This window comes from Hemitrygon akajei, unplaced genomic scaffold, assembly GCF_048418815.1.
Source record: "Hemitrygon akajei unplaced genomic scaffold, sHemAka1.3 Scf000216, whole genome shotgun sequence".
NCBI classification, from domain to species: Eukaryota; Metazoa; Chordata; class Chondrichthyes; order Myliobatiformes; family Dasyatidae; genus Hemitrygon; species Hemitrygon akajei.
Window position 1 is genome coordinate 157,466 of NW_027332100.1, and position 144,179 is coordinate 301,644.

The following is a 144,179-nucleotide window of genomic DNA, read 5'->3' on the forward strand; positions in this document are numbered from 1 at the left end:
CCTCGAAGTCCAACGCTGAAGCCACTAGGCCATCAGTGGCATAGCTGGCAAAGTTCCATTTTACATCTGCCTTTTCCTTCCATTCCCTTTTCAACAATTTCCACTTCTTTCCTCAGTTCTTTTTCCATATCAGATCTACTGCTTGTTCTCATGAGGTAATAATGCAGGCTCCCCCACCCCCCTCCGTCCGTGGCCACATTTTGAGTGCTGCACTCAACATTTGAAAATCTTTTTCCTTGTCTGGAAAACTCTCACATAAAATTGTGTAGGGCTGCTCCTGGCACACTCGTATCAATCGACTGCAATTAACCGATTATCTTTCATTAATTTATCGGGCACAAAGCCTCCTGCTCAATTAACAATCAGATAAATTTACCCGGCAGGCACTTCCTGCTCAATTGATGAATTTACTTGACTTGGCTGCTTCCTGCCCACTTAGTAAAGTTTACCCAGTACCGCCTCCTGGCCACTTAATAAATTTTATCCAATACTGCCTCCTGCCCACTTAGTAAAAATTTTGCCTACCTTATCCGAGTCTCCAGACAGATTTTTTTCCCGATCCTGTTAAGGTATGTGATCAGCCTTGGGCGAGGCACCGTACGTCCAAAGGAACTGACGGTGAGTGACAAATGTAAATTACCTATTGGGTACCCGGTCAGCCTCCACGGTCCCCAGAGTGGACCAGATGCTTACTCAGCCCATCTGCTCGGTGCTCTGCATATTGAGATCCTGTTCATGATGCCAAATGTTAAAGCTGAATCTGAATAAAACTTGAGAGAACAGCTTCTTATTGACACCACAGTTTATTGCACATTCTCCTGCAGGAGTTTGAGCTCCTGTTGTCAAAGGGAAGGCACGTAAGCACTGCCACCACCTGACAAGTTGACTGACTTGGGTTACAGCCGTATATTTATTCATCGTACACCCTATGCATTACTATTGCAAGATGTTATTTGAATTGGTACACCCACCAAGTGTGTTGGTGCAAATCTTAATTACAAATCTTAATTGCAAATCTTAACAGAGTTTGCTATGAGAGAGTGCAGATGAACTTGATCGAACTCGGGAGATCAAAGTACTTATCAACAGTGATTTGCTGGCTGTGAAACTAATTACCTCTCTGTATAAAATTCACTATGCACATGTCACTGGGTAAAAAAAATGCACAGTACATGATTTATGTGCACACTGGTCATTACAAATTAGAGGGGACATTGGTGGGAAGGTGGGGAGACCTCCAGTGTCCCTGATACCCTCACCTACAAGATGTGCATCCAGCTGCAGCTTGTAACCCTGCACTTTAAGGAGTTGGAACTTGAAATGGATGAATTCCGGATCATCCAGGAGTTGGAGGGGGTGATAGATATGACATGAAGAGAGGTGAGTTACACACAAGGTGCAGGACACAGGAAACTGGGAGAGAGTCAGGAAGGGAAATGAGGTTAAATAGCCATCACAGTGTACTCTTGTTGCCATCCCACACAACAACAGGTGGAACACTTTAGAAAGTATTGGGGTGGATTACCTGGCAGAGGAAAGTCAAAGGAGTGATAGGGGATTCATTAGTTAGGGGAACAGAACAGGAAGGGGACTAATAACCTAGTGGTAAGGCTGCGAGAGCAAGTGTGGTGGAGGGGGGTGCTGATGTGGTTAAAATGATTTGTAGGGGGAATGGGAGCCAGAATGACAGGACAGATAGTGGAGAGGGTGATTTGAATTGAATTGACTTTCTTACATACATATACATGAGGAGTAGAAGTCTTTACGTTACATCTCCATCTAAATGTGCAATGTGTAATTTATAGTAATTTATAATAAATAGTTTGTGCATAGAACAGTTAGTATAACATAGATATGCAATTGCATCAGCATGAATTAATCAGTCTGATGGGCTGGTAGAAGATGATGTCCCAGAGCCTGTTGGTCCTTTTGCTGTGGTACCGTTTCCTGAATGGTAGCAGCAGGAACAGTTTGTAGTTGTGTTGAATTTGGTACCCGATATCCTTTGGGTCTTTTGACACACTTGTCCCTGTAAGTGTCCTGAATAGTGGAAAGTTCACATCTACAGATGCGCTGGGTTGTCTGCACCACTCTCTGCCATTTCCTGCGATTAAGGGAAGCACAGTTCCCATACCAGGCAGTGATGCAGCCAGTCAGGATGCTCTCAATTGTGTCCCTGTAGAATGTCCTCAGGATTTTGGGTCCCCGTCCCCAACTTGTTCAACCATCTGAGGTGAAAGAGGGCCTGCTGTGCTCTTTTCACAACACAGCCGGTATGTACACACAATGTGAGATCCTTGGTGATGTTTATGCTGAGGAATTTAAAGCTGTTCACCTTCTTAAACCCAGATCCATTGATGTCAACAGGGGTTAGCCTGTCTCCATTCCTCCTGTAATCTACAATCAGCTTTGTTTTTGTGACAATGAGGGAGAGTTTGTTTTCTTGATACCAGTCAGATGTTGTCCAGACCTCAGATAGGGTCAGCAATCAAATGATTGAGCATAGTGTGATGAATGTGCTGAGCTGTGTATATCACAATGCAAGAAGCATCGTAGGAAAGCCCGATGAGCTCAGGACAGGGAATTATGATATTGTAGCTATTATTGGAATTTGGTTGCACCCAACAGTCTGAGGAATTTAGAGGAACAACTTTGTAGAGAGATTGCGGACCATGCCAATAAACAAAGGTTGATTCAGTAAGTGATTTTAACTTTCCATATATTGAATGGGACTCCCATACTGTAAAAGGACTAGATGGGGTAAAGTTTGTCAAATGTGCCCTTAATCAGTATGTAGAATCTCTGATATAGAAGTGAACAATAAGCTGTTAGGAAATGATCCAGGGCTGGTGACAGAATTTGTGATCATAATGCCATGAGATTCAAAGTAAAGATGGAAAAAGAGAGGTCTGGATTACGGGTTGAGATTCTAAATTGGAGAAAGGTCAATTTTGATGGTATCAGAAACATCTGACAAGTGTGGTTTGGAACAGGCTCATTCCTGGCAACAGAGTTCTTGTAAGTGGGAGGCCTTCAGAAGTGAAATTTTGAGGATGTGGAGATTGTATGTGCCTGTCAAAATAAAAGATGAAAAGTTACAGGTGCAGGGAACCTTGCTTTTCAAGAGATATTGAGGCCCCGGATATTTTGTTCCTCCAAATGCCTCAGACTGCTTGGTGCTACCAAGACCCATTAATGACTACAATATCAGGATTCCACGCCCTGAGCTCATCTGGCTTTTTTTTTAAAGTTGTCTGCTGTTGGTTTCTAAAAGCTTCCCAATAGTCTTTGCTCTTTTGTTTGCCCTCTCTTTGGCTTTTATGTTGGCTTTGGCTTCTCATTTCAGTCACGGATATGTCCTCCTGCCTTTCCAATGCTTCCACTTCTTTGGGATGTATCGATCACTCAGCTCCCGAGTAGCTCCCAGAAACTCCAGCCATTGCTGCTCCGTTGTCACTCCTACCTTTTCCCATCCAAACAAGTTTGGCCAGCTTCTTTGTCACAGAAACATGGAGAAGTTCCGTCCAGAAACAGGATATTTGGCCCATCTAGTCAATGCCAAAAAACATTTAAGCTGTCTAATGCAAATACCTGCACCGGGACCATCACCCTCCATACCCCTACCATCCAGACTCCCATCCAAACTTCCTTTAAATGGTGAAACTGAGCTCATTTTCACTACTTATATTCATCTCATTCCACACTGTCATGACCGGTGAAGAGCTTTTCCACATGTTCCCATAAAATTTTCACCTTCCCCACTTACCCATGACCTCTGGTTGTCATCCCACACAACTTCAGTGGAAAAAGCTGCTTGCATTTATCCTATCTATACCCTCATAATGTTGTATACTTCTAAGAAATCCTCAAAGCAGTGTACATTTTCCTTGTTTATGTTTCGAGCCGTTTTTAGGTGTATAAGATGATGAGGGGCATTGATCGTGTGGATAGCCAGTTTTTTTTTCCCTAGGTCTGAAATGGCTAACACGAGAGGACATAGTTTTAAGGTGCTTGGAAGTAGATACCGAGGGGATGTCAGGGGTAAGTATTTTACACAGAGAGTGGTGGGTGCGTGGAATACACTGCCGGCTATTTGTGTGAGAGTGTTTCAGTTACTGTGGGGTCAGGCACCCATGCAGCTCAGTGGGAACAGGGAATAATACCAATGGAGAGAGTCAAACTGAGCCAAGTCACAGATTGGAGATGGCAGAAATGCCCCATTCTTAGAGAGACAGGAAGAGCATCAGAGCGTTCAATCCTTATTCCAGATACCAGCACTGTGCCCAGTTAGAAGATGATTTCTCCATCCAAATTGTGTTGAACTTCACTGTAACAGTGTGATGTCAGTTCACACCTTGACAACTCCCGTGATCTGAAATGTTGTCCTGCACCCATTGATGGATTTTTAAAATCTTTTTACAGGTTACAAATGACAAGAAATTTGTCTACGGAAATCTCGAATATAGTTTTGCTGTCTCTGTCCAGATATTTAAGAAATGGAGCAAGGGATTCACTCGATCATCCTTCCTGTTCAGACTGTGGGGAGGGATTCACTCGGTCATCTGACTTACTGGCATGTCCATCATTTTAATCAGGGGGGAAAACATTCATCTGCTCAGACAGTGGGAATGGATTCAGTCGGTCATTTCAACTGAATGTATATCAGCAAGTTTACACTGGGCAAGGCCATTCACCTGTGCTGTGTGTGAGAAGGGATGCAGTCAGTCTTCCCACCTGTGGACACACCAGTCAGTTCACACTGGGCAGAGGCTGGTCATCTGCTGAATTTATGGGGTAAGGATTCACTCGGTCATCTGTCCTAATGGCTCACAAGTGAGTTCACACTGGGGAGAGGCCGTTCACCTGCTCAGTCTGTGAGAAGGGATTCACCACATCATCTCACCTACTGATTCACCTGTCAGTTCACACTGCAGTGAGAGATTTCACCTGCTCAGTCTGTGGGAAGACATTCACTCAGTCATCTAACCTGCAGAGACACCAGCAAGTTCACACCGGGGAGAAGCTGTTCACCTGCTCAGACTGTGGGAAGGGATTCACTCGATCATTCAACCTACAGAGTCACCTGCGAGTTCACACTGGGGAGTGGCTGTTCACTTGCTCAGACTGTGGGAAGGGATTCACTCAGGCATCTCACTTACGGAGACACCAGTCAGTTCACACTGGGGAGAAGCCATTCACCTGCTCAGTCTGTGGGAAGACATTCACTCAGTCATCCAACCTACAGACACACCAGCGAGTTCACACTGGGGAGAAGCCGTTCACTTGCTCAGACTGTGGAAAGGGATTCACACAGTTAGGTAGCCTACAAACACACCAGTTAGTTCACACTGGGGAGCGGCCATTGACCTGCTCAGACTGTGGGAAGAGATTCACCACATCATCTCACCTAGTGACTCACCAGTCAGTTCACACTGCAGTGAGGGATTTCATCTGTTCAGTCTGTGGGAAGAGATTCACTCAGTCATCTAACCTACAGAGACACCAGCAAGTTCACACTGGGGAGAAGCTGTTCACCTGCTCAGACTGTGGGAAAGGATTCACTCGATTATTCAACCTACAGAGTCACCAGCGAGTTCACACTGGGGAGAGGCTGTTCACCTGCTTAGACTGTGGGAAGGGATTCACTCAGGCATCTCGCCTACGGAGACACCAGTCAGTTCACACTGGGGAGAAGCCATTCACCTGCTCAGTCTGTGGAAAGACATTCACTCAGTCATCCAACCTACAGACTCACCAGCGAGTTCACACTGGGGAGAGGCCATTCACCTGCTCAGACTGTGGAAAGGGATTCACACAGTTAGGTAGCCTACAAGCACACCAGTTAGTTCACACTGGGGAGCGGCCATTCACCTGCTCAGACTGTGGGAAAGGATTCACCACATCATCTCACCTAGTGACTCACCAGTCAGTTCACACTGCAGAGAGGGATTTCACCCGCTCAGATTGTGAGAAGGGATTCACTCAGTCATCTGATCTGCTGGCACACCGGTGAGTTCCACTGGGGAGAGGCCGTCGACCTGCGAATGTGGGAAGGCATTCACACGATCATCTCATCTATTAAAACACCAGCGAGTTCACACCACAGATCATCTGCTTAGGCTTTGGGAAGAGATCATCTCAACCGTCTCCACCAAGGCTGCATCATTGTGTTCCACTGGGGAGAGGCCATTCACCTGCTGTGAATATGGGAAGGGATTCACTCAGTAATCTAACCTTGTAACACACGACCGGGTTCACATTGGGGAGAAAGTTTCAATAAGCTGTAGGCTGGATATTTTTCTATCCCCATTGCTGAATGCAATTTCGAGAGTGACTGGGGAGTCTAGTACAAGAGGGCATGATGTAAGGTTTGCAGGGCGCCCATTCAGAACAGAGATGCGGAGAATTTTTTTTTTGTCAGAGGGTGGTGAATCTATGGAATTTGTTGCCACGGGCAGCAGTGGAGGCCAAGTCATTGGGTGTGTTTAAGGCAGAGATTGATAGGTATCTGAGTAGTCAGGGCATCAAAGGTTACGGTGAGAAGGTGGGGGAATGGGACTAAAGGGCAGATTGGATCCACTCATGATGAAATTGTGGAGCAGACTCGATGGGCCGAATGGCCGAATCTGCTCATTTGTGTTATGGTCCTATGTGATTTTTTTCTCATGTGTGTTATTCCTGTTCCTCCTTCTGTCCAAGGTCGTGTTAATCTCAGTGGGTTTGAGTGTAAGTAGTTTTTTCTAAACTTGTCATTTCAGTTCTTACTTATCTTTGTAAATTTTACTGATTGAAATGGGACTAAGATATTTTCATTAGAAAAAGTCAATGTCGGTATTGATGGAAGTGTTTATTGCCTTTGTTGTATTTGTTAACTATTGAGCTCTGTTCGGCAGTTTTTTAAAGCCTTGAAATAAATTTTGTCAAAGGTTTTCCCAATATTCCACTACTTTCTGTTGCTTTTGCTTGTTGATTTTTCAGATACGTGGTTATCACGAGTCCCGGTGAAGGGTCATGGCCGGAAATGTTGATTCCCATCCATAGATGCTGCCTGACCTGCTGAGCTTCTCCAGCACTTTGTGTGAATTTCTCTCGATTTCTAGCATCTGCAAGTCTTCCTGTTTCCCAGATATTTATATGTTTAGTGAAATAACAAGCCGGGCGTGGGGTTGTGTGGCTCTGTTGGTAAAATATTAAATAAAATCATTAAATAAGAGGTGGCATAGGGTTGGGCGGTATAGAATCTGTGGGTAGTATCAAGGAATAGCAAATGTACAAAAGACCCTGATGGGAATTGTATAGTGACCCCAAAACAGTAGTAAGTGTGTGGTCCACAAATTACAATGAGAGATAGAAAATGAGTGCCAAAAGGGCAATGTTACAATAGTCATGGGGGATTGTCATGCAGGTGATTAGGAAAATCAGGATGGTGTTGGTCTCAAGAGGAGGAATTCCTAGAATGCCTACAAGATGCATTTTTTTTTCCGAGCAGCTCGTGGTTGAGCCCACTTGGGGATCAGCTATTCTGGATTGGGTGTTGTAATGAACCGGAATTAATTAGGTCACTTGAGTTCAAAGAACCCTTCGGGACAAGTGATCTTAATATGATCAAATTCACCCCGACATTAGAGAAGGAGAAACTAAAGTCAGATATGAATAAAAAGAGAATTATAGATGCCTGAGAGAAAAATCGGTCAAAATTGATTTGGAAAGAACACGGGCAGGGATGAAAAAAGAGCAGCAATGGCTGGAATTTCTGGAAGCAATCTGGAAGTGACGGGATATACACATCACAAAAAGGAGATAGATAGATTGATAGATAGATACTTTATTCATCCCCATGGGGAAATTCAACTTTTTTCCAATGTCCCATGCACTTGTTGTAGCAAAACTAATTACATACAATACTTAACTCAGTAAAAAATATGATATACATCTAAATCACTATCTCAAAAAGCATTAATAATAGCTTTTAAAAAGTTCTTAAGTCCTGGCGGTAGAATTGTAAAGCCTAATGGCATTGGGGAGTATTGACCTCTTCATCCTATCCGAGGAGCATTGCATCGATAGTAACCTGTCGCTGAAACTGCTTCTCTGTGTCTGGATGGTGCTATGTAGAGGATGTTCAGAGTTATCCATAATTGACCGTAGCCTACTCAGCGCCCTTCGCGCAGCTACCGATGTTAAACTCTCCAGTACTTTGCCCACGACAGAGCCCGCCTTCCTTGCCAGCTTATTAAGACGTGAGGCGTCCCTCTTCTTAATGCTTCCTCCCCAACACGCCACCACAAAGAAGAGGGCGCTCTCCACAACTGACCTATAGAACATCTTCAGCATCTCACTACAGACATTGAATGACGCCAACCTTCTAAGGAAGTACAGTCGACTCTGTGCCTTCCTGCACAAGGCATCTGGGTTGGCAGTCCAGTCTAGCTTCTCATCTAACTGTACTCCCAGATACTTGTAGGTCTTAACCTGCTCCACACATTCTCCATTAATGATCACTGGCTCCATATGAGGCCTAGATCTCCTAAAGTCCACCACCATCTCCTTGGTCTTGGTGATATTGAGACGCAGGTAGTTTGAGTTGCACCATATCACAAAGTCCTGTATCAGTTTCCTATACTCCTCCTCCTGTCCATTCCTGACACACCCACTATGGGCACACCCATCAGCGAACTTCTGCACATGGCAGGACTCCGATTTATATTGGAAGTCTGATGTGTACAGGGTGAACAGGGCCGGAGAGAGTACGGTTCCCTGCGGCGCCCCTGTGCTGCTGACCACCGTGTCAGACCTACAGTCTCCCAACCGCACATACTGAGGTCTATCTGTCAAGTAGTCCACTATCCAATCCACCATGTGAGAGTCTACTCCCATCTCCGTTAGTTTGTGCCTTAAGATCTTGGGCTGGATGGTGTTAAAGGCACTAGAGAAGTCAAGGAATGTAATCCTCACAGCACAACTGACCCCCTCTAGGTGAGAGAGTGATTTGTGCAGCAAATACGTGATAGCATCCTCCACTCCCACCTTCTCCTTATACGCAAACTGAAGAGGATCCTGGGCGTGCCTGGTTTGTGGCCTCAGATTCTGTATTATCAGCCGCTCCATGGTCTTCATCACGTGCGACGTCAAGGCAACAGGTCTGAAGTCATTCAACTCCTTTGGTTGTGGTTTCTTCGGTACCGGGACAATACAAGATGCTTTCCAATGTCTGGGTACTCTTCTCTGCTCCAGGCTCATGTTGAAGATGCGCTGTAGTGGTTCTCCCAGCTCAGTCGCACAGGCCCTCAGTAATCGTGGGGAAACTCCATCCGGTCCAGCTGCCTTGCTAGTACAGATCTTCCTCAGTTGACCTTCCACCTGTGCAGCCGTAATCCTGGGCGTGGGCAAGGTCTCCTGTGAGTGGCTATTTTCCTGTGAGGGAAGTAAGCCTGGTGTGGATTTTTGCGGTGAGGATGAGATTGAGCTGTCGAACCTGTTGAAGAAGTTGTTCAGCTGGTTCGCTTTCTCCACATCTCCACTTATGTTCGCCCCCCGCTTTGCACCGCATCCGGTGATGATCTTCATCCCATCCCACACCTCCTTCATGCTTTTTTTCTGCAGCTTTTGTTCTAGCTTCCTCCTATACTGCTCCTTTGCCCCCCTTATCTGTACTCTGAGTTCCTTCTGAACTCTTTTAAGCTCCAACAGATCACCATCTTTAAAGGCCCTCTTCTTCTGGTTTAGGAGGCCTTTGATGTGACTAGTGATCCAGAGCTTATTATTTGGATAGCAGCGAACAGTTCTAACAGGGACAACTGCATCCACACAAAAGTTAATATAGTCCGTTGTGCATTCAGTGACCTCCTCAACGCCCCCACATAGCCCCCCTTGCAGTACATCCCAGTTAGTAGTACCGAAGCAGTCTCTCAGGGCCTGTTCAGCTTCAGGAGTCCACTTCCTAAAAGAGCGTGTGGTAGTGGGATGCCTCATCACAATTGATTTATATCCGGGTTGTAACAAAACCAGGTTGTTATCAGCTTTCCCCAATGAAGGCAGTGGGGATGCACTATATGCCTCCACTACGTTTGCATACAGTAGGTCAATAGTCCTATTACCCCTGGTGTAGCAATCCACGTACTGGGAGAAAGCAGGTAGTGTCTTGTCCAAAGTCACATGGTTGAAGTCCCCTGTAATTATCCCCAGTGCCTCAGGGTGCTGTGCCTGAAGCCTAGCAACAGCGGAGCTGATGACGTCGCACGCTACCGTTGCGTCGGCACGCGGCGGGACATACGCATTCACCACAATGACGCTTGCGAATTCTCGAGGCAGGTAATATAGATAGATAGATACTTTATTCATCCCCATGGGGAAATTCAAATTTTTTTCCAATGTCCCATACACTTGTTGTAGCAAAACTAATTACATACAATACTTAACTCAGCAAAAAATATGATATGCATCTAAATCACTATCTCAAAAAGCATTAATAATAGCTTTTAAAAAGTTCTTAAGTCCTGGCGGTAGAATTGTAAAGCCTAATGGCATTGGGGAGTATTGACCTCTTCATCCTGTCTGAGGAGCATTGTATCGATAGTAACCTGTCGCTGAAACTGCTTCTCTGTCTCTGGATGGTGCTATGTAGAGGATGTTCAGAGTTATCCATAATTGACCGTAGCCTACTCAGCGCCCTTCGCTCAGCTACCAATGTTAAACTCTCCAGTAATTTGCCCACGACAGAGCCCGCCTTCCTTACCAGCTTATTAAGACGTGAGGCGTCCCTATACTCACGGCGATCAGCTCAATATCTTTCACAAACGGAGATCTTTGTACTCACATGCCCGGGGTTACACCATCTTTCGTTAATGTAGACAGCGAGTCCCCTCCTTTCTTCTTCCCACGCTTTTTGGCATCTCTGTCAAATCTTACCGTAGTAAAATCAGGTAATTCTACATTTACATCCGGGATGTTAGCCGTCAGCCATGTTTCGGAAAAGCACATTAAACTGCATTCCTTGTATGCTTTAACATTCCTTACTAGTGAGGCTAGCTCATCCAATTTATTTGGCAGCGAGTTCACGTTCCCCATAATGACCGAAGGAACAGCGGGTTTATAACGCCTCTTCATCTCCGTCCACTTATCCCTGCGCAGTTTTCCAGCCCTGGAGCCGCGGAACCTCCGTTTAATTTTGTTCGGGATCTGGATCTGTTGCGCAACACTGACTTGCACCTTTCTCAGCGCAAGTAGCTGGTCTCTCGAATACAACTTTCTCTCCATCTCAATATTAATAAATACCAAAGATAACATTAAATAAATACTAAACATAACACTATGACTAAAAAAAGAAAGAAACAACCTAAAAAAGAATGATCAATTTATCAAATCTCGGGAGCAGCTGGAAAAGGCTGCCGCTCAGGTCGGCGCCGGAAGTAGTATTCTAAGGGTAAGGTGACAAAACCGTAGCTACTAAGAGAAACCAAAGACAACATGAAGACCAAAGAGGGCACAGAACAAAAATTACTAGGCAGTTAGAGAATTGGGAAGTTTTAAAAATGAACAGAATGCAACCAAAACCATTAAGAAGGAAAAGATGGAATACATAGATGAGCTAGCCAGTAATATTAAAGAGGATACCATTTTTAATTTCAGGTACATATTGTGTAAAAGAGAGACAGAAATGGATATCAAACCACTGGAGAATGATGCTGGAGAGGGAATAATGGGGTGAGGGTGAAAGGTGATGGCTGATGAACTGAATAAGTATTGTACTCACTCTTATCTGTGGAAGGCACTGGCAGGAATATGGAAGTCCCAAATGTCAGTGGTCAGAATGTGTAAAGTTACGTTATTTGGGAGTAAGTAGAAGGAAAGGCAATGGGCTGTGATTTTTTTTTACTGGAAGGAGAAATCGATATTCATGCCTTCAGGTTGGAGCTACGCAGATGGTATATGATGTGTTTCTCTTCAACCCTGAGGCTGTCAAGTGGAGCAACTCCAGCCATTGCTATTCTGCCATCATCCCTGCTAGTGTCCCCTTCCAATCAACTTTGGTAAGCTCTTCTCCAGTGCCTCCGTAGTTCCTTTCACTCCACCAATAATAATGCATCTTGTTTTACCTTTCCCCTCTCAAAGTGAAGGGTGAATTCAGTCATGTTATTATCACTGTATCCACATGCTCCCTTTACCAAAAGCTCCCCAATCAAATTTGGTTCATTCCAGAATTAACTTTTCCCTAGTGGGCACAATTGCAAAGGGAAGGTAGGTCACATCCGGAATTTTCAACTTAGCAGGCGATTTCCTCTGACGTATTGGGAAATCGTGTGCTAGGCTAGTTACAGCAATGGCTTGCCATTGTTGTATTTGCCTTCTGCCGGGTGAGATTTTTTTTAAAGAGATCACCAGCTCTTAACCCAGCACAGATGGGTGCCGGCTGGATTCAAACTCAGGACCTCCCGCCACTGATGCCACTACGCCACCAGCCAGCTACACAATTCCAAGCTGATCTAAAAGGCATCTCATTGGTATTTTCCAAATTCCTTCTCTTGAGATCAAGCACCAACCTAATTTTCACAATCTACCTTCACCCATCACACTCATGGACTATTTGTCTCACTCCCATTGGGGGTAGATACGCAGCGTCCTCACCAGGACTACCAGCCTCTGGGACAGCTCCTTTTCCCAAGCAGTAAAGCTGATAAATATCTCTGCCCACTAACCCATACTTCCACAACACCAAACACCTCTACTTTATCATTTCCTGTCTGTCATCTTATATGCAGGCATCCTATGCCGAGCGTCACTTTATGAACATACAATCAATCCATGCACAGTATATAAGCTGTGGATATATGTTGTTACTGTTGTGTTTCTGTGTTGCATTGGAGCCGGAGTAATAATTATTTCGACCTCATTTACACGTGTCTGCTGGAAATGGAATTAAACAACCCTGAATCTTGAAGAAACATTTCAGCAGGCTGAAGCGTCACATTTCTGTCTCTCAGCGTTATTGCGACAGAGCGCCACCTGGTGACAATGGAGTCCACAAATCAGGGGGTCCTGTTATTGTGGTAAATCACCATCAAGTGGCAGTGTTGTCCACAAAAGGGAGAGGTTTACAGCAATAAGAAGGGGTGTAGGGGCTGGAAGCCAACTGCAAGTGGATGAAGTGCCAGACCTGCCCATAACCTCTCTCCTCACCACTAGTCAGGGTCGCAAACTGTTCTTCCATATGAGGCAACTTTTCAACATCGTGCTTGTTGGGGTCATCTACTGTTTTCAGTTTTCCAGGTGTGGCCTCCTCGACATTACTGAGACCCGATGTAGTCTCTGCATTCTGCACTCTGTCCCGATGGGATTCTGCAGATGTTGCGGATGCAGAGTAACATACACAAAATGTTGGAGGAAGTCAGGAGGTCAGGTAGCTTCTATAGAGGGGATAAAGCAAAACAGAGATTTCCTGCCGAGACCCTTCATCAGGACTGGAAGTGGGAAAAGCCGGAATAAAATGGTGCGGGGTGTGGAAAGAGTCCAAGCTGGTAGGTGATAGGTGAAGCCAGATAACAGTGAAGGTCAGTGGGTGGGCGGGGTGGGAGATGAAGTGAGAGGCTGTGAGGTGGTAGGTGGAAAATGCAAAGGACTGAAAAGAAGGAATCTGATACGATAAGAGAGCGGGCCATGGGACGAAAGGAAGTAAAAGAGGAACCAGAGGGAGACAATCCGCAGTGGAGAAGAAAGAAGTGTGGAGACAGAATGGAGGAGACGGGCCTGTGGGTTGATGAAAAAAAAAGGTAGAGGTAGAAGTTAAAGATGTCGATGTTCATGCCATCAGGTTGTAAACTACCCGGATGTAATATGAGTTGTTGCTCCTCCAACCTGACAGTGCACTCGTCATGTTAGTTAAACAATGAACCGGAAGTGAAAGTGGATTAATAATTGTCCCCCGGGATCACTATTAAATCAATCCTCTCTCACCTTAAACCGGTGCCGTCTGGTTGTTGATTCCACAAAAATGGGGTAAAAGAAAAGTAAACATAGAAAACGTACAGCACAATACAGGTCCTTCAGCCCACAAAGTTGTGAGGAACATGTCCCGACCTTAGAAATTACTGGGCTTACCCATAGCCCTCTATTTTTCTAAGCTCCATGTACCTATCCAGTAGTTTCTTAAAAGACCCTATTGTAGCCGCCTCCACAATCGTTGCCGGCAGCCCATTCCACGCACTTACCACTCTCTGTGTAAAAAAACTTACCCTTGACATCTCCTTTGTACCTACTCCCCAGCAACTTAAACGTGTGTCCTCTTGTGGCAACCATTTCAGCCCTGGGAAAAAAGCCTCTGACTATCCACACGATCAATGTCTCTCATCATCTTATACACGTCTATCAGGTCACCTCTCATCCTCAGTCGCTCCAAGGAGAAAAGGCCGAGATCACTCAACTGCGCACATTCCCCATTTCTGTACACTCATAGTTTGGAACACCTGCATAACGTCACCTCAATCTCCTGCACTTCAAGGTGTGAAGTCCCAACCTGCCCAACCTCTCTCCAGAACTCAGTGCCTCGAGTATCGGCAGCATTCTCGTAAATCTTTTCTGCACTTATTCCAGCTTAGCGTCCTCTTTCCTATAACTGAATACAATAATCCAGGCGTGGATACCCTAACAATATCCTAACCCTAATGCAACCTCACCGGCCTCTTCTTCAGACCATGAGCCATGAGATATCAGACAGGGGCTGGTCAGTCAATCGAGTCTCCTCCGCCATTCGTTCCTGTCCAATTGATTATCTCTCAACCCCATTCTCCTGCCTTCTCCCCATAATCTTTCAACATCCATTTAAAATACACTCAATGACTTGGCCTCTACTCCGTCCGTGGCAATAAATTCTAAAGATTGACCACTCCCTGATTAAAGAAAATCCTCCTCATCTCTGCTCTCAGTTGATGTCCGATACATTGAGGTTGTGACCTGTCCCAGACTCACACAGTATAGTGTGCATCTTCTTCAGAGCCAGGCTGTCGAGGCCTTTCAATATTTAATAGGTTTCAATGAGATCCCCTCTCTTTCTTCTATACCAGCGAGTGCAGGGTCAAAGCTATCTAACGCTCCTCATTCGTTAGCCCTTTCGTTGCTGGAATCATTCCCGTAAACGTTCTCCGGACCCGCTCCAGTATGAGCACATCTGTTTTTGCAGGTTGTAAACTGTTCACAATACACGAAGAGCGATCTGACCAATACGTTTTAAAGCCACAGAGTCACATCCTTGTTCTTATATGCTAACATTACAGTTGTCATCCTTCATCAACACAATCTGCAAGCAAACCTTTAGGGACTCCTGCTTAAGGATTCCCAAGTACTTATGCACCTCTGATTTTTGAATTTTCTCCCATTTATTTATTTTTTCTCTACGCCCTTATTCCTTCCACAATTGTACATGACCGTACATTTGCATACACTGTACATTTCCGTACATTTCATCCACGACTTCGTTGTCCGTTCACCAAACCTATCGAAGTCATTTTGCAGACTGCAGCTTTACTCCAAACTATCTGTCTCTTATCTGTATCAACTGCAACGTTCTGTGGATGCTGGGAATCCAAGCAACACAAACACAAAATGCAGGAGGAACCTAGGAGGCCAGGCAGCTTATATGGGAAATAGTAAACAGTCGACGTTTCGGGCCCAGACCCTTCATCAGGACTGGGGGGAAGAAAAGATGAGACGTCAGAGGAAGAAGTGTGGGGGTGAAAAGGGTAGAAGAAGTGGTCGGTGATAGGTGAAACTGCGAGAGGGGGAGTAGTGAAGGGAAAACTAACTTAGGATTTTATTTCCTTAACGATACTCGAAAAATCATCGCTAACGCCTCCACATCTCTTCAGCCACCTCTTTCAGATCTCTGTGGTGTATACCATCTGATCCAGGGAACCTATTTACCTTCAGACCATCTCTGTTTCCCAAGAACCTTCTCCCGAGTAACGTAACTTCACACATTCAGTCCACTGACATCTGGTACTTCCATATTCCTGCCGGGGTCTTCGAGAGATATTCAGTTCATCTGCCATCAGCTTGCACCCCCAGCCCATTACTACCTCTCCATCATCACTTTTCAGTGGTTCGATATCCGCTTCCGCCTTTCTTTTACAGTACAATTACCTGAAGAAACATTTGGTATCCTCTTTAATATTACCGGCTAGCTCACTTAAGTGTTCCATCATTTCCTTCTTAATTATTTTAGTTGCATTCTGTTGGTTTTTAAAATCTTCCCAATCCTCCAACATACTAGTGATTTTTGCTCTATGCCCTCTCTTTGGTTTTTATGTTTTCTTTGGTTTCTCTTATCAGCCACGGTTTTGTCACCTGAGCTTTAGAATACTACTTCCTCTTTGTGATGCATAGAGATTTGAGGGGCGAAGAACATCTCAGACAGAACTACAGTCAGCTTGACTTCTTCGCACTGCAGAGAATTCAAGGGAAACCTCTTCGCCCACAGAGTGGTGACTATTTGGAACTCATTCACAGGGACAGTGAGAGGTGAACAACAGGGGAGGATTTGAAAGATCTGCCTGTGGAACAAAATCACAGGCAGTGTCCAGCCAGCCTGAGTTGACTCTCTGCTGTATACTAGTTGTGTTATAAATTCACTAAGTACCGGAGACAGCGTTTAATATAGAACTGATTTATTTGTCACAGATCTAGGCCCATTAAAGGTGAATGTGCAGCAGAAGAAACTCCTCCCATGCCCAGTGACCAGGGTGCAGAACTGGATGTGGTGAGCAGCAGCAATAATTGCAGAGTTCAGCACCGACAGTCACTCTCGAAATTGCATTCAGCAACGTTGATGGACAAATATCCAGCATGCAGCTTATTGAAACTTTCTCCCCTGTGTGAACCCGGTAGTGTGTCACAAGTGTAACCCGCTGTAAGGTTTCACTGCTGAAGTAGCGGCCTCTCTGTAATGTTTCGCTGCTGAGGTAATGGTATCTCTGTAGCAGCAATGTTTAGGTTACGACTAGAGGAAATAGGGTTTTCCAGTGTGGGGCTGTGCAATGACAGAAATATTCTTTCTTGTGAGTCTGGAAGAGAGATTTTCACGGTTTTTTGCTGGCGAGACATGAGAAGACATGAATGGAGAGAGCGGGCCCTTTTTCTTTTCTTTCATTTTCTTTACTAACCCTATAGTCAAAGTCAGAATTATAGAGCTCAATCGTTTAATTGCATATTGTGTATCGTTTGTAATTTCAGGGTACTGATCTGTAACATGGGACACATCACACAGCATCCACCCAAATGAGATTTCTGAAGTTTGGCCGGGCTGGGAGCTATCAGCCCGTATATTAAACTGCCAGCTGAAGTGAAAGTTACGTGTTAGATGACTGAGTGGATCGCTTCCCTCATTCACAGCAGATGAACAACCTCTCCACAGTGTGAACTCAATGATGCACCTTTGGTTGATTTGGCTGTGAAAATCTCCTCCTAAAGTCTGCGTAGGTGATCAGTCTCTACCCAGTGTGAACTCGCTGGTGTCTCTGTAGTTGAGATGACCAAGTGAATCCCTTCCCACACACTGAAGCCTGAATTATTCTTCTCCGTCGAGGCTACGCCGTAGGCTCTACGTAGCCGCGTACCCGACGCTGCACCCTAGGCTGTACCGTATGCCGTAGCCTAACGCGTACATTCCTAAAAATGTAACTACGCGTCGCAGCGACGCAGACGACAAGAACTGTGATTGGTCCAGCTGGTAGCAGCCAATTTCCTTTTCTTTTACAATCTTTTTATTAAGTTTCAAATTTAATAAGCATAGCAATAATAGTAATGATATAAAGAGATCGGGATTACATTAATAACGGTTAACATGTAAAAACACCAATTCCAAATGACAAATATAGTTTAACCTCCCAATCTCATAGCAACTAACCATGAAAAAGATATTCTATAAGGGGAAAACACCCTATACTAGAAAAAAAACACTAAACTAAATAAAAACAAATAGACAAAAATTGGGCTGTCATATCACAATGGCTGAAATTATTATTTGTCATTAACTCCGCTCCTCTATACATGAACAAAACCTTATTACACAAGATTCGGAAAGGGTCAACTTACATCATATGAAAATATTGAATAAATGGTCTCCGAGTCTCTTCAAATTTAACCGAAGGATCCACAGTACCACTCGTTTTTTTTTCTTCCAAGTTTAGACATGCTAAGGCTTCGGAAAACCTTTACAATGTAGTAGGGGGATTGGAATCTTTCAAGTAAAATGGGTCTTCTGGCTATTAATGTAACAAATGCAATTAGACGACAAGCTGATGAGGATAGTTGACTACAGTCTATCACTGGTAGTCCAAATATTGCAATAATAGGATGTGGTTGTAAATCAATACGCAGAACTACTGAGATAATATCAAATATATATTTCCAATATTATTTTTAGAAGAGGACAAGACCAGAACATACGTTTCAATGAAGCTACCTCAGAATTACCTCTATCACAGACAGGATTTATATGGCAGTAAAAATGAGCTAACTTACCAGTGGTCATAGGAGCCCTATGAACCACCTTAAATTGTATGAATGCATGTCTGACACAAACTGTGGAAGGAATTTTCTAGTTGAAGAATTTTCTCGCATTTCTGTATAGGTAAAGGTATCTGAAGTTCTCTTTCCCACCCATTCTTAATTTTATCAGAAGTATCTAAGCATATTTTCATAATTAAATCATAACTAAATGATAATAAACTCTTCCAATACGGATTTGAACTTTTTTTTTCCGTAACATCAATTTGATGTGATATCGGAACAGAATGTAAAATAACATTCAAAAAGTTTCTAATCTGTAAATATCTGAAAAAGTGTGATCTAGGCAAATTATATTTATTAGAAAACTGTTCAAAAGACATAAAACAATCATCCATAAATAAGTCACGAAAGCATAATTTTCCGTTTTCCATAAAAGAAAAGCTTGATCAATTTAAATGGTTGAAAGAAAAAAAATAGATATAATAGAACTTGACAGTATATATTTATTCAGTCCAAAAATTTACAAAATTGAAACCATATTCCTATTGTACGTTTAATTATTGGATTTACCATTTGTTTATTCAATTTAGTAAGTGCAAAGGGGAGAAAAGCCCCTAAAATAAAAGGCAATGAAAACACCTGTACAGTCTCACGCTCGAGGTTCATCCATCCTGGACACGGAGTTTCATCCAACTCTTGTGTCCAAAACGTTAAATATCGAATATTAATTGCCCAATAATAAAATCTAGGATCCGCCTTCCTTTTTTGACTTCTGTAAATATTTCTTCCTTAGGCAGGAATTTCTATTCTGCCTTATATATGAAGAAATTTTAGTATCAATAATATCAAAAAGAAAGATTTAGGGATAAAAATTGATATTGCATAAAATAGATACAGAAATTTAGGTAAAATAATCATCTTAATAGCATTAATGTAACCAATCAAGGGTAAGGACAATGGGGACTATTTAGTAAACAATTGTTTAACATGATCAATTAAGGGTCAACATTAACTTTAAATAAATCGTTGAGCTTCTTAGTAATTTTAACACCCAAATAAATAAAATAATCAGCAACCAATCGAAATGATGACTGTCTATACATTGAGACTTGCATATTTAATGATAAAGCACACTTTTATTAAGATTCAGTTTATAGGTAGAAAAACTACTAAACTGAGCAAGTCGTGTTATTACTGCAGGAATGGATTCCTCTGAATTAGAAATATATAGTGACAGGTCATCTGCATATAGCGATACTTCATGTGTCCCATTCCCATGAGTAACACCAAATATGTTGGGTGAATCACGAATAGCGATGCCAAGGGCTCCAGGCCAATATCTGATGTAAGGGGCTCAAAGGACAGCCTTGTCTAGTACCTTGGAAGAGCCTAAAGAAAGGGGATCTCTGATTATTAGTGAAACAGACGCCAAAGGTATATGATATATCAATTGGATCCAAAATATAAATTTTGGGTTAAAATTAGATTTATCAAGTATAGTAAAAAAAAATTCCCATTCAAGTGTATCAAATGCCTTCTCGGTGTCGAGCAAGATAACACATTTTGGAGTCTTAGATAAAGTTGTGTATACAATGTTCATTAACCTCCAAACATTAAAATGTGAATAATGATTTTTAATAAATCCTGTCTGATCCTCAGAGACAATTTGTGGCAATATCTTCTTCAATCTAATTGCTAATATTTTAGAAAGGATTTTAGATTCCGCATTCAACAAAGATAGAGGTCTGTATGATGCACATTCAGTGAGATCTTTATCATTTTTAGGAATTAAAGAAATAGATGCTTCATAAAAGGATTGTGGTAATTTACCTATAAATAATCTTTAACATTTTTACCTCACCAGGAGAAAGTAAATCAGAAAAAGATTTGAAAAATTCAGCAGTATACCATCCAAACCAGGTGCTTCACCAGAATTCATTGAATAAATTGCTTACTTCCTCTTCAGTAATGTGTCTGACTAATACTAAACGTTCATTAACTGATAATTTCAGAATATTGAATTTCTTTTAAAATTCATACATTATGGTAGAATCATCAGGAAATTCTGATTTGTATAAATTGGTATAAAATTCTTGAAAAGATTTGTTAAATTCACCATGGTCAACCGTCAAAATACCTTCCCGTTTGCAAACCCCATTAATCTGAAGTTTCGCCAAATCACTTTTAATTGGTTACCTAATAATTTTCCCGATTTATTACCATATTGATAAAATTGACTCTTAGTTTTAAGTAACTGATTTTCTTTCTTTCTTTTCAAATCTTTTTATTAGTTTTTTTAAAAAAAAACAGAAGAAAAATATTGTTACAAGACATTTGAGAGTACATAATAGATTGATAAACATTCAAATATATATTGATCCATACATAGAATCTCTCAAACTCATATAATAATATAAATGATTAAGAGAAACCCCCCCCCCAAAACAAAAAAAAAAAACAACAACTAAATAGAAAAAAAAACTAACCAACATGGGCAATCGCATAATGTTATATATATACAGTAGTGCCTATGACTCCCAACCTCCATCCACACAATTCAGGATAGTGACAATAAGGTTCAGGATCAGACCGTTTAATTCATATGAAAATGCTGAATAAATGGTCTCCAAGTTTCCTCAAATTTAACTGAAGGATCGAAAACCACACTTCTAATTTTTTCTAAACTTAAACAGGAAATAGTTTGGGAAAACCACTGAAATACTGTTGGAGGATTGGCTTCTTTCCAATTCAGTAAAATGGATCTTCTAGCCATTAGTGTAATAAATGCAATCATTCGTTGGAATGAAGCGGATAAACACTTATTATCTATCATTGGTAGGCCAAAAATTGCAGTAAAAGGGTGTGGTTGGAGATTAATATTTAAAACTCTTGAAATAATATTAAAAATATCTTTCCAATAGTTATGTAAACAAGGACAGGACCAAAACATATGAGTCAACGAAGCTATATCAGAATGACATCTATCACAGGTTGGATTAACATACGAGTAAAATCGAGCAAGTTTATCTTTAGACATATGAGCTCTGTGTACGACCTTAAATTGTATTAGAGTATGTTTAGCACATATAGAGGATGAGTTTACCAGTAATAAAAATTTTTCCCATTGCTCAGTAGAAATAGGGCAATGCAGTTCTTCCTGCCATTCCTTCTTAATTTTTTCAGATATATCTGGTTGTAGATTCATAATCATATTATAAATGATAGCAACAAGACCCTTTTGACAAGGATTAAGAGCTAAAATTCTTTCTGTAATGTCCAATGGACATTCTTTCGAAAAAGACTTTAGTTCATTATATAAAAAATGTCTAACTTGTAGATATCTAAAAAAATGGGTTTTAGATAAATTATATTTATTAGATAATTGTTCGAAGGACATAATGTTATCATCCAAAAACAGATCACGAAAACATGTTATACCTTTTGTTTTCCATAAATAAAAGGCTTGATCTATGGAAGATGGTCGAAAAAAGTAATTAGCTGTTATAGGACTTGACAGTATAAACTTATTCAAACCAAAAAATTTACGAAATTGAAACCAGATTCGTAATGTATACTTGACTATAGGATTAGTTATCTGTTTGTTCATTTTAAATAACGAAAAGGGAAGTGAAGATCCTAAGATTGAAATCAATGAGAAATCTTGCACAGATTTACATTCCAAATTTACCCATTGTGGGCCAGCAACTGTAGTCGATTCTTGTGTCCAAAATATCAAATACCGTATATTAACTGCCCAATAGTAAAATCTTAAGTTTGGTAGAGCCAAACCGCCCTCCTTCTTAGGCTTCTGTAAATATTTTTTAGCTAACCTAGGATTTTTGTTCTGCCACAAATACGACGATATTTTAGAATCAACTGTATCAAAAAAAGATTTAGGAATAAAAATTGGTAATGCTTGAAATAGGTATAAAAATTTAGGTAGTATCATCATCTTAATGGCATTAATTCTACCTACCAAAGACATAGATAGTGGGGACCACCTATTAGCAAGTTGCTTAATTTGATCTATTAAAGGCAAAAAATTAGTTTTAAATAAATCTTTATGTTTTTTAGTAATTTTAATACCTAAATAAGTAAAATAGTCTGTAACAATTCTATATGGTACCCGATTATAAATTGGAGTATGCATATTTAATGGAAAAAGTTCACTCTTATTAAAATTCAATTTATACCCAGAGAAGTTACTAAATTGAGCAAGCAAAGAAGAAATAGCAGGAATAGATCTTTCAGGATCAGATATATATAATAACAAATCATCTGCATATAATGATACCTTATACATCGTCTCCCCGCGGGTAATACCTAAAATATTGGGTGATTCACGAATAGCTATAGCCAAGGGTTCCAAAGCAATGTCAAATAATAAAGGGCTTAAAGGACAACCTTGCCTTGTACCCCGAAATAGTTGAAAAAAAGGGGATCTTTGATTATTAGTGAAAACCGAAGCTAAAGGTTTCTGATATATTAATTTAATCCATGATATAAATTTTGAACTAAAATTAAAATGTTGCAAAGCATTAAATAAATATGACCATTCGACTCTATCAAATGCTTTTTCGGCATCTAAGGAGATGACACATTCTGGGATTTTAGATGAAGAAGTATAAGCAATATTAATTAATTTTCTAATATTAAAAGATGAATAACGATTTTTAATAAATCCAGTCTGATCCTCAGAAATAATCCGAGGCAATATATTTTCTAATCTAACAGCCAAGATTTTACTAAAAATCTTAAAGTCCATATTCAGCAAAGATATAGGCCGATAAGATGCACATTCAGTGGGATCTTTATCTTTTTTAAGAATTAAAGAAATAGAAGCTTCATAAAAAGATTGTGGTAGTTTACCTATACTTAATGCATCTTTAAAAATTTTACAAAGCCAAGGAGAAAGTATAGAAGAAAAGGATTTAAAAAATTCTGCAGAAAAACCATCTGGGCCCGAAGCTTTACCCGAGTTCATTAAGAAGATGGCCTTTTCTATTTCAGACTCCGTAATAGGTGTATCCAAAAATACACTATCCTCAGCAGTTACTTTTGGAATATTCAATTTCCTTAAAAATTCACTCATTATAGAAGAGTCTTTAGTACATTCTGATTGATATAAAGAATTATAAAAATCTTGAAAGGCTGTATTTATCTCTTTGTGATCAATCGTCAGAGTACCATCTTGTTTACGAATCTTAGTAATTTGTCGCTTATCCGAAACAATTTTCAATTGGTTAGCTAGTAATTTACCAGACTTATCTCCATATGTATAAAATTGAGCTTTCGATTTAATTAACTGACTTTCAATCGAAGAGGTTAACAATAAACTATGCTCCATTTGAAGTTCCACCCTTTCTTTATAAAGTTCTTTACTAGGGGTCAATGCATAAATCTTATCAATTGCCTTAATTTTATCAACTAATGTTGATATTTTAGAGTTAGTTCGTTTCCTAACTCCGGCAGAATATGAAATAATCTGTCCACGAATATATGCCTTAAAAGTATCCCAGAGAGTTCCACTAGAGATGTCTGCTGTGGAATTTATTGAGAAAAACAAATCAATTTGCTGTTTAATAAAGTTAATAAAGTCAGAGTCCTGCAGTAAAACAGAATTAAACCTCCAACTTTTAGTACTAATATGTGAATCCGTCACCTTAATAGATAACTTCAAAGGTGCATGATCAGATATAACAATAGAGTCGTATTTGCAATCCATGACATCTGTAAGGAAGTGCTGATCAATGAAAAAGTAGTCAATCCTTGAGTAATTATGATGCACATGGGAAAAGTATGAGAACTCTTTATCATTAGGGTGTAGAAAACGCCAGATTTCACAGATAGCTGAATCAATCATAAAAGAATTAATAAGAGAAGCCGATTTGTTCGGAAAAGTTTGAATGGGTTTGGATCTATCCATCAAAGGGTTTAAACAACAATTGAAATCCCCGCCCATTATCAATCTGTATTGATTCAAATTAGGAAAGGATGTAAATAAACATTTAAAAAATTCAGGACAGTCAGTATTTGGAGCATAAACATTAACTAAAACAACTTTTTGATTAAAAAGCAACCCAGTAATAAGCAAAAATCTACCTTGCGGGTCTGAAATTGTTTCATAATGTATAAAAGCAGTTGATGAGTCTATAAAAATAGAAACACCTCTCACTTTGGCTTGCGAATTTGAGTGATACTGTTGGCCCTTCCAAAACCTAAACAACCTCTGACTATCCACCTTCCTAACATGAGTCTCTTGTACAAAAATAACATTCGCATTCATTCTATGGAATACTTTGAATACTTTTTTCCGTTTAATCGGATGATTTAAACCATTAGTATTCCAAGAAACAAAGTTAATAGTCTTATCCATATTGACAATACATATTACAGTTAACATATAGGTTTAAAAGAAAAGTGAACTCATGAACTCGGAAGGGGAAAGTAAGTTCAAAGGGAAGCCGGAAGTCACAGCACCGCAGCCATTTTAGTAGTTTCATATGAGCCCATGAAGTAAAACTAAGCAAAAAGCAAGCAGAAAAAAGAAAAAAAAGAAAAATCTCCCTCCCACCACCCTCAAAACCCCAGGAAAAAAGCCAAACAGAGGCAAGCGAGCGATCTAATACTAAAATTACCCCCTTGTCTCAAGACGGCAACTCAGACGTAACAAAGTTAAAAAAAAATACAAACAACCCACATTATAAAAAAAAGGGTTGATATAGGAAAAATTAAAATATAAAATTAGTGTTATAAATGTATATTATCAAAAGGGTTAAAAAAATTAAAACAATAAATGAAGATTTAACACTTTCGAACAGATCAAAACAGTTATGACGCTACAGACACTGGAGTCTGTCGGGAAGAAGAAACGCCATTTTATTCTTCCAAATCTTAATATTCAAATGCTAAAAATGTAAAAAAAGAGCGTATATCGATTAAAAAAAAGAAAAAAAATAACCCTAATAGGTCATCTTCAACATTAATCGGTTAGTAATATATAAAAATATGAAATCGGAATAAACCCGGTAGAAAAAAGAGAGCTTTAATCGTATATAAGAAATATATATGAACCGTATCAAAAAAGAACCCAAACGTCAATTATAACAGATCCAAATCTATAGGCTAGATTACATTGATCAGCCCGATCAAATGTCATTGTTCCAGGAAACCTTGAGCATCCGCTGGCGATTTAAACAGCCGAAAAGATCCATCTTGAAGGGTGACTCTCAGGTGTGCTGGAAACAGCAACGCTTGCTTGAAGCCTTTCTGGTGAAAATTCGACATAACCGATCTGAAAGCCAGCCTAGCCCGTAGTACTTCGGGGCTATAGTCATCCAGAATGCGAAAATTAAAATTTTGATAGATTATCATACCTTTTTTACGAGCCGCACGAATCAGTCGTTCTTTGATGTGAGGATAATGGATCCTGAGAATTATGTGCCGTGGTTTCAGACTTGAATCTGCCCGATATCTAGAGACTCTGTGAGCCCGATCGATTAATGGGGGGTTATCCAGGACTTCTTCGCCCAGGACATCCACTAGAAATTTGGAGAAGAAAACGGTCAGATCACCGCTTTCAAATTTTTCCGGGATTCCAATTAACCGAAGATTTTGTCTTCGAGAACGATTTTCCAAATCAGTAATTTTAGCTTTATAGCGATCCATCTGTTGGATCGTCGAAGTTTGCTCTTCTTGCATTTTTTCGATTATACGATCCTTCTTACGAGCAGCTTCTTCAAGAGCCAAAATGCTTGCTTGTTGTTCATTTGATTCCCGTGAAAAGGTCAGGAACTTTTCTTCGAGTGATCTCAAACGATTGTCATACTGTGCAAATCTTCCAAGTAATTTTTTCTCCAATTCATCAAATCTAGCGTCTATAAACTTCACAACAACTTCTAAAGTTAACGGTTCTTTCGTCTGTTTCGGTTCTTTTGCTCTAGACATTTCAGCGGGTTGAGAGTAATTCAAATAGTTTTTAAAAAAATTCTATATGTTTAGACCCCTTTAAAATAAGTTTAAGGGGTGTTTGTAGGTTAAAAAAAACGTAAAAGGTTTGGAGCAAAGCCTAGATGCAGTTTACTCCATGAGCGCCATCTTGAGACTCCGTAACTGATTTTCAATCGGGGATGTTAATAACAAATGATGTTGCATCTGAAGTTCAATTCTCTCTTTATAAAGACTTAAAATGGGAGCAAAAGAATATTTTCTATCAATTTCTGTAATATTATTAACCAATGTACATATTTCATTAAGAATTTGTTTTTTCAATTCAGCAGAGTATGAGATAATTTGCCCTTGGATATATGTTTTAAAGGTATCGTATAATATCCCACTGAAAATTTCTTCCATTGAGTTAGTTGAAAAGAAAAAGGCAATCTGTTCTTTAATGAAATTAACAAAACTTATGCCCTGAAGTAAAATAGAGTTGAACCACCATTCATCATAGGATTCAGACAACAATTAAAATCTCCACCCATTATTACCATATATTCATTTAAATTGAGAAAAAATACAAAAAAGTGCTTAAAGAATTCAGGATAGTCAGTATTTAGTGCATAAATATTAACCAAAACTAATTTATCGTTATAAAGTTAACCAGTGACTAATAGAGATCTACCATATGGGTCTGAAATTGTATTGTAGTGAACAAATGAGTTCCAGGAGTCTAGAAAAAAGAAACACCTTTCTCCTTAGTCAATGAGTGAAACTGTTGGCCTTTCCAATACCTAAAGACGTGCTGATTATCCTCCTTCCTCACATGAGCCTCCTGTGCAAAGATAATCTGAGCATTCAGTCTATGAAAAACTCTAAAAATCTTCTTCCATTTAATTGGATGATTCAAATCATTCGTATTCCATGAAACAAAATTAATAATGACAAAATAATTAATGATATCAATTTTCCTTAAATAAACAATGTAGTATGTAAAGGGTTAACCATATCGCATAGGAAACTCACGAATCAGGAAGAGGGAAAGTTTAAAGAGGAACCGGAAGTTATGACAATACAGACATTTTTGTAGCTTCAATTCAGCCCAAAAGAAAAATACTAGACTAAAAATAGCCCTATCCCCCACCCACAAAGTCCAAAAACCTGGCCAATAGACAGCCAGAGAACTATCTAAGAACCTCTCTACCCCCATCTCCCCTGAGGGAAAATCTCCAAATTACAAAAAAAAATAAACAAAGCACCCATAGTCAAAAAATTACAAGGAATGTCAAACACATTTCAGAGAAAACAGCCTATTGCAGACCGTTTTAAAAGACAAGGTCTTTAAAAATGACACAAAATACAATCTTAATAATATTTCAAGCAAAAAGAAATAATCAGCAAATCAGAGTCTTAATAATTTTCAAAAGCAAACAATTAAAAATAAAAAAAGTAAAACAATGAAGGTAAAAGAAAGGAACTTTAACATGGAAACATAATAAACTTCTGAACGTCAAAATACAGTATGACTGTAATCAACTCAAGGGCAAAGTTCTAAACTGTCCAAATCTATAAGCTGGTTGTTAACTAATAAACCAGATATACACAGACATAAAGGAATGGTAAATTTCATAGACATCCAAACTCAAATATTGATCTTCAAAACATTAGACATCTGCGTTCAAGCTTAGATCTTCGAGAAATTGTTTTGATTCATCCACACATTTAAACCATTTAAATGATTTATGAGGCAGAGCAACCCTTAGGTGAAAGGGATATAACAAAGCCGGATGAAGATTCCTCTGATACAATTCTGACATCACCATTTTAAAATGCAATCTTTCTTGCATCACCTCAGGACAACATTCTTCAACATAATGAAACTTAAGATTCTCATGCTCAGTAACTTCATTCTGACAAGCAATCTGAATGAAGTGCTCCTTGGTATTCAGATTGTGACATCGAAGAATTACATGACGCGGTTTTAACCCTTTTGATCGTTTTGGTTTCAGCGCCCGATGTGCGCAGTTGAGCACAGGAAGAGAAGAAGAAACCTCCGAGCCAAAGACCTCCATTGAGAATTGAGAAAAAACTGAGTAAGATCCCGGCTCTCAACGTCCGCACTGAGTCTATTATTCGCAAATTCAGTCTGGCTTTGACTCTCCAAATCAATAATCTTGACTTTATTCTGCTCCAATGTATGAGTGTCGAAGTTCATTTCATTTCCAAAGAATTCAATTTGTGATACAAAAGTTTGCCAGCTTTGATAATTGCTGAAATTTGCCACTGCTGTTTTTCGTTCTTCTTTTCAAGTGTTGCCAATCCACCTTCACTCTCCTTTAACCATACTTCCAAGGTAGTAAATCTTTCATCAAGTTTTTCATCCAAAAGATTCTAGATAGCCGGTAAAGTAAGTGGAAATTTTTTAGGCTGTTCAAAGACATCTTCTTTATTTCCATTTCCATCACCAGTTTCCTTGCCTTCGGCTAATGCCTTTCTTCCTCTGTAAGCCATTTTAGTCGATTAAAATTCAAATTCAAACATATAAAAGTGTTATAAACACTTTGATAAAGATATTAAAGGGGTGGTAAGTAAATTTAAAATGAACGGAGCAAAGCCGGAAAGCAATTCCATTTAGCGCCTCCAAGAGAGTCTTTTGCCCAATGTAGCCTAACGCGCACATTCCCAAAAATGTACCTATGTGTCGTGGCGACACAGACCGCAAGAACTGTGATTGGTCTACTTGGCAGCAGCCAGTTTCCTCCTGTGCATTTCCTGTTGCTTCGAAGTTGGGAAGTGGACCAAATTGAGGAGAGGGTAAGTGAAGAAGTCAGAAAATATGTCCATTTGCATGACCCTTCGTCGGCACACCATAAAGAATTGAAAATGGCATCAAATTTGTGGAAAGAAATTTCCATAAACATCGGTATGGTCGTTGTGGAATGCGCAAAGAAATGGAAAAACTTCTCTCTTTTCTGTGCTGCAGTAATTTCAATAAAAGTAACTCTTGTTCAACATCTATTAGCTCCAACTCCAACAAGATGAACTCAGCAGTCGCCATCGTTCCCAACTCCACACGGGTCAATTCAACACAGTAGCATAGAACCCCAACGCCAACTAGCATTTTGGCAGAGCGACGCAGACACACAAACGCACAAGTAGAAATGCTCACAACCGTGTAGACAACATGCATGGGCTACTGAGTCTGTTATGCCATAGTGCCTACTCAGAGGTATAATTCAGGCTTGAGCAGGTGAATGGCTTCTCCCCAGAGTGAACTCGCTGATGTACCTTCAGTTGGGATGACCGAGTGAATCCCTTCCCACATTCCGAGCAGGTGAAAGGCCACTCCCCAGTGTGAATTCGCTGATGTACCTTCAGTTGGGATGAGCAGCTGAATCCCTTCCCACAGTCCGAGCAGGTGAACGGCCTCTCCCCAGTGTGAACTCGTCGGTGAGCTATTAGGGTGGATGACCGAGTGAATCCCTTCCCACAGACTGAGCAGGTGAACGGCCTCTCCCCAGTGTGACCTTGCTGATGACTCTGTAGGTGGGATGACCGAGTGAATCCCTTCCCACAGTCTGAGCAGGTGAATGGCCTCTCCCCAGTGTGAACTCGCTGATGTATCTTCAGTTGGGATGAGCATGTGAATCCCTTCCCACAGTCTGAGCAGGTGAATGGCCTCTCCCCAGTGTGAACTCGCTGATGTATCTTCAGTTGGAATGAGCATATGAATCCCTTCCCACAGTCTGAGCAGGTGAATGGCCTCTCCCCAGTGTGAACTCGCTGATGTATCTTCAGTTGGGATGAGCATGTGAATCCCTTCCCACAGTCTGAGCAGGTGAACGGCCGCTCCCCAGTGTGAACTCGTTGATGAGCCATTAGGTCAGATGACCGAGTGAATCCCTTCCCACAGTCTGAGCAGGTGAACGGCCTCTGCCCAGTGTGAACTCTCTGGTGAACTATTAGGTTGGATGACCGATTGAATCCCTTCCCACAGACTGAGCAGGTGAACGGCCTCTCCCCAGTGTGAACTCGCTGATGACTCTGTAGGTGGGATGACCGAGTGAATCCCTTCCCACAGTCTGAGCAGGTGAATGGCCTCTCCCCAGTGTGAACTCGCTGATGTATCTTCAGTTGGGATGAGCATGTGAATCCCTTCCCACAGTCTGAGCAGGTGAACGGCCGCTCCCCAGTGTGAACTTGTTGATGAGCCATTAGGGTGGATGACGTAGTGAATCCCTTCCCACAGTCTGAGCAGGTGAATGGCCTCTCCCCAGTGTGAACTCGCTGATGTATCTTCAGTTGGGATGAGCATGTGAATCCCTTCCCACAGTCTGAGCAGGTGAATGGCCTCTCCCCAGTGTGAACTCGCTGATGTATCTTCAGTTGGAATGAGCATATGAATCCCTTCCCACAGTCTGAGCAGGTGAATGGCCTCTCCCCAGTGTGAACTCGCTGATGTATCTTCAGTTGGGATGAGCATGTGAATCCCCTCCCACAGTCTGAGCAGGTGAACGGCCGCTCCCCAGTGTGAACTCGTTGATGAGCCATTAGGGTGGATGACTTAGTGAATCCCTTCCCACAGTCTGAGCAGGTGAATGGCCTCTGCCCAGTGTGAACTGACTGGTTTGTCCACAGGAGGAAAGACCGACTGAATCCCTTCTCCCAGTGTGAAATTGCTTATGTCCCTTTAGTTCAAATATCCGTCTGAATTAATTCACACCGTCTGAGCAGATGAATGGGAATCGCCTGTTTAAAATGACAGGCGTGCCAGTTGGTCAGATGATAGAGTGAAAACCTCCCCACAGTCTGAGCAGGAAGGATGATCGAGTGAATCCCTTGCTCCACTTCTTAAATATCTGGACAGAGACAGCAAAACTGGCGTGTTGAGTTTTAGATTCCCGTACACAAATTCCCTGTCATTTGTAACCTGTAAAAAGATTAACAAAATGCATCAGTGGCTGCAGGACAACATTTCAGATGAGATCACTTGAGTTGTCAAGCTGGGAATTGAACTGTTACAGTGAGGTTCAACACAAGTTGGAGAGTGAAATCATCATCTAACTGGGCACACTGCTGTTATCTGGAATGACCATCAAACTCTCTGATGTTCTTCCTATCTCTATAAGAGAGGAGCATTTCTGCCATCTCCAATCTGTGACCTGGCTCAGTTTGGAGAGACATTGATATTATTCCCTGTTCCCACTGAACTGCATGGGTTCCTGGCCCCACAGTAACTGAAACACTCTCAGTCAAATAGCCAGCAGTGCATTCCACACACCCACCACTCTTTGTGTAAAAGACTTACCCCTGATATCCCCTCGGTATCTATTTCCTTGCACCTTAAAACTCTGCTCCCTCGTGTTAGACATTTCAGCCCTGGGAAAACAAACCTCTGGCTATGAACACGGTCAATGTCCCTCATCATCTTATACACCTAAAAAAGGCTCTAAACATAAACAAGGAAATTATACATTGCTTTGGGAAATTGTTATATGTATACAAGATTATGAGGGCATAGATAGGGTAAATGCAAGCAGCTTTTTTCCACTGAGGTTGGGTGGGATAATAACCAGAGGTCATGGGTAAGTGGGGAATCTGAAAATTAAACGGAAACATTTGGAAAAGGTCTTTACTGAAATGACCGTGAGAGTGTGGAATCAGATGCCAACACAAGTGGTGAATATGAGCTCGGTTTCACCATTTAAAAGAAGTTTGGATGGGAGCCTGGATGGTAGGCGTATGGATTTGTATAAAAAGGGAACAAAGGTTATCGGGAACCAAATTCAACACAACCACAAACTGTTCCTGCTGCTACCATCCAGGACACAGTACCACAGCAAATGGACCAACAGGCTGCGGTACATCATCTTACAGCAGGCCATCAGACTGATTAATTGATTTCTTTGCTTTCTTGACTGTCCTATATACAAACTAATTATTATAAAACAATTTAAATTACACATTGCACATTTAGATGGTAAAGTAATGTAAATATTTCTACTCCTCATCTATATGAAGGATGTATATAATAAAGTCAATTCAATTCAATTCACCCTCTCCACTATCTGTTCTGTCATTCTGGCTCCCATTCCCATTACAACTTACTTTTACCACATAACCACCCCCCACCCCCACCCCCCCCCACTACCTCTGGCAAGCCTTACCACTAGGATATTAGTCGCCTCTTGATCTGTTCCCCTAACTAACAAATCCCCTATTAGCACTCTGCCAGGGAATTTCCACAACAGCTTCTAAAGTGGTCTTCCTGTTCCTGTGGGGGATGGCCACTAGAGTTGTCTGTGATGCCTATTTAACCTCATTCCCCTTCCTGACTCTCACCCAGTTTCCTGTGCCCTGCACCTCGGGTGTAATTCACCTCCCTGCATGTCATATCTATCAACACCTCCAACTGCCGGATGATCTGGAATTCACCCATTTCAAGTTGCAGCTCATTGAAGTGCAGGGTTACAAGCTGCAGCTGGATGCACATCTTGTAGGTGAGGGCATCAGGGCCACTGGAGGTCACCCCTCCTTCCCTCCAATATTTCCTCTAATTTGTAATAATCAGTCTGCATATACTGTGCATTTTTTACCCAGTGACAAGATGTGCACAGTGAATTTTATATAGAGAGGTATTCATTTTCACAGCGAGCAAATCACTGTCAATAGGAACTTTGATCTCCTCTGGGTTCGATCCAGTTCATCTGCACTCTCACACAACCTATGTAGCAGGCCTGTAACAGGTAATGAAGGATTTTCTCACCAAAGTTTTTGCATATTGTCCATATGTGATTTGCTTGCTAAATTACACTTTAAAAAGTCAGATTTCCAAATATCACTCCACTTCTTCCCACTTGCAAATTTTCCAGCAACTCTTGCATTACCAAAATGCAAACAGGCATCACTAGTTTCTGTATTCTACATAAATATTCCCCCTGAACCCTCCCCCAACGACTGACAGTGTTGAACTCAGTGATGGCAATGGCAATGAATATGAAGGGAAGGGCAGTAGTCTGTCTCACTGGAGTCTGGCACATTTGTGATGTGAAAGCCACTTGTTGCCCAGGGCAAAGGTGTTTGATATCATTATATGCCCAGAGAGAATGGGTCAAAACATGTTCTCACCGGTAGGAAAGTCCAGAGCAAGAGGAGGTAGAACAAGCAACACACACAAAATGCTGGAGGAACTCAGCAGGCCAGGCAGTATCTGTGGAAAAGAGTACTAATGCTGAGTTCCTTCGGCATTTTGTGTGTGTTGCTTGGATTTCCAGCATCTGCAAATTTTCTCTCGGTAGTGATTGGAGGTAGAACAAAGGCGATTTTCTCAAATGGTGATGTAAAAGATTTTGTTCCCTTTCTCCGAGTTCCTAATCCTTGCATTTAGATAGCTGGAGCTCAGCTCTGTCTTAGAGATCCGTCCGTTCCCATTCCCTCATCAGCCGGAAGCTCCCCGGGGCCCGTGTACGGATCGTGGGGCTGAGAGTGAGGGACGAGAGCAGGACTATCCCGGGATTGCGGACTACGGTGTCCGGATTTCACAGGAATTGTCCTGAAGTCGGTGTTTAAGATAAAAATACAGAGAAACGTTCTTACCTGCTCCCGATATTTCCAAGGCCTTCAGTGTACTGCGCGCATGCGTGATACTCGGAGACGTCATCAGCGCTGACGCCTGCGCATTTTATCGGTGCTTCAGCGCTGGAGAATTTTTTAACGCAGCCCTTTATGGGTAATCACGGTGCCATTGAACATTTCTGCAAGCACCGGTTCAATGTCTATCCTCTTTTTTTTCGTGTATATAGATAGATAGATAGATAGATAGATATAGATAGATAGATACTTTATTCATCCCCATGGGGAAATTAAACATTTTTTCCAATGTCCCATACACTTATTGTTGCAAAGCTAATTACATACAATACTTAACTATTTAAATACATTGAATGGTAACTTAAGCTCAGTCCTAACCCCGGCACTTTAACATATCTTACTCCTGGCGGTTGAATTGTAAAGCCGAATGGCATTGGGGAGTAGTGATCTCTTCATCCTGTCTGAGGAGCATTGCATCGATAGCAACCTGTCGCTGAAACTGCTTCTCTGTCTCTGGATGGTGCTATGCAGAGGATGTTCAGGGTTTTCCATGATTGACTGTAGCCTACTCAGCGCCCTTCGCTCTGCTACCGATGTTATACTCTCCAGTTCTGTGCCCACGACAGAGCCCGCCTTCCTTACCAGCTTATTAAGACGTGAGGCGTCCCTCTTCTTAATGCTGCCTCCCCAACACGCCACCACAAAGAAGAGGGCGCTCTCCACAACTGACCTATAGAAAAATCAACAGCTGTTTTAACGCAGAAAGCGGGTCCCATAAACAATATACTCAATATCAAAGTGTATCTAATGCCAAAGTAAAATGCAGGTGTAAAACACAGGAGATTCTGTAGTTGCTGGAAATACAGGGACGCACACATACAACATGCTGTAGGAACTCTGCAATTCAGGCAGCAACTAAGCATGCGGAGCGGGCTCGGTCTAAACTTTGTCTATTCCTCTCCACATCTACTGCCGGATCGGTTGATTTCCAGCAGTATTTTGCAGAAATTAACCACTTTTTTCTCGGTCTACTAGTTTCCAAATGTTTCTGATCTTTCTTTTGTAGCCATATCCTGCTGGTCTGATTCCTCCTCTGTGTAAACTCTAGACCCCATCTCTCTCTGGAGCCCCAAAGCCTGACTCAGTCTGGCAACTCTTTGGTTTCTGATTCTGCACCATCGAAGATTCACTCGCTAGTCTGCTGTCAGACTTTAGAGGTGCATTGTGTTACGAGACCGCAGGTTCGCTTACTGTGAGTGTCGCTTTAAGTGCCTGAGTAAGGCGGGGCTGTGACGTCAGACACAAGCTACCGCAGCCTGAGGGAGCGGGAGCGGGAGAGGGAGACAAGCTGTTGGAACTTCAGCGTGTGACTGCTATAGGCTGCAACTCTTCCATGCCCAAAAGGTTGGGTTGATCTGATCATCGGCACGCAGTGCACAACGGATGTGTGACTGTCACTTCGTATAATCCATATGTGTGGATTTGCTGGAGTATCCTGTGGTATCACTTTTGTTGGCCCTTTCCTGGAATCGGGGTGTTCTGTGGTAACCACTTGAAGACGATATTCCTGTGACTGTCACCTGGTGATATTTCTAAGTGGATTTCGGAACTAATCGACGGATCAGATCTTCGGCGACTGTTATTTCGTTTACCCAGCGTGGAATGTATGTGGAATTCTTCGTAATTGCCTTCTCTCTACATTTTCGTGTGGATTTACAAATCTCTCCTCTCACTCACTTATTCCGTTGGATTACTGAACTTTTCTACTTTACCATCTGAAGACTTTAAGCATTGTTTCCCAAGCTTGATAGTTTGGGAGCTATATATACGCATAACACTGTTAACTTCTGTTAATTTCATTTAATCTTTTATATTTGGAGTAGATACTGTTACGTACCCTGTGACGGGTCAAAGAACCAGCAGAAATAGAAAACACCGTGGAGTCTGGTATTGCTATAAACTAATGCTATTTATTAGTAACTATGCGATACAGCAATATAAATGTTGTAAGACCAGGTCGTGTGGATAGCCAGTGGGTTTTTCCCAGGGCTGAAACGGCTAACACGAGCGAGAATAGGTTTAAGCTGCTTGGAAGTAGGTACAGGGGAGATGTCATTGCTAAGTTTTTTAAGCAAAGAGTGGTGTGTGTGTGGAATGCACTGCCAGCGACGTTGGTAGAGGAGGATACAATAGGGTCTTTTAAGAGACTAATTCTAAGCAGTTTCTGGAGTAAGTTACATGGTCGGCACAACATTGTGGGCCAAAGCGTCTGTAATGTGTTGTAGATTTTTATGATTCTATGGAATTCGAGGGAAATCTCCTATCCCACGGAGTGGTGACTAGTTGCAACCTGTCATCTCAGGGAGAGTGAGAGAGGAACGGCAGGGCTAGATTTTCATATACTGATATGGAACAGAAACATGGGCAGGAACCAGATGGGCCGAGTGGCCTCTCTAGTGTACAATGTCAGAGTGGTAGAGACAGTAAGTACCTGAGACACAGAATTTGATAGAGAACTGATTTATCTTTCACAGATCCACAATATTAAACACCAGTCTAGTTTAAGGCTAACATCAGCAGAACAGACTCCTCCAATGCTCAGTGACCAGGGTTCAGTCCTGGGTGCGATGAGCAGCCGCAAGAACTGCAGAATCTGACAGTAACAGTCCCTCATGAACCTGCAGCTGCCTTCAGTCACCGTGATGGTGAAACATTTAACATGGAGCTGATTTGAACTTCCTCCCTGATGTGAAGCTGCTGGTGTTGCAGCAGCTGGGATGATTGAGTAAAACTCTTTCCTCACTCCGGACAGAAATGTGGCCTCTATTTATTGTGAACTCACCGGAGCATTACATGGTGGGTTAACTGAATGAGTCTCTTCGCACACACGGAGCAGGTGAACGGCCGCTTCCCAGAGCGAAGCTGTTGGTGTATCTGCAATGGCCGACTGAATCCCTTCCAAAATGAGAGCCAGTGAATGACATTTCACTGCTGTTAACGTCATGGCGGTGTATCCAATCAGATCACCGATATGGACTTTTCTACACTGTTAAAAGCTTACAAAGCACGTCAGTGGGTGAAGGACAACATTTCAACTCAGATAATTTTAGTCTCCATGGTGCCTTCTGAGAAAAACACTTTCACTGTTCAAAACAATTTAGAGGAACAAGGCTTAATCATCGAACTGGCCACAGTTCCGGCATCAGGCACAACATCAAACTCTCTGCTTCCCTCTCTGTATCAAAATGGATCATTCCTCCCCTTTATCAGTCTGTGACTTGGCTCAGTTTGTCTGTCTCCTTCGCATTCTGAGCATGCGTGACACACCGACTGAGATCACATTTTATTTAAACGGCTGTGACTGGAGACTTTCTGATTATTATGTCCCTCCCGGCATTTGACGGTGGTAAACTGAGAGTCAGCAATGGTATTGAACATCGGGAGTAGGTGATTAGGCTTTTTCGTTGGAGATCGATAAACTGCCGGTAGTGTGTGTCTGGATGAGTGGGTTGTTTTCAGACTGGAAGGAGGTACCATTTGGAGTACCCCAGAGATCAGTCCCTGACCACAGTTGTTCACAGTTTAATGTCCTGGCGGAGGCAGCGAGATGTGAGATGTCCCAGTCTGCTGGTGAGGCAGAAAGAGTGGAGTTGTTGGAGGGGAGGCTATTCACATGCAATTTCGTAGCTTTGCAATCAGTACATAGTGCACTGTGGGGTTGCAGTGGCGGGTTCCAATCTGCTAATTAGATTTGTTGACGGCATTACATTGATCCGCCGGATCCCAAATAATAACGAGGCATCATGACACAATATTGGTCATGACACAATGTATTTTATATACTGTTAATGATATAAAACATATTTATAGATTGTTACTGACAGAGAATCGTACAATTTCTGTTCCGTGTGTTATCTGAATGTACTTGCCTGTGATGCTGCCACAAGTCAGTGTTTCTCTGTACCTGTACCTTCCCGTACTTGTGCACTTGGCAATAAATTCAACAGGACCTGAGAAATCTCACTGAGATTTGATTAGTGATGATCATCTTGGCAGCTCGGTAGGTCGAATGTATGAGACAGTACACTGTTAAATGCAAAACCCTGAACAGTGTCGATGATCAGAGGGATCTCAGACTCCAAGTTCATCGCTCCCTGAAAGAGACTGCACAGATTGATCGGGTGGTTAAGAAGGCAAATGTCATGGTTGTCTTTATTAGTTAAAGCATTGAGTTCAAAAGTCGGGAAGTTGTGTTGCGGCTGTTCCGAGCCTGCGGTCGTACTGTGACTGTTTCTTTAAGAGCGCCGGCGTGAGGAGGCGGGGCTATGACGTCAGTCACAGGCTGACAGCGCGGACTGTGGACTGAATCATAAGAGAGGGAGAGCGATCTGCAGACAGGCCGTCGGCCAGTCTAAAGAGAGAGAGAGAGAGAGAGCGATCTGCAGACAGGCAGTTGGCCAGTCTAAAGAGAGAGAGAGACTGGAAAAGCTGATAGCTTCAGTTAGTCACAGCTGAGGCTTGGAACTCTCCTATGCCCACAAGAGTGGGTTGTTCATCGGTACACAGAACCACAACGAACGTGTGTGGCTGTCACTTCATATAATCCATAGGAGTGGATTTTGGAATATCTTGTATTAACCCTTGCCTAGGTATGTTGTGTGGTTACCCCTGGAAGACGGTATTCCTGTGACAGGTCATTTTCGCTGATAACTCGTCTGTGGACGGATTCGACGGATAAGAACTTCGTCGACGGTTATTTTGAAGTAACGGTCTTTTCTCTACGTTTCACCCTGGATTACAAATATCTCTCTCCCGTCATTTATTCCGTGGATTACTGAACTTTCCTACTTTACCATCTCAAGACTCTAAACTTTGTTCCCTCAGGCTCGATAGTCTGGGAATTACATTTACACATATATACACTTAACACTGTTAACTTTATTTCGTTAAGTTACTATATTATAAGTAGATACTAATAAACAGAGTGTTTTTACCATCAAAACCAGACTCCAGTGTGAACTCTATTGCTGCTGGTTCGTTTCTAAAACGCTTCAGTTCGTAACACGGTATTATAAAAGTAGTTAGACCACATCTGGAGTGTTTCATACAGTTCTGGTGGCCCCATTCTCGGAAGGATGTCGGGGTTTTGGAGAGGGCGCAGAAGAGGTTTACCAGGATACTGCCTGGATTAGAGGGCACGAACTATAACGAGAGGCTGGACAACAGCTCAGTTCATTTCAGAAATGAAAACAGTTCAGTTTCCTTCTGTGGTTCCAGAGCAGAAAATCAGTCTGTCTAACATTTCCACACAATTAAAATGGGAAATTTGTTTATTCTCATAACGTACTGAGCTACAATGATAACTTTGCCTGACGTACCATCCACACAGATCGATACATTACAACAGTACATTGAGCTGATATACGACAGAACAATAACTGTAACAAAGCATTATGGCTGCAGAGAAAGTGCAGTGCAGATAGACATATGGTGCAGGGTCACGTCCAGTTACATTGTGAGGCCGAGTCCATTTTATCATTCATTTGGCTTCTAACCACAGACAGGAAGCCGCCCTTGAGCTTGTCATTACTAATAACTGCAGCTCCTCTTTTCTCACTTTCTCGTGGCACTAGACAGGGATGTCCATTAAGCTCTTTATTGTTTAATCTTGTATTGGAGCCTTTAGCTATAACACTCCGTGAAGCTAAAAATATTCTTGGTATCTCTATGAATGGAACCATACATAAGATTTCTCTTTATGCAGATGATCTTTTGGTTTTTATTTCAGATCTTGAGGAATCAATTCCTAATCTTTTGGAAACACTTAAAGATTTTGCTACATTTTCAGGATATAAAATTAACTTGAATAAAAGCGAATTGTTTCCATTAAATGTCCATGTTAGCATTTATGATGATATTCCTTTTAGAATTGTTAATACATTTAGATATTTAGGTATTATAATTACTAAAAAATATAAAGATCTCTATAAAGCGAATATAGTTCCTTTAATGGACTCCATGAAGCAGCCATTTTCTAGATGGAATCCACTTACTTTTTCTTTAATAGGTCGTATTCATGCTGTGAAAATGATGATTTTACCTAGATTTTTATATATTTTCGAAAATATACACATCTTTTTAACTAAAAAAAAATCGATCAAATTGACTCTCTTATTTCTTCCTTTATTTGGAACAATAAGAGACCAAGAATTATTAAGTATCATTTACACAAATCTAAAAAAGATGGTGGACTTGCACTTCCTAATTTAAGACTGTATTATTGGGCTGTGACTATTAGACAATTATGTTTTTGGTTACATTGGCTTGATAAGAACCAAAAATCATTATGAGTTGATTTGGAATTAAAAGCTGTTAAACAATTTTATTTAACTTCAATTTTAGGAGCTCCATTACCTTTACAGCTCTCTAAAATTCCAAATTTAAATCTTTACCCGGTTATTAAACAATCCCTCCGGATTTGGGTTCAGTTTCGTTTTTTTAAAAAAAAATTTAAACAATTTAAGTTGTCTAGTATTTTATATCGAAACTTTTCATTTAAACCTTCAACAACTGACCCAATTTTTCTCCTATGGAAAAATAAAGGGATCCATTCGTTTACAGATTTATTTTGTGATTGTTGATTGATGACCTTTGAAGAGTTATTTAACAAATTTTCTCTCGCTCATACACATTTTCAGCAATATGTTCAGATTGGACATTTTTAAGAGCAATATCTACATAAGTTTCCATATTTACAAGAATCTGATTTGTTGGATAACATTTTGAAATCGAATCCCTTAGTGAAAGGTTCCATTAGCAGAATTTATAATTTATTTTTGTTACAAAAAGAGAACCTATCACTAAAGACTAAATAAGATTGGGAGAGAGAACTTCATATGGCCTTTGTTAATGAAAATTGACTTCGAGTTTTGAAAACTTAAATTCTTCTTCTGTATGTGCCCACCATCGTTTAATTCAATTTAAAATTGTTCACCGTTATTATTTAACAAAGGAGAGACTATCTAAAATATTTCCTTGTATAGACAAATGTTGTGATAGATGTAAAACTGAAGTAGCTACTTTGTCACATATGTTCTTGTCATGTACTTCATTAAAATCGTTTTGGAAATCTTTATTTTCTACAAGTTCTAAAGCTCTGAAAATTAATTTACAACCTAATAGATTGACTGTTCTATTTGGAATAGTTCCATATCATATTCAGGGTATTTCATCTTCAGATCAACATGTAATTGCATTTGTTACACTACTGACAAGAAGGGCTATTTTATTAAAATACAAAGATATTTCTTCCCCTACATTAATTGAATGGTTTTTTCAAGGAATGTTATGTCTTAGTTTGGAAAAACATAGAAGTAGAACTTTTGATCCTCGATTCGAATTTGAAAGAAGATGGGGTTCATTTGCCAAATATTATCATTTAATTTGAATTACTCTGTATGGTTTCCTTCCAAATTTATTTTTTTATAAATACGAAATGGCGGTTGATGTTTCTTATTTTCATATTTAGATGATGGTCAAATGTGTGTAGTTAGTGGGTGTTTTCCCCTAGTTAGATGGGGTTCCTTTTTTTCCATATATATAATTTCCAATTTTATATTTTACGATAATTTTTTATCAGCTTTATTAATTGCATACATATTAATCTATTGAAGGTTTGTATCATTTTATAGCTGTAAAGATTATGTAGCAATAAAAAAGATTCTAAAAATGAAAAATGAAAATGACAAAACAATCACTGTAACAAAGCATTATGGCTGCAGAGAAAGTGCAGTGCAGATAGACATATGGTGCAGGGTCACGTCGAGTTACATTGTGAGGCCGAGTCCATTTTATCATTCATTTGGTTTATAAACCAGACAGGAAGCCGCCTTTGAGCTTGTCATTACTAATAACTGCAGGTCTTCTTTTCTCACTTTCTCGTGGCACTAGACAGGGATGTCCATTAACCCCTTTATTATTTAATCTTGTATTGGAGCCTTTAGCTATAACACTATGTGAAGCTAAAAGTATTCATGGTATCTCTATGAATGGAATCATACATAAGATTTCTCTTTATGCAAATGATCTTTTGGTTTTTATTTCAAGTCTTGAGGAATCAATTCCTAATGTTTTGGAAGCACTTCAATATTTTGGTACATTTTCAGGATATAAACTTAACTTGAATAAAAGCGAATTGTTTCCATTAAATGTCCATGTTAGTATATATGATGGTATTCCTTTTAGAATTGTTAATACGTTTAGATATCTAGCTATTATAATTACTAAAAAAATATAAAGATCTCTATAAAGCGAACGTAGTTCCTTTAATGGACTCCATGAAACAACTATTTTCTAGATGGAATCCATTTACTTTTTCTTTAATAGGTGGTATTCATGCTGTGAAAATGATGATTTTACCTAGATTTTTATATAATCGAAAATATGCATATCTTTTTAACTAAAAAAATCGATCAAATTGACTCTCTTATTTCTTCCTTTATTTGGAACAATAAGAGACTAAGAATTAATAAGTATCATTTAAACAAATCTAAAAAAGATGGTGGACTTGCACTTCCTAATTTAAGACTGTGAATTTAATTGGGCTGTGAGTATTAGAAAATTATGTTTTTGGTTATATTGGCTTGGTAAGAACCAAAAATCATTATGGGTTGATTTGGAATTAAAAGCTGTTAAACAACTTTATTTAACTTCAATTTTAGGAGCTCCATTACCTATACAGCTGAGTAAAATTCCAAATTTAACTCTTTACCCGTTTATTAAACAATCCCTACGGATTTGTGTTCAGTTTCGTTTTTAAAAAAAAATTAAACAATTTAAGTTGTCTAGTTTTTTATATCGAAACTTTTCTTTTAAACCTTCAACAACTGACCCTATTTTTCTCCTATGGAAAAATAAAGGGATCCAATCTTTTACAGATTTATTTTGTGGTTGTCGATTGATGACCTTTGAAGAGTTATTTAACAAATTTTCTCTTGATCATACACATTTTCAGCAATATGTTCAGTTCGGACATTTTTAACAGCAATATTTACCTACGTTTCCATATTTCCATATTTTAAATTTAAAACCTTTTGTTAATGGTTCTATTACCGGTATCTATAACTTGTTGATTGATTCTCGACAAGACTTTTTAGATTAAATAAAAAAAGATTGGGTGGATGACCTAAATTGTCAGATTTCTGATGTTAGATGGAATAAAATTCTTAAACGGGTTAATAAATCATCTTTCTGTGCTCGTCATTCTCTTCTACAATTTAAAGTGGTTCATAGAGCTTACATTTCTAAACAGAAGCTGTCCAGTTTTTATCTGAATGTTTCTCCACTCTGTAATGAATGCAACTCTGCTGATGCCTCTCTAATTCATATGTTTTGGTTTTGCCCTACAATTGAAAAGTTTTGGCGGGAAGTATTCCATACCATTTCACAACTTTTTAGGGTCCAATTTGACCCAAATCCCCTTACTGCCTTGTTTGGTATACATATCTTTTTTACTAAAAAAATTTTCAATCAAATTGACTCTCTTATTTCTTCCTTTATTTGGAACAATAAGAGACCAAGAATTAATAAGTATCATTTACAAAAATCTAAAAAAAGATGTGGACTTGCACTTTCTAATTTAAGACTGGATAGATAGATAGATAGATAGATAGATAGATAGATAGATAGATAGATAGATAGATAGATAGATAGATAGATAGATAGATAGATAGATAGCTACTTTATTCATCCCCATGGGGCAATTCAACTTTTTTTCCAATGTCCCATACACTTGTTGTAGCAAAACTAATTACATACAATACTTAACTCAGTAAAAAATATGATATGCATCTAAATCACTATCTCAAAAAGCATTAATAATAGCTTTTAAAAAGTTCTTAAGTCCTGGCGGTTGAATTGTAATACCTATTATTGGGCTGTGAATATTAGACAATTATGTTTTTGGTTACATTGGCTTGATAAGAACCAAAAAACATTATGGGGCGATTTGGAATTTAAAGCTGTTAAACAATTTCATTTAACTTCAATATTAGGAGCTCCATTACCTTTACAGCTCTCTAAAATTCCAAATTTATATCTTTACCCGTTTATTAAACAATCCCGACCGATTTGGGTTCAGTTTCGTAATTTTTTAAAATTTGGAACAATTTAGTTGTCCAGTTGTTTTGTATCGAAACATTTCATTTAAACCTTCAACAACTGTCCCCATTTTTCTCCTATGGAAAAATAAAGGGATACATTATTTTACAGATTTATTTTGTGATGGTCGATTGATGACCTTTGAAGAGTTAATTAACAAATTTTCTCTCACTCATACACATTTTTTGCAATATGTTCAGATTCGACCTTTTTTACAACAATGTTTACCTAAGTTTCCATATTTACAAGCATCTGATTTGTTCGATACCATTTTGAAATTGAATCCCTTCGAGAAAGTTTCCATTAGCAGAATGTATAACTTATTTTTGTTACAAAAAGCGAACCTATCACTAAAGATTAAACAAGATTGGGAGAGAGAACTTAATATGGCCTTTGTTAATGAAGATTGGCTTCGAGTTTTGAAAAACGGAAATTCTTCTTCTATATGTGCCAATTCAATTTAAAATTGTTCACCGTTATTATTTAACAATAATTATTTATATTATTAACTATCTAAAATATTTCTAGTATTGACAAATGCTGTGATATATATAAAACTGAAGTTGCTACATTGTCACATATGTTCTGGTCATGTTCATCATTAAAATCGTTTTGGAAGTCTTTATTTTCAACAAGTTCTAAAGCTCTGAAAATTAATTTACTACCTAATAGGTTGACTGTTCTATTTGGAATACCTCCACATCAGATTCAGGGTATTTCATCTTCAGATCAACAAGTAATTGCATTTGTTACGCTACTGACAAGAAGGGCTATTTTATTAAAATGGAAAGATTTTTCTTCCCCTACATTAATTGAATGGTTTTCTCAAGGAATGTGATGTCTTAGTTTGAAAAAATTAGAAGTAGAACTTTTGATCCTCGATTCGATTTTGAGAGAAGATGGGGTTCTTTGCTAAATATTATCATTTAATTTGAATTATGCTATATGGTTTCCTTCCAATTTAATTTTTTTATAAATATGAAATGGCGGTTGATGATTCTATTTTTATATTTAGATGATGGTTAAACGTATTGCTCCGGGGGGGTTGATTCTTAATGGTTTTTTCCCTTTTTTGTAGTTAGTGGGTTTCTCCCCCTAGTTAGATGGGGTTCCTTTTTCCTTCTTTTTCCTATATATATTTTCAATATTCATATTTTACGATTAGGTTTTTTCTTCAGCTTTATTAATTTTATACATATTAATCTATTGAAGTCTTGTTTCATTCTATAGCTGTAGAAGATTATGTACTAGTAAAAAAGATTCTAAAAATAAAAATGACAAAACAACAATGTAACAAAGCATTATAGCTGCAGAGAAAGTGCAGTGCAGATAGACATATGGTGCAGGGTCACGTCGAGTTACATTGTGAGGTCGAGTCCATTTTATCATTCATTTGGCTTATAACCACAGACAGGAAGCCGTCCTTGAGCCGGGTGGTTCGCGCTTTAAGGCTTTTGTATCTCTTCCACGATGGGGAAGCGGGTTTGCAGCAAGAATGTCCAGGTTGTGAGGGTCTTTGAGTACATGGCCTGCTTTTCCGAGGCAGGGGAAGTGTAGGGAGAGTCCATGGAGGGGAGTCTTGTTTCTCTGATGTTCTCTGCAGTTCCTTGCAGTCATGGGCAGAGCAGTAGCCATACGAAGGCGTGAAGAATCGACAAGAAGCTCAGAGACCTCGGCCTTCATCCTGCCTTGTGTAGCTGGATCCTGTACTTCCTGTCAGATAGCCGGCAAGTGGTAAGTATGGGCTCGCGCACCTCTCTATCTCTCTCTGACCCTCAGCACACATACCCCACAGGGTTGGCTTCTTGCCCCTTACTTTACTCTGTGCACCCATGACTTGTGTCGCCACCCACAGCTCCAATCTGCTAATTAAATTTGCTGACGACTCTACACTGACTGTCCTAATCTCAAATAATAACGAGGCAGCCGACAGAGAAGAAGTCATCACCCTGACACAGTGGTGTCAAGAAAACAACCTCTCCCTCATTGTGACAAAAACACAGGAGCTGGTTGTGGATTACAGGAGGAATGGAGACAGGTATCAAATTCAACATTTCTAAGTCTGTTGTTGACACAAAATGCTCATTTTAATATTGATCATGACAAAATGTATTTTATATATCGTTAATGACTTAAAACATATTTACAGATTGTGACTGACAGAGAATCGTATAACTTGTGTTCCGTGTGTTATCTGAATGTACTTGCCTGTGATGCTGCCACAAGTCAGTGTTTCTCTGTACCTGTACCTTCCCGTACTTGTGCACTTGGCAATAAATTCAACAGGACCTGAGAAATCTCAGTGAGATTTGATTAGTGATGATCATCTTGGCAGCTCGGTAGGTCGAATGTATGATACAGTACACTGTTAAATGAAAAACCCTGAACAGTGTCGATGATCAGAGGGATCTCAGACTCCAAGGAGGCGGGACTATGACGTCAGTCACAGGCTGACAGCGCTGACTGTGGACTGAACCACAAGAGAGAGAGACAGGCAGACAGCAGACTGCAGACAGGCAGTCGGCCAGTCTAAAGAGACAGAGAGAGACTGGAAAAGCTGATAGCTTCAGTTAGTCGCAGCTGAGGCTTGGAACTCTCCTATGCCCACAAGAGTGGGTTGATCATCGGTACACGGAACCACAACGAACGTGTGTGGCTGTCACTTCGTATAATCCATAGGTGTGAGTTTTGGAATATCTTGTGTTAACCCTTGCCTGGGTATGTTGTGTGGTAACCCCTGGAAGACGGTATTCCTGTGACAGGTCCACTTTCGCTGATAACTCGTATGTGGACAGATTCAACGGATAAGAAAGTCGTCGGCGGTTATTTTGTAGTAACGGCCTTTTCTCTACGTTTCACCCTGGATTACAAATATCTCTCTCCCATCATTTATTCCGTGGATTACTGAACTTTCCTACTTTACCATCTCAAGACTCTAAGCTTTGTTCCCTCACGCTCGATAGTTTGGGAATTATATTTACACATATATACACATAACACTGTTAACTTTCCTTTATTTCATTAAGCTACTATAAGTAGATACTAATAAAGAGAATGGTTTTAACATCAAAACCAGACTCCAGTGCGAACTCCATTACTGCTGGTTCGTTTCTAAAACGTTACAGTTCGTAACACAGTTTTATAAAACTAGTTAGACAACATCTGGAGTGTTTCATACAGTTCTGGTCGCCCCCATTCTCGAAAGGATGTCGGGGCTTTGCAGAGGGCGCAGAAGACACTGCCTGGATTAGAGGGCATGAGCTATAACGAGAGGCTGGACAAACTTGTGTTGTTTTCTTCAGAGCGGCGCCGGCTGGGGTGAGACTGGATGGACGTTTATAAGATTAAGAGAGGAATGATCGAGGACAGACGATATATTTTTCCTGGGGGTTGAAATGTCTAATACATTTAAGGTGAGCGGCAAGTTTGCTTCTTTCCAGACTAATGAGTAGCTGGAGTCTCTGCCTGGGTGGGGAGGGGGTGTCGCCAATCCTGACACGTGATCCCGTTTGCCCCTCCCATTTAACCGCAAATGGGCAGCATCTGCGTGTCTGTTTCCGAGGCCCCGCCTCCCGATGATGTAACAATCTCTTCGCGCATGTTCACAGTCTCTGGGTGGACGGTGTTTCCTCTCCGCTCAGAGCTGAAGTGGGTTGGCTGTGTGTTCGTGAAAGACTTTCGTCTCTTCCCTCGGGATCATTGTCTGCGGGCCGAAGATATCACTTTCCCATCGGTGAGTATTGAGACCGATCCCGAGCGGGGAGATCCGATGTTGGCCATGAGCCCTGAATGGTGGGCCAGGAATTCATTTGTTTCCCAACTATCTGGGCTCGTCAGAAATGTGTCGACTTCACTTAATCTGCATTGAACGATCCAAACCATTAGCCCAGGCTGTCTGTTTCCGCAGAATTGAAATGGTAGTCCCGCCGACAGGTCACGTGAGGCTGTGTGCCGCAGATTCGCCCCGCCCTCCGCTTTGTGACGCAAGATCACGTGGTGTGATTTTGCCCACTGAGTACTATTAACTTCCCCGAACTCGCCTCGTTTCCTGAGGCTCCTCACATTTGTCCTGGAGCTTTATGGCTGTTGTGTCTTCTCCCGGAGTGGAGTGGGTGAGAAAGGAGAACGTCCCAGGTTGTGGGGATCTTTGATTTCACTGCCTGCTTTACCGAGGGACTGGGAAGTCTTGGGGGAGAATTGTTCGAGCCTCAGCTCCCCGCAGCCTGTTGTGTCCTTCAGCAAGGCATTTAGCCACACATTACTCCTGCACGTTCATAGCCCAGCGACGGCGGCCGGTCCAGTATGTACAAGAGAGGATCTGTAAACAAATTTCCTGAAATAGACCTGTTTTATCCTGGAAATGGAGTGATAGTATAACAGTAAAGGAAGTGCAACTTTTCCCTGTAAATTATCCTGGAACCGATTTGACTGTTATTCCTGGAAATGTGTACAGTGCAGTTGTTGCTAACAAGGCTTACAAGAATAATCTCAGGAATGATCGGCGTCATGTATGAGGAGCATTTGATGGCTCTGGACCTGTGCTCAATGGAGTTCAGAGGGATGGTGGGGGTGGTGGAGGATATATGGTTAAGTAAACCTACCAAATGTTGAAAAGCCTGGATACAGTGGACATGGAGTGGATGTTTCTATTAGACAGAGAGTCTGTGATCTGACAGCACGGTCTCAGAATAAAGTTGCTTCCCTTTAAAACTGAGATGAGAAACATTTTTTTTGGCCAAAAGATGTCTGATATCAATGGCTTAACGACATTATGGCCTGCTTGGACCTCGAAAAAATTCATTATTCAGTTCTTAATTCGGATCTAAGGTTCCATAAGGTCTGGGGACCTTTTATCGAGTACTTTCATAACCTTCCTCTTGACTAGGGTGTTTTTTTTCGTTTTTTTTCTTCTTTTCGGTCCCTTGCTTTCAGCTCCCTCTTTTTTTTTCTGGTAGCAGGCATTATTATCCTCTGTTGCTAAGTGTATTCACAGTCTGGGAGTTTGACTGTCCGGACTTATACTCTTTATACTGTGTGGTGGTTGGTCTGGTGTTGTTGTTTTTTCCTTGTGTTGTGGGGCTTGGGGAGGACACTAAGCTCACTTGTCTTTAATTTAGGTGCTTTTTTGTTAAAGTCTCTTCCTTTGTAGCATATTGTTATTGTATGCTTAATCTAGCACTGTATTAATTCTCCTCATTGGGATTTGGGGTTTTTAATTTTGTAAAATGTTTTGAAAAACTAATAAAAAAAATTTTTTTTAAAGATGTCTGATATGTGGAATTTGTTGCCGCAGAATTTGTTTGAGGCTGCCATTTGGGTATATTTGTGAAGATTAATATCCTGATGATTGCTGAGTAGCTTCAGGGTTACAGAAGGAAGGCAGGAATATGATGTTGGAATAAAAATCAGCCCTGGTTGAGTGCATGAGTGGTGGGCAGACCAGATGGATTGAATCACATAATTCTGTTCCTGATTGAATGATGGCTCCTTCTTATCCCATATCGTTTTGTGACATGTGAGGGACAATAAAATATTGTTTACTGAGGTCATTACATCTGCCTTCAGTGTTTAAATTTCAGTGAGTTTTGTTCTTAGTAACATTAAGCAGACATGTTTGGTTCTCCTTTTCATTGTTAATGTGCTTCATTATCTCTCTGGTTAAAGTTAGACCTGCACTGAGAGGTTTATTGGAAGAAAAACCCCAACTGGAGGCAAAGCACGACTGAAGACGAGGGAACAGCAACAAGTGAACCAGCCCGAGGATTGAGAGCATCAACCGGAGAGAACCCATCTGACTAGGAGATTCCAGTGAGTCAGTCAGGAGAAAGTTTGGTGAGTCCCATTTACTCAAACACCAGTCCTTTAGACATTACATACCTGTACAAAGGAATGTAGGAAATAGTTGGGAGTGAGACTGAATGTGCCCAGAAGAACCAGTTATGCCAGTACCAGTCAGACACAGTTGTGAAGAAGCTCCCCCCCACCCCCGCAATATTCCCTTTAAACTTTTCACCCTTCACCCTTAACCCATGTCCTCTGGGATTTTTTTCTCCCCTAGCCTCAGTGGAAAAAGCCTGCTTGCATTCACTCTATCTATACCCATCATAATTTTATATACCTCTATCAAGTCTCCCCTCATTCTTCTACACTCCTAAGAATGAAGTTCTAACCTATTCCACCTTTGTAACTCAGTTTCTTAAGTCCCGGCAACATCCTTGTAAACCTTCTCTGCACTCTTTCAACCTTATTAATATCCTTCCTGTAATTAAGTGACCAAAACTGCACACAATACTCCAAATTTGGCCTCACTAATACGTTATACAACCTCACCATAACATTCCAACTCTTATAATCAATACTTTGATTTATAAAGGCCAATGTACCAAAAGCTCTCTTTACTGCCTTATCTACCTGTGATGCCACTTTTAGGGAATTTTCTATCAGTATTCCTAGATCCCTCTGTTCTAGTGCACTCCTCAGTGCCCTGCCATTTACCTTGTATGTTCTACCTTGGTTTTTCCTTCCGAAGTGCAACACCTCACACTTGTCTATATTAAACTACTTCTGCCATTTTTCAGCCCATTTTTCCAGCTGTTCCAGATCCCTCTGCAAGCTTTGAAAACCTTCCTCACTGTCCACTACACCTCCAATCTTTGTATCATCAACAAATTTGCAGATCCAATTTACCAAATTATCATCCAGATCATTGATATAGATGACAAATAACAATGGACCCAGCACTGATCCCTGTGGCACACCACTAGTCACAGTCCTCCACTCAGAGAAGCAATCGTCCACTACCACTCTCTGACTTCTCCCATTCTCAATTCCCAATCAAATTTACTACCTCACCATGTATACCTAGTGACTGAATCTTCCTAACTAACCTCCCATGCGGGACCTTGTCAAAGGCCTTACTGAAGTCCACTACATCCACTGCCTTGCCTTCATCAACTTTCCTTGTAACCTCCTCGAAACTCTCTAATATATTTGTTAAACATGGCACAAAGCCATGTTGACTCTCCGTAATAAGTCCCTGTCTGTTGAAACAATTGTCAATCCTATCTTTTAGTACTCCTTCCAATAATTTACCCATGACCGACATCAAACTTACCAGCCTATAATTTCCTGGATTACTTTTAGAGCCTGCTTTAAACAATGGAACAACATGAGCTATCCTCCAATCCTCTGGCACCTCACCCATAGATAACAACATTTAAATATATCTGCCAGGGCCCCTGCAATTTCAGCACTAGTCTCCTTCAAGGTCCGAGGGAATACCCTGTCAGGTCCTGGAGATTTATCTACTCGCCTCAAGGTAGCAAGCACCTCCTCCTCTTCTATCTGTATAGGTTCCATGACCTCAATACTTGTTTGCCTCATTTCCATTGACTCTATGCCAGTTTCCTTAGTAAATTCTGACGCAAGAAAACCATTTAACGTCTCCCCAATTTCTTTTGGTTCCATACATAGCCAACTGCTCTGATCTTCAAGAGGACCAATTTTATCCCTTAACTATCCTTTTGCTATTAATATACCTGTGGAAGCTCTTACTATCCTTCACCTTGACTGCCAACACTACCTCATTTCTTTTTTCAGCCCTCCTGATTTCTTCCTTAAGTATTTGTTTGCACTTTTTATACTCCTCAAGTACCTTCTTTGTTCCCTGTTTCTTATACATGTCATACATCTCTCTCTTCTTTATCAGAGTTCCAATATCCATCGAGAACCAAGGTTCCTTATTCTTATTCACTTTGCCTTTAATCCTGAGACTTTGTTCCCAGTGTGTCCTCGTGGGCCATCCAGAAATGATTTCAGCTGGTGACAACCCTGTTTTCCCCTGTGGGGTAACCCTCATGTGGAATCGGGCTAATGGTCGGACCTTCAACCAAGTGGGTCCAGTCTCCGCTGTTAGTCTGGCCAATTTACTCTTCAGAGTGCCATTGGCTCTTTCCACTCTGCCAGCGGCCCGTGGGTGGTGTACACAGTGGAATTGTTGCTGGATAGCTAGTTTGTTACATACTCCTTCATTTACTTTCACCATAAAGTGTGGGCCATTGTTGAACTCAGCATCTCTGGCAGGCCGTACCTGGGAATTATTTCCTGTAATAATACCTTCACAACAGTCACAGCAGTATTAATGGTAGTTGGAATAGCTTCAATCCATCTACTGAACTCATCTATAATAACTAAGCAGTATCTATAGCAATGTACTCTAGGCAATTCAATAAAATCAACTTGTAGACACGAAAAAGATCCACCTGTCAAGGGAGTCATACCCGATGTGCAGGGTACAGGATACCAACCATTCCCTCCTTTCCCAGGTGTGTACAATTATGTATATAATCGGCCAATATTCGTAAAAACTGTGTGGGAACACAAACCTGTCCCACTGGGTGATCCAAAAACCCAGGTCGGGGTCTTTCTGGCACCCCATCGGGGACCACAGTTTGTGCTCCTCCTCAGAGGCGTCCCCCTGAGAAGAACAAAACTCGAGGTAGCTGTAGAGCGGTGAGTAAGTTGTTTACAAAGGTGGCATTACTAATGGGGTGGCCAGAGGAAGTCAGGAATCCCCACGTTTCCAGAGAGCCCCGGAGTCATGTACAATTCCAAACGCATAACGGGAGTCTGTGTAAACGTTCCCACTTCTGTCTGTTGCTGGGATACAGGCACGAGTCAGAGCAAACAGCTCAGCCTTCGGGGTGGAGACAGCTGCTTCAAAAGAGGCCTGTTCAATTTCTGTCCGTCACTATCGCATTGTTTCCTTGCTGGATCCACAAAAGAGCTTCCATCCTCATAAAACGTTGCCTCAGGCTAGAGGGGGTGTTGCAGAATGGATGGGAGAGTCTGTCCTTCTTTCACAGTGATCTGGACAGGCTAGAGGGGGTATTGCAGAATGGATGGGAGAGTCTGTCCTTCTTTCACAGTGATCCGGACAGGCTAGAGGGGGTATTGCAGAATGGATGGGAGAGTCTGTCCTTCTTTCACAGTGATCTGGACGGGCTAGAGGGGGTATTGCAGATTGGATGGGAGAGTCTGTCCTTCTTTCACAGTGATCCGGATGGGCTAGAGTGGGTATTGCAGAATGGATGGGAGAGTCTGTCCTTCTTTCACAGTGATCTGGACAGGCTAGAGGGGGTATTGCAGAATGGATGGGAGAGTCTGTCCTTCTTTCACAGTGATCTGGACGGGCTAGAGGGGGTATTGCAGAATGGATGGGAGAGTCTCTCCTTCTTTCACTGTGATCCAGAGAGGATTGGACTGAAATTGCCCAGAGATGGGGTACAACGTCTTGGGTTCAGTCACTATTAAAAGGATGTCTTACCAGATGTCCCGTCTTCACCTCAGACTCCTTCCAGTATCGGAGTTGGCCCGCTTGCCAGTCTCCCTCGGTGCTGGAGGCCTGTTTTGTCAGGTTGTGGGCAAGGAGCCCTAGGCTCTTTGACTTGAACCCAGTGCAAACCCTGACCATAACCCTATTGGGAAACACCAGTACTGTCTGTCGCCAAAAGAAATCTGGAACTTCAGCCAGTAATGCAATGCCGTCTCCTCCTTTAACCTCTCCAATCACCGTGACTGGGAATTTCTGTCCCTCGAGGGGTGCATAATATTAGCTTTCCTCAGTTCAGCACCACGTAGGGTCATAACACAGAGTCACATGAGAGTCGCCGCTGGCAGAAGGGGTTTAAATGTACTGGAGACCAGATAAAGTGCCCACCACTGGGTGGTCAGAAACTGAGGAAGCTATCAGTTGTTCGCAGTTCCAGTGTGATATCCTTGTCCGTGCATAGAATCTCGACTTCCAACGGACAGAGCAAGTCTCTCCCTATGAGATTACACCCCCGTCTGGTGGTGACTGTAAAAGAAACCTCACACTGGCTCCCCTGGAATTCCACCTGCAGTGGCTGGGTACGTGAATACGTATGTTCCGTGCCTTCGAAACCAGACAGAGTGATTGTAGCGTCTGATAGCTGGAATTCCTTTTCCGATACTATTTCCTGATCAAGAGTGGTTGTGATTGCCCCCACATCAGTCATAAACGGAATTGAAATTCCAGCAACTGTCAGTATTACATTGGGCTCTTCCTGAGGGATGGTACTCATGGTTGGAAGCATCTTTGCTTGTCAATTTCTAAATGGGTTGTTGTCCCCACCTGTCCCTTGGTAGGTTTTTGTTCCCATTTCTGATCCCCAGATATAGCCCGTTTGCATCCTTCTTCTTGCTGAACATGTTCACTTTAAATATTAGTTCCTTTCGGGGTTGATCAGGAATCGAAAATCAGGTTCTAATAATATGTCAAAGCTCATCACATTCGATTTCGGTCATTGTCAGGCCAATCCATATTATCTGTTTTAATCATGTTGGCTTAGTTGGTAAGCATTGGAGCAGTAGGGCATTAAACTCGGGGACAGATTCCCATTATTAAAAGGCTTGGTCTCCTGCGAAAGTGCCATAGCAGGCCACAAATCCCTCCCAATAGTCTGGTCTTGATTCCCCAGGCTTAGGTTTGCATTCAAGTACTTTAGTGATGTTTACAGGTTACTGGAGAGCCCTTTCCAAGGCTTGAATAATCTGGTCAGTCTGTTCATTCCCATTATGGTTTCCCGCCTGTAACTCATGATAGGTTTGGTCTCTCAAATCTGCCTTCCATTTCCGCCCCTCATCAGCTGAGAGAATCATGCAGCAGAGACCGAATAAATCTTGTGGAGTCGCATTAAACATTTGTGTAGTACTGTGGACACACTGAGCAAACTGTGCTGCTTTTTCTTTTCCATCTGGGGCCTGATTCATGATCATTATCATTTCTTGAGGCTTCCAGGGTGCATACACAGGAATCACTGAGGGCTGTCCCTCCTCCTGCTCGTGGATTGGGCAGCATTTGGGTGGGCAGTTGTCTTTGTGGAGTCACTAACTCTGGGGATTTATTGGATTCTTCCCTCCCTGTCTTGGAATAATCCTCGGTATTCCCTTTCTGGATCTCAGGATGTAGTGACATCCCTTCCCAATGCCGCTGTTTTACCTGAGTGGCCACCGTATCTGGGTACTGGGAGGATTGGGGTTCGGGAGCACTGGGTGAACTTGGCCCCTGGTAAGGTGGGGGATTGTTACGGTGGGTGCCCACTCCTCATCACGGTCACTGTCCTCAAACAGGGTCGGTATGACAGACATGAGTTTGGGATCCCTTGTGTCCCTATCAGTTCGAACTTTAGACTGATATTCCCGCCCTTCTCTGCTATCTGGGCCGGCCTTGGTTTGCTTACGTTGTTTTTCCTGCTCTCGTTTTTTGGTGCCCATCCACCCATTCACGCTCCGCTTTTAGCGTCTCCCAACCTTTGGCGTTCCTTCTGCAGTACAGACCTCTATCCCTTTCTCACATGCATTATTCCTCCAACTTGCTGATAATATATTGTTCCACTTTACATCTTCATTCAGCCCATCTGCTCAGCACTCCCTATATTGGGATCGTGTTTGTGACTCCAAATGTTGAAGTTGAATAAAACTCGGGAGACCAACTTCTTATCGTCACCACAGTTCATTTTCCAGCAGGAGTTTGAGACCCAGTTGTCAAAGGGAAGGCATGTAAGCACTGCCACCTTCTGACAAGTGGACTGATTTAGTCAGGTTACAGCCATATATTTATACATAGTAAGCCCCATACGTTCCTATTGCAAGATGTTATTTGAACTGGTACGCCCACTAAGTCTGTTGGCTCCAAACTTAATTAAATAAGAGAGTTTGCTGACTGAAGGTTTTAATTACAGATGGATATACTATCCAGTCCTTATCAGTTATTCCCTTTGCAAGGCCCTGACTTAATTACAAACAGATGTTTATTCCTGTCCTTATCAGAGAGTCCTCCTCCCTTTACTCAAAAGAGGGTACAATGTATAATGTCATCAACTAATGAGGGTACAGTGTATATTATCATCGCTCAGTATGTCACTCTGCAAGCCACAGAGAACTGATAATGAGCCTGCCTTAGCTAACCACTGAAGACAGTGTTTACTTTGGTTCAAATATTCCTATTCAGTCCCAATTATTCTTTTAGCCAGAGGTTACATAGGTTCAAAATGATTTTATTTAATATATCCTTAATTCATCAGGAGGGTTCGGGGGAAATGTTTTTGTCTAATCTAGAAACTGGTGTCACCTGTGTGTATTGTGGCGATGCAAAAGTTGCTGTAGAACTTACAAGTGGGAAGAAGTGGAGTGATATTTGGAAATCTGACTTTTTAAAGCGTAATTTAGCAAGTAAACCACATATGCACAATGTGCAAAAGCTCTGGTAAGAAAGTCCTTCATTACCTGTTACAGTCCTGCTACATAGTTTGTGTGAGAAAGCAGATGAACTCGATCAAACCCAGAGGAGATCATAGTTCTTATCGACAGTGATTTCCTAGCTCTTAAAATGAATACCTAACTATATAAAAATCACTGTGCACATGTTGTCACTGGGTAAAAATAAGCACAGTGCATGATTTATGTGCACACTGGTCATTAGAAATTAGAGGGGGTATTGGAGGGAAGGTGCAGAGACTTCCAGTGTCCCTGATGCCCTCACCTACAAGATGTGCATCCAGCTGCAGCTTGTAGCCCTGCACTTGAAGGAGCTCAGACTTGAAATTGTTGAATTCTGGATCAGCTGGGAGTCAGAGGGGGTGATAGATGTGACATGAAGAGAGGTGAGTTACACCCAAGGTGCAGGACGCAGGAAACTGGGTGACAGGCAGGTGAATGAGGTTAAACAGCCATCGAAGAGTACTCTTGCGGACATCCCACACAACAGCAGGTGGACCACTTTAGAAACTGTTGGGGGGATTACCTGGCAGTGGAAAGTCAAATAAGTGTTAGGGGATTCATTAGTTATGGGAATGGAACAAGGAGGGGACTAATATCCTGGTATTAAGGCTTGCTGGAGCTAGTGTGGTGAGAGGGTGAAGTGGTTAAAATAAGTTGTAGGGGGAATGGGAGCCAAAGTGACTGAACAGATAGTGGAGAGGGTAAATTGAGTCAAATTGAATTGACTTTATTACATACATACTTCATACACATGAGGAGTAAAAGTCATTACGTTACTCTCCATCTAAATGTGCAATGTGTAATTTATAGTAATTTATAATATATTGTTTATACATAGAACAGTCAATATAACATCAACATGCAATTATATCAGCATGAATTAATCAGTCTGATGGCCTGGTAGAAGATGATGTCCTGGAGCCTGTTGGTCCTTTTGCTGTGGTACCGTTTCCTGGATGGTGGCAGTAGGAACAGTTTGTGGTTGTGGTGAATTGGGTCCCCAATATCCTTTGGGCCCTCTTTACACATCTGTCTCTGTACATCTCCTGAATAGTGAGAAGTTCACATCTACAGATGCACTGGGCAGTCTGCACCACTCTCTGCAGGGTCCTGCGATTGAGGGAAGTACAGTTCCCATACCAGGCAGTGCTGCACCCAGTCAGCATGCTCTCTATTGTCTTGCTGTAGAAAGTTCTTAGGATTTGGGGCCCACAACAAGCAACTTCAACCATCTGAGCTGAAAGAGGTGCTGCTGTGCTCTTTTCACAACACAGCCGGTATGTACGGAGCATTTGAGATCCTTGGTGATGTTTATGCTGAGGATCTTAAAGCTGTTCACCCTCTCAACCCCAGATCCGTTGATGCCAATAGGGGTTCGCCTGTCTCCATTCCTCCTGTAGTACACAATCAGCTCCTTTGTTTTTGTGACAATGAGGGAGAGTTTGTTTTCTTGACACCAGTCAGATGTTGTTCAGACCTCAGATATCGATCTCACCTACCTTTTCCTTTCCAAACAAGTTTGGCCAGCTTCTCTGTCACAGAAACATGGAGGAGTTCAGTACGGAAACAGGCTATTTGGCCCATCTAGTCAATGCTAAAAAAAACATTTAAGGTATCTATTGCAACTACCTGACTGTGACCATCGTCCTCCATACCCCTACCATCCAGGCTCCCATCCAAACTTCTTTCAAATGGTGAAACTGAGCTCACATGAACCCCTTGTGCTGACATCTCATTCCACACTCTCACGACCATTTCAGTAAAGAGCTTTTCCACATGTTCCCGTTAAATTTTCACCTTCCCCGCTTACCCATGACCTCTGTTGTCATCCCACACAACCTCAATGGAAAAAGCTGCTTGCCTTTACGCTATCTGTACCCTCATAATTCTGTATACTTCCAACAAATCCTCATGCAATGTTTAATGACCTTGTCTATGTTTAGTGCATTTTTTAGGTGTATAAGATGATGAGGGGCATTGATCGTGTGGATAGCCAGAGGTTTTATTTGCAGGACTGAAATGTCTAACACGAGAGGACATAGTTTTAAGGTGCTTGGAAATAGATACCGAGGGGATGCCAGGGGTAAGTTTTTTACCCAGAGAGTGGTGGGTGCATGCACTACACTGCCGGCTATTTGTGTGAGAGTGTTTCAGTTACTGTGTGGCCATGAACCCATGCAGCTCAGTGGGAACAGGGAATAATATCAATCTAGAGAGTCAGACTGAGCCAGGTCACAGATTGGAGATGGCAGAAATGCCCCATTCTTATAGAGACAGGAAGAGCATCAGAGAGTTTGATGATCATTCCAGATACCAGCACTGTGCCCAGTTAGAAGGTGATTTCTCTCTCCAACTTGGGTTGAACTTCACTGTAACAGTGTGATGCCAGATCACACCTTGACAACTTATGTGAACTCATCTGAAATGTTGTCCTACACCCATTGACAGATATTGTAAATCTTTTTACAGGTCAAAAATGACAAGGAATTTGTGTACAGGAATCTGGAGCTCAACACACCAGTTTTGCTGTCTCTGTCCAGATATTTAAGAAGTGGAGCAAGGGATTCACTCGATCATCCTTCCTGTTCAGACTGTGGGGAAGGATTCACTGAATCATCTGACCGACTGGCGCACCCGTCATTTTGCACAGGGTGGAACGATTCATCTGCTCAGACAGTGGAAATGGAATCACTCGGCCTTCTCAACTGAAGGTACATCAGCAAGTTCACACTGGGAAAGGCCATTCACCTGTTTTGTGGGTGAGAAGGGATTCAGTCAGTCTTCCCACTTGTGGACACGCAAGTCAGTTCATAGTGGGCAGAGGCTGGTCATCTGTTGAATTTTGGGGAAGCATTCACTAGGTCATCTGACCTAATGGCTCACCAGCGAGTTCACACCGGTGAGAGGCCGTTCACCTGCTCGGACTGTGGGAAAGGATTCACTTGCTCATCTAAACTGAAATTACATCAGCGTGTTCACACTGGGGAGAAGCCGTTCACCTGCTCAGACTGTGGGAAGGGATTCAGCTGGTCATCTCACCTGAAGGTACATCAGCGATTTCACACTGGAGAGAGGCCATTCACCTGCTCAGACTGTGGGAAGGGATTCACTATGTCATCTAATCTGAAGATACATCAGAGAGTTCATACTGGAGAGAGGCCGTTCACCTGCTCAGACTGTGGGAGGGGATTTACTTGCTCATCCCAACTAAAGGCACACCAGCGAGTTCACACTGGGGAGCGGCCATTCACCTGCTCGGACTGTGGGAAAGGATTCACTTGCTCATCCGAACTGAAGGTCCATCAGCGAGTTCACACTAGAGAAAGGCCATTCATCTGCTCAGACTGTGGGAAGGGATTCACTCAGTCAGCAAAGCTAAAGATTCACCAGCGAGTTCACACTGGGGAGAGGCCATTCATTTGCTCGGACTGTGGGAAGGAATTCACTTGCTCATCCGAACTGAAGGTTCATCAGCGAGTTCACACCGGGGAGTGGCCGTTCACCTGTTCATACTGTGGGAAGGGATTCAACTGGTCTTCTGAATTGAAAGCACATCAGAGATTTCACACTGGAGAGAGGCCATTTACCTGCTCAGACTGTGGGAAGGGATTCACTATGTCATCTAATCTGAAGATACATCAGAGAGTTCATACTGGAGAAAGGCCGTTCATTTGCTCAGTCTGTGGGAGGGGATTTACTTGCTCATCCAACCTAATGGCTCACCAGCGAGTTCACACTGTGGAGCGGCCGTTCACCTGCTTAGACTGTGGGAAGGGATTCACTCGCTCATCCGAACTGAAGTTACATCAGCGAGTTCACACTGGGGAGCGGCCGTTTGCCTGCTCAGACTGTGGGAAGGGATTCACACTGTCATCCCAGCTACTGAGTCACCAGTCAGTTCATACTGGGGAGTGGCCATTCACCTGCTCGGACTGTGGGAAGGGATTCACTCAGTCAGTTCAACTGAAGGTACATCAGCGAGTTCACACCGGGGAGAGGCCATTCACCTGCTCTGTCTGTGGGAAGGGATTCAATTGGTCATCTCACCTGCAGAGACACCAGTCAGCCCACACAGGGAAATGGCCATTCACCTGCTCAGTCTGTGGGAAGGGATTCACTTGGTCATCTAAACTGAGTAGACATCAGCAAATTCACACTGGAGAGAGGCCATTCACTTGCTCTGTCTGTGGGAAGGGATTCACTGAGTCATCCGAACTGAAGGTACATCAGCGAGTTCACACTGGGGAGAGGCCGTTCACCTGCTCAGTGTGTGGGAAGGGATTCATTCGGTCATCTACACTGAAAGTACATCAGCGAAATCACACTGGGGAGAGGCCGTTCACCTGCTCAGACTGTGGGAAGGGATTCACTCGGTCATCCACCCTACAAACACACCGTTCAGTTCACACTAGGGAGAGGCGAATCACCTGTTCAGACTGTGGGAAGGGATTCACTTCGTCATCTCAACTGGAGAGACACCAGCAAGTTCACACTGGATAGAGGATGATCTCCTGCTCAGAGTTTTGCATAAGATTCTCTCAACCAAATCAACTGAATGTGCATCATTGAGTTCACACTGGGGAGAGGCTGTTCACCTGCTCAGACTGTGGGAAGCGATTCACTCAGTCATCTAACCTTATGCAACTCTCACTTCGGCTAGCAGCTGAACTTTTGGAGTGATAGCTCCCCAGCCCAGCTAACTTAAGAAATCTCATTCGGGTGGATGCTTCATGATGTGTCCCGTTCCAAATCAGTACACTGAAATAACAAACTGTACACAATATGTGATTAAACAATTGAGATTTATAATTCTTACTTTGACTATAGGGTTAGTAAAGAAAACAAAAAGAAAGAAAAAGGGCCCGCTCTCTCCATTCACGTCTTCTCATCTCTCCCCAGCAAAAGGTGGTGAAATTCTCTCTTCCAGACTCACAGGAAAGAACAACATTTCTGCCATTGGATAGCCCCGCATTCCCAAACCCTGTTATCTCTAGTCATAACCTAAATATTGCTGCTACAGAGAAACAATTACCTCAGCATTGAAACATTGCATAGAGGCCATTACGTTAGCAGTGAAATCTTACAGCATGTTATACTTGTGACTCACCGCCGGGTTCACACTGGGGAGGAAGTTTCAATGAGCTGCATGCTGGATATTTGTCCATCACTGTTGCTGAATTCTATTTCGAGAGTGACTGTCGGTGCTGAACTCTGCAATTATTGCTGCTGCTCACCACACCCAGTTCTGCACCCTGGTCACTGGGCATGGGAGGAGTTTCTTCTGCTGCATATTCACCTTTAATGGGGCTGGAGTTTAATATTCTGCATCTGAGACAAATAAATCAGTTCTATTTTAAACTTTGTCTTTGGAACTCAGTGAGTTTACAACACAACTAGTGTACTCAGGCCGGCTGGACCCTGCCAGTGATTCTGTTCCTTGACAGTCCTTTTAAATCCTCCCCTATTGTTCATCTCCTGCTTCCCTGTGGTGATGGGTTCCAAACAGTCACCATGCTGTGGGTGAAGAGGTTTCCCTTAACTTTTCTGCAGACTGAAGAAGTCGCACGGATTGCAGTTCTGTCTGAGATGTTCTTCACCCCTCAAGTCTCTGGGCTGACGAAGAATGACATTGGGAGTTAACCTCCTTATTCAGGGCTCACTTCCATATTTTGGGCCATTTTCCCTGCTTCTAAAGGGTTGTTCAAAACACCACTGTCCTCTAAAGACTGAAAGCAGAATGGGAAACCATCCATTGGATGTTCAACGAAGCAGGGTCAGAAACCAGAGGCAGGTCCGCACAGAGCAGAGTTTGGGGCTCTGGACAATGGTCGGGATAAGAATGTATGATGAGGAGAAGGGAATCAGCAGCAGGGCGTGGCAACAAATGACAGAGTAGCAAGATTTGGAAGCTCATTTGATGGAAAATAATTCAGTTGTCTGACTGACAACACAGACAATGCCTGTTGTGAGATTCCCCATTTGTTGAGGCACGTGTGTGTTGAGAATGGTGATATCTATTGAAGCAGTTGTTCCTGCTTGTTTATTATATCCGGATAGTTATTTTAGATTAACCTGTCTGTTATAATGTATTGATTATAATATAAATTGTGAGATTCTGTCCCTAACTGGATATGGGTTCAATTTATGGTGCCTTAATGAGGTGATGGAGGTCATTCATGAGTTTGTATTTAAAAGCAAGATTTTGGTGAATGATATTTGCCACTTGATTGTACCTGCATAAGTAATCAGATTGAGTTAATCTGCTGCAGGATCCTAGGAATATGTTGGATTGTGTCTGGTTTCTCTTGGCATTTTCTGCATTTATTGCCTTGTTTGTTTGTATTGTATGTATTTGTGAGTTTTCTTGTTAACCACCTTGTCCTGTATTTCTGCAAGGAATCCCTCTGTTTCTGGGAAGAGGTGTCCAACTCTCAGTCAGGTGCTCGATGCTTCCTTTTCAACATCTTGTCTGCTCAGATTGTTGGGATGTCTCCCATGGAGGGTCATTCTCATTCCATTTGTTAATGTTTTCTTCCATATTGATTATTCATTTTTCTGAGATGGCCTCTCATTTAAGTTTTCTGGTTTTCTTAGCACAATTGCATCTACACACTTGGAGTGCTGAATCCTGTTTACTTTTGAAGAAAATATATACTTAAGTTTTATCTGACTATTGTGTGATTTTTTTTTTCCATTCGTGTTAATCCCCTTCCTCCTGTCTAAGGTACTGTTTGATAGTAAGTAGTATTTTCTGAAATTTTCTAAAGTTCTTATTTATCTTTGTAAATTTTACTGATTGAAGTGGGACTAAGGTATTTTTATTTTTAAAAAAGTCAATGTCGGTATTGATGAAAGTGTTTATTGCCTTTGTTGTATTTGTTAATTATTGAGCTCTGTTTGGCAGGTTTTCTTAAGCCTCGAACTAAATTTTGTCAAAGGTTCTCCCTATTTCACACTATTTTCTATTGTCTTTGCTTGTTGATATTCCAGGTATGTGGGTATCAAGAGTCCTGGTGAAGGGTCTTGGCCCGAAATGTTGATTCCCATTCATAGATGCTGCCTGACATGCTGAGCTCCTCCAGCACTTTGTGTGTAGTTCTGTAGATTTCTAGCATCTGCAGGTCCTCTTGTTTCCCACATACTTATTTTTCTTGAAATAAAAAGCCGGTTGTAGTGTCGTGTAGCTCTGTTGGTAAAATATTAAATAAAAACATGAGAAAGAGGTGGCACAGAGTTGGAAGATGTAGAATATCACAAGGTAGAATTAAGGAAGAGCAAATGTAAAACAAAATCCCTGATGGGAATTGTTTCGAGACCCTCAAACAGTAGTAAGTATGTGGTCCACAAATTACAAAGGGAGATAGAAAACGCTTGCCAAAAATGTAATGTTAGGATAGTCATGGGGATTGTCATGCAGGTGATTCGGAAAATTAGGATGGTGTTGGTCTCAAGAGGAGGAATTTCCTAGAAAGCCTACAAGATGCTTTTTTTAGAGCAGCTCGTGGCTGAGCCCACTTGGGGATCAGCTATTCTGGATTGGGTGTTGTAATGAACCAGAATTAATTAGGTCACTAAAGTCCAAAGAACACTTAGGGGCAAGTGAATTTAATATGATCAAATTCACCCTGACATTAGTGAAGGAGAAGCTAAAGTCGATGTGGAACAAAGAGAATTAGAGAGGCCTGAGAGAAAAATTGGTCAAAATTGATCTAAAAAAACGTGGGCATGGACGAAAACAGAGCAGCAATGGCTGGAATTTTTGGAAGCAGTTTGGAAGGCACAGGATATACACAGCGGCATGCAAAACTTTAGGCACCCCTGGTCAAAATTTCTGTTACTGTAAATAGCTAAGTGATTAAAAGATGACCTGATTACAAAAGGCATAGTTAAAGATGACACATTTCTTTAATATTTTAAGCAAGATTACATTTTTATTTCCATCTTTTACAATTTCAAAATAACAAAAAAGGAAAAGGGCCAGAAACAAAAGTTTGGGCACCCTGCTTGGTCAGTACTGAGTAACATCCCCTTTGGCAAGTATCACAGCTTGTGAACACTTTTTGTAGCCAGCCAAGAGTCTTTCAGTTCTTGTTTGAGTAAATTTCGGAGTTCAGTCAGAAGTAGCAAAGTACTGATTGTGGAAATTACAAATGAGAATATTGTTAGAGGCACAGAGAGCAGCAGCAGCACTGAAACAGGCCTTTTGGCCCTTCTAGTCCATGCTGACCTGTTTTTGTTATTACTGCCTAGTTCCAACTAACTGCACCCGAGCCTCCATACACCTCCCATCCATGTCCTCACCCAAATTCCTCTTTAGTGTCTAAATCGAACCCACATTCTCCACCTCCACTGGCAGCTCATTCCACACTCTCACCAACCTCTGAGTGAAGAATAGCCCTTCAGATTCCCTGGAAATACTTCACTTTCACCCTGAACGTATGTCCAATGTCAGGGTGAGAGTGGGGACGGGGCAGAGAGGGAAGACAGTAAGGGGGAGGGGTGGTTGAGTGTGGAGAGGGAAACAAAGCGGAGTGTTTATACTTAATATCTTTCAGAAAAAGTAATTGTTTGAACTTGCTGCAAACCTACTTTCCATACCCTGTACATTCTTAACCAAATTACTGATCCAGATGACAAGTAGCAGTGGTTGATGTTCAAAGTAAATGTTATTATCAGTGTACATATATGTCACCACATACAACCCTGAGATTGTTTTTCCTACAGGAACACTTAGCAAATCTATAGAATAGTAACAGGATCAATGAAAGATCAAGTGGAGCATAGAATTCAATGAACTGTGCAAATGCAAATATAATTAAATATCAATGAGTAATGAGAGCAATGGGGTGTAACCCTGGGGAACCTCACTAGGCCCGGGCCTCGAGTCCAATAAACAGCCTCCCACCATCACTCTCTGCTTCCTACCATCAAGACAACTGTGCATCCAGTGAGCCAGCTCTCCCTGGATCCCGTGTGATCTGACTTTCCACAGCAACTTACCATGTGAACCTTATCAAAGGCCTCACTGATGCCCATATCGGCCCCGATCCTGGGACAGAGGTGTCACCGATCAGATGGCATAGATTTAAGCAGAGGATGAAGAGGTTTAGAGGGATCTGAGGAAGAGATTTGTCACTCAGAGGGTAGCTGAAATCTGGAACACACTGCCCGAGGTGGTGGTGGAGGCTGGTCCCTTCACAACATTTACGAAGAGGATGAGCATTGAAACTGCCGAGATACAGTCAGCTATGAACCAAGTTCTGATAAATGGGACCAGTGTAGACAGTGAGTGGATGGTCAGAACAGGTATGGCCGGCCAAAGGCCTGTTTCCATGCTGTGTGATCCACCACTCCGGACATGCTAAATTAACAATGGTGGCACCGCAAGGCATTGATTTCAAAACTCCGCACCCCTCACCAACCTGAAATAAACCAGACTGAACCCTTTTGTCACCACTGGGAATATCTGTTTCTGTCAAGGTAATATACCAATTGATCACGTCTGCTGAACAACTGGCAATTGGTGAAGTTCCTGTGTTTTCTTCCATTAATGTTGCCACCCTACAGCAAAACTAACCTCACTGTGTCAGAATCAGTGATTAAATCAGACTCCAAACACTGTGCTTTCATCCCTGCACGTTATAACTGGAACCATCTCACTGAGGGTCTGATGGAGACATGGGATCACATCTCTCCTGCTTCTGACATTTCAAATACCCTCAGAATGGTTTTCTGATTCAGTCTGAAGGTTATGGTACATTCAGCTCGTCGTCAGACCTGACAAACCATGTCTTCCCACAGCTGGTTCCACCTGTTGGTGTGTCCTCTTTCCTCCACCTCCAGGGAAGCTGCATCTCCACACAAACTTCTCACTGGAGACGACTGTCTGTACCCGTGACACAGGAAATCATATCACTGTCACTCTCCTGATACCGTGTCTGACCTGCTCACCTCCGGGTACCCTCCATCAACAAGCTTCTCCCTCAGTCACCGTCTGTGAGATTATATAAAAATACAATTACTGTAAAACGATCTATCAGACAGCTCCTGTACCCCTCCACCTCTGACCATGCTTCGCTGGTTAAAACTCTCTCTCCCTTTGCAAACTCCAGATGTCCCACTAGATCCGAACCATCTGTACAAACCCGTGTCCTCCTCTGATGCAAAGGTCACTGACCTCCACCCCCCCCCCCTCCCAATCTGCAGTCGCAGCCCATGATGGTGACAGCGGCTTTGTAACAAACACAATGTTAACAGCAAGATTACACAGTAATTAATATGAACAGAGAATTGCTGCTTCCTGAAAGGACATGCCAATTGGCTCATGCAATTGCCCAGATTCTCCCTAGTTAACAACTTATTTTGTCCCGGAACCTCTCTTCCCTGGGTTACAGAACGTCCGATCACTACTCTGCTCCCACATCCCTCATCCGACCACTCACCCCACACCTATACATCCACCTATCAGCTCTATCCACACACACAGACAGATCCCCTTCGTTCCAAGCATCCTTCCGGCTCGGGGAACCACAACTTACCGATCCCACAGGGTTCGGGCGCAAAGCTAAAACCGGGGCTGCGGGACCGGAGAGCCCGGAGCTTCCAGACGTTCGGGAGAGCTCGATCCCAGGCCTTTCCCTCTGCAGCCGGTCCCGATTTACACAACCCCGGGATCAGCCCTTTACTCACCGCTGCCCGAATAGGAGGTACTCCGAAGCAACACTGGTGGACAGAGGTCTGCACAGCGCCACCAGTGGCCGGAGGCGGGAGGGGCAACGGAGAGGTAAATCACAAACACGACAAAGTCTGCAAATGCTGGAAATTCAGAGCAACACAAATAAAATGCTGGCGGAACTCAGCAGGCCGGGCAGCCTCTATCGAAAAGAGTTTCCAGTTGAACCCCCCTTCAGGACTGAGATGGGATGGGAGAAATATCTGAATAAAATCGGGGCGGGCGAGGAAATGTCTCGCTGGAAGGTGACAGGTGAAGCCAGGTAGGTGGGAAAGCTCAAGATCAGAAGAAAATAGAGTCTAATAGGAGAAAGGGTTGGAGCAGTGGACCCAGAGAGAAGTGATAAGCAGGTGAGAGGACGTGAAATTCGTATTGGAAATCACGAGAGGCCAGAGGAGGAGGTGTTGCATTGCTTGTCCGAGAAAATCTTATGGCGGTGCTTTGGAAGGATAGATTAGAGAGCTCCTCTAGGGAGGCTATTTGGGTGGAATTGAGGAATGGGAAAGGTGTAGTAACACTGATAGGAGTGTATTATAGGCCACCTAATGGGGAGCGTGAGTTGGAAGAGCAAATGTGTAAGGAGATAGCAGATATTTGTAGTAAACACAAGGTGGTGATTGTGGGAGATTTTAATTTTCCACACATAGATTGGGAAGCTCATTCTGTAAAAGGGCAGGATGGTTTAGAGTTTGTGAAATGTGTGCAGGATAGTTTTTTGCAACAATACATAGAAGTACCGACTAGAGATGGGGCAGTGTTGGATCTCCTGTTAGGGAATGCGATAGGTCAGCTGACAGATGTATGTGTTGGGGAGCACTTCGGGTCCAGTGATCACAATAGCATTAGCTTCAATATAATTATGGAGAAGGACAGGACTGGACCGAGAGTTGAGATTTTTGATTGGAGAAAGGCTAACTTTGAGGAGATGCGCAGGGATTTAGAGAGAGTGGATTGGGTCAAGTTGTTTTATGGGAAGGATGTAATAGAGAAATGGAGGTCACTTAAGGGTGAAATTATGAGGGTACAGAATCTTTATGTTCCTGTTCGGTTGAAAGGAAAGGTTAAAGGTTTGAAAGCGCCATGGTTTTCAAGGGATATTAGAAACTTGGTTCAAAAAAAGAGGGATGTCTACAATAGATATAGGCAGCATGGAGTAAAGGAATTGCTCGAGGAATATAAAGAATGTAAAAGGAAACTTAAGGAAGAGATTAGAAAAGCTAAAAGAAGTTACGAGTTTGGTTTGGCAAATAAGGTGGAAGTAAATCCGAAAGGCTTCTACAGTTATATTAAAAGCAAGAGGATAGTGAGGGATAAAATTGGTCCCTTAGAGAATCAGGGTGGTCAGCTATGTGAGGAGCCGAGGGAGATGGGAGAGATTTTGAACGATTTCTTCTCTTCGGTATTCACTAAGGAGAAGGATATTGAATGGTGTAAGGTGTGGGAAACAAGTAAGGAAGTTATGGAACCTATGACAATTAAAGAGGTGGAAGTACTGGCGCTTTTAAGAAACTTAAAAGTGGATAAATCTCCGGGTCCTGACAGGATATTCCCCAGGACCTTGAGGGAAGTTTGTGTAGAGATAGCAGGAGCTCTGACGGAGATCTTTCAGATGTCATTAGAAACGGGGATTGTGCTGGAGGATTGGCGTATTGCTCATGTGGTTCTATTGTTTAAAAAGGGTTCTAGAAGTAAGCCTGGCAATTATAGACCTGTTAGTTTGACATCAGTGGTGGGTAAATTAATGGAAAGTATTCTTAGAGATAGTATTTATAATTATCTGGATAGACAGGATCTGATTAGGAGTAGCCAGCATGGATTTGTGCGTGGAAGGTCATGTTTGACAAACCTTATTGAATTTTTTGAAGTAGATACGAGGAATGTTGACGAGGTTAAGGCAGTGGATGTAGTCTATATGGACTTCAGCAAGGTCTTTGACAAAGTTCGACATGGAAGGTTAGTTAAGAAGGTTCAGTCGTTAGGTATTAATGCTGGAGTAATAAAATGGATTCAACAGTGTCTAGATGGGAGATGCCAGAGAGTAGTGGTGGATAATTGTTTATCGGGATGGAGGCCCGTGACTAGCGGGGTGCCTCAGCGATCTGTTTTGGGCCCAATGTTGTTGATCTGGATGATGGGGTGGTAAATTGGATTAGTAAGTATGCTGATGATATTAAGGTAGGAGGTGTTGTGGATAATGAGGTGGGTTTTCAAAGCTTGCAGGAAGATTTATGCCGGTTAGAAGAATGGGCTGAACGTTGGCAGATGGAGTTTAATGCTGAGAAGTGTGAGGTTCTACATTTTGGCAGGAATAATCCAAATAGAACATACAGGGTAAATGGTAAGGCATTGAGGAATGCAGTGGAACAGAGAGATCTAGGAATAACAGTGCATAGTTCCCTGAAGGTGGAGTCTCATGTGGATAGGGTGGTGAAGAAGGCTTTTGGAACGCTGGCCTTTATAAATCAGAGCATTGAGTACAGAAGTTGGGATGTAATGTTAAAATTGTACAAGGCATTGGTAAGGCCAAATTTGGAATATTGTGTACAGTTCTGGTCACCGAATCAGAGGAAAGATATCAATAAATTAGAGAGAGTGCAGAGACGATTTACTAGGATGTTACCTGGGTTTCAGCACTTAAGTTACAGAGAAAGGTTGAACAAGTTAGGTTTCTATTCATTGGTGCGTAGAAGGTTGAGGGGGGATTTGATCGAGGTATTTAAAATGTTGAGAGGGATAGATAGAGTTGACGTGAATAGGCTGTTTTCATTGAGAGTAGGGGAGATTCAAACGAGAGGACATGATTTGAGAGTTAGGGGGCAAAAGTTTAAGGGAAACACGAGGGGGTATTTCTTTACTCAGAGAGTGATAGCTGTGTGGAATGAGCTTCCTGTAGAAGTAGTAGAGGCCAGTTCAGTTGTGTCATTTAAGGTAAAATTGGATAGGTATATGGACAGGAAAGGAGTGGAGGGTTATGGGCTGAGTGCGGGTAGGTTGGACTAGGTGAGATTAAGAGTTCGGCACGGACTAGGAGGGCCGGAATGGCCTGTTTCCGTGCTGTGATTGTTATATGGTTATATGGAAAAGTCAGAGAAAAGAGGTGAGGGGTCGGGATGGGGCAAGAACTGGGGAGTGAGAGGTGGATCCAGGTGAGGGGGAGGTGGGAAGGTGGAAATAGTGACAGGGGTGGGAGGTGAGTGGTTGGGGCAACACGGGGCTGCAGAAGATGGAAATTAATTCCACAGAGGATGAACAAAGAGGTTAGAGAGTATTTGTTATAGAGAGTGCAATGAAGATTCTCCAGACTGATCCCTGGAGTGGTGGGGTCATCATATGAAGAAAGATCAAATGCGATAACCCTTTCATTTAGAGAATCGAGGACTGAGAGCTGAACTCATTGAAATGCACAACATTATTACTGGTTGAACTAGGGATCCCAGTCTCTGAAACAGGGATGGACTGTCCGGGACTGAGATGAGGGGAAATGTCTCCACTCCGAGGGTGGTGAATGTCTGTACATCCCCACCACAGAGGGCGGTGAAGACTCAGTGATCTTCTTCACATAAAACAGAGGCTGGCAGATGTGTGGAGACCGAAAGGATCGAGGAAATGCGGATCGGGCAAAAACATCTGGCTGAGATGGGAGGGCAGCCGCCATCTTGTTGATAGTTAGAGGGGCTGAATGGCCCCCTCCTGCTGTTTATCAGTTGATGTTTAAGTGTTCCTGTCCAGTAAGGCCGGGGGAATGTGAATAGAAATTAATGTTTATAAACATAGACTGATTTACATGAAACCTGCACAATTCTATTTTGGATCTAAAATGTTAGTCGGACCGGAATGGGATTCAAACTCGTAACCCCTAACCCAGGGAGGTGGAGGGATGGGACGGGAATATACGGAGGGAAAATGTTAAACATGTACCTGGTGTAAATATGGAATAATATGGGAAATGCGGTGGGGAGGTCGGGCGGAGTGTGAGGGGCGAGGAGCAGAGTCACCGGGTCACGTGGGAGACCCTTCACCCGTCACGTGATCCTGTTTTACCGCGGATCCGCAGCATCTGCAGCACACACAAAATGCTGGTGGAACACAGCAGACCAGGCAGCATCTATAGGGAGAAGCTCTGTCGACGTTTCGGGCCGAGACCCTTCCTCAGGACTAACTGAAAGGAAAGATAGTAAGAGATTTGAAAGTACGAGGGGAGGGGAAAATGCGAAATGATAGAAGAAGACCGGAGGGGGTGGGGAGAAGCTAAGAGCTGGAAAGGTGATTGGCAAAAGGGATACAGAGCTGGAGAAGGGAAAGGTTCATGGGACGGGAGGCTTCGGGAGAAAGAAAGAGGGAGGGGGCACCAGAGGCAGATGGAGGACAGGCCGAGTGACGGGCAGAAAGAGAGAAAAAAAGGAGGGTGGAAAAAAAAACTAAATATATCAGGGATGGGGTAAGAAGGGGAGGAGTGGCATTAACAGAAGTTAGAGAAGTCAATGTTCATGCCATCAGGTTGGAGGCTACCCAGCCGGTATATAAGGTGTTGTTCCTCCAACCTGAGTGTGGCTTCATCCAGACAGTACAGGAGGCCATGGATAGACATATCAGAATGGGAATGGGACGTGGAATTAAAATGTGTGGCCACTGGGAGATCCTGCTTTCCTTGGCAGACAGAGCATAGGTGTTCAGCGAAATGGTCTCCCAGTCTGCGTCGGGTCTCACCAAAGGCCACACCGGGATCACTGGACGCATTATTCCACACCAGCCGACTCACAGGTAAAGTGTCGCCTCACCTGGAAGGACTTTCTGGGGCCCTGAATGGTGGTGAGAGAGGAAGTGTAAGGGCAGGTGTAGCACTTGTTCTGCTTACAAGGATAAGGGCCAGGAGGGAGATCGGTGGGGAGGGATGGGGGGACAAGGGAGTCGCATCGGGAGCGATCCCTGCGGAAAGCAGAAAGGGAAGGTGGAGGGAAAGATGTGCTTGGTAGTGGGATCCCGTCGGAGGTGGCGGAAGCTACGGAGAATTATACGTTGGACCCGGAGGCTGGTGGGGTGGTAGGTGAGGACAAGGGGAACCCTATCCCGAGTGGGGTGGTGGGCAGATGGGGTGAGGGCAGATTGCGGGAAATGGGAGAGATGCGTTTCAGAGCAGAGGTGATGACAGACAGACAGACATACTTTATTGATCCCGAGGGAAACTGGGCTTCGTTACAGACGCACCACCAAGAATAGTGAAGAAATATAAGCAATATAAAACCATAAATAATTAAATAATAATAAATTAATCATGCCAAGTGGAAATAAGTCCAGGACCAGCCTAATGTCTCAGGGTGTCTGACACTCCGAGGGAGGAGTTGTAATGTTTGATGGCCACAGGCAGGAATGACTTCCTCTGACGCTCAGTGTTACATCTCGGTGGAATGAGTCTCTGGCTGAATGTACTCCTGTGCCTAACCAATACATTATGGAGTGGATGGGAGACATTGTCCAAGATGGCATGCAACTTGGACAGCATCCTCTTTTCAGACACCACCGTCAGAGCCCCTTTGTTTAAAAAAAGAAGACATCTCCTTCGTCCTGGAATGAAAAGCCTCATCCTGAGAGCAGATGCGGCGGAGACGGAGGAAATTCGAGAAGGGGATAGCATTTTTGCAAGAGACAGGGTGGGAAGAGGAATAGTCCAGGTAGCTGTGAGAGTCTGTAGGCTTGTAGTAGATATCAGTAGATAGGCCGTCTCCAGAGATGGAGACAGAAAGATCAAGAAAGGGGAGGGAGGAGTCGGAAATGGACCAGATAAATTTGAGGACAGGGTGAAAGTTGGAGGCAAAGTTAATGAAGTCAACGAGCTCAGCATGCGTGCAGGAGGCAGCGCCAATGCAGTCGTCGATGTAGCGAAGGAAAAGAGGGGGACGGATACCCGTATAGACTTGGAACATGGACTGTTCCACAAAGCCAACAAAAAGGCAGGCATAACTGGTACCCATACGGGTGCCCATGGCTACACCCTTGGTTTGGATGAAGTGGAAGGAGCCAAAGGAAAAATGATTGAGAGTAAGAACTAATTCCGCTGGACGGAGGAGAGTTGTGGTAGAGGGGAATTGGTTAGGTCTGGAATCCAAAAAGAAGCGGAGAGCTTTGAGACCGTCAGGTGGGGGATGGAGGTATAGAGGGACTGGACGTCCATGGAGAAAATAAGGCGGTGGGGGCGAGGGAACTTAAAATCATTGAAAAAGTTCAAAGCGTGAGAAGTGTCACGAACATGGGTGGCAAGCGATTGAACAAGGGGGGATAAAACAGTATCAAGGTATGCAGAAATGAGTTCGGTGGGGCAGGAGCAATCTGAGACAATGAGTCTACCTGAACAGGCAGATTTGTGGATCTGCAGCTGCGTTTCCGAGGCCCCGCCCACTTATCTGTTGACGCGCTGACGACATCGCGCATGCTCAGTACGGGAAGGGCGGTGTTGTTTTTCGTTCTTTGTTGAAGCAGGTCGGCCGTGGGATCGAGATCGGGATCGGGAGGGGGTCCTCACCCTCGCCCCCTGGGGCGGGGAGCCAGGGACGGATTATTCTCTGCGGGGCGACGACAACAGTTTCCTTTCGGTGAGTATTGAAGCAGGTCCGGAGCGGGGAGGTCCCGAATTCAAACAAGAGAACTGGAGAATAAAAGGTGGGGGTGGGGAAGGGAGAGAGAAACACAAGGTGATCGGTGAAACCTGAAGGGGGAGGGGATGAACTTTCCCGAACTGGCGGCCTCGCCTCGCTTCCTTCACAGAATCTGCCGGGGTCGGTCCGGGTTGTGAGACCTTCACACCGAACCGTCTGAGATGAGCCGCCGCTCAGCCCCTGTTGTTCTGGTCCTATTAGCAGGATGAAGTAAAACATATTTCCATATTGTTACTGACAGAGAAATGTATAATTTGTGTTCCGTGTGTTATCTGAATGTACTTGCCTGTGATGTTGCCACAAGTCAGTGTTTCTCTGTACCTGTACCTTCCCGTACTTGTGCACTTGGCAATAAATTCAACAGGACCTGAGAAATCTCAGTGAGATTTGATTAGTGATGATCATCTTGGCAGCTCGGTAGGTCGAATGTATGAGACAGTACACTGTTAAATGCAAAACCCTGAACAGTGTCGATGATCAGAGGGATTTTAGACTCCAAGTTCATCGCTCCCTGAAAGAGACTGCACAGATTGACCGGGTGGTTAAGAAGGCAAATGGCATGGTTGTCTTTATTAGTCGAGACATTGAGTTCAAAAGTCGGTAAGTTGTGCTGCAGTTTTGTAAAACTAGTTAGACCACATCGATAGTGTTTCATACAGTTCTGGTCGCCCCCATTCTCGGAAGGATGTCGGGGCTTTGGAGCGGGCGCAGGAGAGGTTTACCAGGACACTGCCTGGATTAGAGGGCATGAGCTATAACGAGAGGCTGGGCAAACTTATATTGATTTCTCTAGAGCGGCGCAAGCTGGGGTGAGACTGGATGGACGTTTATACGATTATGAGAGGGATAGAGTGGATAGACGATATATTTTTCCCAGGGTTGAAATTTCTAAGATAAGAGGCCATCCATTTGAGGTGAGAGGTGGTAGGTTAATGGAGATATGAGGGGCGTGTATGATGTTCCTCACCGAGTCTGCTGGGTCGGTCACTGGAATTTGCTCCCTGGGGTGACCCTCCGCTCTGACGCAGTAATCACCCTCCGCGTGCAGTAATCGCATTGCTCGTGTTCACAGTCGGCGGAATGCAGTGATTTTTGGCCGGCGGAGTCCAGTCACCGTTTTGTGCTGACGTGGATTTGCAGCACCAGCATGATTTCTCTTGTTCGGTAGATCTGATATTGGCCGGTGAGTCCCGTTAACTCCCCGAACTGTCGACTTCGCCTCGCTTCCTGGAACGTCTCAAAAACTTTTTTCACTTCAGATAAGCCGCTTTTAAGCCTGGTGATATGTATCTTCTCCGTAATTGGAGAAAGGAGAATGTCCCAGGTTCTGGGGATCTTTGATTTTACCGAGGGAGCGGGAAGTCAGGAGGAGTTCACGTAGGGGAGACTGGTTTCTGTGATGAGCTGATCTGTGTCCGTAACTCTGCAGTTCCTTGCAGCCATGGGCAAAGCAGTCGCCGGACCAATGCGTGGAGTATCCAGATGGGAGACTTTTTATGATGCATTGATAAAATTTGGTGATGGGCAAAGCGTATATTCCAAAGTTCTTATGGTTTGTTCTAGCTTTGTTATTTTCAGATCTTTTATACAGTAGTATTGTGGTGAGCATTTGGTCCATAATGACAGATGAGGCAGCTCATTAAACTCAATAACAGTTTTATCGTGATAAACACAAAATAGACCGGCCAGCACGACCCCGAGAGTGAACCCAACCAGTCTCATACAGACGGGAGGCGACCATCACACACCCTGGTTACAGTTAGTGTGACCCAGAAATACACAAGCAAGTAACTATAATCCAAGCTAAAAGGTAACAATAAATGAACTGGAACATCCCATCATAATCCCACAAAAGCATTTTAACACAAGAACAGTAAACAGTGCTGCTCATTAGAAATGTAGGGGCGGGCTGTTGACCAACCCCTTCTCCTGAGGACCATCAGTGATCATCCTTGATCCCTTCTCCCAGCTGATCCCATCTGCTCATTCCCCGCCCATCTTGTTCAACCTCTGTCCAGCCTGTATCCCACCACCTCAATGATATATATATACATCTTCTTCAACCTCTGTCCAGCCTGTATCCCACCACCTCAATGATATATATCAACCATCTTGTTCAACCTCTGTCCAGTCTGTATCCCACCACCTCAATGATATATATCAACATCTTTTTCAAACTCTGTCCAGCCTGTATCCCACCACCTCAATGATATATATCAACCAACTTGTTCAACCTCTGTCCAGTCTGTATCCCACCACCTCAATGATATATATCAACCATCTTGTTCAACCTCTGTCCAGTCTGTATCCCACCACTTCAATGATATATATCAACCATCTTGTTCAACCTCTGTCCAGTCTGTATCCCATCATCTCAATGATGTATATCAACAATCTTCTTCAACCTCCATCCAGTCTGTGCTGCCTGGGGTGATGGTAGTGGCAGATACATTGGGACTTTTAAGAGATATTTAGATCAGCACATGAATGTGAGGAAAATGGAAGGATATGGACATTGCTCTGGCAGATGGGATTAGTTTAGTTGGCCATTTCATTAATTGAATAGACTGAGCACTGTGCTGTACTGTTCTGTGTCTTTTGTTGAGAAGTTTTGGGGTAATGGAGGCAAAAGGAGTGAGTGGGAACAACAGGTCACTGGAGCCCAGTGTGGGAAATGGGAGATCACCCACTTCTGTAGGAGAAACTGAAATCCTGAGTGTGTTAAAATGGAGAGTTTAAGTGCAGTGGGTAGAGAGGGAGGTGAAATGTACATTGTAGTCATTGGGTGTAAGAGTGAAATGACATTAACAATTACTTGTGCTTAGTTGAGATTGTACCTGGAATATGGTGTAAAATCCCGCTCCCCATAATGACATGGGTTATATAGACCTGCTGTTGAAGAAAGGCTTAAAAAAATAAACCAGCAAACTATAGACCAGTGCTTCTGACATCACTATTAGAAGCACTGCATATGTAAGTATTTGAAAAGACAAGACTGACTTGGAACAGTCAGCATGACTTTGTTTACTCCTGGCAACACACACAATTTTTTTTTGATGAGGTTATGGGGAATGTTACCGGTAAAGTAGATAAAGACAATGAAGCGAATATTGTTTACATGGTCTTTTGTAAGCATTTAACAATCCTGCGTGGGAGGTTGGTCAAGAAAATTCATTTGCATCACGTTCAACGTAAGGAAGTAAATTGGAGTAGACAATAGCATTTTGGGAGAAGGTGGACTGTGATGGTAGATGATTGTCTCCATTAGAAGGTGGACTGTGATGGTAGATGATTATCTCCATTAATCGTTGGGTCCGTTGCTGTTTGTCATCTATATCAATGATTGGGATGGTAATGTTTTTAACTTGATAAGCACATTTACATGTGACACCAGGATTAGGGGTGTAGTTGACAGAGAGGCAAATTATCTATCATAGGTTACAGGGATCTGGAACAGCTGGAAATACTGTGCTGAAAATGGCAGATGGAATTTAATGCAGGCAAGTGTGAAGTGTTGTGCTATGGTAGGTCTTACAGAGTAAACAGTAGAGCACTAACGTTGCGGTGGAACAAAAGGATCTGGGAATAGAGGTCCATAATTCATTGAAAGCAGCACCACAGGTAGATAGGGTGGTTAATAAATGCTTTTGGCATAGTGACCTTCATCAATTAAATTATTGACTACAGGAGATGGGATGTTATTTTGAAGTTGTATATGACATCGGTGACTCCGAATTTAGAGTATTGTGTGTAGTTTTGGTCACCTACCCACAGGAAAGGTGTAAGTTTGAAAGTGTACTGGGAAAAACTTCAAGGAGGTTTCTGGAGGCCCTGAATGATAAGGAAAGGTTGAATAGTTTTGGACTTTAATCCTTGAAATGCTAAAAATTGAGAGGAGAGAAGATGGGTATAGATAGCTAAGTGCAAGCAGGTCTTTTCCACTGAAGTCGGGTGGAACGACAACCAGAGATCATGCATTGTGGGTGAAAGATGAAAAGTTTTAGTGGGACATGAGTAGATAAGTCTTCAATCAGAGGGTTGAGAGAATGTGGAACGAGCTGCCAACAGGAGTGGTACATGCGAGCACGATTTCACATTTGAAAATATGGATGGGGGAATATGGCTACTGTGCAGGTGGGTGGGAACAGGTGGTTTAAATGGCTCAGACAATGCATCTGTGTTATTGTTTATGTGGTTCAGTCCAGTTTTTGTACTGTGTCATGTAACACCATGGTCCTGAAAAAAAAACACGTTGTCTCATTTTTACTGTGTACTGTACCAGCAGTTAAGGTCGAAATGAGAATAAAAGTGACTTGAATCGGCAGCATCTGCGGGTTTGTCTCCGAGGCCCCGCCCACACTCTGATGACGCAATAAGCACACTGCACATGCTCACATTCCCGGGCTGGTCAGTGATTTTTTTCTTTGTGTTGAAGCGGGTCCGGAGCGGCGGATTGTCTACGAGATCCAGATCGGGAGAGGGTCCTCGCCCCCTCGGGCGGGGAGCAAGGGGTTGGGGGGGGTCGGATCATTCTCTGCGGAGCGGGACTGAGAAGATCCATGCGGTGAGTACTGAGTCCGGTCCCGGCCGATGCTGGGCAGTGAGTCCCGTTAACTTCCCCGACTCCCGGTCTCACCCCGCTTCCTGGACAAAATCTGCCGGGGTCGGTCCGGGTTGTGAGATCTTCACTCCGAACCTGGGGATACCCACCGTGTGTTGATAATAGTTGGTTCGGGAAGAAGGGTAAATGCCAAAGTTCCTGTTGCTCTATCTTTGTCATTTCAGTACATAGCAGTATGTACTGTTAATTCTGTATCTGTGTATTGCTGGAGGGACATCAGAGGTCGTCCTTGATCCCTTCTCCCACCCGTTCCATCTGTTTAATCCCTGCCCATCTTGTTCAATATCTGTCCAGCCTGCATCCCACCACCTCGATGATAAATATCGACAATCTCTCTTCTACCGTTGCCTTCATTGTGAAGTCTTTCGCCTCACGGAGTTATTTCTGAAATCAGAGTTTGTTACCTGGAACTACCAGAGGATTTATTTAATGCAGAATGTGGAAAGATAAAGATAGTCACCACAGTTTTAGTTTCAAAGTTACCAAATGGCCGCTGTGTTAATCTTTGTCAGACGGTGACTCTCAGTGTTTACAGGAGGTTTTCTGAAGAGTGGATTTATTGGTAGCATTAGGATATGAAAATGCAAATGGCCTTGAATGTAAAATCACACAAAAGGTTAGGAGATACGGCTAATTCCCTCAGGGTAATGCTGTTCAAACCGTTGAGCACATCTACACGGAGCGCTGTCACAGGTGTTAGGAGAGACGCAGGGTTGTACCGTGAGTGTTGAAGCCACACACACACACACACACACACACACACATATAAATAACATTGTTAACTTTTGCTTATCTTGTTTAAGTTGCTATTTTATAAGTAGATACTAACTAAGATAATGGTTTTAACATTAAAACCCGACAGTGTATAATCTCTTGCTGCTGGTACGTTACGAAATCGTAACAAAATTGGGGGCTGGTCCGCGACGTGAACAAATTTGGATCTTATTGATTTGTTGATTGGCTACTTCCCTTTGGATCAACTTGTGTGGGGAAACCAGCAGCAATGAATATTGGGGAATTTCGTTGTGTCCTTGAGGTAGATAGTCAGATTTACTTATTTCACAATCTGAACTGCACTTGCCCTATAAATACAACACAACATTGTTTTATTTTTTCCTGATGCAGCACCTTGATATACCTATGTATTGAAATGTCTGAACTGAATGGCACGCAAGAAAAGCATTTCACTGTGTCTAGATTGACGTCGCAGTAGCAGGTTATCAGTTCTGGGATGAAACTGATCAATTTGTCAAATGGATGTTGAAGGGCAGACAGGGATCAATATTAAGGTACGGGCTGATTACCATGTATGGGTGAGTAGGGCTGAGATATTCGCAATGAGTGCCGGGGTTCTCGAGAGAGTTGATGTAGAGAAAAACAAGGTGATGGAAGTTCAAACATCAGTGAAGGTATACAAGCAGATTGGTAACGTGGTGTTCAATACGTTCCGAATACATCCCTTCACTGATGAGAAAGGTCATGATGCAATTGTATATAGCATTGGCCTGATTAGAGTATCATGCTGTTCCTGCTCCCCGTAAGAAATGTATGTAATTTCAGAGGAGCCTATGCCCAGGGGGTTCACCAGTCAGTTACCGAACGTGGGGCATTTCAGATTATCAGCGGATAATCTGCCATAGCCTCCTTCAAGCGGAGGAGTGGGAGTTATTTCATTCAAACGTTATTAGAGACATACATGTTTTCGGTAGTGGGAACCTATTCTCCATATCAGATGCATCTATAGCGAAGTGCAAATGCAAAGGTTGAGTGGAAGTTCAGTTTTAGTGTAAGGTGTTGACTTTCCTCATTTCAGTTTGATGTAACGGATCCCTGCTTCTCTGTCAAACTGTACAGCTGCGGCCGTGCCTGATATTGCGAAATCGTATGAACGGATGTCACAAGATTGACAATAAGAAACCGTTTTGGACGTGGAAATGCCTCTTTTCTCAGTTTCACTGAAGAGTGGGAAGGGGGGGTCGAACATCAGAGGAAGACGATGGGAAGGTGAGAGAAGGAAATGGGAGTCGGGATGGTAAAGGAAAATGGTGGAGGGGTATAATTATCGGAAGTTCGAGAAGGCGCTCTCTCACTATATCTCCAAACCTGCACCTCACTCTGGTGACTCTTCTCCTTCCCTTTCTTCCAAGGCCTTCTGTCAGAATCCTATCAGATTCTCCCTTCTCCAGTCCTTTAACAAACCGACCTCCAGTTCTTTGCTTCACCACTCCCCCCCTCCTGATTTCACCTGATTGATTCCATTTACCTCTTCCTCTCCTCCACCATTTCTAACGCTGACTTTTAATGTCTTACTTCCAGTCCAGAAGACGGGTCTCGGCCCGAAACGTCGCCTATACTCAGGCAGTAGTGATAGGAGACTCTATAGTAGAGGTCAGACAGGTGATTCGGTGGATGCAGGAAGGAAACTCGGATGGTAGTTTGCCTCCCAGGTGCCAGGGTCCGGGATGTTTCAGATCGCATCCAAGATATCCTGCCGTGGGAGGGAGGACAGCTAGAGGTCGTGGTACATATTGGCACCAATGACATAGGTAGGAAAAGGGAAGATGACCTGAAAAATGACTATAGGGAGTTTGGAAGCAAATTGAGAAGAAGGACACCAAAGGTATAATCTCGGGATTACTGTCTGTGCCACGCGACATTGAGAATAGGAATAGAAAGAGGTGAAGGATAAATGTGTGGCTGAGGCATTGAAACAGGGGGCAGGGATTCAAATTTCTGGATCATTTGGACCTCTTTTGGGGCAGGTGTGACCTGTACAAAAAGGATGGGCGGCACTTGAATCCCAGGGGGACCAATATCCTGGCGGGGAGGTTTGCAAAGGCTACTGGGGAGAGTGTAAACTAGAATTGCTGGGGGTGGGAACGTAACTGAAGAGACTGGGGAAGAGGAGGTTGGCTCACAAATAGAGAAAGCTTGTAGATTGTGCGAGAGAGAGGATAGGCAGGTGATAGAGAAGGGACGCGCTAAGACCGACGCTTTGTGATGTGTCTATTTTAATGCAAGGAGTGTTGTGAACAAAGCGGATGAGCTTAGAGCGTGGATCAGTACCTGGAGATATGATGTTGTGGCCATTACAGAGACTTGGCTGGCTCAGGCACAGGAACGGTTACTTCAAGTGCCAGGCTTTAGAAGTTTCAGAAAGGACAGGGAGGGAGGCAAAAGAGGTGGGGACGTGGCACTGTTGATCAGAGATAGTGTCACGGCTGCAGAAAAAGTGGACGCCATGGAGGGGTTATCTACGGAGTCTCTGTGGATGGAAGTTAGGAAAAGCAAGGGGTCAATAACTTTACTGGGTGTTTTTATAGGCCGCCCAATAGTAACAGGTATATGGAGGAGCAGTTAGGGAAACAGATCCTGGAAAGGTGTAATGATAACAGAAGCACGAGGAAATCGGCAGACGCTGCAAATTTAAGCAGGAGAAGGGGGTCGTCGTTGGGGGTGGGAGCAGCCTCCAACTGCGACTCCACACATGCTTCGATTGTGACTCCCATCTCCCCTTCCACCACCAGCACTCTACAATCACCTCTCCCTCAGATCCCACCGTTAACCGCTGGAACCTCAGAGGCTCCATCTTCCTCTCACCCCAACCCTTCCCTCTCCAATGACTCAACCAGCCTCCCTCCCCCCCTTTGATCCCGGCTCTCATCCGTGCCGGGTCTTTGCTATCCCCTCTGACATTCCACTCTCTGAGGCAGAACGAGCTGTCCTCAGTAAGGGCCTCACCTTTGTTCCCCTTCACCCACCCACCCACAAGTTCCGCGTACGCCATGACGCTGACCACTTCTTCCGCCGGCTCTGTCTCCAAGCTCACATTTTGTCAAGGTCTCTCCCACCCCCACCGATGCCCCTTTCTCCCGTCTTCAACCCCCCTCCTCTTCATAGACACCCCACTCTGGTCTTCTGCCTGCAATGGATCTCTTTATTGCTAACTGCTGACGGAACATCAACCGTCTCGACTTCACCACTTCACTACACCTTGTTCCAATTTCAACCTCACTCATTCCGAACACTCTGCTCTCCACTCCCTCCTCACCAATCCCAACCTCACTCTAAAACCCGCTGATAAGCGGGGCGCTGTTGTAGTCTGGTGTATTGACCTCTACCTGGCCGAGGCACAGCGGTAACTCGCTGATACCTCCTCTTATTTACCCCTCGGTCATGGCCCCACTAAGGAGCACAAGGCCACAGTCTCCCACACCATTACCAAAATATCAGCTCTGGGGATATCCCATCTACTGCCACCAACCTTATATGCCCCGCACTTCCCGTTTCTACCTCCTACCCAAGATCCACAAACCTGCCTGTCCAGGTAGACCTATTGTCTCAGCTTGCTCCTGCCCCACGGAACTCATTTCTGCGTACCTTGACACTGTCTTATCCCCCCTTGTTCAATCTCTTCCCACCTATGTTCGTGACACTTCTCACGCTTTGAATTTTTTCAATGATTTTAAGTTCTCTGGCCCCCATCGCCTTATTTTCACCATGGACGTCCAGTCCCTATATACCTCCATCCCTCACCCGGACGGTCTCAAAGCTCTCCGCTTCTTTTTGGATTCCAGACCTAACCAATTCCCCTCTACCACCACTCTCCTCTGTCTAATGGAACTAGGTCTTATTCTCAATAATTTCTCCTTTGGCTCCTCCCACTTCATCCAAACCAAGGGTGTAGCCATGGGCACCCGCATGGGTCCCAGTTATGCCACCCTTTTTGTTGGCTTTGTGGAACAGTCCATGTTCCAAGTCTATACGGGTATCCGTCCCCCTCTTTTCCTTCGCTACATCAACGACTGCATTGGCGTTGCCTTCTGCACGCATGCTGAGCTCGTTGACTTCATTAACTTTGCCTCCAACTTTCACCCTGTACTCAAATTTACCCGGTCCATTTCCCACACCTCGCTCCCCTTTTCTTGACCTCTCTGTCTCTATCTCTGGAGACAGATTGTGAATCTACTTCTATTATAAACCTCCTGATTCTCATGATAATCTCGACCATACCTCTTCCCAACCTATCATCTTTAAGATACTCTTCACTCTTCTCAGTTTTCTTGCATCTGCTGAACTTGATCCCATTATGGATGCTGTCCTCACCCGCATCACCTCCATTTCTAGTACGTCCGTGCTCACCCCTTCCCACCGCCCTCCTAGTGATGGAGTTCCTCTTGTCCTTGTCTACCACGCCTTCAGCCCCTGCAACTTCCACCATCTCCAAGGAGATCTTACAACTAAACACCACCCCACTCTGTTCTTTCAACAGGGATCACTCCCTCCACAATTCCCTTGTTCATTCATCCCTCATCACTAATCTCCCTCCAGCCACTTAGCCCTGCAAGCGGACTAAGCGCTACTCCTACCCGTACACTTCCTCCCTTACCTCCATTCAGACACAAAACTGTCCTTCCAGGAGAGCCAACACTTCACCTGCGTACCTGCTGGGGTCATCTATTGTGTCCGGTGCTCCCAATGCGGCCTCCTTTACATTGGTGAGACCCGCCATAAATTGGGAGACCGTTTTGTCGTGCATCTCTGTATCATCTGCCACAAGGGGGACTCCGCAGTGGTCAGACATTTTAATTCGGATTCCCATTCAGAGGACTCGACCGATGGCCTTCTCTTGTGCCAGAATGAGACCACCCAGAGGGTGGAGGAGCAGGATATATTCCATCTGGGTACCCTCCAACCTGATTATATGAATATTGAATTCTCCTTCCAGTAAACAAATTCCGCCCCCCACCCACTTCTCTATTCCCCACTCTGAACTTTCATTTCCGCTCACCAGCTCTTTCCTTCCCCCGGGTCCCCTCCTTCCCTTTCTCCTATTGACAATGCTCCAATTCTTTATTTTCCAGCCCTTGACCCACCCAACACTTGACTTCACCTCCCAGCTTGCCTCTGTCTCTTCCCCGTGGGTCCCCTCCTTCCCTTTCTCCTATTGACAATGCTCCAATTCTATATTCTCCAGCCCTTGACCTGCCCAGCACTTGACTTCACCTATCACCTCCCAGCTCGCCTCTGTCTCTTCCCCGATCTTTTTATTCAGATCACTTCCCCGCCTCCTCGGGAATGAAAAAAGGCTGGTGGTCCAAAATGTCGACTGTTTACTCTTGTCCAAAGATACTGCCTGTTCTGCTGAATTCCCCCAGCATTTTGTGTCTGTTGCTTTGGATTTCCAGCATCTGCAGGCTTTCTCATGTTTGAAGTAATTATTTGGGCTTTGTTGAGATTGTACCTGGAATATGGTGTAAAATCCTGCTCCCCATACTAACACGGGTTAGACAGACCAAAGAACAAACTGCCGGAGGATCTCAGTGGGTCGGGCAGCATCTGTGGAGGGAAATGGACCGTCAGCATTTCGGGCCGAGACCCTCCCTCTGGACTGAGAGTGGACGGGAAATAGTCAGAGGAAAGAGGTGAAGGGTGGGCATGGGCAAGAGCTGGGGAGTGAGAGGTGGATCCAGGTGAGGGGGAAGGTGGGACGATGGAAATAGTGACAGGGGTGGGGGATGAGTGGTTGGGGTAACACGGGCTGCAGAAGATATTTAATTCCATGGAGGATTATCGAAGAGGTTAGAGAGTATTTGTTATAGAGATTGGCCAGACTGATTCCTGAAGGACGATGAAGTCTCAGGGATGGTCTTCACATAAATCAGAGGCCAGCGATGTGTGGAGATCGAAGGGATCGAGGAAATGAGGATCATCGAGAAACATGTGGCTGAAATGGGAAAGCAGCCGCCATCTCGTTGATGGTTTGAGGGGCTGAATGGCCTCCTCCTGCTGTTTCTTAATTGATGTTTCAGTGTTCCTGTCCAGTGAGGCTCAGGAGGAATGTGAATAGAAATTAGTGTTTAGAAACATGGAAGTCGTTTCAATGAATCCTGCACATTTCCTCTTCGGGTGGGAATTGTGGATTGGACCGGGATGGGAATTGAACCCGTAACTCTGAGAACCGGGAGGTGGAGAGATGGGGACGGGGAAGATACAGAGGGAAAGAATAACAATGTAGCTGGTGTAAATATGAAATAATGTGTAAAATGCGGCAGGTAGGTCGGGCAGTGTGAGATGGGCGTGGAGCGGAGTCAGCGGTTCGGACGGGAGACCCTCCACCCATCGCCTGATCCACTTCTCGTTCCCATTTCAAACGCAGATCAGCAGCATCTGTGCTTTTCGCTTTCGAGGCCCCGCCCCCGCTCTCACAGTGGGCGGGGATTTTCGTTCCGTTCTCTGTTGAAGCGGATCGTCGGCGGGGAGCCGGTGGACCGATCGCTGTCTGCAGGACAATTTGATCAAGTTCCCATCGGTGAGTATTGAGGCCGATCCCGGGGGAGGGAAACCTGATGTTGGGCAGAGAGTCCCATTAACTTCCTCGAACTGGCGGCCCCGTCCCGCTTCCTGGACACAACCTGTCGTGGTCGGTCCGGGTTATGGGACCTTCACACCGAAACGACTGAGATGAGCCGCCGCTCAGCCCCTGGTGTTCTGGTCCCAGGAGCGGGAGGAGGTGGTGATGCCGAGACTGAACCCATCCATTAAGATGTACCTGGTGAACTTTACCTCCATCACCCGGCCCGGTATCGGATCCGAACTTCACCTGGATTGACGCCTGGGGTCGATAATTGTTTTACATATTTCCAGCACACTGGAAGCGGCCGTTCGGCCCGTTGTGTTCTTGCATACTGGAGGGTTAAACAGAGTAATCGCACCCTCGGAGACTCCTCCACGTGTATGAGTAGTTTCATCTTTCCCCGGTCAGACAGGACAGTGAGATCCAGATCTCTCATGTCCTCTCGGGGGACTGGGAAGGTTATTTCCATCTTCTTTCCATTGCTACGACTCACCGAAATGCTGACAGTATTTCCCGATATCTGGCCCTATTCATACGAGAGTTACAGTCTTGTTCATTTATCTGGGTTTCTCTGAATTTCTCGCGCCAGAATTTTCAAAGGAGCAACCCAGGCTGTCTAATATTTCCATGCAATTGGAACGGGGAATCTTTATTTTGTTTTCCATGTACAGAGGTTGAGTGAAAATCGTGTCTCCGGTATTCTCCACACAAATCAACACATTGCAGCAGTACATTGAGGTAAAACAAATCATTCTGGTTACAGAGAAAGTGCAGTGCAGGTAGATATGTGGTGCAAGGTCACATCGATTTAGACTGTGAGGTCAGGAGTCCACTCATCATGCTGTTCGCTTCTAACAGCAGAATGGACACCGTCCTTGAGCCCGGTGGCATGTTTCTGTTTTATTTTATCTTCGGCCCTATGGAGAATTAGAAGTGAGAATGTTCAGGGTTGTGGGGATCTTTCATTATGTTGGCTGTTTTACTGAGGCAGTGGGAAGTGTAGACAGAGTCTATGGAGGGGAGGTTGGTTTCTATGATGTACTCAGTTGTGTCCACAGTTCTCTGCTATTTTATTCAATTAAAGGAAGAGCAGTAGCTATATGAAGATGTGAAGTATCGGGATGGGATACTTTGTGCGGTGAATTGATAGTGTGTCGAGTAGAAAATGACATATACCAAAATTCTTATTGTTTGTTCTGGTTTTGTTATATGGGAATCTGTTATCTACTCGTGCGTACTATTATTTCAGGGTCTGTGTATTGCGGGAGGAACATCAGAGATCGCCCTTCATCCCATTCTCCCATCTGGCTCCATCTGCTCATCCCCTGCCGATCTGGTTCAACCTCTGTCCAGCCTCTGTCCCACCAACTCAGTGATATATATCAACCATCTTATCCAATCTCTGTCCAGCCTGTATCTCATCACCTCAATTATATATATGAAACATCTTGTTCAACCTTTGTCCAGTCTGTATCCCACCACCTCAATGATATATATCAACCATCTTGTTCAACCTCTGCCCAGACTGTTCCCATTGCTGCAATTATATATTTCAGCAATCTGTCTTTTAAACTTTGTCTTCATTGTGAAGTTTTGCCTTGCATCTTTTCCAGAATTGTTTTTTTTTTGACAGTTAGGACTGCCAGAGGTTTAATTGAACACAGCACGTGGCAGGGTAAAAGCAGCCATTTCAATTTTAGTTTCACCGTTACAAAATGGTTGCAGAGTTAACCTTAGCCAGAATGGAACCCATAGCATCTGAAGTTGAATTTGTTATTTAATTTTTTGTTTATTTTCGGTGAGCCATTTCATCTGTTTCCAGGGTAACGGCCTGTCAGAGCTGCAGCAAGTGTTGCAGTTTTTATCACTCTGTGGTCACCGCCTCTTAGTGTAGAGACAGTGGCCTCAGGAGCAAATGTAACAGAGTGATAGTGGGAGGAAAGGATGCTGTGAGCATTGACTGTATGGGGTGTGTTACACCAGGGTCTGAATGAACACGGAACTAACAAATTAGTTGGGGTGGGTGTGGCATTTACAGTTTAGGGTGGCAATCAGTTACTATCTGTGCATTAAAATGAAGAGGGAGAAAATACAGTTGCAGGACATTTAAAGTAAGGAGGTGAAAATACTGGAAACATTCAGCAGATCAGCAGCATCTTGGACAGTCTTGGTTCTGGAACTGGGTCTTCCACCATTTGTCCTTTCAGAGACGTAGTCTGATGTACTGAGTTCCCAGCATTTTCTACTTTATAATTTTACATTTTGTTCCTGCTGCACTGCAGGAAACATGGCAGCCAGCTGTGCTGGGCAAGATCCCACACAGCAGGAAGATTGTGATCAAATGTGCTCGCTTTAGCTGCTGGGATCAGGCTGAAGTGTATCCGCATCCTCTATACAGACCGGGGAACCAGCCTGGGCACCAGCCCCGGCAGAGGGTCATTAGGTTCCAATTCCACCTTAGTCTGTGAATCGGAAATTGCAGAAACACCACGGCAAATTGCAGGCACCAAAGCGTCTTTAAATGGGTGATGATATTAGGCTGGTGATTCTGAGGATATGCAACTGGCAGTATACGGGCTTCAGTCCAGGTTGGTATTTCGACAGCTGGGATCGGAATTTTCTCAGTCTGCAGTGAAGCTGAAATCCTAGGATGTTGGGCATTGGTTGTGGGGAAATCACCGTCTACACTGCCCAATAGGACATCATATCTGTCAAGTATTTTGGAGATTATTTAAGAGTTAACTAGGGAGTTTGTTGAATTTGGGCAGTGATGTTGTTCATTTGAACTTTGGTAAAGTCTGTAACAAGATCCCGCATGTCAGCTGATCAGGAAGGTTCGGTCACGTGGGATTCACAGGGAGCTGGCGAATTGGATTCACACCGGGCTCGAGAACAAGACGCAGAGGGAGATGATTGAAGATGTTTTTTTTTTGTGAATGGAGGCCTGTGATGTGTGTCAATATCGAGACCTCTGTAGTTCATTGTTCATGCCATTGATTTGTATGGGGATACACAAGGCGCGATTAGCAAGTTTGAATTGAATTGAATTAAATTGAATTGATTTCTTACATCCTTCACAATATGAGGTGTAACAATCTTTACGTTACGTAAAATAAATGTCCAAGGTATAAATGTCCAAAGTGCAATCAAAGTAATTTGTAATAATCTCTAATAAATTGAACAGTCCATAGAATATAGAGTGCACTTAAATCAACGTGGGTTATTTCATCTGATGGCCTTGTGGAAGAAGCTGTCCCGGAGCCTGTTGGTCCTGGCTTTTATGCTACGGAACCGTTTCTCGGATGTTAGCAGCTGGAATAGATTGTGGTCGGGGTGACTCTGGTCCACGATGATCCTCCAGGCCCTTTTTACACGTCTGTCCTTGTAAATGTCCTGAATCATGGGAAGTTCACAACTACATATGCGCTGGGCTGTCTGCACCACTCTCTGCAGAATCCTACCAATGTTCCCACACCAGGAGGGGCGGCCTGCTTGTATGTTTGACTCAACTGTGTCCACGGTTCTCTGCTGTTTCATGTAGTCATGAGCAGAGCAGTAGCCGTACGAAGGCGGGAAGTATCCCGATCGGATACATTCCATGACGCATTGATCAGGTTTGGTAAGGGGCAAAGGCCATGTGCCAAATTTCTTATTGTTTGTTCTAGCTTTTTCGTTTTAGGATACCTCAATGATAAGTATTAGCAATCTTTCTTCTGATCTATCTTTGTATTCTAATGTGTTCTAGTTCACCATTTACTTCATTGAACTTTTCTATGTCATTTGCCCCTACAATTAAAGAAAGGGTCCATAGACCCCAGGTTGGGAACCCCCCTAGAGATATAGAAATCTATGATGGTATAAATAGGGTGAATGTAGGTGGGCATTTTCCCCTAAGGTTGGGTAAGATCATGGATTTAGGGCAAAAAGTGACACATTTAAGGACATTCTGATGGGGAACTACTTCACTCAGAGGGTCGTACGAATCCGGAACCAGCACAGAGCAGAAGTGAGAGATGAAAGTTGGATTGTAGTATTTGAGAGATGTTTGGGTAGGTACATGGATGAGGGAGGTATAGAGGGCTGTGGTCTGTGTGCAGGGGGATGGAACCACACTGATCATGGCACGGACTGGATCGACTAACAGTCCTGTGTCTGTGCTCTAAGGACTCTGTGAATCTACATTGACACTTGTACACATAATCGACATTTATTGCAGGCGGGTTGTATCCAACAATGTGCTTTTATTTTGGAGCAGCGTCTACATTGCTGAGAGTTCAGTAGAGCTGGAACTACCAGGAGATTTACTGAATGCTCCTGGAAAGGGTAAATACAGCCACTGGAATTTTAGTATCACCATTACAAAATGGTGCGGAGAGAGAGTGGCTTCAGATACGAGGATGCCTTGAGCATTTACTGTCCGGGATGGAATGAAGAAGATTGTAGGGATTGTATTTGTGCAATTCTGTTCTGAGTGTCAAACATTTTGCAGTCAGTCAATTGTTTCTGCATCAAAAGAACAAAATAAAATCTCCTGTAGTGAGTTTCAAATGCTATATTTTCAATTTTATATTTAAAACATTTTGTTCCTGTTACACAATGGGGAAAGTGGCTGCTAATTGACCTGGGCTACACTGCACTCAACAATAAAATAATGAACAAATGTGCTCAATGTAACTGAGGAGACAAGTTGAAATGTATCAGCACCCTCTTTGCGACCCAATGCCCATGTTTCTCGTTGGATCCCTGTCCAGACAAAAGATCATCAGGCTCCAGTTCTGTCATGGGTTGGTGTGGGAGTGTAAGTTTTTGAACTGGGATTAGCTGAAACACTGCCGCATATTACCGGCAGCAAAGAGCCCTGAGAGAGTTGGTACTTGAGATAGAATCTTGGGATGGGGGCTCCAGGAATATGGAACTATCAGTGTCTGGGCTTCGGTCTAGGTTGGTGCATTGACAGATGGGGCTGGATGTCCCTCCTTCCGCAATGAAGCAGACGTCTCCGGGGGCTGGATATTGCTAGCGCGAATCTCTCGGTGTGAGATGTGGGAACACCCACTGTGAGACGTGGAAAAGATGTGCGAGGCTGTCGGTGTGGGCTGTGACCCTCTGAGGTTGCATCCTGGGATACCACACATGTTTTGATCCAGATAAAATAAATCAGGGGATCAAGTTGTCCGCGTTTATGCGATGTTGAGCGAGTATTTCTGTTCTGTGCTCACATGTTTGGCTCTGAAGTTCCTTTGGAAGCAAAGCAGAGAATGAGTTCCCATTCCATCCCTCACAGGGAGAGGCTGTGATTAAATATGCTGTTTTGTGTTTGCACCAGTAGAAATAGCCTGGGGTTTCAGAAATCAATTCACATTTGGACATTCCCCCTCACTATCACCTGTCTATCTGCCTTTGGGAGTCAAACATAAACTCAGGATGCTGAAGATAGAACAGAACCTGGAACAGTACATCCCAGGAACAGGCCATTCGGCCACAATGGTGTGCCAAACCAGCAGAAAAGCAAATCACCCCGCCAAAAAAAAAACGAATGAGTCCTACCTACACAATGTCCATATCCGCTCAATCTTCCTCAGACCCATGTGCCTATCCAAACGTGTCTTAAAAGCCTCCGATGTATTTGTTTCCACCACCATAACAGACAGCGCATTCCAGGTATCCACACCTCTCTGAGTAAAACAACTTACCCTCACATTTCCTTTGCATCTACACTTTCACACGTTCATTGCATGTCCTCTGGTATTAGACATTTTAAAACAGCGAAACGATACTCCCTGTCTACTCTACCTACGTCTTTTGTAATCTTATAAACCTCTATCAGATCTCCCCTCAGTCCCTACCGCTCCATGGAGAACAGCCTGAGATTTTCCACTAAAACCTGGATGAATCCATTCTGACGAAAGGTCAGGAAACCGAATCGGTATCATTTTCCCTCTCCCAACAGCTGCTCCTTACCTGCTGAGCGTTTCTTGTGATTCCCGTTTCTGTTTATTACATTCACCTGGAACATTTTAAATCTCCTGCGAATGGATCAGCGCACCAGCGCTCGTTTTGTGTCAGTTGATAGAAGAGCGAAGAAACCACACAGCTTTTCCCAGTACATTATCCTGGTACCAATTGTCCTGTATTTTTACCCCGGAAATGCATTCAGTGCAGCTGTTGATAACAAGGTTCAAAGAATAATCCGAGGAATGATAAGCATTATGCATGCGGAGCATTTGATGGCCCTGGGCCTGTGTTCAGTGGAGTTCAGATGGTTGGCGGGTTAGGACGGGGGTGATTATTTACACCGACTGAATGACAAGAGGTTTGGTTGCAGTGAGAATGAACAGGGTGTCTTGATTAGACGGAGAGTCTGGGATCTGAGAGTGCCGCCTCAGAATAAAGAAGCTTCACTTTAAAACTGAGATGAGAGCAATTACTTTAGCCAAATGTTGGTTGATCTGTGGAATTTGATGCCACAGAGGGTGGTGGAGGCTGTCGTTGGGTATATTCATGTTCTGGATTGCTAAATAGGTTGCGTGCTATAGCAGGGAAGCAAGAATATGGTATTGGGAAAAAAATCATCCATGATTGATTATGCAGCAGACTAGAATGACCGAATCACCTAATTCTGCCTCTATGCATAATGATTTGTATCTTATGCCATGACTGAGTGATGACTTCTTTTTGTCCCATCACAGACAAAAGAAGATCTTCAGATGCTACCAAGCAACACACGCAAAATGCTGGAGGAAATCAGCAGGCCAGGCAGCATCTATGGAAGAGAGTAGAGTCGACATACAGATGCTGCCTGATCTGATGAGTTCCTCCAGCAATTTTGTGTGTGTTTCTTTGTATCCCATGTCAGGCTTTGGAAAGTGTGAGGGGCAGTTACAGATTTCTTCACTCGCATTATTATATATGAGTTCAAGATTAAGTTCCAATAAGTTTAATCCTTTGTTCTACTTTGTATGAGTAACATACTTCATTATCTCCTGGTTAAAGGTAGACCTGACCTGCGAGATTTATTGGAAGAAAAGCCCACGACAGGAAGAAAATCACAACTGAAGACGAGGGAACAGCAACACTGAACCAGCCTGAAGACGGAGAGCACCAAATGGAGAGAACCCATCTGACTTGGAGTTTCCATTGATTCAGTCAGGAGAAAGTTTGGTGAATCTTATTTACCCAAACACTGGTCCTTTAGACATTACATTTCTGTACCAAGGAAGGTAGGAAATAGCTGGAGTGAGACTGAATCAGCGTAGGATTACCAGTATGCGCCTGTCAGACCCCGTTGCACTCACTGCAGATTTGCTAATTACTCTGGGAAGCCACGCACATTCCCTCATATTGTTTACTCATTTCAAACTCTTATCAGTTCTGCTGTTTCCTTGCTTGGCTGTGTTACGTCACAATAATCTCAAAATGCGTTGAGAATTTCCTCCCTTTATAAGAGGCCGCAGTTTTCTCCAGCTCTAGTGATTGCAGAAATGTGGAATTACCGTGAACTACAGCAACATGTCATTGACTCCTCTGTCTATTGCAATCTGCAACGATATACTTGCCCTCGAGTATGTTGTCCCACAAGCCTCCGCAAACCCTCTTGAAGCTAAATGTCCCAGCACCACATTTTATTCAGTCCTAACTAGCAAATGCCAACCAATAATTTACATTTACATACCCTGTCATCATCAAGTACTTTTCTACTAATAAATTGTCAGAACCTACGAATCTGTGATTAAGCAGAATTAGGTCTCACAATGAAGTTATGTTCCCCTTTGACCCTGTACCAAAGGCACGGGTTATATCTGTACTTGAGGTGAACGGATGTTCTTTCAGCCAGGACTGCTGGAGCTGCCGGGGTCTATTTACTCTCAGTCGTTGTGGGATGGGAACGAGAGTGTTTGGTCAGATGATAGAAGAGTTGATATAAAGGCAATGCAATGTTCACAGAGACTGTGGGAGGATCGGTTGTGTACAGGGCATCATGTAGTCAGTTGGAAATGTTTAATTCAATACAATAAGTGTTACGAGTAAGAGTAACTTAGAACATGGTTCAGTACATGGATGGTACATGTTATCACCATTACACAGACCTGACTGTTACAAGGGCAGGATTGGTGTTTGATGCTCCAGGTTTTAGTTGTTTCATAATACGTAAGGGGGGGGGGGGGTGAAAGGGGGAGAATTGTTTTTACTAATTAGGGATGGTATCACAGCTACATAAACAGAGGACATCAATGTGGGTGAAAGTCAGAAATAAGAAGGGGGCTATCATTCTGGGAGTATTCTATCGGCCTCCCCCAAAGCCACTGGGATAATGAGAGCAGATAACTTAGCATTTTCAGGAAAGGTGCAAAAGCAACAAGGTTGTTATCATTATTGACCTCAACTTTCCTGATGTTGATCCCACCTCCTTGTTCCAAAATGTGTCAATGGGGCAGAATGCGTTGTGTGTCCAGGATGAATTCTTGACATAGTATGTGGATGGGCTAACTGGAGGAGTTGCCATACTGTATCTAGTATGAGGCAATGATGCTGGTCAAGTAACAGATGTCAAGATGGGTGACCTGTTTGAGATAGTGACCACAACACCCCAATTTTTATCATGGTCATGGACAAGGATAGTAGCAGACGATACGATGCAGTATTTAATCAGTGGATGGGTAGTTACAATGGTATTCGTAATGGGAGTGCAAATTGGGAAAACATTTTCAAAGGTAAATGGAACAGTGGAACTGTGAAGGTTGTTTCAGGAACACTTGAATGCGGTTCAGGGTAGATTTGTTCCACACACAGTGAAAAAATGTTTATATAAACGAACCATGGATCACAAGAGATGAGAACATTTAAGCAAGAGGGAAAAGGAAGCATTATTTAGGTTTAGGAAGCAACATTCGAGCAAGGCTCTAGAGAATTATAAGGTAGCCTGGAAGGAGCTTAAGAAGTGACTTACAAAGGTCGAAGGGAACTTAAGAAGACCTTGGGAAGTAGGATGAAGGAAATCCTAGGGCATTCTACATGTGGGTGAAAAAGAGGAGGGTGAATTGATTGAGGGTAGGACTAGGACTACTCAGGAGCAAAGTTGGAAATGTGCCTGGAGGATACGGTGATAAGTGAGGTGCTTAATGAATGCCTTGCTTCAGAGTTACCAGTGAGATGGACAGTGATTGTGATGATAGCATAACATTCCCATTCTGCTAAGAAAGAGATGTTGTTCATTCTACCAATAAACACCACGTTACTACAGGAAGTGAGGGGCGATCATGGGGCTTTGACAATGAACATTGCATCCTCTCTGGCCAAAGGGGTAGTAACACATGATTGGAGGCTGTCAAATGTTGTTCTGTAATTCAATAAACCCAATGGGAATACTGGGAATTATAGACCAGTCTATAATACTGGGAATTATAGACCAGTGAGTGTTACATCAGGGGTGGGCAAGCCCTTGGAACGGATTCTTGGGGACAGCATTTGCAGAAGCATAATCTTACTACGGGTTGCCACTTAGACATTTTGATGGTGAGTGGAGAAAATGGAAGGGGAGGTGCCCGAGATAATTTTCCACAATATGGATCAGGTACACACAGAATATCTGCCAACATTTGGGTTGACAGAGACTGATCAACATTCACCATGTCATTGTGCATGGAAAGTTGTGTTCAACAATACTTTTTAAGGTTTTTGAAGATGATTATCAATGAGGGTGGGGGAGTGGATGTTGTACATTGAACTCCAGTAAAGCCTTTGGCAAGGTGCCTCATGACAGCTCGTTCTGAAAGATAAGGTCCCATGAGGTACAGAGAAAGAAAGTTAGATGGATTCAAAAATTGCCTTGAAGGTAGCAAGCAAAGAGTGATGGTTGAACGTTCCTCCTCAGAATGGAGGCGCGTAACGAGTGTTGTACCACAAAGCTACAAGTTGTAACATTCGATATTTGTTAGTTGATAGCAATGAAGTGAATGCAGGTGCACAAGGCTTGACCGGTCAGTTTGTGGATGACACAAAATTAGTAGATGATACTCACGGTGAAGATTATCGTAGCTTATATGGGATCTAAATGGGCAGAGGAGTGGTAAATATATTGTAAAACCACAGCAACTGCTTCATGCAGAGGCTGGTGATTATGTGGAGGGACCTGCCAGAGGAAGTGGATGAGGCAGACACAATTGTATAATTCTAGAAGCAGTTGGGATGTGAAGATGGAAAGAAGAGGCCAGGACGGAAATAGGCCCAACGCAGGAAATTAGGACCATCTCTGTGGGCACTGTTGTCAGCATTGTCTCGATGGGCTGAAGGGTCTGTACCTGTGCTCTGTTGCTCGGTGACTCTATTAGTATATGCGCCAGATATCACTCGACAGACATACAGACATGGTGTGGGAGTTGATGTTAACCGGGAATGTTTTGTCCCTAAGCCAACGGATGCTCTGATACAGAGGATGGCGATACTGTCATATTTGTAAAGTAATCCTACTCTCTCTGACTCAGTCTGTTGTTGTGTGTAATTCAGGTCATCACCAGCAGGTGGGGCTGTCCTGCACCGCGACCAAAGTGTAAACAATAATCATCAGTCAGAACCAGAATGGCTACAGGTATGTTCACTGTGATTTTTATAATTAAACTTCTGCCCTATTAGTGCACAATAGTTCAGATGAAGAAACTTACACAGGCGCTAACAGGGCAGAGAAAAGTTTCATCAAGCAGTGTCATTGTTCCCACTGGTAAAGCAGCTTTGTGTAATCGATCAATCCAAGTTCCAGTGCAGGGACCTGACACCAGTAATGGTTGAATTACTCCGCTCACCAGGTAAAGCTTCATCTGAGTGAGAGGAGTCGGAGACCCTGAATCAGCAGGTTGAGAGTGAAACACAAACAGGAATGTGACAGCGGTGTTGTTGGTTACGTAAAAGTCCAGGTTCAGGGTTTGTTGCACATCAGGGCCTGTTTAGAGGTGAAAGACATCTCCAACTTTCATTTATAAAATTCAGAGACGGGTGATAAGAGCATTTCCGGGATTTCAGAGATTGTGTGACAATACAACATTTCAGGTTCTGGCAGGGCAGCTATCAACTTCCTCCTCGATGGGCAAAGTAGATGAGGGGAATTTTCCGAACTCTGTTTTCTGTAGTCGAGCCAAGAACTTTGCCAGCCTTGGAAATGGCTGAGGATCAGGAGACACTTCATTTTAGAAAAACTTGTGGTCTGCTTTGGCGCATCACTGTCTGGTATGGAGGGGCTGCTGCACAGGACAGATGAAGCTGCAGAAGGTTGTAAATCTAGTCAGCTCCATCTTGGGTACTAGACCACAAAGTTCCCAAGACATCTTTAGGAAGCGGTGTCTCAGAAAGGCAGTGTCCATTATTAAGGACCTCCAGCACCCAGGGCATGCCCTTTTATCACTGTTACCATCAGAAAGCAGGTACAGAAGCCTGAAGGCACACACTTAGCGATTCAGGAACAGATTCGTCCCCTCTGCCATCTGATTCCTAAATGGACATCTAATCTTCAGACATGATCTTACTTTTTTTAATATACAGTCTTCCTGTTTTTTTTTTAATCTATTCAATATACGTAATTGCATTACTTGTTTTTTTTTTAATTTTATTCATTATTTTTTTTCTGCTAGATTAACAGCTGCTGCTAAGTTAACAAATTTCAGGTCACATGCTGGTGATAATAAAACTGATTCTGATTCTGTTTTAATGCCCCGATCCATGTCTGTTCTGTGGCCAACTGGTGAACGTGAGTTCTCAATATTTCCCTCTTGAGATGGTGTGCTACCTGAATTTAAATTGTCAGTATCTCTGATGGGAGACCCGGTATAACCAATGACCAGCTGTCTCTGTATCCTGTAGGCATTGTGATTGTGCTCAACTCTGTGATTCCAGGTGGAATAAAACAAAGATTACAGTCTGGAAATGGGTCCTTCGGCCCAACTAATTCATGCTGTTCTAAATGTATCTGAGCTGGCCCGATTTCCTAGCAGCTTTTCTCAAATTTCCCTTGCAGGCTTCTTCTACCCTATTTCCTGCCCACATCCTAAGCTTTGTAACTTCCTGTGTGTTACAGCCTCCTTTGGCTGCACGTAAATTACACCCATCACCTGCCACATGAAAAAAATGCCCCTTCAGTCCTTTTTAAATTTCTGCCCTCGAGTCTCAGACTCCCCTAACCTGGGCAAAAACACTATGACCATCGACCCTATCTGCACTCCTGATTATTTTCATCAGGAGTAAGTAGTGTAAGGTTACCCCTCAAGCTCCCGTGATCCGGGGCAAACTGTCCCAGTTGAACCATATAACACAAAAACCAAACAGCCCCATCCAGCAACGTACTTGTCAATCTCCTCGACACCCTTTCCAGCTGAATTACATCCATCCTATAGATTAGCAACTGTAAATACACGCAAAGCTCTCTCAGCGAGACTTTGTTTAGTTACTAGAACTGCACGCAAGACTCTCCCTTTGCCAATGACTTGTATAGTTGTTCCATGACGATCATCATCCAGGAGACGGGATGGGACCCAGGGGACCAGGCATCATGGGCTTCAAGGTTATGGTCGGTCTGTAACCCAGGGGAGTAGACATTGTTCGTCTCAAGCCAATGGTCAGTCGGTGACCCAGGGGACAAGACAGTGTGTGACAAAGCAAACGGGGAACGTGTGATCTAGAGGATGGGACCATGAGTAATCCAGTGGCTTGTCTGTGAGTGACACAGGTGACTGGACAGTTTGTGATCCAGGGAGATTTATGTTTGTGGAAGATAATCCCAGTGATAATTCCCGGTATCACCTGATGTCATTCCATTAATACCTCTGGTTATCAGTCTCTTCAGCTAATGAGTAGTGGTGGTCAGTATTACTGTGTCTGTCCAGTTCTATTTCTGTCCAAACACCAGCTTACCAGGATGGTCACCTAGCAGAAAGTGTGGTTCATTCACATAGAACATAGAATAGTACAGCACATTACAGGCCTTTCAGCTCACAATGTTGTGCCGACCCTCAAACCCTGCCTCCCATATAATCCCCCACCTTAAATTCCTCCATATACTTGACACTTCTCCGGGTTGAACTCCATCTGCCACTTCTCAGCCCACTTCTGCTTCCTATCAATGTCTCTCTGTAATCTTCAACAATCCTCTACACTATCTACAACACCACCAACCTTTCTGTCGTCTGTAAACTTGCCAAACCACCCTTCTAAACCCATTCAGGTCGTTAATAAAAATCATAAAAAGTAGAGGTCCCAGAACAGATCCTTGTGGGACACCACTAGTCACAACTGTCCAATCCGAATGTACTCCCTCCACCATGACCCTCTGCCTTCTGCATTCAAGCCAATTCTGAATCCACCTGGCCAAACTTCCCTAGATCCCATGCCTTCTGAATTTCTGAATAAGCCTACCATGTGGAACCTTGTCAAATGCCTTACTAAAATCCACGCAGATCACATCCAGTGCTCTACGCTCATCTATATGCCAGGTCACCTCCTCAAAGAACTCTATCAGGCTTGTTAGACACGATCTGCCCTTCATGAAGTCATGCTGACCATCCCTGATCAGACCATGATTCTCTAAATGCCTATCTCTAAGAATCTTTTCCAACAGCTTTCCCACCACAGACATAAGGCTCACTGGTCTATAATTAGCTGGACTATCTCTACTATCTTTTTTGAACAAGGGGACAACATTCGCCTCCCTCCAATCCTCCGGTACCATTCCCGTGGGCAACGAGGACATAAAGATCCTAGCCAGAGGCTCAGCAATCTCTTCCCTCACCTCGTGGAGCAGCCTGGAGAATATTCCGTCAGGCCCCGGGGAGTTATACGTCCTAATGTATTTTAACAACTCCAACACCTCCTCTCCCTTAATATCAATATGCTCCAGAACATCGACCTCACTCATATTGTCCTCACCGTCATCAAGTTCCCTCTCATTGGTGAATACCGAACAGAAGTATTCATTGAGGACCTCGCTCAGGTCCACAGCCTCCAGGCACATCTTCACACCTTTCTCTTTAATTGGTCCTACCTTCACTCCTGTCATCCTTTTGTTCTTCACATAATTGAAGAATGCCTTAGGGTTTTCCCTCACCCTACTCGCCAAGGCATTCTCATGCCCCCTTCTTGCTCTTCTCAGCCCCTTCTTAAGCTCCTTTCTTGCTGCCCTATATTCCTCAATAGATCCATCTGATCCTTGCTTCCTAAACCTCATGTATGCTGCCTTCTTCCATCTGACTAGATTTTCCACCTCACTTTGTCACCCATGGTTCCTTCACCCTACAATTCTTTATCTTCCTCACCGGGACAAATTTATCCCTAACATCCTGCAAGATATCCCTAAACAACGACCACATGTCCATAGTACATTTCCCTGCAAAAATGTCATCCCAATTCCCACTCGCAAATTCTAGCCTTATAGCCTCATAGTTTGCCCTTCCCCAATTAAAAATTTTCCTGTCCTCTCTGATTCTATCCTTTTCCATGATAATGCTAAAGGTCAGGGAGCGGTGATCACTGTCCCCCAGAAACTCATCCACTGAGAGGTCTGTGACCTGACCCGGTTCGTTACCTAATACTAGATCTAGTATGGCATTCCCCTAGTTGGACTGTCAACATACTGTGACAGGAATCCGTTCTGGACACACTTAACAAACTCTGCCCCATCTAAACCCTTGGAACTAATCAGGTGCCAATCAATATTAGGGAAGTTAAAGTCAGCCCTGTTATTTTTGCACCTTTCCAAATTCTGCCACCCAATCTGCTCCTGGGTATCTCTGCTGCTACTAGGGGGCCTATAGAATACCACCAGTGGAGTAACTGCTCCCTTCCTGTTCCTGACTTCCACACATACTGACTCAAAAGAGGATCCTGCTACATTACCCACCCTTTCTGTAGCTGTAATAGTATCCCTGACCAGTAATGCCTCCCCTCCTCCCCTTCCCACCCGTCTCTATTCCTTTTAAAGCACTGAAATCCAGGAATATTGAGAATCCATTCCTGCCTTGTGCCAGCCAAGTCTCTGTGATGGCCACTACATCATAATTCCATGTATGTATCCAAGCTTTCAATTCATCACCTTTGTTCCTGATGCTTCTTGCATTGAAGTACACACACTTTAGCCCTTCTACCTTACTACCTTTACACCCTTTATTCTGCTTCTTTCCTCAAAGCCTCTCTATATGTTAGATCTGGCTTTACTCCATGCACTTCTTTCTCTGATCTATCGCTCCGGGTCCCATCCCCCTTGCAAATTAGTTTAAACCCTCCCGAACCATGCTAGCAATCCTACCTGCAAGGATATTGCTCCCCCTCGAATTCAAGTGCAACCCATCCAATCTGTACAGGTCCCACCTTCCCCAGAAGAGATCCCAATGATCCAGAAATCTAAAACCCTGCACCCTGCACCAACTCCTCAGCCACGCATTCAAATGCCATCTCCTCCAATTCTTACCATCACTATCACGTAGCACTGGCAGCAATCCTGAGAACACCACCCTTGAGGTCCTGTTCTTCAGCCTTCTGCCTAGTTCCTGAAACTCACATTTCAGGACCTCATCCCTCTTCCTGCCTATGTCGTTGGTACCAACATGTATCACTGTACCAGCACAGTCCCACTCCAAACCTGGTCAGCCGGAGTCTCGGCTCCATTGCAGACACCCATTGTGAATCCTTGTTCGAGTCGAAGTCACTCTAAACCTGCTATTTATCATTTACTTCAGGTGGGAAATTAAATCGGGTACAGATAGTACTCAAGAGGCTTTTACCAGGCAACTCATCGAGGGAAGATGATCGGGACACGGGAAGCAAGGTACCAAAGCAGGGTCAGATTGAGAGCAATGTCCCAATGGAATGCGGTCCGGCCGCAGCAGAGGAAGAGCAAATTCAGCCTGGAGACAGTGATGTCAGAGACACCGATCAGGACCCTGGAACCAGCACAAGTGAGGCGACTGCCTGTCAGCCCAGAGACAGTGACGTCAGAGACACCGATCAGGACCCTGGAACCAGCACAAGTGAGGCGACTGCCTGTCAGCCCGGACGATCATTGAACACGGAATTGTCAAATGCCCAACACGGAGCAGGTGAGTGAAATATAAGCATGATGTGTTCACCGAATGTGACAAAGAGGAGGGAAAATGTGAGGCCATGTTGGAGCGTTGCTCAGAGAAGTGGGGTAATGTGTGGGTCAAGTGGTTTAGTAAGGCACGCGTTAACACACTACAGGAAATGTACTACCTAATGTGAGGATTTTCAGGATGTGTAATGGAGGAAATGCTGCTGTCCAGATAAGAGAGTATTTCCAGGATATGAAATAAGCGATATGTATTCTCCAAGATCGAGAGAGCATCTCTGGGAAGCGAGCGTCATTGACAGCGTCAGCAGGTATTGCCCATCCTAAATTGAAATAACTGAATTGGGTGGGAAGGGGGTTGGTCTGTTTTCCAGTAAAGTGGTCCTTCTGGTAATGTAGTGCCCAAAACACTGTGGCGTAGGTTTTAAGGTCAGTGTTGAAAATTATTGCAAAATCCATTGTTTGTTGCTGAAGACGGGTGAATATTGAATTTCGAGACATGACTGGTTTGTTGAGTTGGGTGAGAGCGGTGGAGACAAGTGATATTTGAGTTTGTGTCTACATACTCTTTTCATATTCACAGAGCCAGAGTTTACAATCTCTGACCTCCTGGCAGAGGGGGGTGAATATCGACTGTACCAACTGACAAAGTTCTACAGAGACAGACTTCAACAAGCGATTGAAGAAAAGGTTGAAGGACTCAGTTCGATGTTGACAAAGGAGGGATATTTCAGTCGAGAAGAAAATGAGGTGAGTGTATTTAGTGTATTGTCACTGAACTGCTGGTATCAGAGGGAATAGTAATCGATATTAATCTCCTGCATGTTCTAGGAGTTCTGCATTGCAATGGAGACTTTGATCTCTGACTTGTTTTTCACAGATCTGGTTTCAGCTATTATGGTGGAGAGCACTGGGAACTACAGTTTCAGTGTCACCTTTGTCTCTCTCACCTGCTGTATTGATCGATGTGATATAAGAGCAGTGGCTGTATATCTGGACTATTGAGCAGCCATTCAGTCTCAAATTAATTTTGCATCTTACAGGACTGCCGGTTAAATTCACCTCAGCTTATTAATCCAGGATGAATATTAAACTGTCAGATTATAAATTGGGCCAACCGGCTTCACTGCCCTACTTGAGGGAGGGAAACCTACTAAACACACCTGGTCTGGTCTCCATCTGAGTTCCTGAACAATGACAACCTGACGTCATAGTCATAGAAAAGTACAGCACAGAAACAGGGCCTTAGGCCCATCTATTCCATGCCGGACTACTGAAACTGCCTATTCACATTGACCTGCACGGGGCCTTGGTGCTCTATACCCTTATCATTCATGTATCTATCCAGACTTCTCTTAACTGCTTGTACCCCCTGCACTGATAGCTCGTTCCACACTCTCACCACCCTCTGTGTGAAGGTGTTTCCCCTCATCTGCCCCTTGAACTTTTCACCTTTCAACATTTACCGATGACTTCTTGTAGTAACTCTTTACTGCAGTGCAAAATCCAATTAAAACCCTCGTAATCTTGCGTACCTCTATCAAATATCCCTTACGTTCCAAGGCAGAAAGTCCTAACCTGTTCAATCTTTTCTCATACCTCAGGTCCTCAAGTCCCAGCAAAGTCTTTGTAAATTTTTTCGGTACTCTTTCAAACTTCTTTACATCTATCTTATAAGCAGATGAGCGGAACTGCATACAATACTCAAAATTAGGCCTCACCAACGTCTTATACACGTTCAACATCATTTCCCATCTTCTGTACTCGATATTTCCATTTATGAAGGTTAGTGTGCCAAATACTTTCTTTCTGATCTATCAACCTTTGCTGCCACTTGTAATGAATTATGGACCTGCATTCCCAGATCACTTTGTTCTACTACACCCCTCAGTGCCCTACCAGTCACTGTATCAACACATCTAGAGTGCAACACGTCGCACTTGTCTGCATGAAATTTCATCGTCAATTTTTCAGCCCATTTCTCAGCTGGTTTAGACACCACGGCAAGCTTTGGTAGTCTTCCTCACTCTCCACTACACGTCCCCACTCTTGGTGTGCAAATTTGCTGATCGAATTAACCACATTTTCATTCAGATCGTTAATATAGATCACAAACAACAAAGGACCCAACACCCATCCCTGTGGCACCACATGAGTTACAAACTCCCAAACAGAGATTCAACAGTGTATAACCACTCTGTCTTCTTCCAAGAAGTCATTGTCTAATCGAATTTACCAGTTTACCTTGACTGCTGAGCCACTGAACTTTCTTGACCAGCCTCCTTTGCGTTACCTTGTCAAATGCCGTGCTGAAGTCCATGTAGACAACACACACTTCCTTCGATTCATCAACTTTCCCGGTAACTTCCTGGAAAATCTTTTAGGTAGGTTAGACGTGAACTACCATGCATAAAGCTGTTATCTTATGAACCCAAAAATCAATAGGTTGTCCTAAAAGAGTATATGTATCAGACAGAAATTTTGGTGAGCCATTTTCCGTTATTAGCTAGCTTACCTTCATATTTCATATTCTCTCTACTTACAGATTTTTAGTTGCTTTCTGCTGGTTAGTAAAAGCTTCCCATTTCTCCAGCTTCCCACTATATTTTGCTATATTCTATGCCCTCTCCTTTGCTTTTGTGCTGCATTGACTTCCTCGTCAGCCATGGTTGATCATCCTCCCTTTGGAATTATTTTCAATTTTTGGGATTATCTACCTCTACCTGCGCCGTCCGAATCGCTTCCAGAATCTTCATCTATTCCTGCTTTGCTTTTGTCTCTGTTAGTGTCCTCTTCCAATTTACTTTTGCCCAACTCCTCTCTCATGCCTCTGTAATTCCTTTATTCCACTGTTATATGGATACATCTAACTTTTACCTTCTCCCTCTCAAACTGCAGTTAGAGTTACACTATTTTATGATCATTGCCTCTTAAGGGTTTATTTACCTGAAGCTCCCCAATCAAATCTGCTGCAATACACAACACCAATTACAGATACACATTTCCTATAGTGGGCTCAACCATAGGCTTCTCTCAAAAGCCATCTCAAAGGCATTCTATAAATTCCCTCACTTGGGATTCAGCACTGACTTGATTTTCCAAAGCTACCTGCATATTGAAATTCCCCATGACTGTTTTAACATTGACCTCTCCACATGCCTCTTCTCTCTCCCACTGGAATTTGTAGCCCACATCCTGGTTACTGTTCCATCAGGGTCATTTTTCCTATGCAGTTTCTTAACATCTACATCATCCAATCTGATATTGCCTCTTTATAGAAACATAAAAACATAGAAAACCTACAGCACAATACAGGCCTTTCCGCCCACAAGATTGTGCCGAACATGTCCCTACCCTAGAAATTACTACCCTAAAAGACTCTATCGTATCTGCATTATAAGGACTTTTATTTTTCTATGAGAACAGAGTCAACCCAACCCTTTCACTCACCTGCCCATCCTTTTGCTTAAATTTTTTACCCAACTATAAACTTCTTTCTGCCACGATCCAGTGATGACCACAATCCATTTTTTGCTCTCTTGCCTTCCTGTCTCTTCTTGTTGTCACATATTTCTGATGTAATGTTGCACATTGATGGACAAGTAAGTTAATCACATTGAATATACTGCAGGGCGTCACTAAATCCTTATTTTTTCACGATATTGATTTAGAATTTCCTTCAGTTACTGTTTCTCTGTTAATGACTGAACCCAGGGAGGATGAGACAGCAGCCCAGTGACTGCATCTGTTCTGAAGCTACTGGGGCCATGAACAGATGTTTTCCTCCACATTCTCCATGTCTGTCTGTCTGCTCTACAATAAATAAATTGTTTCCCTTTTATAGAAAGTCACTGAACTGACAGAGAGGGGAAACCGGACAGAGAGTTCCAGACTCTTCCTCAGTTTGGTGATGGACAAAGGCTCCCGGGCCCGGAGGGCAATGTGGGAATCCTTTGTGATGTGGAGGACTGAGTTACCAAAGTTGGACAGAATACTGAGAGAAATACAGGAACTCGGTATGTTAAAACCACGCACTGAACACAAAGGCACATTGAAATAAGCAGATTTAATTATTTTATTTCTGTTTTCATGGACATTTATTTTATTTAAACAGGTCCTGATCCACAAGAATACATGAACATCGGCCAAGGGTTATCTGAGTTACCCGCTCATCTGATAGGTGAGTGATGAAATGCACAGTTCAAACCAGATCTCAAATGTTTGACTGTGACTTGGCAGAACTGGGGAATCAAAATTCACTATTAATCATTCGCTGATCTCTGGTTCAGTTTACAATTCAGAGAATCTCTCGTTGCAGCCTGAATAGTCTACAATGTATTTTTCTATTAATCCAGCTGTTGGTTCTGGTGAAGCCTTCACTCCAGGGTCTCACGCTCTGGGAACACCCACACACCCCAGACAGGCTCCTGATACACTGTATGACCCAGTCCAGGTGACTTTTCTATCTTCACACCTTTCAGATTCTGAAGGCCCTTCTCCTTCGTAATAGCAGCAGCACTCAGTTCTGTCTACTGATGCTCTTTACCTTTTGTAATTCTGCAAGTTACTTCCACAGAGTTTGTCTGGTATTTCCTTTTCACCCATTACTGCATCTACATCATTTTCAGCAGTCCGATATCGACCCTCTCACTTTTTTACTCTTAAAAATACTTTGGTATTCTCTTATATATTATTGTCCATACTCTTGCATTTACTGCACATCTAGGAGAATATTTATCACAGTTGCTTCTGACATGACCAAGGCAATAAATTCCAGGCGCCCACTACCATGTGAAAAAGCTACCCACGTGCTGTAAATTTACCCCATCTCACTCTAACCAAATGCCCTGTGGTACTAGACACCAGTCATGTGTACAGGCTGTGTGCCTAAACTCGTATCTCTCAATCTTATACACTTCAGTGAGATCTCTATTCTAACTCCAGAGTAAACAAACCAAGTCTATCAAACCTCTGCTTGTAGCACATGCCACTGAATCCAAGCAACATCCTGATGAACCTTTTCTGCACCCGCTCCAATCCTTCCCAGAGCTGGACAATCAGAAGTGAATACAATACTCCAAATGCTCCCTAAAACCATATGATACAGGAACAGAATTAACCCATGCCGCTCAGTGAATTTGCTCTTCGATTCCTCTCTACCCCATTATCCCAGTAAATGTTGGCACTCTTCCTAATCAGGAACATATCGACCTGCATTTTAAATATACCCAAAGACTTGTCTTCCTCAGCTGTCTATGACAATAGTTCCACAGATTCACCACCCTCCAGCGAAAGAAATTTCTCCCAGTGTGGGTCCCCGGCAGCCAGGACAATTCACACGGTTCTCAAGCATGTTCATTTTCTGTATGAGCCTCCCATGTGGGATCCAACTAATATCCAAGCAGACAATATCCATGTGTAACTTCATCCAGCACCTGTGTCACCTCCTGGAAGAACTCATTCAAGTTAGCAAGACACTACTTCCCCCACCCAAAGCCTTGCTGCTGAAACCTAACCCACCTCAAACATTCTCTCTGTCATACTCCCATGGGGCAGAAGATATAAAAGGCTGAAGGTATGTACCACCGGCCTCAAGGACAACTTTAATTCTGCATTTATAAGACTATTGAATGGTCATCTACTATGCTATTAATAATCTTTTTAATAATAAGACAAATGTTATATATAAAATCGTAACATCGTGCATCTCACAACTAACCACAATAGACATACAGAAGAGCAGTAAGAATACAGTTTGAGTATAAACGGATTTAAGAAACAACTAATAACAGATTATGTAGTTCTATAGCAAGCCCTGGGGAAAGCGGAAATCTTTCAATATTATATTGTCTTTCAAGAACCATTTCATTCTATCCCTCGAGTGTTTTAGAGAAGTTCATAGTAATATAATATATTTGTGTGCATCTTATATAATTATGGTTATAAGATGCACACAATCTTTGTGAAGTGTCTACAACTGATGAAGCATTGGCGTACAATAATCACCCTATTAACAACCACAGAAGAACAACCACTGTTTTCAAAATAAATGGAGGCATTTTCCAGAGAGACTTACAAAGCCCACTATGGTTTTATCTAGTTTTAAACCCACTTTCTAATTTACTGAAATGGACAAAAATCAGGTATCAAATCAGAAAAAAACAATAAACAAATTATACTTTGACACAGCTATACAGGGATGATTGGAAATTAGTTGCCCTTGTATCATTAAAGCTAAAACAATTAATTCAAATAATGGAACTAATTTCCAAAGAAACCATGTATAGCATATATAGCTATGCATGTCTGTGTGATCCTATAAAATATTAAATTAAACAAGTTGTGTAGAAATAGAAATAAAAAAGAGATTAGTGAGTCACTATCGATGGATTCAACGTCCATTCAGAAACTGGATGACAGAGGAGAAGTTGTTCCTGAAGCGTGGAGTGTGCGCCTTACTCCGATCCTGTACAGTAGTCCTCGTGATCCAGACTGTGATGCAGCCAGTTACAATGCTCTGCAAGTTACATCTGTAGAAGATGTTGGAAACTCCTGATGAAATATAGCCACTGTTGTGCCTTCTTTGTAGCTGCATCGATATATTGGGTCCAGGTTAGATACTCGGAGATATTGACAGCCAGGAATTTCAAATTGCTCACTCTTTCCACATCAGATCACTCTATGAGGATTGGTGTGCTGTGTTCCCTCATTTTGCATTTTCTGAATTTCACAATTAGTTCTCAGGATATATTTTCATCAATGCAAGGTGTCATAGGTGTCCGCTGGTGGCAGACCCAAATGCAAGACACCGACACTGAAGTACTAGGAACAGGACTGGGTGTGTAAAGCAAGCAAGGGAAGTGGGAAAGAAATGATGCTGGACATGACACAGGCCCTGGACGAGACTAGGATACAGGGCCTGGGCTAGGACTAGACTAGGAAAGCGGGACCCAGATGAGGAACTAGGAACTTGGAACCTGGACAAGGACTCTGAGCCAGAGACTGAACAGGGACCTGGAACCTGGGTCTTGACTCATTCCACCGAGATGCAACACTGAGCGTCATAGGAAGTCATTCCTGCCTGTGGCCATCAAACTTTACAACTCCTCCCTCGGAGTGTCAGACACCCTGAGCCAATAGGCTGGTCATGGACTTAATTCCACTTGGCATAATTTACTTATTATTATTTAATTATTTATGGTTTTATATTGCTATATTTCTACACTATTCTTGGTTGGTGCGACTGTAACGAAACCCAATATCCCTCGGGATCAATAAAGTATGTCTGTCTGTCTGTCTGTCTGACTCGGGCTCGGACCCCGGAACCAGGCAAGGACAAGACGTGGCTACAGGACGAGGGTGGCAACAGGGCTGGATATGAGACTCCTGGACAGGACGAGGGAACCCCAGCACAGGACTGGGTGAGGCACATGGACAGGATGAGAACACGGAGCCTTAACTTGTTTTTTGGAGGACAGGAATGCAAAGCCTTGGTCAAGGGAGAACAGGAAGATGGAACACAGAGCCGGGATACCTCCATGGGAACAGGACTTGGGGCCAGGGCTCTGCACAAAGTTAGGACCCCTCCTAGGGAGCAGGTCGTAGGGCTGGGACTCATACACAGAACACTGAGAGACAGAACTCCACTCAAGGTAGCGGCAAACGGCTGGACCTACCTAGCAAAGGTGAGGACCCAGGCGAAGGTGGCAAGTGAGGCTTCAGACTGAAGGGGAAGGGAAGGGGAACTTCCAGCAACTGAAGCTGAACCCAGGAGCTGTTTTATGTAGCCAGACCAAAATAAGAATCAGGTGCCTCAGAGAACCCAACAGAACAAGGAAAACCCAGAAAATCTGGAATAAGGAACATGGACCGGACCATGAAACGGAATGAGGACTTCACACACCGGACCATGACACAAGGAGGGTTTGCAATTTGGAATTTGAAAATGCTCACTGTTTCCACTTCAGATCCCTCTATGAGAACTGGTGTGTTCTGTTCCCTAATCTTGCCTATTCTGAAATTCACAATTAGTTCTAAGGATATATTTTCATCAACGCAAGGAGGATACAGCACTCAGTACAAGCAAATGCAATTCTGATAAAGGGTGCACATCACTGAATGGAAATGAAAGCAGAATCCATAAAAATGAAGAAACTATATAAGAGAAGAAAGTTAACCAATGGAAGAGTGTCCTGCCTTGCGTATCTAGTCAGCTGGGACGCAACATCCATGGTCGACTCTGATAGGCAGAGGCATCATAATACAGAGCCCCGCACTCCACCTGCCAGGCTGATCAGTAGCAGTTGCCAAGACTTCACCACCCTCTCCACACACACGATGTACACCACTAAGAGGCTTATGGTTCTTGCCAGTCACAGATTCCTTTCCATCTTTCCTGCAATCCTCCATCACTGAGACTGAAAACTACCCTTTTCATTCTTGTTCCGATGGGTTATCGATCCAAAACTTCACTGTGATTCTGTCCACAGATGCTGCCTGACTTGAGTATTTCCCGCATATTCTGCTCCTGTTTTGATGCAAGAGCAGTGGACACCTGTGACTCCCCAGTGTGCAACTTTGCCAAAATGCACAGTGTCCTGCTCTCCATATTTCCGCACCAGATCAACATTAACATTGTCTGTTAATGATGCAAACAATGCTTTAAATATCGTGGCATGTTGTTGTAATACAGTGCTTTCAGGATTGGAATAGGATATCAGGGGAATGTTCACCATCACAAATAACTAGTACCAGAATATGAGGATTGGACATTTTCTGGGACATTTATCACTGTCAATTCCGGTGTCTGTGAACAGAATTTTACTCTCAGTCCTAATATCCATGGAAGCATTGAATTAATTCATGTAATCTCAAACACTGAATGCTGAAATGCAGTTATAATATTCTTTGTCAGTTGAGCCATTTAACATTTTGACTATGTTCTCTGTTCCCATTGAAGATGTTCAACAGAAACACAAGGAGACTCTGCAGGCACAAAATGAAACACTGAGAGTGAACACGATCCTGATGAGGGAGAAGGTGAAGGTTTTCCAGCTGGTTGATCGATACGCTGAGCTCACGGTCATTTCTACTGTTCGAGATCGGAGACTGGTGGAACATGAGCTGCTGGCAAGAGGCAGAGATCACGAAGAATTGAGAGAGAAACATCTGCGCAGAAAGCTGGAAAAAATCCGGACGGATCACTTGTTCCAGAGCAGCTTTTCCCGGAGTAAATCCAAATCTGGGATTTCAGCAGCAGTGGCCGGAGTCCCTGGGATCGGGAAAACAACAATGGTACAAAAGATTGTTTATGACTGGGCCACGGGGAAAATATACCAACAATTCCAGTTTGTCCTCAGTTTCAAATTCCGTGATTTAAACAGTATTAACTGTCGAATAAACCTGAAGGGACTGATTCTGTATCAGTATCCTTACTTTGGGAATATCCTGAGAGAGGTCTGGAAGAACCCAAAGGGATTGCTGTTTATATTCGATGGTTTGGATGAATTCAATGACAAAATTGATTTTGCTGACAGTCGGAGAGACACAGAACCTCGGAACACATGCACAGATCCTGAATTCAAGTGCAAGGTGTCTGACATTTTGTACAGTTTAATCCAGGGCAAGCTGCTCCCAGGGTGTTCAGTGCTGGTGACCACCCGTCCCACTGCGCTACATTTATTGGAAAAGGCGAAGATCGGTATCTGGGCTGAAATCCTCGGATTTGTTGGAGAGGAACGGAAGGGATATTTCATCAGACATTTTGAAGATCAGACGGTGGCGGAAGCTGTTTTCAAACACGTGAAGGAGCACGAGATCCTGTACACCATGAGCTTCAACCCCTCCTACTGCTGGATCCTCGCACTGGCACTGGGCCCCTTCTTCACACAAAGAGTCAGGGACCCACAGCAAGTTCCCAAGACCATCACCCAACTGTACTCCTACTATATTTACAACATCCTGAAAAACCACGGCCGTGAGATTGAGAACCCCCGTGATGTGTTACTCAGGGTTGGTCAGATGGCCTTCAGAGGAGTGTTCGAGAGGAAGATTGTGTTTACAGATGGAGATTTGATCAACTACAATCTGCAGCCTTCCCAGTTCCTGTCCGGGTTCCTGATGGAGCTTTTGGAGAGAGAGGATTCGGCCCGGAGTGTGGTGTACACATTCCCACACCTCACCATCCAAGAGTTTGTAGCTGCAGTTGCACAATTCCTGAATCCACATCCCGGGAATATCCTTAAATTCCTCACTGGAGCCCACAACACGGAAGATGGGCGATTTGAGGTATTTCTCCGTTTTGTTGCTGGTCTCTCCTCCCCAAATACAGCTCAGTGCCTGGAGGAGTTTCTGGGTCCATTTTCTCATCAAACAACCTGCCGGGTGATTGACTGGGTGAAGGAGGAGGTTAAACGCCAGAGTGGAAACACAGAGAGTGAGGCTGGTAAAAGGAGCCTCTTGAACACATTGCACTACCTGTTTGAGTCTCAGAATCGTGGACTGGCTCAGGCCGCGCTGGGTACTGTGGAAACACTTTCATTCTGTGGAATGACACTGACCCCGATTGACTGCGCGGTCCTGTCTCATGTCATCGGACTCTGTGATACAATAAAACACCTCAACCTGTGGGACTGCCACATTCAGTGTGAAGGAATCCAGCAGCTGGGACCCGGGCTGCACAAATGCCAGGAGTTGGGGTAACTTGATTAATCTCTCACTCTGAACTGTGAAACTGTCCAATTGTATTGTTTCAATGTAAAGGGATTTGAGTAAAACTAGTAAATCAAATTGTAAAGAATTGTGGCAAATGCCATCCGCCTTTGTCCTGTGTAATCACTCGTCCTCATCCTCCTTCTTCCTGTTGGATATCTCTTACCCATTACCCGTCCCCTGTCAGATCTCTCTTCACCACTCCTGTTTCTCCTGTGGGATCTCTCTTCTCCCATCCCCCTTCCTCCTGTGGGATCTCTTGTTCCCATCCCCCTTCCTCCTGTGGGATCTCTCTTCCCCATCCCCTTTCCTCCTGTGGGATCTCTCTTCCCCATCCCCCTTCCTCCTGTGGGATCTCTTGTTCCCATCCCCTTTCCTCCTGTGGGATCCTTCTTCCTCGTCCCCCTTCCTCCTTCAGGTTCTTTCTTTCCATACATTTCCTCAGGTGGTATCATTTCCCATCAACATTTCCCCAATTCACAAATCTTCCTCACTGTGGGACTTTCTCCCCTTCAACTCTGTCCCTTTCGACCCTCTCACGTCAGAAACACTTTTCCAACCATTGCGGAATGAGACAAGTGTATGTGGAGTTTACAGGGACACGTTGGCAGTCTAAATTACTGACATTCGGTGAATACCTTGGTACTGGACAGTGAGGGACATTGACAGTGATGGGAACTCCGATCAGTGATTTACTGAAGGGTTTAATGTTTCCTGAAATATCTGAATGAGAGAAATTCCCTCAGACCTGCAGTTTGAATCACTTTGTTCATTAATTTGTCTGTTTGCGTTTAGACTGAGTTATAATAAACTGGGAGATTCAGGAGTGAAGCTGGTGTCTGACGCTCTGAGGACACCGGAGTGTAAAATACAGAAACTGTGGTAAGTACCAGAATGTGGGAGATTGTGTTTACAGTCACTGGGTGTCTGACACTGAACATTAATGTCATCAGTAATTGTGTTACTGATAAACACTGGGGACTTGTACCGTCTCCTGTCTCTCTGTGTCCTTCACCCTCACTCTCTCTCATCTCCAGGTTGAGGGATGTCGGTCTCACAGATTCTGGTGCCGAGCATCTCGCCTCCGGTCTCAGTACAAACACATCACTGACGGAGCTGAACCTGAGTGATAATAAACTCGGAGATTCAGGATTGAAACTGTTGTCTGCGGCTCTGAGGAACCCGAACTGTAAAACACAGACACTGTGGTAAGTACCAGACTGTGGGAGATTGTGTTTACAGTCACTGGGTGTCTGACACTGAACATTAATGTGATCAGTAATTGTGTTACTGATAAACACTGGGGATTTGTACCGTTTCCTGTCTCTCTGTGTCCTTCACCTTCACTCTCTCTCATCACCAGGCTGGACGATGTCGGTCTCAGAGATTCTGGTGCCGAGGATCTCGTCTCCGCTCTCAGTACTAACATATCACTGACGGAGCTGAGCCTGAATGCAAACTCACTCAAAGACCGATCTGTCCCCGCTTTCCGCCGCCTCATACAGACTCTCCCGAGTCTGAAGTGGATCGGGTGAGTGTTTGTTAATGTTCAATGCGATAAAATATCAGTGGATCCGTGTGTTTTCTGTTGATATTTGTCTGTGTGTGTTGTTGAAACATTAACCCCGGTCCCTGTTACTGACACTGTTGTGTAATCTGTTTATTTCATCTTTATTCTCCCGTCTGTTTCAGGCTGCGGGACAATCGGTTCAGTGCTACTGGGAAGAAGGAACTGAGATCTCTGCAGGAACCCAGACCCGGACTGACAGTGATCGTGTGAACATCTGAATGTGTGAATATTCCCGCCTGCGGGATGGGGACATCTTGGCCGATTCCCCGCGCCCCTCCCCTTTATCTGCCGTTCTTACCTTTAATAACCGTGCACCAGGTTTAATTCCCAACGGATCTAACGGAACTGGCTCCAGTCTCGTGTTCTGTGTAATCGCCTGTCGTCCAGCGGACCAGCTTCCGCCGGAGGTGTGGGTCCGAGATTCCCCCACGTGAGACCCCGGGGAATTACACAGACAGGAAGAGCCCGGGAGCCGGAACTCAGTCTGGGACACCGGTGTCCCGGGGTGGGATTAACCCGGGAGAGAATCCTTTTGCTCCCTTTGCTGAGGACGGCGCATTCGGCAGTCTGGCCGATATAATGATGTTAAATTGACAAATCCCTCGGCAGTGACCCTGGATCTGCAGCGATCCCGGACACGGCCCTGAAGTGTGATTTTATAATCATCGGTTCCCCGATGCAGAGTGACGGTGAGAAACGGGACTGATGATTCAACCGGTCACTCGTTGTCGCCGGTCAGTTAATTGTGTGTGACTGTGAGTGAGTCGGGAGCAGCTTATTTATTCCCGCACGTCAGCAGCTCACACATTGTTTAATTTACATTTGTCATGATGAAATCAATAAACCGCTGTAACTTCCTGTCCTGGTGCCGGACTCGAGTTTTATTTGAGGTTTCTGCTGCCCCCCGCAGCCTGTGCACTGCAACAGTGGGTCGGAGCTCCTCACACTGACACAGTAGCGTCTCAGCTCCAGGCTGAGGGAGGTCGGACTGGAAGAGTCTGGGTGCCCAGCATCTCATCACCACCCAGCCCCCTTCTTGGCAAACTGACCTCCTCCTGCCCCGCGCAGACAGTTAAACTCGACTGTAATATTAGCCGTGATTCCACCGAGGTCCAGAGTACGAGAGGGATGGGGGATGGAATACTGGCGTGAAACACGGAGTGAAGCTCCCTCAACATCGTCCCATCACACACGCCCGGGGTCAGACACAGAATGAATGTCTCTCCACATCGTCCCATCACACAAAACCAGGGTCAGACAGAGAGTGAAGCTCCCTCTACACTATCCCATCACACACTCCTGGGGTCAGACACAGAGTGAATCTCCCTCCACACTGTCCGCTCACACAATCCCGGGGTCAGGCACAGACTGAAGCTCCCTCTGCACCGTCCCATCATACACTCCTGGGGTCAGATACAGAGTGAATCCCCCTCCACCCCATCCCATCACACACTCTTGTGTTCAGACACAGAGTGAATCTCGCTCCGCACCGTCCCATCACACATTCCTGGGGACAGACACGGGGAAAAAAAGGTCTATAGTGTGAGATATATCAACTGAGTTCTCGAGTTGAAACAAATTACAGAGGAAACTCTCATTGTAGCACAGGGAACCACACACACACACACAGACATATACGATGAATATACGTAGAAGTGGTCACAGACGGGGACGGATGCAGTGTGCACAGACTAGGAGGGAGTGGGAGGGGCACAAACGGGCAGGGGAGTACAGATGGGATTCATAAACATAGCAGTTAACAATCACATTTGTCTTCTAGGGTCGAGAAGTAACCCTGGATGAAGTCGAAGTTGAGGATAATTTTGCAAAAGCGCGACTCCACCCCTTCCCGCCCTCTCCCATGGTCTGCACTCCTCACAGAACGCCGTCCCTTCCCGTGCACTCACACAGACAGCGATCCCAATCAAATGCCATTCTTTTCTATTCATTCCCAGCATCTGCACTCCCAATGACACCACCCCTTCCCATTCATTCCACCCATCCACATTCCTAATGGGATGCACCCCTACCGATTCCCTTCCATCCTGCAAACTTCCAATGGACCCCACCCTTCCCATTCACTACACCGTTTGCCTCCCAGTGGGCTCCGCCCCTTCCCATTAACCCCCACCGTCTGCACCGCTTCCCATTCACTCGTGTCGTCAGATCTCCCAGTGGGATCTGGCCTTTCCCATTCACTCCCACCATCTGCCTCCCACTGGGACTCCTTTCAGTTCATTTCCAACGGGAATGGGATCATGGAAATTGGTGGTGAAGCCTGAATTCTATGTTTGACAGAAATCTGACGAGAACGCCAAGGGGTTTAGTAGTTACACGGAAAGTCGAGGGTGGTGTGGATGTTGACGGCTTTGTAACACTGACGATGCTCATCTCCTGGCGGAGACGGTGGATACAATTGGATGGAAGGACCTTCGACACGCCTTCCTGAAGATGTGAGAGAGGTTATTGTTTCCGTGTCCCCACGCCGGGTGATTCATTGCGCCCGGTTTCCAGTGTCCACATAGCACACAGGAAGTTGTACAGGGCACGGTTACCGGTCTCCATATCCCAAACTGGGAATTTTGCCAGGCATGGTTCCCGATCTCTGTCTCCACACCGAGAGTTTTACCGCGCACGGTGTCGGATCTCTGTATCGACACCGGGAATATTACCGCACACGTTTCCTGGTGTCTGTATTCTCCTCGCTCCACGACACTCGGAGTGATGACGCACAGGATCCGGAGATGAGGATGTCGGATCGGTCTCTATTGTTTGCGATATATTTATTAATTGTGATAAACAGTCCGCGCAATCAAGTGGAGGGTGGTCGAGAGTGTCTGTCCTGCGAGGGGCTCCTGATTGAAAATGGAGAACAGGGAGGGAGCAACAGAAGGATTTAGAATGGTCACTAGGGAGGGAGTGAAAGGTTGACTGAAAATGTTCTTCGGGGAGAAAGTGATGGGCTGAGTGACAATGGGGGCCAGGGAGGGGGTGATGGGCGGAATTAAGATGGCCGTGGTCACCTTGTTTCTCATGGCCGGCAGGGAGGGAGTGATACACTGACAAGAGAGTGGGAGTGAGAGGCAGAGTTAAAATGACCGACAGGGTGGGGATGACGCACGGATTGAAAATCATCATCAGGGAAGGTGTTATGTGCTGATTAAAAATAGGACTCTGGATTAAAGCCCGAATATAAAATTATCCCCAGAGATGGAGCCAAGATAACATTGTCACCAGGGAGGGGGTGACTCACAAATTGAAAGTGGCCACCAGGGAAGTAGGGATGCTCTGAGAGAAAATAGACACGAGGAGGTGAGTAACACACTGACAAGTTAGAGGGAGTGGCGTCCCGACCTGAAATAGTCCCTGATACCTTTGTTACAATGGCCGACAGGGAGAGAGTGATGGGCAGACAACAGAGCGGGAGAGACTCAGCGGGTAAAATGGCCAAAACGAAGACAGTGGCACATTGAGAAGAGGGAAGGTTTTGCACGGGGCGACTGAGGAGAACCCAAGTGCAGGACACCAGCACATCGGCTGAGTCGAGGAGTATGGCGTAGACGTGAACATAGAACAGCAAACCGGAGGAATCTTGACAAGGAGACGGGGTTTACAGGGACTATCTCGAAACTAGAGCGGGACATATAACTAACGGTTCTGATCGGACAAGGGAACGGAGTATCACTCGAGAATAGACCAACTAACAGGCAACCTACTTATTTCACAGACTCTGATGAAAATCAGGTGTACTGTAATTGAGTAAACTAGCAGTGATTGGAAATCTAATGACTGAAACTAGGGCATAATCAGAGAGAAAGGAGCGTTAAATGGGAACAGCCAATCGGAATCATGACAGTACCCGTCCCTCAACGGGCGCCTCCAGGCTTGTCCAGGATGACGAACTGATTGAAAATTATCACCGGGGAGGGAGTTCTCTGCAGATTAAATATAGGATTCTGGATTAAAGCCAGAATATAAAATTGCCACCAGAGAGAGAGTGGCGCGCCAAAATAACATTGTCAGTAGGGGGGGGGGGGGTGACGCGCGCTTTGAAAATGGTTTCCAGGGAGGGAGGGAGGGGTGCACCGAGAGTAAATGGACACCAGGAGGTGACAAATCAGAGGGAGAGGCGGCCCGATCTGAAATATTCCCTGATTCCTTTGTCATAATGGCCGACAGGGAGAGAGTGATGGGCACACAACAGAGCGGGAGAGACTCACAGGGTAAAGTGGCCGAAATGGAGTCAGAGACACATTGAGAAGAGAGAGGGGGCAATGGGTCGATATAAAATGATCTATTGATCTGACATAAAATGGCCGCTGCTTCGCTTAAACTGTCTGACGGGGCAGTTTCCGGTTGTGATATACTGTTTTAAGCGAACGTCGGGAAGGAAGGCGGGGGGGGGGGAGACGTCGATTGACGACGTGTCTCTGTCTCTCTATCTCTCTCTCTCTCTCCCTCCCTCCGACGCTTCACTTGAAATGGCCGCTGGGGAGGGAGTGACGGCTTTGGTAGAAGTGAGCACAAGAGAGGGAGGGACGCGCTGATTTAAAATGGGCGAATCCTTGGTTAATGTGGCCGCCAGGGATGGAGTGAGACACTGACTTACAATGGCCACTGTCACACACAGAATCTATGGCGAAAGAACATGCGGTGCCCATGGATGCAATCCCGGGATCGAGTGTGTTATTGATTGTAATAACAGTATTTTAACTTGTGTTTTATATCGTCTTGGGTATTGTATATATGTTTTAATTCTAATAATGTTGTCATTGAATAAACTAATGTATATATCTCAGATATTCACACACACACACATATACATGTGGGTTTGGGGAGGAAGGTGAGGGGTTTGGGAGGAAGAGGAGTGATGGGAGGAGGAGTGGACTGGTGAGACGGTGAGCGTGGCGAAGTCACTGACTCATTAGGGGACGAAAAGGGGAGGGGCGAAAGTTCCTGTCACAAACTGGTGGCCGACGTGGAGAAGATGAAGACGGAGGAGGAGTGAAAAGACAGGAAGGGAACGGGAGTAATGAAGTGGGGGGGGGGGGAAGAGGAAGTGATGGTTCGGGGACCGATGGAACGTGATGGGGCGTGGAGGAAGGGGAAGTGATGGGATGGGAAGGGAGGGGATGTAATGGGACTGGAGGGAGTGGTCTAATTGGACAGGTCGGTGAGGAACAGGATTGGGACTGAGTGGCATTGACTTTTCAATGGGGGGGGGAGAATGGGTGGTGACATTTCCTTTACAAATAAGACGAGTTGCAAGAAAGGGGGCGTGTTTCGGAGGAAAGGTGGAGTGAGTGTTCGGGACGCGGACAGGGCTGATGGGTCGGAGAGTTGAATGTTGCAACGGAGGGAGAGTAGGGCGAATCACTCAACGACGGAGGGAAGGGATTGGGTGGGGGAGCGAAATTTCCCATCAGAAAATGTTCACAGCCCAGGATGCAGTGGATGGCGGCAGAAAGGGCAAGGGGTCAGAGAGGGGAGGGTGTCAGAGCCGACGGGGTGAGTAGGAGAGTGACTCACTAGGTAACAGAGGGAGAGAGAGACCGATGAGGAGAGGCGAAGATTGGCATCGGAAAATGGCAGCCAACCAGCATACGATGCAGAGCATCGAGATGGCGGGGAGAGTAGAGTGAGGGGAGGGAGGGAAGGGGTTTGCGAGTGATGGGATGGGAAGGAGGGTGACAAGATAGTGTGAGGGAGTGACACACTTCGTGGTGGGGGAAGTGGGAGGGCGGGTCTCACACTGTCACAAAATGGCTGTCGGCAGAAGGTTAAATGGAGGGTCGGGAAAGCGAGGAGGGAGGGAAAAGAGTGGAGGGACAGGAAGTTGAGATTGAATAAACAGGGAGGGAAGTGAGTGGAAGGTGAAGAAAAGGGTGTGCCCCATTCTATGATGCCGGGAGTGTGGTTGTCAATGGTAACCATCGCAAAATGGCCGCCAGCCAGGGTAAGAAGGGCGGTGATAAAGGGGAGAGAGAGGGGACAGAGAGCGGAGTGTTTCAGTAGTGACGGGAGCCGAGGGTGGGAGAGGGCGACTCGTAACATAGGAGCTGGAACTGGGGGGTTCCCACGGGGAGGAATGTGACTGGCACCGTTACCCTCCTCCCCACTCCGTCTCCAAAATCCCACCTTGATTTTTCTTTCGGGACGAGTCTCAGGTTCGCGTTGATCACCGCCAGTTTCTGCGGGCGGGGTGAGAGGGATCAGATTGAGGAGGGGAGGGGAGAAAGAAAAGGTGAGGAGGTAAGACCCACTACACATACCCTCAGCCTCTATCTTCCTCAGCTCCCTCCCTCCCTCCCTGTCCCCTCTTCTCTCTTCATCTCTTACCCCACCTCTCTCTCCCCACCCTATCGTCCTCTCCCCACCCTTGTATTTCTTTTCTGCCCCACCTCTCTAAACTGTCTAGTCCATCAGCAATAACAAGAACGATTCTCTAATTCCCTATAAAGTATGAAATTATAAGTATTATCTTGGATAAATTCCCCCGTGAAAAAGACAGTGATGTGCGAGTTTGCATTTGAACAATCGTTGTCAGACGAAAAATACAGATGTTGGCAATAAATTATTCCTTTTTAGGGTAGCAGGCAATCACATGTGCGGTACCGCACAGAAAGGAACCCGTCTGTCACGATATAGACTGGATCGATTCTGTCGATTAGGTCGGGACAGGGCGTGTATTTATTTTTTTTCCTGGCGAAATTGGGTGATGTGAGAATTATGTGGACGGGTTTTATTTTTACCGGCGTTCCCAGCGAGGTGAACTTAGGCGATGTGGGGAATTATGAGGACGGGATATATTTATTTGGCGTTCCCGGCAGGGTGAAATATGGCGATGTGGGGAATTATGAGGACGGGATGTGGCGACCCACTTCCCAGCGCACTCGAACCGGCTCACAAATCGGCGCGCGCCGGCATTGAGGCCAGTCCCGGAAAGGGCGCCAAGTCTGCTTCACCAGCAAGGGGAAAAGCCCGCGCGCGGGACGGGACTGTGAATACGCGCCCCCTACAGCATTCCCACCCGGGGAGGGCGGGATCAGGAAGGCTTTAAAGCGAGGCCGCGAAGTTCGAATAAATCTCTTTTTGCAACTGTAGCTCATCGACTACGTGTCGTTATTTCAGCGCTGCGTGTAGCACACCGCTACAATTGGTGACCCCGACGGCCCAAACGACATTTGAGCCGAAGATGAACGACGCCGCATCTGTTCATGCAGTTTTGTTAAAGCTGCAAAGCTTCTGGACGATGCGACCTCACCTATGGTTCCAGCAAGCAGAAGCCCAATTCCACATTCGGCAGATAACCGCGGAGGACACACGTTGCTACTACGTGGTGAGCTCCCTCGACCAGGAAACAGCGGCCCAGTTTGAGGAGTTCGTACAGTCTCCCCCAGCGGACGGCAAATACACGGAATTCACAACCCTGCTCATAAAGACTTTCGGACTCTCACGGCCCGTTTACTGCACCTGGATGGTTTGGGAGACAGACCGCCGTCGGCTTTGATGAACGAGATGCTGTCCCTGGCTGGAGGACACAAGCCCTGCCTTATGTTTGAGCAGGTGTTCCTGGAGCAGCTGCCCGAGGACATACGCCTGCTGCTGTCCGACACGGATTTCAGCGACCCCCGGAAGGTGGCAGCCCGGACGGACGTGCTGTGGAAAGCCAAGAAGGAGAGTGGAGCGTCCGTCGCACAGATCACCAGGCCACGCTCCCAGCAGCAAACCAGACCAGGCCCGGCAGCAGAGCCCGCTAACCCCAGAGGCAGGGGTGAGGAGCCCAACGAACAATGGTGCTTCTACCACCAGCGGTGGGGTGCAGAAGCCCACCGCTGTAGCCCGCCCTGCAAGTTCCCGGGATACGCCGTAGCCATCAGCGGCGGCTGGCCATCGGGATAGCCTCCTGTATGTGTGGGACAAGCGGTCGGGACGCCGTTTTTTGTCGACACCGGAGCCGAGATCAGCGTCTTACCTCCGTCGAGTTACGACACCCGCAACAGGGTACCGAGTCCCACCCACCCAGGGGGCCGCGAACGGCAGCACGTTAAGGACCTACGGCACCCGTACGGTGCAGCTACAGTTCGGCTCCAGCCGGTTCACGTGGGACTTCACACTGGCCGCCGTAGCCCAACCGCTCCTGGGCGCGGATTTTTTGCGGTCTCACAGCCTGCTGGTCAACCTGCCCAGGCAGAGACTGGTCCGCGCCGAGACATTTCAGACGTTCTCCCTGGGTGCAGCCCAGTTGCCAGCCCCACACCTAGACTCCATCACGCTGACCGACAACGACTTCACCAGAGTCCTGGCGGATTTACCATCGGTTCTGGCACCGCAGTTCACGGCAGCCATGCCCCGACACGGCGTACAACACCACATCCCGACACAGGGACCACCCCTCCACTCCCGTGCTCGAAGGCTTCCCCCGGACAAGCTCCGACTGGCGAAGGAGGAGTTCAAGAGGATGGAGGAATTGGGAATAATACGGCGGTCCAACAGCCCATGGGCTTCCTCCCTGCACATGGTGCCCAAAGCATCAGGGGGCTGGAGACCATGCGGCAACTACCGCGGGCTGAACGAGGCTACGACACCGGACCGCTACCATGTGCCGCACATTCAGGACTTTGCAGCAAACCTGCGCGGCGCGCGATCTTCTCCAAGGTAGACCTCATCCGGGGATACCATCAAATCCCGATGCATCCGGACGACGTCCCCAAAACGGCTCTCATTACCCCGTTCGGCCTTTTCGAGTTCCTCCGCATGCCGTTCGGCCTGAAGAATGCCGCACAGACGTTCCAGCGGTTAATGGACGCGGTGGGACGCGACCTGGACTTCGCTTTCATCTATCTGGATGACATAGCCAGCAGCAGTCGTCAGTAGCATCTGTCCCACCTGCGTCAACTCTACGCCCGACTGAGTGAATACGGTCTAACAATCAACCCGGCCAAATGCCAGTTCGGGCGCGACACCATCGACTTCCTGGGCCACAGGATTACTGAAGACGGGGCAACCCCTCTGCCCGCTAAGGTAGACGCAGTCCGCCATTTTCCCCGACCCACCACAATCAAAGGCCTTCAGGAATTCGTGGGTATGGTAAATTTCTACCACCGCTTTCTCCCTTCAGCTGCCCGAATCATGCGCCCCCTGTTCGCCTGATGTCGGGTCCGGGCAAGGACGTTACCTGGGACGAGGAGTCCGCCGCCGCTTTCATTAAAACGGAAGAAGCCTTGGCAAACGCCGCGATCCTAGTGCACCCCAGAATGGACGTTCCTATCGCCCTCACATTGGACGCATCTAACACGGCAGTCGGTGGAGTGCTGGAACATCTCATCGAGGGTCGCTGGCAACCGCTGGCGTTTTTTAGCAAACACCTGCGACCACCCGAGCTCAAATACAGTGCTTTCGACCGGGAGCTGTTGGCGCTATACCTGGCAATCCGGCATTTCAGGTACTTCTTAGAAGGTAGGCCCTTCACCGCGTTCACGGACCACAAGCCGTTTACCTTTGCGTTCACGAAGGTGTCCGATCACTGGTCGTCCCGCCAGCAGCGCCATCTGTCCTACATCTCTGAATACACGACGGATGTCCGGCACGTCTCGGGTAAGGACAATGTCGTGGCGGACGCGCTCTCTCGCCCTAACATTCATGCCCTTTCCCAAGGGGTAGACTTTGAGGCGCTGGCAGAGGCGCAGCAGGCATACGAGGAGATCCCTAGTTACAGGACTGCAATCTCCGGTTTGCAGCTCCAGGACCTCCCCGTGGGCCCAGGTGAGAGGACCCTACTCTGTGACGTCACCACCGGCCAACCCCGTCCCGTCGGACCGGCAGCCTGGCGGCGGCGCGTTTCCGACTCCATTCATCACTTAGCGCACCCCTCCATCAGGACAACCGTCCAGATGGTCTCCAGCAGGTTCGTTTGGCACGGACTCCGCAAGCAAGTCAGTGAATGCTCTGCCAGCCGGCCAAGGTGCAGCGGCACACCAAAGCTCTGCCGCGGCAGTTCCACCCCACCCACCGGCGTTTCGACCACATTCATGTGGATATCGTGGGCCCCCTGCCAGAGTCGTGCGGAGCGCTGCACCTCCTGACTATCGTGGACCGTTTCACAAGATGGCCAGAGGCGGTCCCGCTCACCGACAAAACCTCCGAATCTTGCGCCCGGGCACTGATCGCCACCTGGGTGTCCCGCTTTGGTGTACCGGCCCACATTACCTCCGACAGAGGCGCCCAGTTCATCTCCGGCCTGTGGTCAGCAATGGCCAGCCTTTTGGGGACACAGCTGCACCACGCCACTGCCTACCACACACAGTCGAACGGACTGGTGGAGCGTTTCCACCGCCACCTGAAGTCGGCTCTCATGGCCCGCCTCAAAGGGCCTAACTGGGTGGACGAGCTTCACTGGGTCCTACTCGGCATTCGCACGGCGCCCAAAGACGATCTGCACACCTCGTCGGCCGAGTTGGTGTACGGCGCACCCCTGGTCGTCCCCGGGGAGTTCATACCAGTCCCAAGGGGGCAAGCGGAAGAACCCGCAGCTGTCCTGGGCAGACTACGCGAGAGGCTCGGTGACCTGGCCCCCATACCCACTTCGCAGCATGGGCAGAACCCGACCTGCGTACCCAAAGACCTGCGAAACTGTAAGTTTGTGTTTGTACGACGGGGCGGGCATCGACCACCGCTACAGCGGCCCTACGAGGCGCCGTTTACGGTGATCAGAAACAACGGGTCGACGTTCGTGCTGGACGTTGGGGGGAGAGAGGAGGTTTTCACGGTGGACCGACTCAAACCAGCCCATGTGGACGTGGCGCAACCGGTCGAGTTTCCGGCACCGCGGCGCAGAGGCCGACCTCCCAAACAGGGTCCGGCCCAGACTGTGGACATCGGGGGGTGTATCGCCGGTTCTGGGGGGGGGGGTTATGTGGCGACCCACTTCCTAGCGCACTCGAACCGGCTCACAAATAGCCAGCGCGCCGGCATAAAGGCCAGTCCCAAAAGGGCGCCAAGTCTGCTTCACCAGCAAGGGGAAAAGCCCGCGCGGGACTGTGAATACGTGCCCCCTACAACATCCGCGCCCGGGGAGGGCGGGATCAGGAAGGCTTTAAAGCGAGGCCGCGAAGTTCGAATAAAATCTTTATGTAACTGCAGTTCACCGACTCCGTGTCTTTATTTCAGCGCTGCGTGTAGCACACCGCTACAACGCCTGATTTCATTGAACTGAACGCAACACCTGTCATGAAGCCACAAGAGACGGCCGATGCTGGGATCGCAACACCAGATGCGATGTTGTCAAACTACTCCGTGTAATGACAGGACATTATCTGCGCATCGCTGGTGACGACAGTAGTCTGTAATCCTGTGGGTGAGTCCACCTCATCAGCGCTGATTCCACTCTCACATTGCGAGTGGAGTCTCTGTCTTGTTACTTCCCCGTGATGACGCACCTTTCATGAGATTCACTGTCACTTTGCTTGCGGGGATTTATTTTTTACTGGACATTAACATGAATGATTTCTGGCGCAAACCCTCACTGTTTGCACTGTTACCGGAGTCAGTCGCAAACAGAGATGTGGCGAGTATGCGGCGCGAAATGCAAACCAATGACCCCAGCATTACAGACATTGTCCGCTGCTGTACCAGACAGAGAAAAACAGAAAATATTGTATCAACACCGGTTTTAATGCAAATATGTATCAGTAACGATATTAAATATGTCACTAGATGATTTTCGAAGTTGAATTTCAGAAAGAAGTTGATTCAGGGAAGAAGTGCGTATTAAACTGCTAAACAGAGATGAACTGCGTAATGGGGCATAAATACACAGACACAGTAAAGCATCGGGGTAATTAAACCGAGCTATTCCTGAAGCACGCTGTTCTCGCGTTTAGATAGCGAAACATGGAGAAGCAGGGGGCCGGGGGTTCTTTGATATTTCATAAAACATGATTTGAGAGTTAGGGGGCAAAAGTTTGAGGGAAACACGAGGGGGTATTTCTTTACTCAGAGAGTGATAGCTGTGTGGAATGAGCTTCCTGTAGAAGTAGTAGAGGCCAGTTCAGTTGTGTCATTTAAGGTAAAATTGGATAGGTATATGGACAGGAAAGGAGTGGAGGGTTATGGTCTGAGTGCGGGTAGGTGGGACTAGGTGAGATTAAGAGTTCGGCACGGACTAGGAGGGCCGGAATGGCCTGTTTCCGTGCTGTGATTGTTATATGGTTATCATTTACACCAGGCCAATTGCGTCACTTCCGCTACAGCACATCAGGAACAGAGTGACGGTCCAAGGAGAGACGCATTGGAAAGAACGCCGCATTATGAACAGCATCAGTAACTGAGCTTTCGGGCGTGCACTGGCTTCAGATTAGTGCCGCGCAAATATCTGAGTGCCGGGGAAAGCGGATTGATGGTAAATCAGGGAGGATTCTGGCACCAATTGTCCAACCCCTTTCTCTGTGCATGAGAATAAAATGGTTAATTGTGCGCAGCGATCCCCTCCTCGAAGATCTGTACACCATGGATTCTATGAATAGTCAAGATAAATTTTCTCGACCCAAAAAGGCAACTGTCCATATTCCTCTCCTGATGCTGCCTACATGATAAGTTCTTTCACCACCGTGCCGGTCGCTCAGAGATTCAGTCACCGGAGTTTCTGAGCTTACTCAAGGCCAAATCAAGAGTCGCCAAATTCAGAAGCTAATTCCAAGTTGCTTTCTGGAATATAATATGTTGTTTTGCCAAATCATTGCTGAACGGACTGACTAGAATTGCACAAAAATGCGGTAATTATTTCTGCCTACAGCAGACTACGAGAGAAATGTTCAGTGGTCCCATATAGATGCCTCGCCACACCCACCCTGACGGGAGTACCCTTACCCCGCTGGAGAACATCCCGCAGTGGCATTTGGTCACAGAGTCATCGAGCAGTACGGCACTGAAACAGGCTCTTCTGCTCATCCTCCAGCGCCGAACTGATCCTCTCCCTAGTCCCGTGGACATTGCACCTGGACCATGTCGTCCATAACCCTCCCATTCGTGTCGGATCCAATTTCTCTTCAATGTTGAAATCGGTCCTGCATCCGCCATTTCCGTTGGAAGCCCGTTCCACACTCTCGCTGCCTCAAGATGATGTCCCGCCGCATATTGCCGGGATATATTTCACCTTTCACCCGTAACTCACTACTCTAGTCAAACCTCAGTGGAAAATGTCTGCTTGTATCTACGCTATCTACACCCGTCATAAATTGGAACATCTCTTAAAAACCTTCCCTCTCACTCCAACGCTTGGGGGAATGCGAACCTATTCCTAACCTACTCAAACCTTCCCTCCAACTCCCCTCCTCATGTCTCGGCATCATCCTTCTATTTTTTCTATGTACTCCGTCAAGATTATTGATATCGTTCATGCAGGTTGGTGACCAGAACACATACAATACTCGATATTAGGCATTTCCAACGACTTATACAGCTTCGGCATAGCATCACAGCCCCTGTACTCGTCGCTTCGATGTCTGAAGGCCGATGTCCCTATAGTTCTCTTTACAACCCTATCTGCTTGCGACGCCAGCTTCAAGGGATTATGGGTCAGTCTTCCCAGGTCCCTCTTTCATACTGCAGTACTCAATGTCCTCCCTTTTACAGTGTAAGTCCTACCACGGTTTGTCCTCCCAAAGTGATTCACCACACACTTACCTGTATTCAAGACCATCAGACACTCTCGCTGTCTACCACCCATCCAATATTGGGATCATTCTCAAATCTGCAGAGTGAATTCATCAGATTAGCAATCAGATCGTTGATCTATATAACACACAACAATGGGCCCAGCGCAACACCCGCGGTACAGCAGCAACCACAGACCTCCAGTTAAAGAGGCTACTACCTACTACCACCCTCTGGATTCTGCCTCTAGGAGAAGGTTTCCAATATTTTTATTGCATGGAGCCCTACGATTAACCGAGGGGTCCGTGGATACGGGGAAGGGAACCCCTGCTGTACGTCAATGTTGCATCCAGTTTACTACCGCATTCACAGTGACAAAACACGGAACACTCCGGACCAACCTCTCAGGCCCGACATTGACAAAGGCTTTTTCTAAAGTCCAGGGGGACATGAGCCACTAACTTTCCTTCATCAGCATTCCTGGTCACCTCCCCGAAAAACTTTGTAAGATTGGCGAGGCAAGAACTAACACGCACAGACCTGATTAGACCCGATTTAAGCAAATATTTACATATTCGATCACTTAGAATATCTGCTAATAACGTAACACACACAAAGTGCTGGTGGAACACAGCAGACCAGGCAGCATCTATAGGGAGAAGCACTGTCGACGTTTCGGGCCGAGACCCTTCGTCAGGACCAACTGAAGCGAAACATAGTAAGAGATTTGAAAGTAGGAGTGCGAGGGGAGAATACGAAATGATAGGAGAAAACAGGAGGGGGTGGGGTGAAGCTAAGAGCTGGAAAGGTGATTGGCAAGAGGGATACAGAGCTGGAGAAGGGAAAGGATCATGGGACGGGAGGCCTAAAGAGAAAGAAAGGGGGAGGAGAGCACCAGAGGGAGATGGAGAGCAGGCAGACTGACGGGCAGAAAGAGAGACAGAGAAAAAAGCAGGGGGGAGAAAAACTAAATATATCAGGGATGCGGTAAGAATGGGAGGAGGGGCATTAACGGAAGTTAGGGAAGTCAGGTAGGAGGCTACCCACCCGGTATATAAGGTGTTGTTCCTCCAACCTGAGTTTGGATTCATTTTGACAATAGTGGAGGCCATGGATAGACATATCAGAATGGGAATGGGACGTGGAATTAAAACGTGCGGCCACTGGGGGATCCTGTTTTTAATCGAATAATCACCAGCAGATTTCCATCTGAAGTGAAATATATGCTCCCTTTAATTTCATGAGGCACAAAGTACAAGAAGAGAGATATGTTATTACTAACGTATTTGACTCGTTTCGCAGCTTTCGACAGCGCACGATCGGCAGAAATGTGCTGAAGATGGAGAGTTTCATAACAGGGAAACATAGAAAGATTCAATATCACGCATATATGGGTCCAATAGTTGTGGAACCAGCTCAGTTCGGTAAATCACCATAATCAAATGGCGACCCGTTAATTCTCTTCCCCCCCCCCCCCCACCACCCTCACAGCCACCATCCATCGGGCCGAGGATACAAAAGCCGGAAAGCCCCTGGCACCAGGTTCAGTAACAGATTCTGTCCCGCTCTGATAAAACAATTAAATGTTTCCATAGTCCGATCAGATTAAATCTTCGCTGAACAGTCTCCCTCGTTATGAACTTGCACCAGTTTGTTTACATGCACATTACCACTCTGTGAATGTTATACTTTTTATTGTTATTGATTAATTATTGCTCCAAACAATACCTCGTGTAATCATTGCCCGTTTATGGAACGAAACGCCTGACAGATTTTCACTACATCTCGGTAGATGTGAGAATAATAATTCTAAAACATTAACAAAACCATAAACCCAGGCAGAGAAAACACTGGGTTGCTGTGTTTCTGTCCGCTGCAGTGAAACACTCTGAGCTGCGAGAATCACAATCATCAGAAGAATTTGTCAGTTTTAATCAATTCTACACAAGGCTGGCAGGATACCGTATTGTGACAATATCTCAGCCACCCCATGTGGTTCTTTGGCACAGTACTGTATATGTCACCGTGGAGCGGAGAGCGAGTTTGTAAATTTGGCGCGAGCAAACGATATTGGTAATGGCGAGGGTGGAATGCTGCAGGAGGGGTGTGGCAGAGAAGGAGTGCAAAAGAGGATTCTGGCGCGACTGCAGATACAGCCAACCCTGAGACACCAGGGAAGCTCATTTGATTCCAAACAATTGATCATTTGGTTTATTGGTCAATACAGAATGTCCATCCAATGTTTCCTTCTCTCTTTCCTCTACCTTCCATTTTCCCAAATGCAATGCGATTCCACTCTCCTTATTTACTTTCCACTATCGGTCTAGAATAGAGACCCATATCAGAATCAGCTACATTATCACCGAAATTCGTTAGGATTTTTTTTCGGGGTAGCAGGACAGTTCTAGTAAGTGAGAATAGCTTAAGTGAAATGATATTTCATTGTTCCATAATTCTTTGACTTTATGAACCTGTGATATATAAGTAGCCGTTCACATCTCACTGTCATCCGGTCATAACAACACAATGTGGGCGGGCAGATCTGTTCACGGACTGTCACCCCCGCCCCCCCCAGCCCACCACCATTGGTGGGAAGAATGCTGTCGATAAATCCTATGTTACTGCGCGGCTGGATGGAATTGTAATTGTGACATATACCGCGATACTGTGAAAATCAAGGCTTGTGTACTGCTCATCTAGATCAGATCATTATACAGAGCAATGAAGTAGAACAATTTAAAACAGAATCAATGCTGGATAAAGAGAAACAATAACAGATAAAATGCACAGCAAATAGACACCAGAAGGAAGAGAATTACAACGAAGTAAACTAGGAAGTGAAGAGTCAAGATTATTAGATCGGTGAAGCATGCATTCACTGTGTATCAGCCGAGTAGACGGTCTCCACGAGCCTGGGGGTTTGTGGTTGTCGGCTCTCGGACCTTTACCTACGTTTTTACCTGATCTGTTCCAGAAAACAGTTTCTCGGTCATCTCTCCCACCTCTCTGCTCAAAGGAACGTGTGCGGGGATACAAAATTGCTCTAATAAGCTCTCTGCAATACAGACAACCCGACAAGTGTCGGCTGTTTTTAATCGACTCCACATTGGATAAAACCTGTTAACGTTCACGCTTTAAATTCAGCATACGCAAGTCATGCCGGTGGGAAGCCTCAGCTGGAAAAGACAGATGAAGGCGAAACAAATTTCAAAACATCTTTTATTTTATCCAACTGCAGGACCTTGCTATGCAAATCCAGCGGCATATCTGTCCTGGTCGTCCCCTGCGGCCAAGGTGAGGCTAAAAAACCGAGAGCCGTTGTACCCTGTTCTCCGGATTGGCATCCTCATCCGTCAACACAAACACTGAATTTACAACCTTCCCTGCTCGCTGATGGTGGCAATTAACTGATGGGGCGCGGAGGCTACTGGGGTGGTAGGTGCGGGCAAGAGGAGCCCTATTCTTGATGTGGTGGCGGGAAAATGGGACGAGGGCAGGTGTGCGCGAAATCGAACAGATGCGAGCGTGGGCAGCGTTGATGATAATCCAGGGAGGTCTTAGAATTACTCGGTTTATAAAATATATCAGTATGTCAGAAAGGGGAGGGTGCTGTTGGGAATGGACTAATTCAATTTGCCGGCAGCGTTAGTGGAAGTTGCAGGCAACGTTGACGAAGCCGGCAACATCAGGATGGGCGAGGGCAGCAGCACCAATGCAGTCGTCGGTGTAGCGTAGGAAGAGATGGGGAGAGATACCGGTGCAGGTTTGTAACCTGAACTGCTTCACAATCCCAACAGTGGACATGGAGAGGTCAAAGACACGTTGTATTAATTGTGTATATATACTGCCGGAGTTTGCATTATTGTATTATATATACAAACTATTTACCTCAGGTCTGAAGCAGTTTCGGGTTTGCCCCTGTTGTTCTAGTCCTCGGGGATGGGGTGGGGGGTGGGGTGTCGAGGCGGTGTTGCCGGGACTAGACTCATCTTTCATCTGTCGCCCGTTCAGACGAGGCAGCGGGATTCAGATCTGTCACGTCCTCCCATTGTGGGTGGGCATAGTTTTTTCACTCATATTTTTTCCACTGTTACGACCTGCCGAAGTGCAGCCGTTGTTTTCCGATGTATGAACCTGTTTGTGGGAGAACTGAGCCTCTTTCATTCATCTGTATTTCTCAAAAAGCCTTCCTCCCCGATGCTTCAAATCAGCTACCCTGGTTGTGCAATATTTCCACACAGTTGAAATGGGGAATCTTTTATTATATTTTCCTACTTTATATTTTGCACTAGTTAATTAATGTAACTATAACACACACACACTTATTTTAGTTCCGTTTTGTTTTTCTATTATTATGTGTTACTTTGTACTGCTGCGGTGAAGACAACAACTCTTTATGACATTAGCGGTGATATTGAACCTGATTCTGATATTGACATTGGAGACATGAGACATGCGAGCCCGTTTACCGCGGAGCTGCAGCGTCTGCGGGTTTGTTTCCGACCCCGCTGCAGCTCTGATGACGCGGGTTCGTATTGCGCATGCTCAGTCTCTGTAGTCGGTGGTTTCCTTTCCGTTCAGTGTTGATGCGGATCGTCGGCGGGATGCCGGGGACAGATTGACTGTCAGCGGGGTAAGTTCCCATGGGTTAGTATTGAGGCCAGTCCCGACCGGGAAGACTTACGTTTGGCAGAGAGTCGCGTTAACTCACTCCAACTGGCGGTTCCGGTCCGGGCTGCTGGACGAAACCTGCCGGGTTTGACCGGGTTGCGGGACCTTCACACCGAGCCGGCTGAGATGAGCCTCCGCTGAAACCCTCTGCTCTAGCCCTAGGAGCGGAATGAGGCAGGGTTGCCGGAATTACTCCCATCTGTGGAGTTGTACCTGGGGATCTTTCAGTCTATCACACGGCCCGGTAGCGGATCCAAACTTCACCTGGAGCGATGGCCGAGGTCGACAATCGCTTTACGTAATTCCCGGAGAGGGGAAGCGGCCATTCGGTTTGTTGTGTTCTTGTAGACAGAGAAGACTAAAGGCAGTAACACCACCTTTGAGACACTACCCCACGTGTATGAGCAGTTTTATGGTTCGTCCGTTGAGACCAGCAGTGAGATCCAGATCAGTGATGTCCCCTCTTTTTGTGTATGCATTTTGTCTGGAATCCATTCCCCTATTGTGATTTGCCGAAGTGCAGCCAATATTGCTGCTATCTAACCCTACTAATGCGAGAATTAAGCGTATTCCATGTATGTGGACGTCAGTACCTCCAGTTGAGCTCTTTCTTTTTGTGTGTTTCCTCTTAGCTGTCAGTCTGTGGTTTTGTATTGCCATGAGCTCCCGTCTCTGCTGCTGCTCTACTCCGGCCCCTGTATTACTGAGTACTCCGTCTCTCATCTGCTTCTCATTATTACCTGTGACTCATTGTGCTCCCCCTATCATCTGCCTCTCTGTTTATTGCTCAGAGTATTTCAGTCCTGTCTTTTCTTCACCTGTCCGTTTACAGATCGTGCCAGTGGATTTTCCTGAACCTTACCGGCATATTTATCTGTTCTCTGTCCATCTGAAAATCGACTCCGCCTGTTTCCCGATTCTGGAGTTTGGATTTCTCTGGATGTTTTGATCTCCGCCTAAACTTTGACGCCAACTTTGTTTGCACCTCGGAATATGATACTGAATTAATATCACTGTGTGCACAGTACTGGGTTGCGATTAGATCCTGCCCCAGCGCCCTGACAGTGGGTTCCTGAAAGGTGTGTAGACTTCAGTGAAGTCTCTCTACAAATGTTCCAGAGCAGAAGCTCAGTCCGTCTAACATTTCTGCACAACTGAAGTGGGGAAGCTTTTATTATTTTCATGTACCGAGGTGCAGTGAAATAACTTGTCTTGCATACCGTCCATCAAGATCAATGCATTACAACAGTATACTGAGGTGGTAGAAGACAAAAACATAACAGTGTATAAAAGTATTTTTGTTACAGAGAGTGTGCGTTGCAGGTAGGCGTATGGTGCAAGGCCAAATGGAGTTAGACTGTGAGGTAGGGAGTCCATCTTATTATTCTGTGTCTTATCATAATGGGATCATTCAATTTCATAGAACAGCAAAATGGAAGGCATCCTTGAGCCTAGTGGTATGTTTTCTGTATTTTTTTTCATCCCTCACCAGATGGGTGGTTGAGAGGTGAGAATGTCTAGGTTTGTGTGAAAGAAATTATGTTGCTGCTTTGCTGAGGCAGTGGGAAATATAGACCCAGTCCATGGAGGAGAGGCCAGTTTCAATGTTGTGTCAGCCGTGTCCACGGTTCTCTGCTGTTTCATGTAGACATGGGCAGGGCAGTGGGAAATATAGACACAGTCCATGGAGGAGAGGCCTGTTTCTATGTTGTGTTCAGCTGTGTCCACGGTTCTCTGCTGTTTCATGTAGACATGGGCAGGGCAGTGGGAAATATAGACCCAGTCCATGGAGGAGAGGCCAGTTTCAATGTTGTGTCAGCCGTGTCCACGGTTCTCTGCTGTTTCATGTAGACATGGGCAGGGCAGTGGGAAATATAGACCCAGTCCATGGAGGAGAGGCCTGATTCTATGTTGTGCTCAGCTGTGTCCACGTTTCTCTGCTGTTTCATGTAGACATGGGCAGGGCAGTGGGAAATATAGACCCAGTCCATGGAGGAGAGGCCTGTTTCTATGTTGTGCTCGGCTGTGTCCACAGTTCTCTGCTGTTTCATGTAGACATGGGCAGGGCAGTGGGAAATATAGACCCAGTCCATGGAGGAGAGGCCTGATTCTATGTTGTGCTCAGCCGTGTCCACGTTTCTCTGCTGTTTCATGTAGACATGGGCAGGGCAGTGGGAAATATAGACACAGTCCATGGAGGAGAGGCCTGTTTCTATGTTGTTCTCAGCTGTGTCCACAGTTCTCTGCTGTTTCATGTAGACATGGGCAGGGCAGTGGGAAATATAGACCCAGTCCATGGAGGAGAGGCCAGTTTCTATGTTGTGTTCAGCCGTGTCCACGGATCTCTGCTGTTTCATGTAGACATGGACGGGGCAGTAGCCGTATGAAGGCGGGAAGAATCCCAATCGGATACTTTCCATGAGGCATTGATGAAGTTTGGTAAGGGGCAAAGGGCATCTGCCAAATTTCTTATTGTTCTAGCTTTGTCGTTTTAGGATACCTGAATGACAAGCACCAGCAATAATTGTAAAGTGTTCTCGTTCACCGTTTACTTCATTGAATTTTCCAGGAACTGTTACTGTTTTGGTGTGTGTGTGTGTGTGTGTGTGTGTGTGTGTGTGTGTGTGTGTGTGTGTGTGTGTGTGTGTGTGTGTGTGTGTGTGTGTGTGTGTGTGTGTGTGTGTGTGTGTGTGTGTGTGTGTGTGTGTGTGTGTGTTATTATTGTTTCTTTTGTCCTTGAGCTGGAACTAACAGTGCTAATTGAATACAGCACGAGGCAGGGTAAATCAGGTAATATAATTTCAGTTTTAGCGTTACAAAATGTCTGCAATTTTAATCTTTGTCTCAATGAAACTCATAGCATTGTATATTGAGCATGTTATTTCCTTTGTCAATTACTTTTGGTGAGCCACTTCCTTCGTTTCCATGGTAACGGCCTGCCAGAGCTGCAAGAAGTGTTGCACATTTTTATCGCTCTGTGTTCACCGCGATTTAACAGAATGATAGTGGGAGGAAAGGATGCTGTGAGCATTGACTGTGCGGGATGTGTTACACCAGGGTCGGAATGAACTGAGAACTAACAAATTGGAGGGGTGAGAGTAGCATTTTGTGTTGTCCCAAACATTTTTGCAAACAGCTACTATCTGTGCATTAAAATAAATAAAAAGTGCTGCTGCCGGAAATTTAAATTTAAAAAAAAAAGGAGAATGGTGGAAACATTCAGCAGATCGGCAGCATCTTGGACAGTCCCAGTTCTGAAAATGGCTCTTCCACCATTTCTCCTTTCAAGGTTGTAGCCTGGTATACTGAATTCCCAGAATGTTCTATTTTATAATTTTACATTTTGTTTCTGCTACCCTGAGGGATACATGGCAGCCGATCCTGTTCGGCCGGATCCCTCACGGCAATAAGATCGTGATCAAATGTGTTAATGTTAGCTGCTAGAGACAGGCAGAAGTGTATCCAGATCCTCTCTCAAACTAAAGCCTGGTAAACCAGCCTCAGCCCGGCCCCGGCAGAGGGTCATTAGGTTCCGGTTCCACCTTAGTTTGTAAACTGATATTGGCAGGAACACCACGGCAAATCGGCGGCATCAAAGCGTTTGTCTGTGGGTTATAATATCAGGGTGGAGTCTCTCAGAATATAGAACTGGCACCGTACGGGCATCAGTCCGGGTTGGCAATTCTAAAGCTGGGAGCGGAATTTCCTCAGTCTGCAGTGAGGCTGCAGTCTCGGGTGGTTGGACATTGGTTCTGGGGAAATCACGGACTACACCATCCAGTGTGACATCATACCTGTCAAGTATTCTGGAGATGCTTGACGAGGTCACTATGGAGATACATAAGTTGGGCAGTGATGTTCTCTATAAGGACTTTGGTAAAGCTTCAAACAAGATCCCGCATGGCAGCTGAGATGGAAGTTCCGGTCACGTGGGATTCACGGCGAGCTGGCGAGGTGGATTCACACCGGGCTCAATGACAGGAAGCAGAGAATAATAGAGTTCCTCTTGTCCTTATCTACCTGCCCTTCAGCCTCTGCAACTTCCATCATATCCAAAGAGGCATTACAACGAAACGTATCTTTACATTCCTCGCTCCCACCCCGCCCTCTTCTTTCAACAGGGATCATCCCTCCTCAATCCACTTGTTTGCATTCCTCCTCACTAATCTCCCTCATGTCACTTACCTTGCAAGTGTCCTAAGTGCTACACCTACCCGTACACCTCCTCCCTCACCTCCATTCAGACACAAAGCAGTCCTTCCAGGTGAGGCAACACTTCTCCTGCGAATCCGCTGGGGTCATATGTTGTGTCCCGTGCTCCCGATGCGGCTCATTTACATTGGTGAGACCCGCCATCAATTGGGAGACCGTTTTGTCGAGCATCTCTGTATCATCTGCCACAAGGGGGACTTCGGAGTAGCCAAAGATTTCAATTCTGATTCCCATTCCGATGTCTCGATCAATGGCATCCTCTTGTGCAAAGATGAGACCGCTCTCAGGGTGGAGGAACAACACCTTATATTCCATCTTATTATCCTCCAACCTGATTGCATGAATATTGAATTATCCTTCCAGTAAACAAATCCCCCCACCCATTTCTCTATTCTCCACTCTGAAATTTCATTTCTGCTCACCAGCCTATTACTTCCCCCGGTTCCTGTCTTCCCCTTTCTCCTATTGACAACTCTCCGATTCTTTATTCTCCAGCCCTTGACATGTCCATCACTTGACTTCTCCTTTCACCTTCCACCTCCACTCTTTCTCCGCCCGAACCTTTTTATTCAGATCACTTCTCCCCCTCCTCAGTAACGAAAAAGGCTCGTGGTCCAAAATGTCGACTGCTGACTCTTTTTCATAGATACCGCCTGATGTGCTGAGTTCCTCCAGCATTTTGTGTGTGTTGCATTGGATTTCCAGCGTTCGCAAGCTTTCTCGTGATTAAGTGTTGAAATTACCGTAACAATTATTTCGGCTTTATTGAGATTGTACCAGGAATATGGTGTAAAATTCCGCTCCCCATACCAACACGGGTTATACAGACCAAAGAACAAACTACCGGAGGAACTCAGTGGGTCGGGCAGCATCTGTGGAGGGAAATGGACCGTAAACATTTCAGGGCGAGACCCTCCCTCTGGACTGAGAGTGGACGGGAAATAGTCAGAGAAAAGAGGTGAGGGGTGGGAATGGGGCAAGAGCAGGGTAGTGAGAGGTGAATCCAGGTGAGGGGGAGGGGGGAAAGTGGAAATAGCGACGGGGTGAGAGGTGAGTGGTTGGGGCAACACGGGGCTGCAGAAATTGAATTTAATTCCTCGGAGCATTTAATTCATCTGTAGGTTGATCTATCGCTCGTTCAGTCAAAGTAAGGAGATTCAGATCTGTCACTTCCTCTCATTTTCTTTCCTGATTCTATTGCCAAAGTCCAGACAATATTTCCCAGTAATTTGACCGTATGTAACACTTTTACATAGAAGGGGAATTAAGGGTTATGGGGAAAAGGCAGGGAGATGGAGCTGAGTTTACAGACAGATCAGCTATGATCTTATTGAATGACAGGTCAGGCTCGATGGGCCGGATGGCCAACTCTTGCTCCTATTTCTTATGTTTCTTATGTTCCATTTATCTGGGCTTCTCAAAAAATGACTGCAGTACATTTAATCCTTCCTGCAGAAGATCTCAATCATCAACCCAAGCTGTTTTATATTTACCTTCAAATAAAGTGGCCAATCGGTTTATTATTCATTTATTAAAAATCTGAATTCTCATTTATTTTAACTTAACACACACACACACACACACACACACACACACACACACACACACACACACACACACACACACACACACACACACACACACACACACACACACACACACACACACACACACACACACACACTCGCGCGCGCGCGCACATATATACTATACCGCTGCCATAAAGAAAACACATTCCATGACTTTTGCCAGTGATATTAAACCTGATTCTGAAATTGTCAGGGGAGACCCGCCCGCCGGTCACGTGATCGCATTTTAACTCAGATCTAAAGCAATTTCGGGTTTGCCCCTGTTGTTCTATTCCTCGGGGATGTGGTGGGGGAGGGGGGGTGTCGAGGCGGTGCTGCCGGGCCTAGACTCATCTTTCACCTGTCGCCCGTTCAGACAAGGCAGCGGGATCCAGATCTGTCACGTCCTCCCATTGTGTGTGGGCATATTTTATTCACTCATATTTTTTCCACTGTTACGACCTGCCGACGTGCAGCCGTTGTTTTCCGATGTATGAACCTGTTTGTGGGAGAACTGAGCCTCTTTCATTCATCTGTATTTCTCAAAAAGCCTTCCTCCCCGATGTTTCAAATCAGCGACACTGGTTGTTTAATATTTTCACACAGTTGAAATTTTGAATCTTTTATTATATTTTCCTACTTTATATTTTGCACTAGTTATTTAATGTAACTATAACACACACACGCTTATTTTAGTTCCGATTTGTTTTCTTTATTATCATGTGCTACTTTGTATTGCTGCGGTGAACACAACAACTCTTTATGACATTAGCGGTGATATTGAACTTGATTCTGATATTGACATGGGAGACATGAGACATGCGAGCCCGTTTACCGCGGAGCTGCAGCGTCTGCGGGTTTGTTTCCGACCCCGCTGCAGCTCTGATGACGCGGGTTCGTATTACGCATGCTCAGTCTCTGTAGTCGGTGGTTTCCTTTCCGTTCAGTGTTGATGCGGATCGTCGGCGGGGAACCGGGGGCAGATTGACTGGCAGCGGGGTAAGTTCCCATGGGTTAGTATTGAGGCCGGTCCCGACCGGGAAGACACGCTTGGCAGAGAGTCGCGTTAACTCACTCCAACCGGCGTCTCCGGTCCGGGCTGCTGGACGAAACCTGCCGGGTTTGACCGGGTTGCGGGACCTTCACACCGAGCCGCCTGAGATGAGCCTCCGCTGAAACCCTCTGCTCTAGCCCTAGGAGCGGGATGAGGCAGGGTTGCCGGAATTACTCCCATCTGTGGAGTTGTACCTGGGGATGTTTCAGTCTATCACCCGGCCTGGTAGCGGATCCAAACTTCACCTGCAGCGATGGCCGAGGTCGACAATCGCTTTACGTAATTCCCGGACAGGGGAAGCGGCCATTCGGTTTGTTGTGTTCTTGTAGACAGAGAAGACTAAAGGCAGTAACACCACCTTTGAGACACTACCCCACGTGTATGAGCAGTTTTATGGTTCGTCCGTTGAGACCAGCAGTGAGATCCAGATCAGTGACGTCCCCTCTTTTTGTGTATGCATTTTGTCTGGAATCCATTCCCCTATTGTGATTTGCCGAAGTGCAGCCAATATTGCTGCTATCTAACCCTACTAATGCGAGAATTAAGCGTATTCCATGTATGTGGACGTCAGTACCTCCAGTTGAGCTCTTTCTTTTTGTGTGTTTCCTCCTCGCTGTAAGTCTGTGGTTTTGTATTGCCATGAGCTCCTGTCTCTGCTCCTGCTCTACCCTGGCCCCTTTACTACTGAGTACTCCGTCTCTCATCTGCTTCTCATTATTACCTGTGACTCATTGTGCTCCCCCTATCATCTGCCTCTCTGTTTATTGCTCAGAGTATTTCAGTCCTGTCTTTTCTTCACCTGTCCGTTTACAGATCGTGCCAGTGGATTTTCCTGAACCTTACCGGCATATTTATCTGTTCTCTGTCCATCTGAAAATCGACTCCGCCTGTTTCCCGATTCTGGAGTTTGGATTTCTCTGGATGTTTGGATCTCCGCCTAAACTTTGACGCCAACTTTGTTTGCACCTCGGAATATGATACTGAATTAATATCACTGTGTGCACAGTACTGGGTTGCGATTAGATCCTGCCCCAGCGCCCTGACAGTGGGTTCCTGAAAGGTGTGTAGACTTCAGTGAAGTCTCTCTACAAATGTTCCAGAGCAGAAGCTCAGTCCGTCTAACATTTCTGCACAACTGAAGTGGGGAAGCTTTTATTATTTTCATGTACCGAGGTGCAGTGAAATAACTTGTCTTGCATACCGTCCATCAAGATCAATGCATTACAACAGTATACTGAGGTGGTAGAAGACAAAAACATAACAGTGTATAAAAGTATTTTTGTTACAGAGAGTGTGCGTTGCAGGTAGGCGTATGGTGCAAGGCCAAATGGAGTTAGACTGTGAGGTAGGGAGTCCATCTTATTATTCTGTGTCTTATCATAATGGGATCATTCAATTTCATAGAACAGCAAAATGGAAGGCATCCTTGAGCCTAGTGGTATGTTTTCTGTATTTTTTTTCATCCCTCACCAGATGGGTGGTTGAGAGGTGAGAATGTCTAGGTTTGTGTGAAAGAAATTATGTTGCTGCTTTGCTGAGGCAGTGGGAAATATAGACCCAGTCCATGGAGGAGAGGCCAGTTTCAATGTTGTGTCAGCCGTGTCCACGGTTCTCTGCTGTTTCATGTAGACATGGGCAGGGCAGTGGGAAATATAGACACAGTCCATGGAGGAGAGGCCTGTTTCTATGTTGTGTTCAGCTGTGTCCACGGTTCTCTGCTGTTTCATGTAGACATGGGCAGGGCAGTGGGAAATATAGACCCAGTCCATGGAGGAGAGGCCAGTTTCAATGTTGTGTCAGCCGTGTCCACGGTTCTCTGCTGTTTCATGTAGACATGGGCAGGGCAGTGGGAAATATAGACCCAGTCCATGGAGGAGAGGCCTGATTCTATGTTGTGCTCAGCTGTGTCCACGTTTCTCTGCTGTTTCATGTAGACATGGGCAGGGCAGTGGGAAATATAGACCCAGTCCATGGAGGAGAGGCCTGTTTCTATGTTGTTCTCAGCTGTGTCCACGGTTCTCTGCTGTTTCATGTAGACATGGGCAGGGCAGTGGGAAATATAGACACAGTCCATGGAGGAGAGGCCTCTTTCTATGTTGTGCTCAGCTGTGTCCACGGTTCTCTGCTGTTTCATGTAGACATGGACGGGGCAGTAGCCGTATGAAGGCGGGAAGAATCCCGATCGGATACTTTCCATGACGCATTGATAAAGTTTGGTAAGGGGCAAAGGGCATCTGCCAAATTTCTTATTGTTCTAGCTTTGTCGTTTTAGGATACCTGAATGACAAGCACCAGCAATAATTGTAAAGTGTTCTCGTTCACCGTTTACTTCATTGAATTTTCCAGGAACTGTTACTGTTTTGGTGTGTGTGTGTGTGTGTGTGTGTGTGTGTGTGTGTGTGTGTGTGTGTGTGTGTGTGTGTGTGTGTGTGTGTGTGTGTGTGTGTGTGTGTGTGTGTGTGTGTGTGTGTGTGTGTGTGTGTGTGTGTGTGTGTGTGTTATTATTGTTTCTTTTGTCCTTGAGCTGGAACTAACAGTGCTAATTGAATACAGCACGAGGCAGGGTAAATCAGGTAATATAATTTCAGTTTTAGCGTTACAAAATGTCTGCAATTTTAATCTTTGTCTCAATGAAACTCATAGCATTGTATATTGAGCATGTTATTTCCTTTGTCAATTACTTTTGGTGAGCCACTTCCTTCGTTTCCATGGTAACGGCCTGCCAGAGCTGCAAGAAGTGTTGCACATTTTTATCGCTCTGTGTTCACCGCGATTTAACAGAATGATAGTGGGAGGAAAGGATGCTGTGAGCATTGACTGTGCGGGATGTGTTACACCAGGGTCGGAATGAACTGAGAACTAACAAATTGGAGGGGTGAGAGTAGCATTTTGTGTTGTCCCAAACATTTTTGCAAACAGCTACTATCTGTGCATTAAAATAAATAAAAAGTGCTGCTGCCGGAAATTTAAATTTAAAAAAAAAAGGAGAATGGTGGAAACATTCAGCAGATCGGCAGCATCTTGGACAGTCCCAGTTCTGAAAATGGCTCTTCCACCATTTCTCCTTTCAAGGTTGTAGCCTGGTATACTGAATTCCCAGAATGTTCTATTTTATAATTTTACATTTTGTTTCTGCTACCCTGAGGGATACATGGCAGCCGATCCTGTTCGGCCGGATCCCTCACGGCAATAAGATCGTGATCAAATGTGTTAATGTTAGCTGCTAGAGACAGGCAGAAGTGTATCCAGATCCTCTCTCAAACTAAAGCCTGGTAAACCAGCCTCAGCCCGGCCCCGGCAGAGGGTCATTAGGTTCCGGTTCCACCTTAGTTTGTAAACTGATATTGGCAGGAACACCACGGCAAATCGGCGGCATCAAAGCGTTTGTCTGTGGGTTATAATATCAGGGTGGAGTCTCTCAGAATATAGAACTGGCACCGTACGGGCATCAGTCCGGGTTGGCAATTCTAAAGCTGGGAGCGGAATTTCCTCAGTCTGCAGTGAGGCTGCAGTCTCGGGTGGTTGGACATTGGTTCTGGGGAAATCACGGACTACACCATCCAGTGTGACATCATACCTGTCAAGTATTCTGGAGATGCTTGACGAGGTCACTATGGAGATACATAAGTTGGGCAGTGATGTTCTCTATAAGGACTTTGGTAAAGCTTCAAACAAGATCCCGCATGGCAGCTGAGATGGAAGTTCCGGTCACGTGGGATTCACGGCGAGCTGGCGAGGTGGATTCACACCGGGCTCAATGACAGGAAGCAGAGAATAATAGAGTTCCTCTTGTCCTTATCTACCTGCCCTTCAGCCTCTGCAACTTCCATCATATCCAAAGAGGCATTACAACGAAACGTATCTTTACATTCCTCGCTCCCACCCCGCCCTCTTCTTTCAACAGGGATCATCCCTCCTCAATCCACTTGTTTGCATTCCTCCTCACTAATCTCCCTCATGTCACTTACCTTGCAAGTGTCCTAAGTGCTACACCTACCCGTACACCTCCTCCCTCACCTCCATTCAGACACAAAGCAGTCCTTCCAGGTGAGGCAACACTTCTCCTGCGAATCCGCTGGGGTCATATGTTGTGTCCCGTGCTCCCGATGCGGCTCATTTACATTGGTGAGACCCGCCATCAATTGGGAGACCGTTTTGTCGAGCATCTCTGTATCATCTGCCACAAGGGGGACTTCGGAGTAGCCAAAGATTTCAATTCTGATTCCCATTCCGATGTCTCGATCAATGGCATCCTCTTGTGCAAAGATGAGACCGCTCTCAGGGTGGAGGAACAACACCTTATATTCCATCTTATTATCCTCCAACCTGATTGCATGAATATTGAATTATCCTTCCAGTAAACAAATCCCCCCACCCATTTCTCTATTCTCCACTCTGAAATTTCATTTCTGCTCACCAGCCTATTACTTCCCCCGGTTCCTGTCTTCCCCTTTCTCCTATTGACAACTCTCCGATTCTTTATTCTCCAGCCCTTGACATGTCCATCACTTGACTTCTCCTTTCACCTTCCACCTCCACTCTTTCTCCGCCCGAACCTTTTTATTCAGATCACTTCTCCCCCTCCTCAGTAACGAAAAAGGCTCGTGGTCCAAAATGTCGACTGCTGACTCTTTTTCATAGATACCGCCTGATGTGCTGAGTTCCTCCAGCATTTTGTGTGTGTTGCATTGGATTTCCAGCGTTCGCAAGCTTTCTCGTGATTAAGTGTTGAAATTACCGTAACAATTATTTCGGCTTTATTGAGATTGTACCAGGAATATGGTGTAAAATTCCGCTCCCCATACCAACACGGGTTATACAGACCAAAGAACAAACTACC

At 44.6% G+C, this 144,179-nt stretch overlaps 4 protein-coding genes across 10 annotated transcripts; 3 read left to right on the top strand and 1 right to left on the bottom strand.

Annotated features, from left to right (window-relative positions):
- Window positions 1-4,837: 4,837 nt before the first annotated feature.
- Window positions 4,838-6,983, top strand: LOC140724434 (uncharacterized; the record flags this gene model as incomplete). The annotated part of the gene is made up of 1 exon (XM_073038883.1): window positions 4,838-6,983. A coding segment is annotated over one exon (1,176 nt), but the record flags the coding sequence as incomplete, so codon positions are not given.
- A 20,849-nt stretch (window positions 6,984-27,832) lies between these two features.
- Window positions 27,833-34,093, bottom strand: LOC140724437 (uncharacterized). The gene is made up of 2 exons (XM_073038884.1): window positions 34,030-34,093; window positions 27,833-31,112 (listed from the first exon to the last, which is right to left on the bottom strand). Exons 1-2 carry the CDS (start codon window positions 34,091-34,093, stop codon window positions 29,653-29,655), a joined length of 1,524 nt encoding a protein of 507 aa, XP_072894985.1. The 3' UTR covers window positions 27,833-29,652.
- Window positions 34,094-47,810: 13,717 nt separating this feature from the next.
- LOC140724439 (uncharacterized) lies at window positions 47,811-63,648 on the top strand. 3 transcript variants are annotated; one of them, XM_073038886.1, is made up of 3 exons: window positions 47,811-47,914; window positions 49,846-50,013; window positions 58,951-63,648. In XM_073038886.1, exon 3 carries the CDS (start codon window positions 59,356-59,358, stop codon window positions 60,979-60,981), a length of 1,626 nt encoding a protein of 541 aa, XP_072894987.1. In that variant the 5' UTR covers window positions 47,811-47,914; window positions 49,846-50,013; window positions 58,951-59,355; the 3' UTR covers window positions 60,982-63,648. The 3 variants fall into 3 exon arrangements, with proteins under 3 accessions (XP_072894987.1, XP_072894988.1, XP_072894989.1); XM_073038887.1 differs by having other exon boundaries at window positions 47,814-47,914; window positions 49,850-50,013; XM_073038888.1 differs by lacking the exon at window positions 47,811-47,914 and adding an exon at window positions 48,395-48,481.
- A 10,005-nt stretch (window positions 63,649-73,653) lies between these two features.
- Window positions 73,654-115,105, top strand: LOC140724432 (NACHT, LRR and PYD domains-containing protein 3-like). 5 transcript variants are annotated; one of them, XM_073038879.1, is made up of 12 exons: window positions 73,654-73,800; window positions 92,835-93,061; window positions 96,345-96,426; window positions 101,552-101,911; window positions 102,485-102,651; window positions 105,746-105,917; window positions 106,016-106,081; window positions 110,861-112,598; window positions 113,407-113,493; window positions 113,649-113,819; window positions 113,975-114,142; window positions 114,304-115,105. In XM_073038879.1, exons 3-12 carry the CDS (start codon window positions 96,417-96,419, stop codon window positions 114,389-114,391), a joined length of 3,027 nt encoding a protein of 1,008 aa, XP_072894980.1. In that variant the 5' UTR covers window positions 73,654-73,800; window positions 92,835-93,061; window positions 96,345-96,416; the 3' UTR covers window positions 114,392-115,105. The 5 variants fall into 5 exon arrangements, with proteins under 5 accessions (XP_072894980.1, XP_072894979.1, XP_072894981.1 ...); XM_073038878.1 differs by having other exon boundaries at window positions 92,835-93,002; XM_073038880.1 differs by having other exon boundaries at window positions 92,839-93,002.
- The last annotated feature ends 29,074 nt before the right edge of the window (window positions 115,106-144,179 follow it).

Bases quoted from the DNA above. Each gene is read 5' to 3' on its own strand.
- LOC140724437 (XM_073038884.1), bottom strand. From the start codon at position 34,093: ATGACGTCTCCGAGTATCACGCATGCGCGCAGTACACTGAAGGCCTTG. The intron at 31,113-34,029 runs GTAAGAACGTTT...AAGGGACATAAG, and splicing joins CTTGGAAATATCGGGAGCAG to CAATTTCACACTGGGAGAAG.
- LOC140724439 (XM_073038886.1), top strand. From the start codon at position 59,356: ATGGCTCACCAGCGAGTTCACACCGGTGAGAGGCCGTTCACCTGCTCG.
- LOC140724432 (XM_073038879.1), top strand. The intron at 105,918-106,015 runs GTATGTTAAAAC...TTATTTAAACAG, and splicing joins GAGAGAAATACAGGAACTCG to GTCCTGATCCACAAGAATAC. The intron at 114,143-114,303 runs GTGAGTGTTTGT...CGTCTGTTTCAG, and splicing joins CCGAGTCTGAAGTGGATCGG to GCTGCGGGACAATCGGTTCA.